This window comes from Heterodontus francisci, chromosome 30 (genome assembly GCF_036365525.1).
Source record: "Heterodontus francisci isolate sHetFra1 chromosome 30, sHetFra1.hap1, whole genome shotgun sequence".
NCBI classification, from domain to species: domain Eukaryota; kingdom Metazoa; phylum Chordata; class Chondrichthyes; order Heterodontiformes; family Heterodontidae; genus Heterodontus; species Heterodontus francisci.
In genome coordinates, this window is record NC_090400.1 from 12,942,623 (window position 1) to 13,086,801 (window position 144,179).

Sequence of the window (144,179 nt, forward strand, 5' to 3'; positions counted from 1 at the left end):
CCTGTTCCTGTGCTGTACTGTTCTTTGTTCTTTGTTCTTTGTTCTTTGAAATGCGACTAGGACATTTAATTTTTTTTATTTATTTATTTCGAGATACAGCACTGAAACAGGCCGTTCGGCCCACCGAGTCTATGCCGACCAACAACCACCCATTTATACTAATCCTACATTAATCCCATAATACCTACCACATCCCCACCACCTATCTACACTAGGAGCAATTTACAATGGCCAATTTACCTAACAACCTGCAAGTCTTTGGCTGTGGGAGGAAACCGGAGCACCCGGCGGAAACCCTCGCGGTCACAGGGAGAACTTGCAAACTCCCAAACCTTGGAGGAGATGAAGTGTGCCAAATGTACTTTTAAATGCTCAATATTTTGAAATTTGTAGGAAATCCTTGAATCTGAAGTCTTATATTTGAAAGCTGTAATGGGATTTATATCCTGGGTTAATTACCAGCTCCCACCATGTTCCCAAAGCTCATCCAATTCATGATTGTCTCCACATCATGAGTAAGTTTTGTGCTGATAGTTGCCCCTAGTCCACTTTCTGTTGTCCCTAGTCCACTTTCTCTTGTTAACTGAAAGCCAAGGTTCTCTGATCTGCGCTTGAGCATATTTTGGATAAGAGGGCACCCCCTTCCACTCCTGGGCTTCTGCCCCAGGCAGCCATCAATGGGACTGGAAACTCCTGTGAGAGATGGGCTGGGATCCCAAATCCCTCCAGTGCTGCTAGTTTTTGTTTTTCTGTTTCTTTACAGATGTTTAAAGGTGGTTTCTTTCTCTTTGCTGTGTAGAGATTCATCGACAAGACCAAGGTGACCTGCTTGAAGTGGATGCCAGAGTCAGCGAGCCTCTTCCTTGTCGCCCACACCAGTGGCAACCTGTACCTCTACAATGTAGAGCACCCATGTGGCACCACCACCCCCCACTACCAGCCGCTTAAACAGGGGCCTGGCTTTGCTGTGTACACCTGAAAAAGCAAGTTGAGCTGGAACCCGTTGCTGAAATGGTCAGTCGGCGAGGGATGATGGAATGATGGCTAAAGGCAACATGGAAGGAGGGATTCTACTCAAAGGGCTGAATTTTCCAGGTTCCACGGAGGTGGAGAAGGAGGCAGGACCGGGCATTCCCATCTCAGAATGATCTTGCTAAAAGTGGGGTGAGTGCGGCAGAGGCTATCCGGCCAGCAGCAGCGGTTAGCCAATTAGGCCCATTATTGGACCAACCGGGGGAGAGTCGCTGACACCACCAGGATCTTCCAGATGGCGGCTGGACCTCTGCTGAGACCGGAGCCTGGAATTGAACTGGAGGCAGCCTCCTAGTGGCAGGCCAGGGTACCAACAACACCTCAGCTGGGATTTTATGAGTTCCGCAGCGTTCTCAACGGCAGGAGCAGAAGTTGGCATTACTTCCGCTTCTGCCACATTTCCCATTTCACACACGATTTTATATGTAAATGAACCATGCGACGACGGGCAGGGGGACACATGGGATCATACGGCAGGGTGGCATTTCATTGGTGGAACCCGCCATCACTGGCTCAAGCACCATGATCGCCACAGATATAAAACATTCTGTGCTGCAACCCCGCAATCTCTCCCCTTCACCTTCCTGCTCTAATAGGCTTTGGCCCTGTGAAGCAGGATTCCCACCCACTTAAAGACACCTGCCTGAAGTTACATTCTGGAGGAAGTTCAGAAAAAACTATTCTTCCTGGTTTCCCAACCTCACAATAGACACTGCATCACTGAAGAGCACCATCCTACAGGTTAAAATTTTACCTGTGGACCAGATTGTGCATGTGTGAGATAGATTTTATATGTGTGCTTGGGACAGATTGTGTGTGAGTGGGACAGATTGTGTACGTGTGTGTGGCAGATTCAGTGTGTGTGTTGGGAGGGGTAGTTTGTGTGTGTGTGCGGGGGGCATATTGTGTGAGTGTTTGTGGGATAGATTGTTTGTGTGTGGGACAGATTGCGTGTGTGTGTGTGGGGCAGATGGTGTGCGGGGGACAGATTGTGTGTATGTGGGGGGGCAGACTGTGTGTGTGTGGGACAGATTGTGTGAGTGTGGGGGTCAGATTGTGTGTGTGTGGGTGGGATAGATTGCCTGTGTGGGTAGAGCAAATTGTCATAGAGTTATACAGCACAGAAACAGGCCCTTCGGTCCATCCTGTCTGTGACGGCCATCAAGCACCTATCTACTCTAATCCCATTTTCCAGCACTTGGCCCGTAGCCTTGTATGCTATGGCATTTCAAGTGCTCATCTAAATACTTCTTAAATGTTGTGAGAGTTCCTGCCTCTACCAGCCCTTCAGGCAGTGCGTTCCAGATTCCAACCACCCTCTGGGTGAATTTGTTTCCCCCCAAATCCCCTCTAAACCTCCTGCTGCTTACTTTAAATCTATGCCCCCTGGTTATTGACACCTCCACTGAGGGAAAAAGTTTCTTCCTATCTACCTTCTCTATGTCCCTCATAATTTTGTATACCTCAATCATGTCCCCCCTCAGCCTTCTCTGTTCTAAGGAAAACAACCCCAGCCTATCCAGTCTCTCTTCATAGATGAAACCTCCAGCCCAGGCAACATCCTGGTGAATCTCCTCTGCACCCTCTCCTGTGCAATCACATCCTTCCTATAGTGTGGCGACCAGAACTGTACACAGTACTCCAGCTGTGGCCTAACTAGCATTTTACACAGCTCCATCATAACCTCCCTCCTCTTATATTCTATGCCTTGGCTAATAAAGGCAAGTATCCCATATGCCTTCCTAACCACCTCATCTACCTGTGCTGCTGACTTCAGTGATCTATGGACAAGTACACCAAGGTCCCTCTGACCCTCTGTACTTCCTAGGGTCTTACCATCCATTGTATGTTCCCTTGCCTTGTTAGTCCTCCCAAAAGGCATCACCTCACACTTCTCAGGATTAAATTCTATTTTCCACTGCTCTGCCCATCTGAGCAGCCCATCTATATTGTCTTGTAATCTAAATGTGTGTGTTTGTGGGGATAGATAGAAGTGTGTGCTTGTGTGTGACTGTTTGTGAGTGTGTGTGACTGTTTGTGTGTGTGTGACTGTTTGAGTGTGTGTGACTTTTTGTGTGTGTGTGACTGTTTTTGTGTATGTATGTGTGTGTGACTGTGTGTGTGTGACTGTGTGTGTGTGTGTGTTTGTGTGAGACAGTGTGTGTGTGTGTGTGTGAGACTGTGTGTGTGTGTGACTGTTTGTGTGTGTGTGGGGGGATAGATTGTGCACTAAATCTAAAGAAATCGTCATCATGCTTTCTGAACACAGTTGCAGTTTTTGCAGTCCTCCGATATAGAGCAATCACTCATCCATATCTATTAAAAAATTAATGAATATTTTCTATTCACTAAAAAGAAGCCAATAAACAACTGGCAACTAATCAAATTCCTTTTATAAAAAAATTAAAAGGCACGTGAGTGCACATCTTGGTTCCCCACACATATCAAAAGCACTAAAATAGTCCGTAAACATGCCCCTCCCCCAAACAGTGTTCCACCTCCTGGGCCTCCCCATTTAGGGGTTTCTAGTATGCCTCCAGAAGTGTTCCTGGAGCTTTCCTTCTTCAATTGACCTTCTGGTATTTTTGGGCTCCTGCCTTGCTATTGAAATGAAGAGGTTCCACCAGCCAGTGAACTCCAGTTTGCAGCAAGTTCCATTGTTACTCTCTGGATGCACTTTGGTGGACGATGATTCCCAGAATGCAGTGGAGCATTTATTGCATTTTTTGTTTAGGATTCCATCACCAACTCCTGTCCCTGAGAAATGTTCTGCTCCCACAACTCTCATTGTCCCCACTCCCTCCCACTCACCATTAGGGGTTCAGAGACTCCCGCAGTTAGAATGCTCCTGCCTGATTCCACCTCCTTCTACTGGCTCGCTCCAAAGATTTCTTGCCATTTGCACAGAAGAGAATAGGGGCAAACACAGCAACACTTGGTATAGAGCATGAATGAATTACTGTCAAGTGTTACTGGTATTGATCAACTACTAGATCTGAAATAAGCAACACTGTGCACAGGGTTGGGACTGCTAAAGATCCCAGAAGCAACGCACTTCACCCCCACTCCAATGTGACATCTTTAAATATTATTCATGAGCTGTGTTCTATTAAGAAGAACTTGGGCTTAGCCTGCTTCACATTTAGTGCTCATTGGATCGATGTTGCCACTGGCGATCTCCTTGGTAACGGTAAGTAGTTAGCACCTCAGCAATGATGATGCAGCAGCTGTGACAATGGTAATGCTGACAGGACAGCTTGTCCTGAGGTAAGGTCACTGCTGCTGTCTTCTAAATGCTGGGTGGAAAAACAAGATTGGCTCCTGAGCTGCAGATATCATCAGAGACCTATCAAATCCAATGTCTCAGTTAATGGCCCCATCAGCAACCATTGGGTGGAATGCCAGGCTACGATTAGAAACTGCTGTTAAAATGGAGTGAATCCTTCTTATTATTAATTTATTAAGGATATGAGCATCATTAGCAAGGCCCATTTATGGCCCAGCCCCTAGTTGCCCTCAAGGAGGTGGTGGGCCTTCTTCCCGAGCTGCTGCAGGTCGTGTGGTTTAGGTACACCCACAGTGCTGTTAGGTAGGGGGTTCCAGGGTTTGACCCAGCGACGATGAAGCAGTGGCAATATATTTCCAAATCAAGATAGTGTGTGACTTCGAGGGGAACATTTTGGTGATGTTTTTCTAATGTACCTGCTGCCTTTATCCTTCTCAGTGGTGGAGATCGCAGGTTTGGATTTATCAGCTTTGATGCAATGATTTAATTATTGAAAATAAATTGTTGTGGGATCATGGATCAGCTCACTGACCTTTCGCCTCTGTCAATTTTGAAACCCTCAAAAAGTTTTCTCTCCCGAATACATAAGCACCAGATGCTCTGCAAAACCTCACCCTACTGGGCATTCTTCTTGTAAGAGGCTAGTCAACGCACATTGACCAGCTCTTCAACACTGTAGACATCACAGCCAAGCTCAAATCTAAACCTCACCCAGCATTGGCATGTGCTCATTTTTCAGCAGGGATCACTGGGCAGCAATAAAGAACAGGAGCCCAGGCTGATTTGCTCCTCCTTGGCCCAGAGGATAGGAAAATGAAAAATCAAAGTGACTTTCACAAAGCACTTTACAGCCAATGAAGTACTTTTGAAGTACAGTCACTGTTGTAATGTAGGAAATGTGGCAGCCAGTTTGTGCACGGCAATTTCCCATAAAGAGGTTTTTTTTATTCTTTCATGGGATGTGAGCATTGCTGGCCAGGCCAGCATTTGTTGCCCATCCCTAATTGCCCTTGAACTGAGCGGCTTGCTAGGCCATTTCGGAGGGCAGTTAAGAGTCGCCACGTTGCTGTGGGTGTGGAGTCACATGTAGGCCAGACCAGGTAAGGACAGCAGATTTCTTTCCCTAAAGGACATTAGTGAACTAGATTGATTTTTATGACAATCCATGATAATTTCATGGCACTATTACAGAGACTAGCTTTCAATTCCAGATTTTATTTTTTGCTAATTAAATGAATTTAAATTCATCCAGCTGCCGTGCTGGGATTTGAACTTGTATCCCCAGGGCACAAGCCTGAGCTTCTGGATTACTAGTCCAGTGATATTACCTCTGTCCCACTGTCTCCCCCTTAATGTAATGAGGTAATGACCAGTTGATCTGTTTTAATGATGTGAATGATCCCACGAGCATTATTTCGAAGAGCAGGACAATTCTCCTCGTGTCCTGGCCAATGTTTATCCCTCACACAACATCTCAAACAGATGATCTGGTCAGTTAATGCATTGCTGTTTGTGGGACCTTGTTGTGCCCAAAAATCTCTGCTATGTTCCGTGCATTACACTTCAAAAAGTAGTTAAATGGTGGTAAAGTGCTTTGGGACACCCTGAGGCAGCGATAGGGCATTTTATGAGTACAGGTCTTTGTTCTATACAGGAAACCATCTGTCTTGTACGCTGTAACTGCTTTACATATACCAAGTGTTTGATGCCATTATGGGGCCATGCATTGTTTCAGGGTTTGAATGATGCAGGCTCTATCACCATCACATTTCAAAACAGAGATTGATAGATTTTTGTTAGGCAAGGATGTTAAAGGTTATAAAAGCAAACCAAGCAAATAGAATTGATATACAGATCAGCCATGATCACTACAGGCTCAAGGAGCTAAATTGTCGGTCTCTGTTCCTAAATTCCACAGCTGCCTCTGGATTGCATTATGAGGCATACTGCAAAATGAACACTGAGTGGTCCTCAGTATCTGAGAATAAAATGCATTGACACAGGTCAAGCAGCAGTGTTATAGATGCAAAAACAGGTGTTATCAGCCCCAGACATTTTGAAGTGACTGCTGCAGATTCACTCTAATTTTACAAGCTCACGACTATTTTCAAATTGACATTGTGCACAGCACAGTCGTGTGGGCAGGGCCCATTCATCTCTTGAAAAACTGCCACAGGAAGCCCAAATGACCTGACCAGGGTCAAAGGTGAATGCATGTCATAATACAGCAAACAGATCCGACACCATTATATCACTTCACCTCTGACCTTCAGAGGGCATTGTACTTCCTGTCAAAAAGTCTGCCCCAAACCAATTTCAATGATCACTTCAGGAAAACCAATTAACACAGAGTAGGTGGGTGAGAAAGGAGAGAACAGGTCTGTGGGTTTAAACTGCTTTATTTGGTCTTATGCATAAAAATGTGCAGAAAGAATTAAGTCACTGTTGCCTTGCAATTTTGAGTGGCCACACATTAAAGAAAGGGTGTTTACCCCATAACTATTGAAAGAAGACGGCCCTTCTCAAAGGTTAATGGTTTAATGTGATGACAATCTAACTTTCACAGCCTATGTCCTGGCAGCCTCTTAGACAGATGGCATTGCTGGGGTGGGGAAAGTGTTCTTACCCATCCAGCCCACAAGCAGACTGTCTGGAAATTTCTGAAATGTAGATAGGACATCTGGATGTGTGGTGGGTTTGGACATCCACTCTGACTCCAGTGAATTTTCTGCCTCCAACTGGGAGTTTGCACAGGGGAACATGGAAGATGCTGCAAGATTTAAATGTCCGCAACAGCTTAAAAAGCCAGGAATTGGATTACCACCTCTTGTTGGACATCTTTCTGGAAGATTCATTACATGACCTCTTGCCTTCGACCACCCCACTCCTTCCATTGTACCCCTCAATCCTTATTGCACACCTCCTTACCACACCAATTGGAAAGCAAAAATACACTTCATTACTCCATTGAAAGATTTTTGACTGTCGATCAAACTGCCTTTCACCCCCCACCACCCCATCTTCACCTCCATTCTTTCTATCACTAATAGTTACATTTGCACTACTCAAGTGCCAGGCAATGGCCATCTCAGACAAGAGAATCTAACATCTCCCCTTGATGTTCAATGACATTACCATCACTGAATCCCACACTATCCAAATCCTGGGGGTTGCCATTGACCAGAAACTGAACTGGGGTAGCCACACAAATACTGTGGCTACAAGAGCAGGTGTGACGAAACCACACCTGCCATATGAAAACATATAAATTTCGTCATATGGAACACTATTTGAACATTAACTGGACATTGAACATAACTTGTTTAAAAAGACCACAGAGCTGAATGGCTGAAAACATGGCTGCACATTTGCATTCTGAGAGACAGTTGAATAGAGAGTCAATGGAAGTGCTCCCTGATTCAATTAGCAAGAAATTAGCAAGATTGGGCTGGGCAACAGTGATGATCAAAAGACATTGAGAGCCATTGTCTGTGTAAGAGCCAGCACTTCACATCACCCACCACCCCCCCTGCCCCCCAACCAAGTGTATCCAGTAAGTTTTGAAGAATCAACAACCCTCGCAGGCGATGCTGTTTCAAATAAAGAGCTGGTCACATGACTAACCTGCTGGCCAGTCTGGGAATTGATTGAATTGTGCCTCACAGAAAGGTTTAGGGCAGACTGCAATTGAACTTCAGGAAGAAAGCATCCCTCCCTCTCTGTCTTTCTCTCCAGCAAAGTTCTAGGGACCCACTAAAGCAGCTTAAGAGGACTTCTTCAGCCTTCTGGTACCAGCGAAACAAGTTTGAAAGTGTGCACTGGGCCCCAACAAGAACTGCAAAACTTAATTCCAATCAAGGTCTTTACATCCAAACCAAAGACAGTAACTGAATTCCATTTACTATTCCAAACCCTCCCCCTTTAATTCTTTCTCCCCCTCTGTATCCATTTGTGTGTGCATGTTTATCGCGTATGCATGCTAGTGTGGTTGCGTTGTGTATTTTTAGTAATGTTACCTGAGTTAGTGTTAAGGTTAATAAGCTTACCTCTTTCTTGGTTAAACCTAAGAAAGCCTGCCTGATTGGTTCATTTACAGTTATCATTAGAGAGCAGTGAGCAAGGACAAGCAGAGCCCCTGCAATAGTACGCACGGTGGCTCATTAGCATCACTGCACCGAGCCTCCCCCCACCACCCCCCCCCGATATTATGTAGGGAGAGGCGGGACATTCGGCACTGTGAGGAACCCTTTGACAGTTGTGCAGCAGGTGCTGGGGCCCTATTTTAAGCGCCCCAGCACCTGCTTCCTGACAGCTGTCAAAGAATACTTACCTGACTGCTGAAGAATGGGGCTGCTGTCAATCTGGCAGCAAAGCAGAAAGTGCTGCTGAAATCCAGCAGGTCAGGCAGCATCTGTGGAGAGAGAAGCAGAGTTAACTTGTCCAAGTTCACAGACCTGAAAGTTAACGCTGCTTTTCTCTCCACAGACGCTGCCTGACCTGCTGAGTGATCTCAGCACTTTCCACTTTCCTGCGACATACTTACCCTGCTGTGTCCCAGTGTCCTGTGAAGTTGCGATCCTCTTCTTCCACTCAAGTGTAGCATTCCTTCTTGTAGGCATGCTGCACCTGGGTGAATTTATTTATTTATTTAGAGATACAGCACTGAAACATGCCCTTCGGCCCACCGAGTCTGTTCTGACCAACAACCACCCATTTATACTAACCCTGCAGTAATCCTATAATCCCTACCACCTACCTACACTAGGGGCAATTTGCAATGGCCAATTTACCGATCAGCCTGCAAGTCTTTGGCTGTGGGAGGAAACTGGAGTACCCGGCAAAAACCCACACGGTCACAGGGAGAACTTGCAAACTCTGCACAGGTAGTACCCAGAATCGAACCCGGGTCGCTGGAGCTGTGAGGCTGCGGTGCTAACCACTGCGCCACTGTGCCGCCCTAATCTTAAATTTAATCTTAAATTTATCTTAAATTATCTTAATAATCTTAAATTTGCACATTCCAGGACGTGAGACTTAAATAGACCATAAAAGGTATTACAGAGGTTTACAGAGAACACACTGACACAAATGGGAATGCATGAGTGTCACAGCAATGTAAATATGTCTTTCACTAAATGTTCCTCATCAACATGTGTGTCCTTTTCTCTATGAGAATGATGTGTGCCAGCATTTGGCCCCAATATCATATCCCTTTGCACTGTTGGCTCTTCAGGAGAGCTATCGTATGCAATAACATCATTGCCATGCCACCATTACACATGAGCGCTTCCATGGATGCAGTGACATGGACAATGGCTCAGTCAGCTGCTGCCTCTAATGGTTTACACAGGGATGCTGCAGATGTGGACTGGTGCACAGCAGGTGAGCGAGGGTGGTGTGGCTTGCGGAGCTCATGTCGGTCCCTATAGAGCAGACAGCCTTTGTCTGATAAGCCACTTCCGTACATCCCTACCTCACTGTTAGCCCTGCATGCAGAGCCTGGGTGCCATCTTCCCTCCCTTGCATCTTTCATGTTGTAGGTCCTCAACGTCCTCATAATCCGAGGAGGAATCCACCTCTCCTCATCATGCCAGGCCTATTGGGTGTGCAGTTGTGCAGAGCAGCAAAGAAAGGAGCTGGCCTTTTCGGCCCATAGTACAGGGCATCACCTTATCCATACAGGCATTGTTGGCACTTTTTCAGCATACCGATCTCCTGCTCAATGGTGGCTCATGTAGCTCAGTGGCTGGCATTGTATCTCTCCTCTGCAGCAGTGGTGGATTCTCTCACCATTGTCGAGAGACATGTCTGCAAAGGATGACCCTTATCTCCAAGAAGCCACCCCTCCATCTGAGCCAGTTCAGTGAACAGTGGTGGCAGCCGGGACTGGCGCAAGACCCAGGTATCATGGCAGCTGCCAGAGAAGCGGTCACATATTCGCTGCAAGCATCTGCGGTGTTCACATACCAACTTCAGCTAGATTGAGAGGGCTGCTTTAATGGTGATGTCTGCAGGTGGTAGCCTGGCGGGAAGCCTGATGCCCACATGAGTGCAGTCTATGAACGTTACAACCTATGGTTCTCTGTGCCAGAACCAATGGCCCTCTGGGCCTGGCTGTGAGAGTCTGTCCTGAAGTGGACATCCTCACTGGCCCTCCAGTGCAGGGCATTGGTGACCTCCCTGATGCAGCGGTGCACAGCTGACTGTGTGACCCCACAAAGGTCTCTGGTGGGCCCCTAAAAGGCTGCAGAGGTGGCAGGCTTGAGAACCGCTGCCACTATGAGGAACAAAGGCATGGGATGTCCACCAGAGCCCATGGGCTGCAGGTCATCCTTGAGCAGGGCACAGAGACGTGTCACCACCCTCTCTATATGCCCAATCTCCTCTGACACTGGTGCTCTGACATCCGATGGCATGTCATGTGGTGCCTGTAGATGCACGGTAACCATAATCGTGGACTCCCCTTGGGGGCTGCTGCTCTCGACCGGGAGTCTCTACGTGGATTACACCTGCCTATTGATATTGCCTCTGGTGCATATGGATCCTCATGTGCAGAGGATCACACAATGTAGGATGAGCCATACCTATTTCCATATGATAAATAAAGTTGAACCTTGCATGTTTTCAAAGGTTCCTAACAGGGCATTGATTGGTGTTGACGGGTACATCAGCTACTTTCCTGGATCAACTATGTGGTGTGCCATGACATTGCCCATCTTGACCAACACTCACACCACTCAGGCACAACATGACCACTTCAAGATCCTATCAGCTGAATCGATTGCCCCACCATCCATAACACCTTAATGCTCCTGCCCTTTCTGGCACCCTCCCCACACACAAGATGCCTAGTGTGCCATTGCCCTCTCACAAACACAGATCGTACACTGTTAACAGAGGGATGGTACATGGTACCTCCCTTCATGCCAGCACAGCTTTCCCTCCAGTAATCCAGACACCCTCCTTTTCAGAATGCATAGTTACACTCCTGCATATACCCCCTCCCTCCTCCCTTCCGTGATGCAGAGTGTGGACCTGCCGGATTTTCAGCTCGTGAACAGGACAGCACGTGACGGCTGCCCGTTCAACGAAAAATCCGGCGGCGTCAGTGGAGAGGCGGCAGGCTGTATAATCAGCGAAGGTAAGTAATCATTACCATATGTTGACCGTGCGGTGGGGGGGGCGGCGGCTGCGCCGAGGTCCCACCGCCACCGGTAAAATGCAGCGGGCCCGTCTCGACATCGTGGGTCGAGGCAGGCCTATCCCCGCAGCATTGTACCGGTCCCCGCATCGCGACCCGTGGCATCAAGGGGCCGGTAAAATTCAGCCCTCTGTTTTAAAAGTTAAACCCTGTAACAGCCAGGCCAGGAGCGAGGCCAGAGGGGAACCCGAGACCCCTTCCTCATCTGTCCATGAAACCATTGTCGATTGTTGTAAAAACCCATCTGGTTCACTAATGTCCTTTAGGGAAGGAAATCTGCTGTCTTTACCTGGTCTGGCCTACATGTGACTCCAGACCCACAGCAATGTGGTTAACTCTTACATGCCCTCTGAAATGGCCGAGCAAGCCACTCAGTTGTACCTAACCGCGACAAAGTCAATAAAAAGGAATGAAACTGGATGGACCACCTGGCATCGACCTCGGCACCGGAAACGACAAAGGCAAACCTAGCCCTGTCGACCCTGCAAAGTCCTTCTTACTAACATCTGGGGGCTTGTGCCAAAGTTGGGAGAGCTGTCCCACAGACTAGTCAAGCAACAGCCTGACATAGTCATACTCACGGAATCATACCTTACAGACAATGTCCCAGACACTGCCATCACTATGCCTGGGTATGTCCTGTCCCATCGGCAGGACAGACCCACCAGAGGTGGTGGCACAGTGGTCTACAGTAGGGAGGGAGTTGCCCTGGGAGTCCTCAACATCAACCCCATGAAGTTTCATGGCATCAGGTCAAACATGGGCAAGGTAACCTCCTGCTGATTACCACCTACTGCCCTCCCTCAGCTGATGACTCAGTAGTCCTCCATGTTGAACATTACTTGGAGGAAGCACTGAGGGTGGCAAGGGCACAAAATGTACTCTGGGTGGGGGACTTCAATGTCCATCACCAGGAGTGGCTCGGTAGCACCACTACTGGTCGAGTCCTAAAGGACATATCTGCTAGACTGGGTCTGCGGCAGGTGGTGGGGGAACCAACACGAGGGAAAAACATACTTGACCTCGTCCTCACCAATCTGCCTGCCGCAGATGCTTCTGTCGATGACAGTATTGGTAGGAGTGACCACCTCACAGTCCTTGTGGAGACGAAGTCCTGCCTTCACATTGAGGATACCGTCCATCGTGTTGTGTGGCACTATCACTGTGCAAAATGGGATAGATTTCGAACAGATCTAGCAATGCAGAACTGGGCATCCATGAGGCGCTGTGGGCCATCAGCAGCAGAATTGTACTCAGCCACAATCTGTAACCTCATGGCCCGGCATATCCCCCACTCTACCATTACCATCAAGCCAGGAGACCAACCCTGGTTCAATGAAGAGTGCAGGAGGGCATGCCAGGAGCAGCACCAGGCATACCTCAAAATGAGGTGCCAACCTGGTGAAGCCACAACCCAAGACTACTTACATGCCAAACTGTATAAGCAGCATGCGATAGACAGAGCTAAGCGATCCCAAAACCAACGGATCAGATCTAAGCTCTGCAGTCCTGCCACATCCAGCCGTGAATGGTGGTGGACAATTAAACAACTAACTGGAGGAGGTGGCTCCACAAATATCCCCATCCTCAATGATGGGGGAGCCCAGCACATCAGTGCGAAAGATAAGGCTGAAACATTTGCAACAATCTTAAGCCAGAAGTGCCGAGTTGATGATCCATCTCGGCATCCTCCTGAAGTTCCCAGCATCACAGATGCCAGACTTCAGCCAATTCGATTCACTCTGCGTGATATTAAGAAATGACTGAAGGCACTGGGATGGCAAAAGCTATGGGCCCTGAGAATATTCCGGCAATAGTACTGAAGACCTGTGCTCCAGAACTTGCCGCGCCTCTAGCCAAGCTGTTTCAGTACAGCTACAACACTGGCATCTACCCGGCAATGTAGAAAATTGCCCAGGTATGTCCTGTACACAAAAAGCAGGACAAGTCCAACCCAGCCAATTACCGCCCCATCAGCCTACTCTCAATCATCAGTGAAGTGATGGAAGGGGTCATCAACAGTGCCATCAAGCGGCACTTGCTTAGCAATAACCTGCTCAGTGACACTCAGTTTGGGTTCCGCCAGGGCCACTCAGCTCCTGACCTCATTACAGTCTTGGTTCAAACATGGACAAAAGAGCTGAACTCAAGAGGTGAGATGAGAGTGACTGCCCTTGACATCAAGGCAGCATTTGACCGAGTCTGGCATCAAGGAGCCCGAGCAAAACTGAGGTCAATGGGAATCAGGGGAAAAAGCCTCCGCTGGCTGGAGTCATACATACCACAAAGGAAGATGGTTGTGGTTGTTGGAGGTCAATCATCTGAGCTCCAGGACATCACTGCAGGAGTTCCTCAGGGTAGTGTCCTAGGCCCAACTATCTTCAGCTGCTTCATCAATGGCCTTCCTTCAATCATAAGGTCAGAAATGGGGATGTTCGCTGATGATTGCACAATGTTCAGCACCATTCGCGACTCCTCAGATACTGAAGCAGTCCGTGTAGAAATGCAGCAAGACCTGGACAATATCCAGGCTTGGGCTGATAAGTGGCAAGTAACATTCGCGCCACACAAGTGCCAGGCAATGACCATCTCCAACAAGAGAGAATCTAACCATCTCCCCTTGACATTCAACAGCATTACCATCGCTGAATCCCCCACTATCAACATCCTAGCAGCTACCATGGACTAGAAACTGAACTGGAGTAGCCATATAAATACCGTGGCTACAAGAGCAGGTCAGAGGCTAGGAATCCTGAGGCGAGTAACTCACCTCCTGACTCCCCAAAACCTGTTCACCATCTACAAGGCACAAGTCAGGAGTGTGATGGAACACTCTCCACTTGCCTGAATGGATGCAGCTCCAACAACACTCAAGAAGCTTGACACCATCCAGGACAAAGCAGCCCGCTTGATTGGTACCCCATCTACAAACATTCACTCCATCCACCACTGACGCACAGTGGCAGCAGTGTGTACCATCTACAAGATGCACTGCAGCAATGCACCAAGGCTGCTTAGACAGCACCTTCCAAACCTGCGACCTCTACCAACTAGAAGGACAAGGGCAGCAAATACATGGGAAGACCACCACCTGCAAGTTCCCCTCCAAGTCACACACCATCCTGACTTGGAACTATATCGCCGTTCCTTCACTGTCATGGGTCAAAATCCTGGAACTCCCTTCTTAACAGCACTGTGGGTGTACCTACCCCAAATGGACTGCAGCGGTTCAAGAAGGCAGCTCACCACCACCTTCTCAAGGGCAATTAGGGATGGGCAATAAATGCTGGCCTGGTCAGTGACACCTACATCCCATGAATGAATTTGAAAAAAGACCCTTTCTGCAATTCTAATCCTGGGTCACAGCCAGAACCTTAACCTCTCTCTCTCTTTTAGATTCTTATCGACCTGCTACACAGTTGCAGAATTTTTCATTTTTATTTGAGATTCTGAGCAGTCAGTTTTCTTTGCATCTCTTGGTTTTCAATCAGAGTTGAGGAAAACTACAGCCAAAGCACATTACTGAATGAGTACAACCTCATCCAGCTAGTCTGTGATTTGGCAATTATGCTGGGTAAGAACTGAGTGCTTGACAATGGGATGAATTATAATACTTTGGTAAACATTCAAATGTTATGGGGGGTGGTGGGGCACAGAGGATCATTGAAGACAAGCAGATGAGTGTGCAAATATTACGAGAATATATGGCCATTGTGGCCTACCCTTTGACAGGAGGCCTGCCCAAAGAGTGACTCACACAGACAACATAGAATCATAGAAAGTTTCCGGTACAGAAAGAGGCCACTCGGCCCATCGTGTCTGTGCTGGCTAAAAAATGAGCCACCCAGTCTATTCCCACCTTCCAGCATCTGGTCTGTAGCCCCACAGCTTACAGCATTTGAGGTGCATATCCAGATACCTTTTAAATAAGTTGAGGGTTTCTGCCTCTACTACCCATTCAGGCAGTGAGTTCCAGACCCCCATCACCCTCTGGGTGAAAAAAAATGTTCCTCATCTCCCATCTAATCTTTCTACCAATTACTTTTAAGTCTATGCCCTTAGTAACTGACCTCTCTGCTAAGATAATTGGACCCTTCACCTCCACTCTATCCAGGCCTCTCTCAATTTTGTACATTTCAATCAGATCTCCCCTCAGCCTTCTCTGTTCCAAGGAGAACAACCCCAGCCTATACAATCTTTCCTCTTGGCTGCATTTTTCCAGTCCTGGCAACATCTTCATACATCTCCTCTGTACCCTCTCTAGTGTAGTTACATCTTTCTGTAATGAAGTGACCAGAACTGCACACAGTACTCAGGTTGTGGCCAAATGCAGCATAACCTCCCTACAGTTATATTCTATATCTCGGCTAATATAGGAAGGGATTCCATGTGCCTTCTTAACCACCTTATCAACCTGTCCTGCTACCTTCAGGGATCTGTGGACATTCACTCCAAGATTCCTCACTTCCTCTACACTTCTCATTATTCTCCTATTAATCGTGCATTCCTTTGCCTTGTTTGACCCCGCCAAATGCATCACCTCACACTTCTCCGGGTTGAATTCCATTTGCCACTTTTCTTCCCATCTGACCAGACCATCAATCTCTTCCTGCAGCCTACAGCTATCCTCAGAATCTCCCTATATATTGGACAACGCTATTACTAAAATTGAACCATAGTCCAAGACATTAAACCACAGGGACGTGAGTTCAAACACCGCCAATGAAATATGGAGCCTCAGTGTTATTGGTTGTCTTTGATGTTTAGCAGCTCATAGATCCTGTCTCAGTATCTCAGTATCTGCCTGTTCAAAATGTTTGCTTTTTTCAGTCTAGCTGGTTGGAAAGAATGGTATTTTTTTTAGAAGAGGGAAGTAGGGAGAAACAGATTATCTATCTATAGAATTAAAAGTGTTGCACCTATTGCACATGCTCAGGGCAACAATGTGCCTGGGGCAGAAAAATTCATAGGGCATGAGAGTGAAATATGCTGATCGGCTCACGAAAAACCAACAACAAAAGAAAACTTTGTTATTTATAAAGTTCTTCTGATGTACAAAAACATTCCAGAGCACTTTACAGAGGTGTAAGAAAAAAAAAACAGGCACCAAATCCAAATAAAAAGCGATATCAGGATAGGAGACACAAGCTTGGTAAAAGAGGTGGGTTTTAAGGAGGATCATGAAGAGGGAGAGACAGCTGGAGAAGTGGAGGGGTTCAGCGAGGGAATTCCAGAGCATGGGGCCCAGGTGGCTAAAACCACAGAAATCCCGATCGGATTTGTAAGGGGCAGAGTCTCCGATTGCCCATAAAAGAACTTGTCCAAGTCCAAGGGAGTTGGGGCAGAGATTCACCACATTTGGGTTCCCACTTCCTTGGCCCATTGGACTATAAAGTGCTTTGGGATGTCCTGGTGTTGTGAAAAGTGCTATATAGATGCAAGTCTTTCTTTTCTTTTAATTGCTGGTAAAACCTAGCAAAATAACATAGGAACAGGAGTAGACCATTCAGCCCCTCGAGTCTGGTCTACCTGGGCCTGATTCAATGAGATTATGGCTGATCTGCAACCTAACTTCATAAACTCCCCAGATCCCTGAAAACCCTTGGATAGCAAAACTACATCAATCTCAGATTTAGAACTAACAATTGGCCTAGCATCCATTGGCAATTACAGAAGAGAGTTCACCCTTTGTGTGTAGAAGTGTTTCCTAATTTCACTCCTGAAAGTTCTGGCTCTAATCTTTAGACTAAGCCCTCTAGTCCTGGACTTACCAACCGTGGAAATAATTTCTCTCTATCTACTCTATCAGTTCCCCTTACTATCTTGAAACTACAAACAAATCACCCCAATAGTTTAGATAAACTCCTCTTGTAATTTAAGCCTTGAAGCCCAGGTATCATTCTGGTATATCTACACTGCACTCCCCCCAAGGCCAATATATCCTCCTAAGGTTTCGTGCCCAGACTGCTTACATTTTTACTGAAGGTAGAATTGTATCAAATGATTTCTAAAAGATACCGCAGCACCGTAACTACTTACAAATGACACAATTCCCATGATTGAATTCCTGTGATTGGCATATTACAGATCATCCCTGTTCTCATTGACTGGCATCTCCAGTAGTGCATCATATGAACAATGGGTGTAGAGATGGGTGCTTGGGATAGGTGTGTCAGCTGGAGAGCAGTACGAGTGTAGGTCCAGTTCTTTCTGACTCAGATGGAGTGATTTGTGAGGGCTAGTAGACCACAGGACAATTGTCACTGAAATGACTCTGTATTTACTTAATAGTAAATATGATATGCTAGCCAATATAATAAGCCAAAACTTGACTTCAGCTTCCAGTAAAATGCCACATTAGTAAACACATCTCTGAAATGTTTACTGATCTATGGAATGAGCGTTCCAAACGCTGATCTTTAAAAATAACAGTTGTTTAAAAATGTAAAACCAGATGAGAGGTGCGAATTGAAACAGCTAATATTTATTTTGTGGGATTTGCAACCATGATGATAGAGGGATCTCCTGGGTTTGCAGCCTGTAATATAGTTGTTCCCATTTAATGCAACATTCAAGAGACACATGTAGAGCGGGTGAGGAATAAATGATCAGCAAGTATATAAATAACAATATGTACCATGAAGAATCATTGGAATTGCAGCACAGAAGGAGGCCATTCAGCCCATTTAGCTGTGCCAGTGCTATCCCTTCCACTGAAACTACCTATGCGTTCCCTATGTCCCTTCTTGCATTCTTCCTTCTCACATACACATCCAATTCTATTTCAAATGATGTTCCAGTCTCTGTCGCAATAGCCCCTTGTAGTAAAACATTCACTGTTCTAATAACCTTCTGTTCCTTACTGAGGTCTCTTCTTCATTCTTCCAGTGATAATCCTCATGGAATCTTACAGCAGCGAATGAGGTCATTCAGCCCATTGTGCCTGTGCCTGCTCTTATCACTCAAGGAGTCAAGGGATATGGGGATAGGGCAGGAAATAGAGCTGTGCAGCAATTCAACCATGATCTTATAGTATGGCAAAACAGGCTCGAGGGGCCTTATGGTCTACTCCTGCTCCTATTTCTGGTGCTTTCATAGAGTCATTATGGCACAAAAGGAGGCCATTTGGCCCATCAAGTCCATTCTGGCTCTCTGTAGAAAAATCCAAGCACTCCTTTTACCCCGCTCTTTCCCCTCAAATGCCCATCCAATGTCCTTCTGAAATCATTCATCGTCTCTGCTTCCACCACTCTTCTGGACAGCGAGTTCCAGGTCATTACCACTCCCTGCATAAAAATGTTCTTCCTCATACCCTACTGTATCTCTTGCCCAAAACCTTAAATCTGTGTCCCCTGGTCATAGAAACACAGAAACATAGAAAATAGGAGCAGGAGTAGGCCATTCAGCCCTTCGAGCCTGCTCCGCCATTCATTATGATCATGGCTGATCATCCAACTCGGTAACCTGTTCCTGCTTCCGCCCCATATCCTTTGATTCCTTTAAACCCAAGAGCTATATCTAACTCCTTCTTGAAAACATACAATGTTTGGGCCTCAACTACTTTCTGTGGTAGCGAATTCCACAGGCTTACCACTCTCTAGGTGAAGAAATTTCTCCTCATCTCAGTCCTGAAAGGTTTACGCCGTATCCTTAGACTATGAGCCCTGGTTCTGGACTCCCCCACCATCGAGAACATCCTTCCTGCATCTACCTTGTTAAGTCCTGTTAAAATTTTATAGGTTTCTATGAGATCCCCCCTCACTCTTCTGAACTCCAGCGAATATAATCCTGACCGACTCAATCTCTCCTCATATATCAGTCCCGCCATCCCAGGAATCAATCTGGTGAACCTTCACTGCCCTCCCTCTATAGCAAGAACATCCTTCCTCAGATAAGGAGACCAAAACTGCACACAATATTCCAGGTGTGTCCTCACCAAGGCCCTGTACAATTGCAGCAAGACATCCCTGCTCCTGTACTCGAATCCTCCCGCTATGAAGGCCAACATACCATTTGCCTTTTTTACCGCCTGTTGGATCTGCATGCTTATCTTCAGCGACTGATGTACGAGAACACCCAGGTCTCGTTGCATATTCCCCTCTCTCAGTTTATAGCCATTCAGATAATAATCTGCCTTCCTGTTTTTGCTACCAAAGTGGATAACCTCACATTTATCCACATTATACTGCATCTGCCATGCATTTGCCCACTCACTCAACTTGTTCAAATCACCCTGAAGCCTCTCTGCATACTTATCACAACTTACCCTCCCACCCAATTTTGTGTCATCTGCAAATTTGGAGATATTACGTTTAGTTCCCTCATCTAAATCATTAATATACATTGTGAATAGTCCTTGTACCATCAGCTAATCCTTTGTCTACCTTATCTAAACCATGTCATAACCTTGTATACCTCTATCAAACCTCCCCTCAATCTCGTTTGCCCCAAGGAGAACAACCCCAGCTTCTCCAGCCTAACCTTGCAGCTAAACTCCCTCATCCCTGGAATCATTCTAGTAAGTCTCCTCTGCGCCCTTTCAAGGACCTTCACATTCTTCCCACAACTAGATGCAATACTCTAAATATGGTCCAAGTAGAGCTTTATAAAACGTCAGCATAATTTCCCTGCTTTTGTACTCAATAACTTTATTTCTGAAGCCCCAGATCTCATAAGTCTTGCTAACTACTCTCTCATTATGTCCTGTCACCTTCAAAGATCTACGCACATGAACCCCCAGGTCCTTCTGTCCCTGGACACTCTTTAGAACAGCGCCATTTAGTCTATATTGCCTCTCCCTATCCCTTCTGCCAAAATGCATCACCTCAAACTTCTCTGTATTAAATTCCATCTGTCACTTGTTTACCCATTCTGCGAGCCTCTGTCCTGTTGCAGTCATTTGGTATCATCCTCACTGTCTGTCACACCTCCAAGTTTGGTATCATTGGCAAATTTTGAAATTTTACTCTGCATTCCAATATCCAAGTCATTTACATACATCAAAAAAGCAATGGTCCGAGCACTGAACCTTGGGGAACACCACTGTCTACGATCCTCCAGTCTGAAAACTAACTATTTACCATGACTTAAGGAAGTAGCCCTGGAAATAGTGGATGCATTGATGGTCATCTTCCAAGATTCTATAGACTCTGGAACAGTTCCTACAGATTGGAGGGTAGCTAAGGTAACCCCACTATTTAAAAAGAGAGGTAGATAGAAAACAGGGAATTATAGACCAGTCAGCCTGATGTCGGTAGTGGGGAAAATTCTAGAGGCCATTATCAAAGATTTTATAGCAGAGCACTTAGAGAACGGGGGTAGAATTGGGCAGCGTCAGCAAGGATTTACGAAAGGGAAGTCATGCTTGACAAATCTACGAGAATTCTTTGAGGATGTAACTAGTAGAGTTGATGAAGGGGAGATAGTGATTGTGGTTTATTTGGACTTTCAGAAGGCTTTCGACAAGCCCCACATAAGAGATAAGCATGTAAAATTAAAGCGCATGGGATTGGGGATAGTGTATTGCAATGGATAGAAAATATGTTGGCAGACAGGAAACAAAGAGTAAGGATAAATGGGTCTTTTTCCGAATGGCAGGCAGTGACTAGTGGGGTACCGCAGGGATCGGTGCTAGGACCCCAGCTATTCACAATATATATGAATGATTTAGATGAGGGAACTAAATGTAATATCTCCAGATTTTCAGATGACACAAAACTGGGTGGGAGGGTGAGTTGTGAAGAGGATGCAGAGAGGCTTCAGGGTGCTTTGGACAAGTTGAGTGAGTGGGCTAATGCATGGCAGATGCAGTATAATATGGATAAATGTGAGGTTCTTCACTTTGGTAGCAAAAACAGGAAGGAAGATTATTATCTGAATGGCTATAAACTGAGAGAGGGGAATATGCAGCGAGACCTTGGTGTTCTCGTATACCAGTCGCTGAAGGTAAGCATGCAGGTCCAACAGGCGGTAAAAAAGGCAAATGGTATTTTGGCCTTCATAGCGAGAGGATTCGAGTACAGGAGCAGGGATGTCTTGCTGCAATTATACAGGGCCTTGGTGAGGACACACCTGGAATATTGTGTGCAGTTTTGGTCTCCTTATCTGAGGAAGGATGTTCTTGCTATAGAGGGAGTGCAGTGAAGGTTTACCAGATTGATCCCTGGGATGGCGGGACTGACGTATGAGGAGAGATTGAGTCGGTCAGGATTATATTCGCTGGAGTTCAGAGAGTGAGGGGGGGGATTTCATAGAAACCTATAAAATTTTAACAGGATTTGACAGGGTAGATGCAGAAAGGATGTTCCCGATGGTGGGGGAGTCCAGAACCAGGGGTCATAGTCTAAGGATGCGCCGTAAACCTTTCAGGACTGAGATGAGAAGAAATTTCTTCACCTAGAGAGTGGTGAGCCTGTGGAATTCGCTACCACAGAAAGCAGTTGAGGCCAAAACATTGTATGTTTTCAAGAAGGAGTTAGATATAGCTCTTGGGTCTAAAGGGATCAAAGGGTATGGGGCGAAAGTGGGAACAGGTTACTGAGTTGGATGAACAGCCATGATCATAATGAATGGCGAAGCAGGCTTGAAGGGCTGAATGGCCTACGCCTGCTCCTATTTTCTATGTCTCTATGTTTCTATGACTCAATGGTTTCTGTCCTTGAGCCAATTTTTTAATCCAAGCTGACACTGACCCTCCATTCCATGCGTCGCAATTTTGTTAATAAGCCTTTTATGTGGTACTTTGTCAACTGCTTTCTTAAAAGCCATATAGACAACATTCATTGCTGTCCCTTCATCAACCTTTTCTGTTATTTCATCAAAAAATTTAATTAGTCAAGCACAATCTGCCTTTTACAAATCTGTGCTGGCTCTCCTTAATTAACTCAAATCACTCCAAGTGCCTGTTGATTTTTTCCTTGATTATCGTTTCTAAAACCATACCCACCACTGATGTTAAACTGAATGACCTGTAGTTACTAAGATTGTCCTTACACTCTTTCTTGTATAAGGGTGTCACATTTGCCTATCCTCCAATCCTCTGGCACCTCCCCTGTATCTAGGGAAGATTATGGCAAGCCCTTCCGCTATCTCCACCTCCCCGCACCACCCCCCCCCCCCCCACTTCCTTTAGCGACCTTGGATGCAAGCCATCCGGACAAGGCAATTTACACACTCTAAGCATAGCCAGCCTTTCCAGTACCTCTTGCCTGTCAATTTTCATCCCATCAACTACCTCTACCATCTCCACTTCTACTGATACTTTGTCAGCATCCTCTTCCTTAATAAACCGATACAAAATACTCATTATGTATTCTCGCCTTGCCCTGCGCCGCAAAGCATATGTCACCCTCTTTATCCATAATAGGCCCCACCCCACCTCTTACAATCTGCTTACTAGTTACATGCCGGTAGAAGATTTTTGGGTTCCCATATATGTAACTGCCATTCTATTCTCCTATTCTCTCTTTGCCAGTCTTATTTTCCTCTTCACTTCCCCTCTCAACTTATTGTATTTGGCCTGGTTCCCACTTAAAGAATTCACCTGACATGCATCATACACCTGATTTTTATATTTCATCATATTCTCTAACCCCCTCATCATCCAAGAAGTCCTGGCTTTGGTTCCCTTACCTTTCACCTTTGTTGGAATGTATCATCCATTGCTCTACTACAGTTTTTCCTGTCAGTCTTTGGTTCCATTTTACCCTGGCTAGATCCCCTCTCATCGCATTGAAGTTAGCTCTCTTCCATTTACTTTAGATTGTTCCTTGCTAATTGCTAATCTAAAACTTATCATACAATGATCACTCTTACCCAAATGTTCCCCCCAGACACTTGGTCCACTTGGCCCACCTCATTCCTCAGCACCTGATCCAGAGATGCCTCCTTCCGAGTTGGACTGAGAACGTACTGGGCAAGGAAGTTCTCCTGAACACATTTCAAAAATTCCTTCTCTCCTTTTCCTTTACTCTAACATTATTCCAATCTGTATTTAGGCAATTAAAGTCCCCCCAGTAACACTACTCTATAGTTCTTGCACATCTCTGTGATTTCTCTGCAGATTTTCTCCCCTAACTCTCTTTCACTATTTAGTATCCCCAGTAGTGTGATCATAGCCTTTTTGCTTCTCAACTCTAACCAAATGGATTCTGTCCTTGCCGCCTCAAAGATATCTTCCCTTTCCAATACTGCAATGTCTTCCCCATTCAGTACTGCCAACCCACCTCCCTTTTTTTCTTCTCTATGATTTCTGACACTTTGCATGCTTGAGTATTAAGCGCCCAATCCTCATCATTTTTAAGCTACGTTTCCATTATTGCCATTATGTCAGATTTGTGCCTGTAGCTCACCAAACTTATTCACCACATTTTGCATATTTATGTACAATGTAAACCTGTCCTTGTGTTCCTTGGAATTCTTCTTAGCCTGCTTCTATCTAGTGTGGTACTACTTCCTTCCCTAGTACGATCCAACACTCTCACTCCATTATGCACCTTATTCCTCTTTCCTACTTCTATATGCTGGTACCCATCCCCCTGCCAATTTAGTCTGGACCCTCTCCAACCATACCAGGGAAACATGCCACGAGCACATTGGTTCCTGTCCTGTTGAGGTGCAACCCATCCCTTTTAAATAGGTGCCTTCTGCCCTAGAACTGGTCCCAATGCCCCAAGAATCTGAAGCTCTCCCTCCTGCACCATGCCTCACGCCACACATTGATCCTTCCTATCTTCCCATTTCTATTCTTGGTAGTGGATCGCACTGGGAGTAATCCAGAGATTACTACCTTCGATGTCCTACTTTATAACTTATAACCCTAGCTCCTGAAAGCCTGACAGTCGGACCTCAATACCTGCCCTCTCTATATTGTTGGTACCGACATGTGCCACAACTTCTGGTTCACTCCCTTCCCCCAGCAGAATATCCTACACCCTCTCCGTGATGTCATTTGCCCTAGCACCAGGGAGGCAACACACCGTGCGGGACTCACAATGACAGTTACAGAAATGCCTGTCCGGCTCCCTAACAACGGAATCTCCTATTCTATTCTTTGCTGTTCCCTCCTGTGCAGTTCCTTGTTCATTGATGCCATGGTCTGGACTGAACTCCTTCAAGGTGTTGTTGCTCTCAGCAGTCTACAAAGCTGAGTAGCAGCATGAGAGTGGCACACACCCCAAAGACTCCTAAATCACTTTCCTCTTCATACTCTTCCCGATGACCACCCATCTACTATCCTGCACTCTCACTGCCGGTGGGATGACCACCTCCTGGAATGTATGATCCAGGAAACTCTCATCCTCCTTGATGCTCCATAGTGACTCCAGCTGCCCCTCAAAACTCAGAAACCCTGAGCTCGAGCTCAAGTAGCTGGAGACTCTTCCTAAACACATAATCCCCCAAGACACATGAAGTGTTTTGAAGTTCCCACATGGCACAGGAATTGCAAGCAACAGGTCTCAGCTGCCCATCCATGATCTAAGATAAAATCGCTATTCTCCCTTTTATAATTTAGTTAGCACCTCTAGATTTTAATTAATGCCTTTAGACCTGCTCCGTGCTAATAGACTTATTAATTCCCTTGCAGCACTCAGCAGGTCAGGCATCACCTATGGATAAACAGAAAGTGTCTCCAGCTGCTTGAGCTCAGGCTTTCACTGCTATAATGTTCTATCCAATTAGTCCCACTCCTTCACTCTTTCCCCATAGCCCTGCAAATTTTCAGGAACAATTTCCTCAGAGATTGAACTAATCAGCCACTGTAACGCCTGCAGAAGATTGGCAGGAACCATGGAAACATCATGTAAATGGGATATCCGCCAATCGCGCGGTCATAGTCAGACAGCCAACTGGGTGAATCATTGATAAAATTGCTGCTGCATGAGTTTATGCCATTTTTGTTATTGATTCCCGAACCAATAAACCCTCTCCAAACCTTTCAATACATCCTTAAGCTTCTCAGTCCCAGTGAAAATAGCCCCAATATTTTTCCTTTTGGTTCTTTCTCCCTGTCCTCTTTTTCCTTGGCTCTGTACTTGCTTAAAAGCTGTTCATCGTTATCATCTTCCAGTTCTGACAAAAGGTCATTCATCTGAAACGTTTACTCTGTTTCTTTAACCATAGATGGTACCTGACCTACTGAGTGTTTCCAGCATTTTCTGCTAAAGTTCCCAATCTTTTGAGTCTGTTTTCAAAACTTTAACCCCTTGAAACAGCAATTATTCTGGTTAATCTTCACTGTAGTCTTTTAAAATATATTTTTAATTTGATCTGTGAACATGAACGATGATATTAAATAAAACGCTGAAAAAATGAGTACAATGCTCAAACAAGTTCTCTATCTTTTGAGAATATAATTGGTAGTACAATTGCCTCCTCACTTACATATTGCACTCTTCACCCCAGTGCCTCGGAGTGTCAGGTGACTGAAGGTATCACAGCTATAAAATGATTCCTTCAAAGACTAATTAGCTAGTGCTGGAGACACCCAGCCAGCTTATCTCTCCACCCACTGGTACATGACCTGCTCTCCTAAACAGACTTCAAATGCTTTTGATGATCAAGAAGCAGAAATCAAACAGGAGTGAACTAATTTCCACAGCAGTCGCTGGTACGTTGCATGTAATGCAAAGCACTTCACAAGGCTGAATCTCTTTGTAGTAGTGAGTGTGCTTGGCGAGTTAGTCAAATTCCCATTTCCTCCAATGAATAGAGCTGAAGCAGGATGGAAATCCTGAACCTTGCAGGAAGTAGATCAACATTTTTTTTCCAGACAGATTACATAAGACTTAGATTGATAATGCTACTGAAAATATTGTATCTTTAAAATTTTCAATATTCTTAACTCCACTTTTTCAGCTGTGGCTCAGTGGTTGGCACTCTCCGGAGACTTGAGCACATAATCTTGGCTGGCACTATGGAAAGTTATTTGCACATTGATTGAGATCATGTCACAGCATTCATTCAAATGTTCATCTTGGCAGATTCCTCTCTAGTTCAGACCTGGGCCCAAGCCTTTTACAGTGACGGTGCACTAACAGCCATCATCCAGTTGGTAGCCATTTTGTATGAGGCAGAACGACCATGGGTTCAAGTCCCACCCTGAGACATCAGCACAAAATTTAGCCTGACACTCCAGTGCCATACTGAGTGAGTGCTACACTGTTTGAGGTGCTGACTTTTGGATGAGATGTTAAACCATGGTCTAGTCTGCTGTCTCAAGTGGATGTAAAAGACCCTACAACATTTTTCTGAAGTGCAGACTCTTTCGTTCTTTTTACTCCATTTCCACTGCTTGAATTCTTCAACTGGGTTCCTTCCCCTGAAGGGCACACGTGAACCAGTTGGATTTCCTCAATCATAGTCAGTTTGTCATGTGCTTGCTCACAAGATAACTAGAGCTGACTGAATTCACTTTATAACTCATCATTGTGGGATTTGATCTCCTGGGGGTGGGGAGGTGGTGGTGGTGATGAAACTGGTCTTCAGCAACAGTGTAAAACAGGCAACAGTGAATTGGTTTTCGTAATCAACAAGACGCTATGGTTATTAGTTTATTGGATTGGCAGAGGTTAGAAAAACTCTGGAAAAAGCACATCTAACAAGCTCAGATTTACACAGCCTAAAAAATGAGTGTACATCATCCACTCATCATGCACCAAAAGATCGCCTAAGCCTCCATTCACATGAGCAGAAAGTAGATGCTCATTACGAGCTGAAAGTGTACAGATGTTGGCAAAGGCCAAGAAATCAGTGTGAGTGCCCACGTATCTTGTACTGGCAGATTGGTTTCCCCTGAGGCTGTCTGCTGCAATCATGAAAACCAGGTTACATACAGTCTAATAGGTGGTCCTTAAAGGGACCTCGACAGGACACAAGCAACAAGATAAGTGCTTAAAATACTTCCCTGAATGTGAAGCCAGGAGATGCAGGCTACCGCTTGATCTGTTCATTGCCTTTTCTGGTCTCCTCTAATCACTTACCTCAGGGGTGCTGCTAGTATCACGGCACTGCCAGTGAACTGCTTGCAGCTGTCCACATCACACCGGCTCGCTGACGGTTAGGTTTGAGGCCCAATATTGGGTGCATCTCTGGCCTCACCATTGAAGTGTAGGGATTGCACGCTGCATCCTCCCCACCATTCCCATTTCCCCTTCCAGCGGGGCCAAAAATGGGTGCATCTGCACATCCAGGCCCACTTCCCAATGCCCAGAATCCTAAAGGTCCAAGCTACTGCCGGTTGGGCAGAATCTTAATAGCTCCAACAAATGAAAGTACTTCTTGTTCATTCATACACATTGGCCCAGTCTGCTTCCCTTGCACTTGTTCTTGTTGCACCAAGCCATTCATAATTGACAATATGACTTCTTTAATCCTAGTGCAAATCTCACTTGTCCATTTTCATAGTGCTAATCAGTGTATTCAATCCATTACACTTGTTGGGTCTGTGCAACATTGTGTACAAAATGTAACATTTCATGGAGTGTTTTTCTGCAGATAAATTTACTCTAATTGTCTCTTTATACCTACAGCTGGCAGAGATCTCCATGCAGGCACAGAATTTCCTTGCAAGCGAACTCTCCATCAAGATTCCCTCGTATAATATGATAGCTGAAGGGACCAATTTTTCTTGCAGTACAGTGAACTGAACAGGCTAAGTGAGGGAAAACTCCAAGACTCCACCATGACCTTCTTGATGACTGTCCTGGAACAACCTTGTATTTTAAAATTTGCATACTTTCTTTACGGTCTGTGAAATTTATAGTGCGCCGTACTTTGATAGGTGATCGAATTTTAACTGCGGATTGAGCTCAGAAAACCTCCAGAACCCCAGTCTATTCAAGCACCATGCCGTTCTCAGACAGCTTGCTCTGGAAAACTAACTAGAACCTTAACCCACACAGCAGGACAGCTGGCAAGAAAACCTCAGCTGTACACAAAACAAAATTGCAAATTGACAGGGGTTGTCATTGCATTCATTCAGACGCCCATACTGGCATGGATCCCTCTGTAGTTCAGACTGTGGCCAGAGTAATTAATATTGACTGAACAGTAGGACTTGGCTTAGTTAGTAGCACTCCCATTACTGAGTCTTAAGGTTATGGGCTCGAGCCCTGCTCTAGCGACTTAAGCACAAAAATCTAGACTGACACTCCAGTGCAGTACTGAGGGAGTGCTGCACTGGTCAAAGATGCCATCTTTAAGATGACATGTTAAATTGAGGCCCTGCCTTCTCAGCTGGATAGCAAAGATCCTTTCGCACCAAAGAGTAGGAGAACTCCCCAGTGTCCTGGTCAATATTTATCCCTCAACCATCAATGTTAAATTTGGGAGTTTGCTGTGCACCAATTGGCTGCCATGCTTCCTACATTATAGAGTACATTTCAAAAGTATGTCAGTGTCTGCAAAGTGCTTTGGGATGTCCTGAGATCATGAAAGGCACTATATTAATACTAAGTCTTCCTTTCATTGATAGCTTATTTGACAGCCTGGGGTTACAGTGGAAACTGGAAAACAAGTTGCAAAAAATCAAATCCTATGGGTAAACCTGAGATAGACACAACTGGCTAGTCACAGCCATTTGACATTGGGTGCCTGAAATTTGAGAGTGTGGATTGGACTCAAAACCGCAGAGACTGGGTTAGTAAACTCCCTTTAGCACCATGTCGCTGACCTGCTTCCCTCAGGTTTTCATACGGTACATCACTTCACTGAAGAGACAGGGTGACAGCCATCAAAACCAAACAGCATTTCCGAGTAAATCCTCTTTCTCTCCTGCAAACAGTCTACAATGAAGGTAATGCAGAGTGTTGTATGCAAAATCTGTTAGAAGCCTTGCTTTTGGGAAAAAGGGATAAATGGAGAGAAACAACATTGATGAGTTAGGAAGATGCATGTGTGTGTGTGTTTTGGGGGAGTGTGGGAGAACAACAACCTGCATTTATATAGCATCTTTATCATAAAATGTCCCAAGGCACTTAGTACACATCATCTCACTCAGTATCAACACTGCCAATTAAGATCGCACTGTGGCCCCAACCCCATCTTGGGGCACAAATGCCCTTCCAGATCACTGGGTACTCTACACCGGAGCGATGCTAGCACAGAGTGTCCACCCACCATTAACATCCCAGCGGCTATGATTGCTTCAAGGTACAAAGCAGCAGGGTGGGGAAGCCCCAGCTAACTTATTTAATGTATGGAAATGATCAGAATCCCTCTGGCTGAACAGCACTGTATACAATACCACATCACAGCTAGAGGTCAGAGCCTGACTATCGAACTGGGCTCACATTGAAAACTGCAAAGTGGAACTTGGCACAAGGTTGACGAGTTTGTTAGTCTGCATGTACCTTTCTGCCGAACAGGGCTTGCTGGGAATAGACTCAAGTAATAGGGAGCAGACTTTTTATTGAAAGAATTGTAGCCACATACCAGGCAGGAAGTGTTATACTTAAATGTTAGCTAAAGCCAGAGTGAGTGAAGGACCCAGAAGGTGTCTTCCTGTTCTGGTAAGGGAGCCTCAGCAGCTGCAAGCAGCCACTCCTGGATTATAGGAGGAATCGACCTTCCGTGGCAGTGTTGGCAGATGTTGGTATTGTTCTTAAAGAATACTTTGCGCCGGTCTTCACAAAAAAGGGGGACAATGCAGATATTGTCGTGTTAAGGAAGAGGGATGTGAAGTATTGGATGTGAAAAATAAGGAGAGGGGAAGTATTAATAGGATTAGCATCCTGGTTCATGAGTGAAAAAGAAATGTTTTGCATTTATAAAGTATCTTTCCCATCCTCAGGACATTCCAAAGCTCTTTACAGCCAATAGAATACTTTTAGTGTTGTTTTGTAGGCAAACGTGGCAGTCAATTTGCACACAATAAAGTCCCACAAACAGGAAGAAAATCAGACTCTGGTTTTGGTGATGTTGATTGAGGGAGCACAAGCAGGGGTCATTTGTGATGGGACCTTTCATGTCCACCAAAGCAGACACTTTATTTAATACACCATCCAAAGATAGCACCTCTGTCAAAGTATCACTCCCTCAATAGTACACAATCAATTCAGTTTATCTGCCCAAGTCCTAGAGTGGGGCTTGACGACACCAGTTTAAGTTAGAACTTCCAACAAGCACTTTATTGATCAGTGCATCCTCTATCGAGGTTCTTTTGGCAACATGTCAAGTGGGATCCTGGGTTCCCCCGGATATCCCTCAAGTCACATGACATAACACACTCCCACACTTACAGGGAGCAGGTGTATGTGCTGCATGGGACACTCTGCGAACCCCACAATCCATCTCCAAGGAAATGTTAGCGCAACATTGCTGAGTGGCTACAATCTCTTACCAGACAGGACTGGGGATTCTACAGGCAAACGCCACCCCACCATCCTGCCAGATCTGCAAGGCAGGCACTGCTGCACCCACATGCCCCAATATAGCAAATGGCCCTTAAACTTGGCATGGGGTCATGGCTGATTTCACTGGTTGCCTGAAGTTATGGCACGGTATCCCTGACTACAGCATGACACTTTCTACCCCACTCCTTCCCCAGAATAACCTTCAATGTCCCTCCCACCCCCAAGACTGCCCAACATCTTAGATCTCTAGCACACCTCAACACAAAGAATCAAAAGGGACTGAAGAGGCACTCTGCATAAGCAGTAGAACTGATTTGCGATTTTATTAGCCTGTGTGCGACTACATAATGACTCACATTCAAGATATTCCATTACCGATAAAACTGCTAAGGAATGCTCCATTGTGTGAAAGAGTTTCCCCACAGATACACTGAGCCAGAGATAAAATAGTCAAGTCACTTGCTCAAACTGAGAGAGTTCACCGCATAACATGACAAAAAGCACAAACGGAAGCCTCATACTAACAAGTTCTGGTAAAAGCTCCTACAGTGTAATAATTTCACTATAACAAAACACCAGACATTAAGATTAAGCTAGAACATTGGTGCTTTCAACAAATCAATTACATAATTGCATGTCACTATAGTAACGTCCATAACAGACCAATTAACTGTAACGACCATTTGGGTAGATCGTACTCCCAGCAAATCAGTTACATTTGAAGACTAGTAATTTTGCCATAAGAATACATCACACCTATAAGTTAATAATCTGAGCTACTGTTTAAATACGTCACCAGCATGCACAATATTGGAGCATAATATTACACTTGATAAGACAGCATAATAGGCAAGTGCGTTTCTTTTTTTTTAAAAAAACACAAATAAGCTGCTTGAAGATCAATTCCCATTATTTGTCTTTTATGAAATCTGCCTTCGATTCAGCCTGACCCAAAAAAAATGATCCCGCATTTCCAGTAACACACGGAGGGGGCTAATTGGTAACGAGACTGGTCTGTGGTCAAAAATGGCACTAGTTAAAAAATGGAAGGTCCTCAATATCCAATTGTCAAGAGTTTTTCCTGGTGATAAAAAGTCCTCAGTGCTTCAAAAAGTAATACATCTGCCAGCGGGTTTAAAGTAGACCTTGATGCTGGTAGATCTGCAAATTTCTTTAGTTTAAAAAAAAAAATTATATAGAAACGTCAAATTATGAAATGTGAAGAACATAGTTCAGGACCTGAGCCACAGTTTCTAATTAGGGGTATGGGAGTCCAGGGACATATTTAGAGCTTTATAAATTAGTTTTTTTCTTTAAATAGGCAAACTGAAATAAATAAAATATTTAATACTGTATTTCATTAATACTTTTGATTTTTAAAAAACAATGGAGGTTACTGAAACCACAAGAGTATTTTTTTATAATGTGCAGACCTCATCATTCAAGTTTCGCTTCAGTCTAGCTTTACGTTAAATGAAACAACTCCACTTATTTAACTACAGAACAGTCCAAATGCCAATGTGTGGCTCCCATTCCGTACCAGCACAGCCAAGTCTGACTTTCCGCTAGTGGTGTTTTGGCAAATGTCGAAGAGGCGTCAACAGGGCGGAGAGTGAGGGGAGGGGGTAACCGGAAGCTCTCCCCCCCCGACCCCAAGTGGAAAAAAAAAGACTGCGGTCGCAGCTGCAGCAGCCAGTTTCCCCCTCCCCCTGGGGCTTAATTGTTGCCTTCCCCGCCTTCGTCGTCCTGCTGGTCGCTTGTCCAGAGCGTCAGGTTGTCGCGAAGGAGCTGCATGATGAGGGTCGAGTCCTTGTAGGAGTCCTCGTTGAGGGTGTCGAGTTCAGCGATGGCATCATCAAAGGCGGTCTTGGCCAGGTGGCAGGCCTGCTCGGGGGCATTCTGGATCTCGTAGTAGAAGACCGAGTAGTTGAGGGCCAGGCCCAGCCGGATGGGGTGCGTTGGCTGCATGTGCTCCTTGCTGATCTCGTGGGCCTCGCCATATGCCTTCTCCGAGGACTCCACCACTGTGGCGCGCTTCTCACCGGATGCCACCTCAGCAAGATAGCGGTAATAGTCCCCCTTCATCTTCAGGTAGAACACCTTGCTCTCATACTGCGTATCGCTGCAGTTTTTAATCAGGTAATTGTCTAAGAGGTTGAGCACGTCTTGGCACACAGACTCCAGCTCCTTCTCTATCTTCTCTCTGTAGGCCCGCACCATCTCAATCTTCTTCTCATTGCCATCCGCAGAGGTCTTCTGCTCAATGCTGCTAATCACTCTCCAAGACGAGCGCCTTGCCCCTACCACATTTTTGTAAGCGACGGAGAGAAGATTCCTTTCTTCGTTAGAAAGGGCTTCATTCAGTTCTGTTACCTGTTGGGAAGATGCAAAGAAACTTGTTAGGGGAAAGAGAAAAAAAGCAAAATACATAATAGCAGCATCTCCATAACAAGAACAAGAGGACACAGATTTAAGATAATTGGAAAAAGCAAAGGGGGAAGGAGGAGCAATTTTACATAGTGAGCTTATGGTAATGTGGATTGCACTGCCTGAAAAGAGCAGCAGAAGCAGATATGATAGTAACTTCAGAAAGGGAATTGGATAAATACTTGCAGGGCTATGCAGAAAGAACAGGGAATTGGGGCGAAAGGGATAGTTCTTTCAAAAGGGTTGGCACAGGCACAATGGGCCTCCTTTGGTATTGAGATTCTATCTTAAAATCGAGGCCTCTCCGATCACCTGAAGCTATTCACATGCATATCATTAGAATATACACCGATGGAAGAGGATGAAGAGGAATTGCCCTTACGACTCCCTAGGGCAGGGGGCTGCAACCTGCTGCTCGATCTCATTTGCAGCTCCCAATCTTTTCCAGTTGGATTGCATTAACATGAAAAAAGCCATAAAAAGTTAAGTACAAGTCATGCTTTTAATGTAGGGATAAAAGATAATTATGCTACACTTCAGTTTCAAATGATTATTTTAACAAATCATTGCTCTCTAAATAAACCTGTTGGAATGATATAGTTATACCATGGTTATAGATAATACCTCTGATTCAAGGAACAGGTTTTATGGTTGCAATTATTACTGTTTCCAATGTAGAAGAGACAAATTCTGAATGTGCTATTAGTTTTTTCTTAAAATCACAAGAATGGATGGCCGAAAAACTTAATTCTACGCATTCTAACGCTCGATTTAAGATTACTTTACTGAATTATAGTTTTAAAAAGTCAAAAAATGCTAATTGAGTTAGGTCTATTTTAATTTTTTTTTTCTACTGATAACATAAATTCAACAGATCTATTTTATTTATATATGCAAATTATGCATGCAACCACAGACACCTGGCAATTTGCCATGTATTTGGCTTAGAAATGTCGAATTTTCATCTTGCAGATCCCATTAGTTTTTATTTTAGGTAATTTTTTTTTTAAACAAAGACTCTTCAGGTAAGAAAGGTTGCAGACCCCTGCCCTAGGGTAACCAATTTTAACTATGAAATACAAGCTGCATTTGATTTGAGCTCCTGTTGTATGGGGTTGGTAACAAAAATTCGACTTGGTTACACAGAAAAATAAATGAACACAAATAAAAAGATCAGGGAAAAAAACAAAAGGCCAATTAAACTCATTGATGCTCAGATTTTTCACACAGCAATTACAATATAGCAGTCAGTGTTGGTATTTACTGTCCACACAAGTAGCCCCAATCCCATATTCCTTTATCCACTTTTCTTCAACCCCCTGATCTCACCTATTCTCAAATGGTCTCTGCTGCAATCAATTCTCAGTGCATTCTATACCCTTGCATGCCTCTGTGTAAAAGGTTTTTCCTCCTCACTGTCCTAAATCTGTTACATTTAATCTTACATTTATGTCTCTTGTAAGAGTGCAGTTCATGAGAATGTTTTTTTCTAAATAGGAATCTCGAGTAGCTACTTCATCCTAAATGCTATGTTTTGTTTCCTCCAGAACCTCAAAACTGGTCAAGATCATATTTTCCTCAGCTGCCCTTCCTCCTGAAATTTACTAATTTTTAAACCCAATCTTTTCACGTAACCAGAATGGGCTTTGGATGTTAATCTGAGTTTCACAATTGAAATGGAGGCACTTGTATGTTTACTGACTTCTCCCAGCCCCCCAGTTACTATGTGCCAATTGATCCAATGTACATTGATATTTGTTGTAAGGATTCCCCTTCAGCAAAGAGAATCCTACAGTACATGAGTCAGCCATTCAGCCCATTATTAGATTGGTAGATTAAGGAACTTTACTAAAAAGGTGGATAGGCAATGGATAATATTTAAAGAATGCATGAATTACAACAATTGTTCATTCCTGTCTGGCGCAAAAATAAAACCGGAAAGGTGGCTCAGCCGTGGCTTACAAAAGAAATTAGGGATAGTATTAGATCCAAAGAGGAGGCATATAAAATTGCCAGAAAAAGCAGCAAGTCTGAGGATTGGAAGCAGTTTAGAATTCAGCAAAGGAGGACAAAGAGGTTGATTAAGCAGGGGAAAATATAGAGTATGAGAGTAAACTTGTGGGGAACATAAAAACTGACTGTAAAAGCTTCTATAAATATGTGAAGAGAAAAAGATTAGTGAAGACAAATGTGGGTCCCTTACAGTCAAAAACGGGGGAAATTATAATGGGGAACAAAGAAATGGCACAACAATTAAACACATACTTTGGTTCTGTCTTCACAAAGGAGGACACAAATAACCTCCCGGAAATGTTAGGGAACCAAACGTCCAATGAGAGGGAGGAACTCAGTATTAGTAAAAAAAAAAAAATAGTACTAGGAAATTAATGGGGTTAAAGGCTGACAAATCCCCAGGGCCTGATAATCTACACCCAGAGTACTGAAGGAAGTGGCCCTGGAAATAGAGGATGCAATGGTGGTCATCTTCCAAAATTCTATAGTAGGTTACATTTGCCACCCTCCAATCTGTAGGCAGTTCCTACAGATTGGAGGGTGGCAAATGTAACCCCACTATTTTAAAAAAAGGAGGGAGAGAAAAAACAGGGAATTACAGAGCAGTTAGCCTTACATCAGTAGTGGGGAAAATGCTAGAGTCTATTACAAAGAAAGTGATAGCAGAACACCTAGAAAGCATAAAGAGGATTGGGCAAAGTCAGCATGGGTTTACAAAAGGGAAATCATACTGAACAAATCTACTGGAGTTTTTTGAGGATATAACTAATGGAATAGATAAGGGAGAACCAGTGGATGTGGTGTATTTGGATTTTCAGAAAGCTTTTGATAAGGACTCACATAAGAGGTTAGTTAGCAAAATTAAAACACATGAGATTGGGGGCAGCCTCACAGCTCCAGTGACCCGGGTTCAATTCTGGGTACTGCCTGTGTGGAGTTTGCAAGTTCTCCCTGTGACCGCGTAGGTTTTCGCCGGGTGCTCCGGTTTCCTCCCACCGCCAAAGACTTGCAGGTGATAGGTAAATTGGCCATTGTAAATTGCCCCTAGTATAGGTAGGTGGTAGGGGAATTGAGGGAAGATGGGGATGTGGTAAGAATATGGGATTAATGTAGGATTAGTATAAATGGGTGGTTGATGGTCGGCATAGACTCGGTGGGCCGAAGGGCCTGTTTCAGAGCTGTATCTCTAAATAAATAAAAAAATAAAAATAATATACTGGCATGGATTGAGAATTGGTTGACAGACAGGAAACAAGAGAGTAGGAATAAACGGGTCTTTTTCTGGGTGGCAGGCTGCGACTAGTGGGGTACCGCAGGGATCAGTGCTTAGGTCCCAGCTATTCATAATATATATTAATGACTTGGGTGAGGGAACTAAATATAACATTTCTATGTTTGCAGACGACACAAAGCTGGGGGAGAATGTGAGCTGTGAGGAGGATGCAAAGAGGCTCCAATGTGATTTGGACAAGTTGCTTGAGTGAACAAATGCATGGCAGATGCAGTATAATATGGATAAATGTGAGGTTATCCAGTTAGGTTGTCAAAACAGAAAGGCAGATTATCTGAATGATGATAGATTGGGAAAGGGGGAGGTGCAACGAGACCTGGGTGACCTTGTACACCAGTCGCTGAAAGCAAGCATTCAGGTGCAGCAAGCAGTTAGGAAGGCGAATTGTATGTTGGCCTTCATTGCAAGAGGATGAGAGTACAGGAGCAAGGATGTCTTACTGCAGTTATACAGGACCTTAGTATTGTGCGCAGTTTTGGTCTCCTTATCTGAGGAAGGATGTTCTTGCATTGGGGGAGCGTAAAAAAGATTTACTAGGCTGATTCCTGGGATGGCAAGATTGACGTATGAGGAGAGATTGGGTCAACTAGGCTATATTCACTAGCGTTTAGAAGAATGAGAGGGGATCTCATAGAAACCTAGAAAAATTCTAACAGGACTAGACAGGCTAGATGCAGGGAGGATGTTCCCGATGGCTAGGGAGTCCAGAGCAAGAGGTCACAGTCTCAGGATATGGGGTATGCCATTTAGAACTGAGACAAGGAGAAATTTCTTCACTCAGAAGGCAGTGGAGGCCAAGTCATTCAAGAAGATAGATATATTTCTTAATGCCAAAGGGATCAAGGGATTATGGGGAGAAAGCAGGAACAGGGTACCGAATTAGATGAATCAGCCATGATCTTTATTGAATGGCGGAGCAGACCCGATGGGCCGAATGGCCTACTCCTGCTCCTATTTTCTATGTCTATATTATGTCTGTGCCAGTTCTTTGAAAGAGCTATCTAATTAGCAACACTTCCCTGCTCTTTCCACATATCCCTGAAAGTCTTTCCTTTTCAAATATAGATCCGTCCCTTTTGAAGTTTACTATTGAATCGGTTTCCACCATCCTTTCAGGTAGTGCATTCCGGATCACAATAACTCACTGCGTAAGAATATTTATCAGCTGGTTCTATTGCCAATTATCATAAAATGTGTCTTTTTTGTTACCAACCCTCCTGTTAATGGAAGCAGGAACTTTTTTCTCTATCAAAACCCTTCATAATGCTGAACATCTCTATTAAATGTCCCTTTAACCTTCTCAGTCTCTCCCTATAACTGAAGTCCCTCAACTCTCAAGAGATACTGGGCAGCACTTCTCCCTGATTCCATCTGCTAAAGGGTCTTGGCGAATGGTGCAGAGATTGGGCCAGGGAAGAATGCATTGGATTGACTGCTGTTTACCTTATCAAACACTGGAGAGCAACTATTAATGACAAGAAGTCTTTCTGACCATAGGCAAATGCTTAACTGTTGTCTTTCCTTTAAGAAAAACTAAACAGGATTGGCAATTCACAGTACTTGTAGAATTACAATTGGAGACAACCTGCAATTTTCCTGTTACAACATGTACATCTAGAGTCTGCAGATTGATCAGTAAAGTCAATGCTTAGATTTAAAGGAGGTATACAAAAAATAATTTTAAAATGCTGATCAAAAATCAGCACAAAGTGCTAATTTCACTTGTCGACAGACCAACCAAACTGGTGCGACTGTCTGCACCATTGTGGCCTTGACCATTTTATATTTCGATAGCATTTGTATGCAGGAAGACATCTTAAAGGACTTGGCAATGAGGAAGAAAAGTTAGATGGATGTTGAGCAGGATTGAAATGGGAAAAGGGACAAGTTTAGATGGGGCTGAAAGCAATAATTGGAGACAATGGTTTGGAGGAAGTTCTTGAAAACAAGAAAGGAAGAGATAAGATACAGATATGGGGAGCAAGTTCCAGAAAATAACCACCAATATTTAACTAAAAGGAGTGGGCATGAAGCAAGTTTCAATGCCGGAGGAATGGAAGTTGCACATGGAAAGATATAGCTGAAGAAGATTAAGAGGAGAAAGATCACCAAGAGCCCTGAAATAAATTGCAGCTTGGAAAAGATGTGGATGAGGATTAGTTCCAACTGGAGAACAGCTAGGTGATCAAAGACATCACATCCTCAAGTGATAAAATGCATGAACTAGTGTTTCCTGGTGGCAGGAGAACCGCATGGGCAGAATCAAGCAGGGAAGAAAGCTGCATTGATAGTGAGATGGATGGGGGTGTTGAGCTTGTGGATAAGGAATACACCAATGATATGCCCCTCCTCACAAACTGGAGATGGCATCAAGGATGTAAATGGAGACACAAAATGTGCTGTTGAAAGCTGAAGAATTTAGCTCCAGCTTTTCCAATATTAAGCTGTGGAAACTCTGAAAGGTGCTCTATAAATGTTCATCTAAATGGCAGAACATCTCAGTTCCAATTCTCATGTGTGTTTGCATTACATTTAAATGCTGCACAATCCAAGGTTAGACATCTACTGTAGCCTGAGATTAACATACTAGGCTACTACAACTTCAAATATTGTTAATTGTCTGATGGGCAAACCAGTGTTTAAGCATGAGATAACATTTCACTTTCAATGACAACACAACAAAGGCTAGCCAGGGAGAAGAGCACTTTCCTACATTTCAACAGTGACTACACTTCATTGAAAGTAAAGCACTTTGGGACATCTGGTGGTTGTGAAAGGTGCCAAATAAATGCAAGGCTTTCTTTCTTTTATACTCAGCACAAAATTAACATGCAGGTACAGTAAGCAATTAGGAAGGCAAATGGTATGTTGGCCTTGATTGCAAGGAGGTTGGAGTAAGGAAGACTTGCTACAATTGTACATGGCTTTGGTGAGACCACACTGGAGTATTTGTGCTGTTTTGGTCTCTGTACTCAAGGATAGTTGGACTTGCCTTCGAGGGGCTGCAATAAATGGTTCACTAGATTAATTACCGGGATGACAGGGTTATCCTACAAGAATAGACTAAGATGAATGAGAGGTGAAACACAAGATTGAGAGGTCTTGATAGGGTAGACGCTGAGAGGCCATTTCCCCTAGTTGGAGAGTTTAGAACTAAGGGAGCATTTTCTTAGAAAAATGGGGTGGCCATTTAGGACTCAGATGGGAGGAGAAATTTCTTCACTTATAAGGTTGTGAACTTTTGGAATCCTGTACCTCAGCTGTCGATGCTCAGTCTTTTGTTCTTATTTTTTCTTGGGATGTGAGCATCACTTGCAAGGCCAGCACTCGCTACCCATCCCTAAATGCCCTCAAGGTGGTAGCGGCTTTCTTGAACCGCTGCAGTCCATCTAGTGTAGGTGCTGTTAGGAAGGGAGTTCCAGGCTTTTGACCCAACAACAGCAATACTGACCCATGCATATAATCATTGAGTATATTCAAGTCAGAGATTGATAGATTCTTGGAATCTAAGGAAATAGAGGTACGGGGATCGGGTGGGAAAGTGGAGGTCAATGATCAGCCAAGACCTTATTGAATGATGGAGCAGGCTCAAGGGGCTGTATAGACTACTATCTTTTATTCATCATTGCAGGTTGATTTGAACTGGTGTTGGCAAATACACTAGCCACCTGTGGCTAATTGCAATTCTGATTAGTAAATAGAAAATGAGTAATAGACACTGTCATTGGGCTTGTGATCAAAATTCATTTGTGTGCAGTGCAAATGGCATGCAATACTTGTAGCAAGTCAGCAATAACTATTGCACAACACTAAGGGGGAGGCAGTGGCGTAGTAGTAATGTGGTAATGTCACTAGACTAATAATCCAGAGCCCTAGCTAATACTCTGGGGACATGGGTTCGAATCCCACCACAGCAGATGGTGAAATTTGAATTCAATTAATAAATCTGGAATTAAAAGCTAGTCTAATGATGACCATTAAATCATTGCCAATTATTGTAAAAACCCATCTGGTTCACTAATGTCCTTTAGGGAAGGAAATCTGCTGTCCTTACCTGGTCTGGCCTACATGTGACTCCAGACCCACAGCAATGTGGTTGACTCTTAAAATGCCCTCTGAAATGGCCTAGCAAGCCACTCAGTTCAAGGGCAATTAGGGATGGGCAATAAATGCTGGCCTAGTCAGCGACACCCACAACCCACAAACAAATAACAAAAAAAATTAGCGATGCTCATGCATTTAAAACAATTTGCACTTATATAGTTGCTTTAACAGTAAAATGTCCCAAGGTGTTTCACAGGAGCTGGATAGCGAGCCACATAGTGATATTAGGACAGGTGGTCAAGGTGGCAGGTTTTAAGGAGCCTTTTCAGAGGAGAAGAGAGGGAGGGAGCTGGAGAGATTTAGGGAAGAAACTCCAGAGCTTAGTGCCTTGGCAGCTGAAGACATGGCTGTTAATAGTGGAGCAATTAAAAATCAGGGATGTGCAAGAGGCCAGAATTGGAGGATTACATATCTCGGGGGTGGGGGGGGCGGGTGCAGGTGGTGGTTGTCAGTCTGGAGGAGGTTACAGAGGAGAGCGCCCATGGGAGGGATTTGAAAACAAAAATGAATTTTAAAACTGGGCCATTGCTGGAGTAGGAGCCAAATTAGGTCAGCAAACACAGTGGTGATGGGACCTGGCGCAAGTTAGGATTTGCAGGTTGTAGAGTGTTGGGTGACCTCATTACAGCAGTCCAGTTGGTCTTGTGGCAAAGCTCTGGATTCCCATTCTGAAGGCCCTGTACTGTCTTGCTTCTTTCTGCGACTATTTAGCGCAGATCAACCAACCACAGAATACTCGGTTGGCAAGCAAATCTTTATAGTGACATTTCCAGAAACCTGGCATTTTTTCCTCCTGTATTAACCAAGGAACTAAAACAAAATTATCATACAGGACTTCATTTATATAAAATAATCAACACATCCAGGGGTCTAACTGTTAGGAAAGCAGGGGTTTGGGGAGGGGTGGATGTTGGTGTGGTGGAATACTGCGGCTTCAAGTCAAGGGTTAAAATATCTCTGGTGGCCTCCAACAGGAATCCACATTTGCTGCACTGTTGTGGTTTGCTTCAAACCACATTGAAGTTTCCACAGGAAGATTGGCTGTTGCTTCTGTTATTTTTGTTGCTGTGGAGCAGTCTTTTGTAGCATTGTTATACCATAGAAAAGGTGAAGGGCTCGAAAAATCAGATCAAGACAGTTAAAGATTTGTATTTTATATAGTGCCTTTTATGACCTCACGATGTCCAAAAACGCTTTGCAGCCAATGAAGTACTTTTGAACTGTAGTCAGTGTTGTAATGTAGGAAGCACAGCAGCCAATTTGCACACAGCAAGCTCCCACAAATAGCAATGCAATAATGACCCATTAATCGGTTTTTGTGATGTTGGTTGCGGGATAAATGTTGGCCAAAGCAGCAGTGAGAACTCTCCAGCTCTTCAAGTAGCATTACAGGATCTTACACATCCACCCAAGAGTGGCAGTGCCTCGGTTTAACGTCAGACGTGCCGCTGATCAGTTGAGACAACACAGCAATCCCACAGTACTGCACTGGAGTGTCAGACTATATTTTGTGCTCAAGACTTGAGTGGGGCTTGAATTCACAACTTTCTAACTCAGACGAGAGTGTGACCAACTGAGCCACAGCCGACACCTATTGCAGTTAGTGAAGCTGTGATGAATGGGCAATTGTGCCAAAGAACAAGTCAACAACTCAAATGTTCCAAGAGCATTGGCAGATTATCTAACCACAAAGGCAGCAAAGCCAAGCCCAATTCTGATCTCACTACAAAAATATTGCAATATCCTGCTCAATCCCCGGTCACTTTGCACATGGGGAGTTAAGACCAAATGTAGTTTTGAGTTGGCGTGAGAGACGGAGAGGGATATGGACCCGGTGCAATTCAGTCCCCTTGTTAAGGCATGGCCATTCTGTTTTTATTTTACAGAATCACATAATTGTTACAGCACAGAAGTGGGCTATTTGGCCCATCGTGTCTGTGCTGGCTCTCCAAAACAGCAGTTTACCTAGTGCCACTCCCTGGCCTTCTCCCCATAGCCCTGCACATTCTTCCTTTTCAGAGAACAATCCAATTCCCTCTTGAATGCCTCAGTTGAATCCGCCTCCACCACACTCATTCAGTGCATTCCAGATCCAACCACTTGCTGCGTGAAACAGCTTCTCGTGTCACTATTGCTTCTATTGCCAATTATCTTAAATCTGTGCCCTATTGTTCTTGATCCCTCCACCAATGGTAACAGTTTTTTCCCTATCTACCCTTTCCAGACTCCTCACCATTTTGAACACCTCCGTCAATCTCCTCTCAACCTTTTTTTCTCCAAAGAAAACAATCATAACTTTTCCATTCTACCCACGTAACTGAAGTTCCTCATCCCTGGAACCATTCTTATGAACCTTTTCTGCACTCTCTCCAATGCCTTCAAATCGTTCCAAAAGTGGGGCACCCTGAACTGGACACAATACTCCAGTTGAGGCCGAACCAGTGTTCTATACATGTTTAACTTAATTTCCTCACTTTTATACTTTATGCCCTCATTAATGAACCTAGAGTGTTGTCTGCTTTATTAACAGCTCTCTCAACCTGTCCTGCCTCCTTCAATGATTTATGCACATGTACCCCCAGGTCCCTCTGCTCCTCCACCCCTTTAGAATTGCACCCTTTATTTTATATTGTCTCTCTACGTTCTTCCCACCAAAATGAATCACTTCACAATTCTCTGCACTAAATTTCATTTGCCATTTGTCTGTCCATTCCAGCAGCCTGTCTGTCCTTTTGAAATTCTACACTATCCTCCTCACAGTTCACAATGTTTCCAAGTTTTGTATTAACTGCAAATTTTGAAATCCTGCCCTGTACACCAAGGTCTAGTTTATTAATATACATCAGGAACAGCAAGGGTCCTAACACCGACTCTTGAACTCAACTACAAACCTTTCTCCAGTCTGTAAAACATCCATCAACCACTACTGTTTCCTGTCACTCAGCCAAATTTTGTATCTGTTGCAACTGTCCCTTTTATTCCATGAGCTATAACTTGGCTCACAAGTCTCTTGTGTGGCACTTTATCAAATGCTTTTTGGAAGTCCACGTACATGACATCAACAGTATTGCTCTGATCAACCTTCTGTTATCTTAAAAAACTCCAGGTGAGTTAAACACAATTTGCCCTTCATAAATCGGAGCTGGCTTTCCCTAATTCACCCACATTTGCCAAGTGTCTATTAAATTTGTTCTGAATTATCATTTCCAGAAGCTTCCCCACCACTAAGGTTAAACTGATTGGCCTGTTAGTTGCTGGGCTTATCTCTACACCCTTTTTTGAACAAGGGTGTAACATTCGCAATGCTCCAGTCCTCTGGCACCACCTGAGGCTAAGGAAGACTGGAAAATTATAGCCATTGCCTCTGCAATTTCCACTCCCACTTCCCACAGTATCCTTGGATGCATCTCATCCGGTCCTGCTGTCTTCTGACCATACGAATTAGGAGCAGAAGTAGACCATTCAGTGCCTCGAGCCTGCTCCGCCATCTCGAATTCCAAACTCCCATCTACCCCCGGTAACCTTTGATTCCCTTGTCTAACAAGAATCTATCTACCTCCGCCTGAAAAATATTAAATGACCCTGCCTCCACCACCTTCTGAGGCAGAGAATTCCAAAGTCATACAACAAACAGAGGTAGTTTCTTTACTCAGAGAGTAGTAGGGGCGTGGAACGCCCTGCCTGCAACAGTAGTAGACTCGCCAACTTTAAGGGCATTTAAGTGGTCATTGGATAGACATATGGATGAAAATGGAATAGTTTAGGTCAGCGCAACATCGACGGCCGAAGGGCCTGTACTGCGCTGTAATGCTCTATGTTCTAAACAGAAAACATTTCTCCTCATCTCTGTCCTAACAGGGCGACCCCTAATTTTCAAACAGAGTCCCCTAGTTCTGGACTCACCCAGAAGAGGAAACATCCTTTCCACATCCACCTTGTCAAGACCATTCAGGATCTTATAAACTTCAATCAAGTCTCCCCTCAATCTTCTAAACTCCAGCGAAAACAAGCCCAGTCTGTCCAACCTTTCCTCAAGACAACTCGCTCACCCCAGGTATCAATCTAGTAAACCTTCTCCTAACCGCCTCTAATGCATTCACATCGTTCCTTAAATAAGGAGACCAAAACTGCACACAGTATTCGAAATGTGATCTCACCGGTGCCCTGTATAACTGAAGCATAACATCCTTTTATTTTCAATTACTCTCATAATAAAGGATAGCATTCCATTAGTCTTCTTTATTACTTGCTGTACCTGCATACTAACTTTGTGACTCATGCACTAGAACACCTAGATCCCTCTGCACCTTGGAATTCTGCAGTTGTTCCCCGTTTAAGAAATACTCTTATTCTTCCTGCCAAAATGAACAATGTCACATTTTCCCACATTATACTCCATCTGCCAGATTTTTGCCCACTCAACCTATCTATATTGGTCTGCAACCTCACGGCCTCTTCACAACATACTTTCCTACCTACCTTTGTATCATCTGCAAATTTAGCTACCATACCATAGCTAGCTCGCCTCATCTAAGTCATTGATATAAATTGTAAAAAGTTGAGGTCCCAGCACAGACCTCTGCTGGACTCCATTCATCGCATCCTGCCACTCAGAAAAGGAACCATTTATGCGTACTCTGTTTTCTGCCAGCCAGCCAATCTTCTATCCAAGCTAACGTTACCCCCTACACCATGAGTTCCTACTTTGCGCAATAACCTTTTATGTGGCACCTTGTCAAATGCCTACTGGAAATCCAAGTACAGTACGTCAACGAACTCCCCTTTATCCAGTGTATGTTACTCTTTTAAAGAACTCCAATAAACTGGCTAAACATTATTTCCCTTTCACAAAACCATGCTGAGTATTCCCAATTACATTGAGTTTTTCTAAGTGCCCAGCTATAACCTCCTTAATGATCGATTCTAACACCTTCCCCACGACAGACATCAAGCTATCTGGCCTATAGTTACCCGTTTTCTGCCTCCCCCCTCCCCACCTTCTTAAATAGAAGGGTTATATTTGCGACTTTCCAGTCTGATGGAGCCTTTCTGGAATCTAGCGAATTTTGAAAAAGTAACAATGCATCTACTACCTCATTAGCCACCTGTTTTAAGACCCTAGGATGAAGCCCATCAGGACCCGGGGACCTCAGCCTGCAGCTCCATTAGTTTGGTCAGTCCCGCTTCCCTGGAGATTGTAATTTCACCAAGTTCCTCTCTTCCTTCCACCTCCTGATTTACAGCTATTACTGGAATGTTTTTTGTATCCTCTATAGTGAAGACAGAAGCAAAATAGTTGTTCATTTCATCCGCCATGTCCTTATTATCTACTATTAACTCCCCATTCTTACTCTCGAGAGGACCAACACAAACTACTCACTCTTTTGCTTTTTAAAGACCTGTAGAAACTCTTGCTATCTGTTTCTACATTTCTAGCTAGCTTCCTCTCACTAATTTCTTTCTGCTGATTAACCTTATCAACTAAGTACAGCTAGCCTATTCAATACCACCTCATAATCAATTTTAAACCCTTCAAAATGTTTGAATTACCTCCTCTTTCACCACGAGATGCGCAGCAGCATCTTCCTTGGTAAAGACAGATGCAAAGAATTCATTTGATACATCAGCCATGTCCACTGCTTCCGTGTGTAAATCCCTCTTTGGTCCCTAATCAGCCCTACTCTTCCTTTCACCATCCTTTTACTATTAAAATGCCCATAGATGACTTTTGAGTTCCCTTTTATATTGGCTGCTAGTCTATTTTCATACTCTCTCTGCTTCTCTTATTTGCTTTTTCACTTACCCTCTAAACCTTCTATATTCAGCCTGGTTCTCGGTTGTGTTATCCATCTGACGTGTCATAAGCACACTTTTTCTTCTTCATCTTAATCTCCATCTTTCGTCATCCAGAGAGCTCTGGATTGGTTTGCTCTACCTTTTTCCCCTTCGTGGGAATATGCCCGAACTATCGCTTCTTTGAAGGTAGCCCATTGTTCAGTTACCATTTTGCCTGCCAACCTTTGGATCTGACCCAGATAAATTGGAATCATTGAAGCTGGCTTTCCCCAAGTTCATTATTCTTACTCTGGAAGGTTCCTTATCCTTTTCCATAGTCAACCTAAACCTTATGATAAAATGATCACTGTCCTCTAAATGTTCCCCTGCTGACACTTGATCCACTTGGCTCACCTCATTCCCAAGAACCAGGTGTAGCAGTGCCTGCTTTCGCATAGGACTGGAAATATAGTAGAAAATCCTCCTGAACACACTCTAGGAGCTCTTGCCCTTCTCTGCCCTTTACATACTACTATCCCAGTCTATATTTGGATAAAGTTCTCCATTATAACCACTAACTCATGCACCTTTCTAATGTCCTTGCAAATTTGTTCCTCTACATCTTTGCTGCTGGTTGGTGGAAAATACACTAGACCAAGCAATGTAATTGAACCTTTTTTGTTCCTCAGCTCCAGCCAGATAGATTCTGTCCTTGACCCCTCTGGGACATCCTCTCTCTCCAGCACTGCAAAGTTCTCCTTAATCAAAATTGCCACCCCTCCCCCTTTCCTATCTTTCCTTAGATACACCTTGTATCCAGGAATATTTACTACTCAGTCCTTCCCTTCTTTGAGACAGGTCTCAGTTATCGCCACAAAAATCATACTTCCATGCACCTGCAGCTCACCAACCTTATTCATCACACTCCACACATTCACATACATACATAGTAACCCTAATTTAGACTTTATGACTTTCCCTCTTACTCAGACTCCACCTATAACTTACTATTTCCTACTCTAATGCAATCGATCTCTCCCAATTCCCCATGCACCTTGGTATTCTTCTTTTATTACTTCCTGGATCCCACACCCCTGCCATGTTAGTGTTAACCCTCTCCACTAACACTAGCAAATCGTCCTGCAAGGAAATTTGTCCCAGCTTTGTTCATGTACAACCTGTCTGGCCTGTAAATGTCCCACCTTCTCCAGAATTGGTCCCAGTGTCCCAGGAATCTAAAGCTCTTCCTCCTGCACAATTTTTCCAGCCAAGCATTCATCTATTCTATCTGATAATTGATAATTGCACGTGGTACTGGGGTAATCAGGAAATTACTACTTTTGAGGTCCTGCTTGCTAATTTCTTAACCTAAACTCTGCCTGCAAGACCACATCCCTCTTCCTAGCTGTGTTGTTGGTACCAACGTAAACCACCAAGGAGGCAACACCATCCTGGATTCCTGTCTGCAGCCACAAACACCTGTCTGTTCCCCTAACTATTGAATCCCCTATCACTATTGCTCTTCCAGTCTTTTGTGCCCCCCCCCACCCCCGTGCAGCTGAGCCAGTTGTGGTGCCATGGCCATGATTCTAGCTGCACTCCCCAGATGAACCATCACTCTCCTCAGTATTCAGAGCTGAATACCAGTTAGAGAGTGAGACGCACTCAGGGGTCTCCTGCACGACCTGCCTGATCACCCATTCCCTCTCCCTGAATACACTTAAGCTGCGGGGTGACCACATCTATAAATGTGCTATCCACGAAGCTCTAAATCTCAGATATGCCTCAGTGACACCAGCTGTTCAAGTTCCGAAACTGAGCTCGAGCTACTGCAACTGACGACACTTCCTGCACATATAGTTATTCAGGACACGGGAAGCACCTAGAGTTCCCACATAACACGAGGTTAAAGCAGCCCTGCTGTTCCTCTATTAGATAATAAAAGCTTGGTACTATGAATAAACCTTGTTACTACTAATGCATACCTGAGAACACTGGAGTGTTTTATTTAAAAATAAATAGCATTGCACGTGTCATTATTTGGAGTTAAATAGGAAATTAGGAAGTAGAGTTTGGCTGACTATAGGTTATTTCTCTGCCGTACAGGCAGAGGAGCTGAGACAACACTGGGGAGCTATAGTGCCTCCATTGGTGGGAGGGTATAAATATAAAAGGTAACATTCATCATAGAAAGCTTCTATGTTAAGTGTGGGCATAGGAATCTATAATGTAAAAAAATGACAAAAGTGCAATAATGTGGCAACAGGAAGTAAAAGTCTGTAGACAATAAGTGTGCAAAGGTACAAAGTTTTTAACGAGATATTCCACCAGATATACTAAAATGTCATGTCTGAAGAGGGCTAACGTGATAGGAAGTCAGTGAAACATGGACAGGAAGCATACACAAAAAAACTTTGATACCTTACCTTCTGTAGAGCGCACACTTCCTGTTGTCATGATTTTTGGTCATTTTTGTGTCAACATTTCCCATTAAATTTTATGTCAACTGTAACAATGTAGTTGCAAGCCCTAGTCATTAGGTGGCTCTGTGGAGCAAGTTTCTGAAATCTATCTCCCAACTCAAGTCATTACCACAGCTCACAAACATGTACATAATCACATGCTTAAGATTTTAAAATGACATCTAAATATTTCCACAGTTCAACTGCTCAGAAAAATGTTTGTCTTTTTCCTTTCCAATGTAGTCAAGAAACATGCTGCTTGTTCACAAATGTATTCCCATAATTCTGTGACGTCAAACAACCAGAAAAGCAAAACACCAATGCTAAGGAGATAGTCAGATAGCATTAAATTTGAGTCAGTCAATTGCAGAGTTAAATTTGTTATATTGACGTAAGGAAGTAAACAAAATGTTTTTTGAATAGCATCCTTTCACTCTTAATATCTCTCCAGCAAAATGTGGTGCATGTACATTTCAGTTGGGTATGCAAATTCCCATCTGTTTGGGTGGGCAGTGCATGTTGTGCTACTACACAGATAGGTCCAACTTTTGTCCCACAGACAGCTGTTACTCTGCAGAAAATACCTACACTTTTATTCCTTGTTGAAATCTGTGACAACCAACCAGCTCTGGTTCTGGTACCATGATGTGGATTGTTGGCAATGGGTATGAGAGGGAAGTAAGCCATTACAACCAGCAGCGCATCATAGAATCTTGCAACACAAACCTAGGATATTCAGGGCATTTTGCCTGTGCCAGCTCTTTGAAAGAGTTATCCAGTTAGTACCACTTCCCTGCTCCTTCTGGCAAATTTTTCCATTTCAAATATTTATCCAGTTCCCTTTTAAAACTTACTACTATATCTGCTTCCATCCCCCTTTCAGGCAGTGCATTCAAGATTAGAGCAATCTGCATGGTAAACTAATCTCATTTTCCCCTTTGTTCTTTTGCCAATCGTCTTCATCTGTGCCCCCTACTTACTGAGCCTCCTGCCAGTGTTCATTTCTCCCCATCATCTCCATCAAAACCCTATATAATTTTCAACACCTTTACTAAATCTCCCTTTAACCTTCTCTGCTGAGAACAATCCCAGCTTCTCTAGTCTCTCCACAAAATTGAATTCCCTCATCCTTGTTAGCATTCTGGTTTTAAAAAAATCTCCTCTGCAGCCCATCCGAGGCTTTTGTTTCCTTCTTAAAGTGTATTTGGCTCAGAGGCTGGCATATTTTAGGGAAAGAACCTTTCATATTCAGAAACAGCAGCACACAAGGTACAAGACTGTACAGTTCAGAAATAGCTGGATAACAGTGGAACTTGCACATTATTTGGAGTACAGAATGGCAATGGGGACAATGACCTCCAATTACGTTATGAATCTCAGTAAAATCATTAATCAAAGCCCAGGTAGATACTGTAGCTTCAAGAGGGTCCCCTCAATCCTGTACTCATTAAATACAAACTCAACAAAATAACTTGAGGCTCTTAAAGAAATGTTGTTACTGAGAGGCTCAATGAAAATAAGGACATGCCCTGTGAGGGTCACCCCGAAATGCAAAATCACAAGTACTACCTGGGTCAAAAGTCACTGAGCTGCTTTGCCAGAGTTGGCTTCTGCCAATATCACAGCTGGTAACTGCACTGCTTAGGGTGGAAATAGTCAAAAACACCCAAGATGGTCCCACTTTCATCTCCAGCATTCCAGAATTAGTCGAGGATGGCGGCACAGATGCTACAGTTAGCTTCAGTATCTTAAGGTGTGATGGAAATTTGGGAGTGGTGGCAGTGGAAAGAAATTCCATCAAGGTTCCCACTCCTGACTTATCCTGGAAAGTTGATGCCGGGCAAGGACAGGCTGTTAAGACTCCTATAGTGGAGTAACCTGTCGATGCCATTTACCGCCACAAAAGTGGGAAAGGTCCAGAAGGGCAGCAGATGCTGTCGTACCATATCCAGGTGTGACTCAGCACATTCAGGAGAGGGTGGGAAGAAATTTCAAAGTGCTTAAAAGCCGATTAACTTTATTGCCATCAACTCTGGGGCAGATGGTATTCCCCATTATGTGGAATGAAGAGCACAAACCACCTGAATCTTTATGCAGCAAGCATATTTATTCCAGAAAGCAGCTTGGCTGCTAATCATTAAAGGATAATGCCTACATCCTACACCTGTGTAGGGGCCCCAACAACCCCACTGCCTTGTGGGCGTCTCGGGAGAGACCAAGGCTAAGGGAGTAAACCCTAACAGAAAATCCGGAGCGGAACCCCGTAGGCGGTCATGTGTCACCTTTGGCATGTTTCCAGCAGTTCCTGCAGCCATACTGGTGCCAAACGTCGTGTCCTGCACTCTTTTGGACCCCACCAGAAAGGCCGAGAGGGGGGTTTTGACGACTGGGCAACTCTCAACCTCCATAAATTTGCCCAGGCATGCGCCATGGAGAGGTCACTCCATAGTTGCCTCACAGCGACTGAAACAACACGGAAGGCAGCAGTTACGGGTTATAAGTCCAGATAAATTGGCGTAGAAACTGGGCGCCACGGGTTGCCTTTGTCGGTGGGAGAGGTCATTGCACCTCACTGGACAGCTACCGCCCGCCTCAAACCGGGCAGCCCCCGGTCAATAAGGTTCTGTCCCGCCACAGTCTGCCTGCTTCAATGGGTGCTTGGAGCTCAGGGTCATTGCCCGAAAGGTGGACTGATACACCGCACCAAACAACATGAAAAATGGAAAGAAGGTACCAGCCCTTCGCTTTGCAAGCTGGAACGTCAGAACTATGTGTCCTGGCCTGTCGGAAGACCTTACACAAATCAACGATTCTCGGAAGACCGCCATCATTAACAACGAGCTCAGTAGACTCAATGTGGACATTGCAGCACTTCAGGAGACTCGCCTCCCCGCGAGTGGCTCTCTAGCAGAGCAAGACTACACCTTCTTCTGGCAGGGCAGGGATCCTGAAGAACCAAGACAGCATGGAGTGGGCTTCGCCATCAGAAACTCCTTGCTCAGCATGATAGAGCCTCCCTCAAATGGCTCGGAACGCATACTGTCCATCCGACTGCTCACCACCTCTGGTCCAGTACACCTACTCAGCATCTATGCTCCAACACTCTGTTCCGCACCTGAAGCTAAAGACCAGTTCTATGAACAACTCCATAACATCATTAGCAGCATCCCCAACACCGAACACCTATTCCTGCTGGGGGACTTTAATGCCAGGGTTGGGGCCGACCATGACTCATGGCCCTCCTGCCTTGGGCGCTATGGCGTTGGAAGGATGAATGAGAACGGGCAGAGACTGCTTGAGTTGTGTACCTATCATAACCTCTGCATCACCAACTCGTTCTTTCACACTAAACCCTGTCACCAGGTTTCATGGAGGCACCCAAGATCACGTCGTTGGCACCAGCTAGACCTCATTGTCACAAGGCGAGCCGCCTTAAACAGTGTTCAAATCACACGCAGCTTCCACAGTGCGGACTGCGACACCGACCACTCCCTGGTGTGCAGCAAGGTTAGACTCAGACCAAAGAAGTTGCATCATTCCAAGCAGAAGGGCCACCCGCGCATCAACACGAGCAGAATTTCTCACCCACAGCTGTTACAAAAATTTCTAAATTCACTTGTAACAGCCCTTCAAAACACTCCCACAGGGGATGCTGAGACCAAGTGGGCCCACATCAGAGACGCCATCTATGAGTCAGCTTTGACCACCTACGGCAAAAGTGCGAAGAGAAATGCAGACTGGTTTCAATCTCATAATGAAGAGCTGGAACCTGTCATAGCCGCTAAGCGCATTGCACTTTTGAACTACAAGAAAGCCCCCAGCGATTTAACATCCGCAGCACTTAAAGCAGCCAGAAGTACTGCACAAAGAACAGCTAGGCGTTGCGCAAACGACTACTGGCAACACCTATGCAGTCATATTCAGCTGGCCTCAGACACCGGAAACATCAGAGGAATGTATGATGGCATGAAGAGAGCTCTTGGGCCAACCATCAAGAAGATCACCCCCCTCAAATCTAAATCGGGGGACATAATCACTGACCAACGCAAACAGATGGACCGCTGGGTTGAGCACTACCTAGAACTGTACTCCAGGGAGAATGCTGTCACTGAGACTGCCCTCAATGCAGCCCAGCCTCTACCAGTCATGGATGAGCTGGACATACAGCCAACCAAATCGGAACTCAGTGATGCCATTGATTCCCTAGCCAGCGGAAAAGCCCCTGGGAAGGACAGCATTACCCCTGAAATAATCAAGAGTGCCAAGCCTGCTATACTCTCAGCACTACATGAACTGCTATGCCTGTGCTGGGACGAGGGAGCAGTACCCCAGGACATGCGCGATGCCAACATCATCACCCTCTATAAAAACAAAGGTGACCGCGGTGACTGCAACAACTACCGTGGAATCTCCCTGCTCAGCATAGTGGGGAAAGTCTTTGCTCGAGTCGCTCTGAACAGGCTCCAGAAACTGGCCGAGCGCGTCTACCCTGAGGCACAGTGTGGCTTTCGTGCAGAGAGATCGACTATTGACATGCTGTTCTCCCTTCGTCAGATACAGGAGAAATGCCGTGAACAACAGATGCCCCTCTACATTGCTTTCATTGATCTCACCAAAGCCTTTGACCTCGTCAGCAGACGTGGTCTCTTCAGACTACTAGAAAAGATCGGATGTCCACCAAAGCTACTAAGTATCATCACCTCATTCCATGACAATATGAAAGGCACAATTCAACATGGTGGCTCCTCATCAGAGCCCTTTCCTATCCTGAGTGGTGTGAAACAGGGCTGTGTTCTCGCACCCACACTTTTTGGGATTTTCTTCTCCCTGCTGCTTTCACATGCGTTCAAATCCTCTGAAGAAGGAATTTTCCTCCACACAAGATCAGGGGGCAGGTTGTTCAACCTTGCCCGTCTAAGAGCGAAGTCCAAAGTACGGAAAGTCCTCATCAGAGAACTCCTCTTTGCTGACGATGCTGCTTTAACATCTCACACTGAAGAATGCCTGCAGAGTCTCATCGACAGGTTTGCGTCTGCCTGCAATGAATTTGGCCTAACCATCAGCCTCAAGAAAACGAACATCATGGGGCAGGATGTCAGAAATGCTCCATCCATCAATATTGGCGACCACGCTCTGGAAGTGGTTCAAGAGTTCACCTACCTCGGCTCAACTATCACCAGTAACCTGTCTCTAGATGCAGAAATCAACAAGCGCATGGGTAAGGCTTCCACTGCTATGTCCAGACTGGCCAAGAGAGTGTGGGAAAATGGCGCACTGACACGGAACACAAAAGTCCGAGTGTATCAGGCCTGTGTCCTCAGTACCTTGCTCTACGGCAGCGAGGCCTGGACAACGTATGCCAGCCAAGAGCGACGTCTCAATTCATTCCATCTACGCTGCCTTCGGAGAATACTTGGCATCAGGTGGCAGGACTATATCTCCAACACAGAAGTCCTTGAAGCGGCCAACACCCCCAGCTTATACACACTACTGAGTCAGCGGCGCTTGAGATGGCTTGGCCATGTGAGCCGCATGGAAGATGGCAGGATCCCCAAAGACACATTGTACAGCGAGCTCGCCACTGGTATCAGACCCACCGGCCGTCCATGTCTCCGTTATAAAGACGTCTGCAAACGCGACATGAAATCGTGTGACATTGATCACAAGTCGTGGGAGTCAGTTGCCAGCATTCGCCAGAGCTGGCGGGCAGCCATAAAGACAGGGCTAAATTGTGGCGAGTCGAAGAGACTTAGTAGTTGGCAGGAAAAAAGACAGAGGCGCAAGGGGAGAGCCAACTGTGCAACAGCCCCAACAAACAAATTTCTCTGCAGCACCTGTGGAAGAGCCTGTCACTCCAGAATTGGCCTTTATAGCCACTCCAGGCGCTGCTTCACAAACCACTGACCACCTCCAGGCGCGTATCCATTGTCTCTCGAGATAAGGAGGCCCAAAAGAAAGAAATGCCTACATTTAAATTTTATATCACTCAGCATTAGAAAAAAAAACTTTTAAGGGAACAAGCCCATGAGTTGTTTAGGTGTACTGCAGCAATACATCATTGCTACTCCAATGCCCTTTACTGATTAAATATCTTCTTCTTTGGCCTCCTTATCTCAAGAGACAATGGATACGCGCCTGGAGTGGCTACAAAGGCCAATTCTAGAGTGACAGGCTCTTCCACAGGTGCTGCAGAGAAATTTGTTTGTCGGGGTTGTTACACAGTTGGCTCTCCCCTTGCGCCTCTGACTTTTTTCCTGCCAACTACTAAGTCTCTTCAACTCGCCACATTTTAGCCCTGTCTTTATGGCTGCCCGCCAGCTCTGGCGAACGCTGGCAACTGACTCCCACGACTTGTGATCAATGTCACAGGATTTCATGTCGTGTTTGCAGACGTCTTTAAAGCGGAGTCGTGGACGGCCGGTGGGTCTGATACCAGTGGCGAGCTCGCTGTACAATGTGTCTTTGGGGATCTGCCATCTTCCATGCGGCTCACATGGCCAAGCCACCTCAAGCGCCGCTGACTCAGTAGTGTGTACAAGCTGGGGATGTTGGCCACCTTGAGGACGTCTCTGTTGGAGATACGGTCCTGCCACCTGATGCCAAGTATTCTCCGGAGGCAGCGAAGATGGAATGAATTGAGACGTCGCTCTTGGCTGACATACGTTGTCCAGGCCTCGCTGCCATAGAGCAAGGTAATGAGGACACAGGCTTGATACACTCGGACTTTTGTGTTCCGTGTCAGTGCGCCATTTTCCCACACTCTCTTGGCCAGTCTGGACATAGCAGTGGAAGCCTTTCCCATGCGCTTGTTGATTTCTGCATCTAGAGACAGGTTACTGGTGATAGTTGAGCCTAGGTAGGTGAACTCTTGAACCACTTCCAGAGCGTGGTCGCCAATATTGATGGATGGAGCATTTCTGACGTCCTGCCCCATGATGTTCGTTTTCTTGAGGCTGATGGTTAGGCCAAATTCATTGCAGGCAGCCGCAAACCTGTCGATGAGTCTCTGCAGACACTCTTCAGTGTGAGATGTTAAAGCAGCATCGTCAGCAAAGAGGAGTTCCCTGATGAGGACTTTCCGTACTTTGGACTTCGCTCTTCGACGGGCAAGGTTGAACAACCTGCCCCCTGATCTTGTGTGGAGGAAAATTCCTTCTTCAGAGGACTTGAACACATGTGAAAGCAGCATGTGAACGCATGTGAAATATACTCAAAGGTTAAAGGTCAGGTTGATTGTAAAAAGTCAATTCTGAATTAATTGGGATGAGGTTTCAGGATCGGTTCCTCCAACTCTTGCCTCGTCCATCCCTCACTATTTGCCCCACAACCGGCAGCCATGCCTTCAACGGCCTAGGCTTTCCCTAAACCTCTCGTCACCTTTCCTCATTAAAACCCACCTCTTTGATCAAGTTTTTAGTCATTCCTCCTAATATCGCCTTTAGGATAAAAGAAATCGAACACCATCCTGATCTAGACATCAGCCCAGGCTCAAAGAAAAACCCAAATACTTTTGCTCAAAGTTTATCGCAATCAGTTGCACAGAGACATGAATCCTTATTGTATACAGAAATAAAACTGTAAATGGAAGGCAGAAGAAGCAAAGGCTAAAAAATACGTAAGTTGTTCAGTGATTAGTGGTATATACGTCAAAGCAATACAAGTGAATAAGGAAAATGAGTTGAGATCATTATGAAAGTATATCATAGCTATTACTGAAATATGGCTTAAAGGAGGGCAGGAATGCCAGTTCAACATTCCTAGTTCCAGGGTTTTCAGACGAGATAGATAGGGGAATTAAAAAAGGGGGTGTGGTTTGCATTACTGGTTAAACAATGACAGCTGTCAGGCAGGATGATATGCTGGAAGGATCAAATGAGGCCATATGGGTTGAATTGAGGAACAAAAAAAAGAGGTCAATCAAATTGCTTGGAATGTACTATAGACCCCCCCCCCCCCCCCCCCAAGTAGTCAGGAGGGAGCTAGAAGAGCAAATATATAGGCAAATTGCTGAGAAGTGCAGAAGCAATAGGACAGTATAGGGGATTTCAACTTCCCCAATATTAGCTGGAGTAAAGCCAGTGTAAAAAGGTAGAGGGAGCAATATTCTTCAAATACAGAGAACTTTTAGGCAGTGCGTAGCAAGCCCAACAAGGAAGGAGGTGATTCTAGATTTAGTTTTAGGATGAAGCTGAACAGCTGGAAGAGCATTTTGGTGGTAGCGATCAGTTAGATTTAGCAGTTATGGAAAAGGAAGACAGACCAATTGTGCAAGTTTTAAATTGGGGAAAGGCCAATTTTACTAAGCTGAAATGGGATTTAGCAAAAGGGGGAGCGGAAACAGCTTTTTGAAGGTAAATCAGTATCCAACCAGTGGGAAGCATTATGGAGGAGATAGAGAGAGAATTCAGAACAAATGTGATCCCACAAAGAGAAAGGGTGGGACTCTCAAATCTAGCCCCTCCCCCCCCCACCCATATGTCAAAGAACATACAGGGTAGGTTAAGACAAAAAAAAGTGCGTCAGATACCAAGCGCTCAAAACTGCAGAAAGACGAGTTTCGAAAGTGCCAGCATGAAAATAAGAAGGATATTAAGTAAAGAGGGCAAGAAGAAATGTTGGTAACTAAAATAAAGGAAAACCCAAAGATATTTTATAAATACATAAGAGCAAGAGGATAACAAAAGGAAGTGGCAAGTTGGATCCAAAATTGGCTCATTGGCAGGAAGTTACAGGTAATGGTCGACAGGTATTCTTGTGACTGGAAGGCGGTGTCTGGTGGGGTTCCACAAGGCTCAGTACCAAGTCCCTTGCTTTTTGTGGTATAAATCTGCAAGGTTGAGTGCAAGCCGGATAGCATGCTTCCGGATGCGGTCACCCTGCTGCTGAAGGCTGTGCGGGCAGAGGGGGAATGAGTTACTGCCAGGTAGTCAAGGAGTACCTGGCTGGTAGTGCAGGAGTCCCTAGAATGCAGTGTGCTCTCCAACCAGTATTCAGTTCTGAATATAGGTGAGTAATGGTTCCTCTGGATGGTGTAGCCAGAGCCAAACCTACAGCACCATGCCTGGCTCAGCTGTACTTGGGGGCAGGAGGAAGATTGGGAAAGCAATAGTGATAGGGTGTTCTACAGTCCAGGGCACAAACAGGCATTTCTGTGGATGTAATTCCAGGATGGTACATTGCTGCCCTGGGGCTATTAGGGTCAAGCAAAACTGTCACTGAGCAGCTGTTGAACATTGAAGGGGGAGGGTGAATAGTAAGTGATCGTGGTCCATATAGGTACCAACATATGTATAAAGAGGGATGAGTGCCTGCAGGCAGATTTTAGGGAGCTAGGAAAGAAACTAGCAAGCAAGGCCCCAAAAGGCATTAACAACTGGATTACTCTCAGTGCCTCGCACTAGTGAGGATAGAGCAGATGAATGCGTGGCTGGAGAGATGGCACAAGAGGAGGGCTTTAGTTTTCTGGGAGAGGTGGGACTTAAATAGACCTTATACCAACAACTTTGCAGGGTAGTTTTCTAGTGCCATTGGGGAGGGTTTAAACTAACTTGGGAGGGAAATGGAAACCAGGATGTAACATTAGAGAGGGAAAAAAAGGTGCACAAGGAATTGGGAGAGATAGATAGCACTAGAGAAAGATACAGTAAGTTATTAGAAGGGGCGAGAGGAAGAGGGAATGCAATATAGTCTAAATCTCTAAATCAGGTTAACAGTGCATGTATGTGAACACACAGAGCATGGGTAAATAAGGTTGGTTAACTGCAGGCACAGACAGCCAAGTAGAAATATGATTAGGCAATACTGGAGATCTGCCTCTTAAAGGGCAGGACTGAGTACTAATTGTTCCTCGATACAAGATGTTCAGGAAAGATAGGGGAGGAAAGAAAGGAGGAGGAGGGTAAAAGTATTGATTAAGGATATTATAGTGCTGGAAAGAGAGCATGTCCTAGAGGGATCAAGGACAGAATCAATTTGGTTAGAGTTAAGAAACAATAGAGTTACCACTGCTGTATTCTATAGGCTACCAACTAGCAGGATAGATGAAAGAAATTTGCAAGGAAACCTCAGTAGCAAAATCCTTATAGTTACAATGGAGGATTTGAATTACACAAATATAGACTGTGCTAGTAGTGTAAAGGACAAAGAGGGTGAAGAGTTGCTGTAGTGTGTTCAGGAAAAATTTCTAGATCAGTATGTTACCTGTCCAACAGGGATCTGGTTCTGGGGAATGAGGTGGTCAAGTGGATCAAGCATCAGTCAGGTAATATTTAGGGGAGAGCGACCATTGCATCATAAGGTTTAGGTTAGCCGTGGAAAAGGACACGGAGCAATCCAGGAGTAAAAATTAATTGGGGGAGGGCCAGTTACAGTGGGGTGAGAACTGATCTGGTCTAGGTAAACTGGTCTCAAAGACTGGCAAGCAAATTTAACAGAACAATGGGCTCCTTTTAAAGAGCAGATGGCTCGGGTACAGTCGAGGTACTTTCCCACGAGGGGGAAAGGTAGGACAAACAAAGCCTGAGCTCCCTGGATGATGAAAGACAGAATCTGAAGATGAAGCAGAAAAAGGGTGCGCATGACCAATGTATGGTTGATAATACCAGTGAGAACCATGCTGAATATCAAAAGTTCAGAGAGGAAGTGAAAAAGAGAAGCTAAGAGACAGTACAAGAGGAGAATGGTGACCAACGTAAAAGGAAATCCAAAAGTTATCTGCAGGCATATAAGTAGTAAGACGGTAGCGAAAGGAAGAGTGGGGCCGATTAGGGACCAAAAAGGGAATGTGTGCACGAAGGCAGAGGTACCAAGAAAGATGCTGCAAAAGTCACAGTGGGACAGGAGGTAGTGGAGATACTAGATGGACTAAAATTGATAAAGAGAAGGTTTTAGAAAGGCTGCCTGTACTTAAAGTCGATACGACCACCAAGACGGGATGAGATGCATTGGAGGATACTGGGGGAAGTAAAAGGAGGAAATTGCAAAGGCACTGACCATTATGTTCCAATCCTCCTTATATACAGGGGTGCCAGAGGACTGGAGAGTTGAAAATGTTACACTTTTGTTCAAAAAAGGGTATAAAGATAAGCCCAGCAACTACAGACCAGTCAGTTTAACCTTGGTGGTGGGAAAACTTTTGGAAACGATAATTTGGGATAAAATTGTCACTTGGACAAATGTGGATTAACCAAGGAAAGGCAGCACAGATTTGTTAAAGAAAAATAGTGTTTAATTAACATGATTGAGTTTTTGATGAGGTAACTGTTATTACCAGGTGAGAAGGGGTCTAGGGGCTCCCTCAGCCTTTGTCTGGTTTAACTGTAACAGGGTTTAATTTTAAAACACAGTGTTTTTTGCTCCCCTTAGCAAATCCTTGTTCACTGCTTCAATTGTAAGGCAAAGAAATCAAACAGGTTTCCTCAGATTTAAACAAGGTAGTTTATTAATCTTAAACCATAATCCGGTTAACGACTACGAATATGTGATGCGACCACGCTAACATGCACACTCAATAAACACACTTAGAGACAGAAAAGTAGAAGGAATAAAGGGGAAAAGTTTGAGGCAATATCTGGTAGTTATTTACTGTCCTTTGAGGTTAATGTGGAGTTTTTGGTTGCCGGTAAGTCTTGCAATTCGTTGGGGCCCAGTTCATGCTTCAAATTGTTCCAATGTAGGAGCCTGTTCTCTCTAGGTTTACGTGTCTTTCGTGGGTCCAGTGGCTTGGAAGAGAGAGTGAGAGACTTCCTTGTTCCAACTTCAGTTGCACACTGCCTTCTGTTTCTTTCTGTGTGGCACATTCAAAAAACCCCAGGTTGCTCAGCAGGTTAGTCATGTGACTAGCTCCTTATTTGGAAGGGTCACTCCTGCAAGGTTTGTGGATTGTATTACTTTAGCAGTCTCTGGAATATGCTTCCTTACACCTTCAATGTCTGGTGATCAAAATCCATTTGGGTAAATTGGAGCAGGGAATAGTCCTTTGTCTCCACCAGCAGCGTCTCTTAGTATGCAAATATCCTTCCAGCCCAGTGTCTGGTGATCTTCAAACAAACCATTTCTTCACTCCAGCAACAGTTTAAAATCAATGCTCATATGACAAAATTAATATGCCTCATTCTTGGCAGATGGGGGTCTGCATGACATAAGAGGGTTGATGAGGGTGATGTTGTGTACATCAACTTCCAAACAGTATTTGATAAGGTGCCACATAACAGGCTAGTCAGCAAAGTTGAAGCCCATGGTATAAAAGGGACAGTGGCAGCCCGGATATGAAGTTGGCTGAGTGACAGGAAACAATGTTGGTGAATGGTTGTTTTTCAGAATGGAGGAAGGTATATAGTTGGGGCTCCCCAGGAGTCAGTATTAGGACCCCTGCTTTTTTTGATCTATGTTAACGACCTAGACTTGGGTGTACGGGGAACAATTTCAAAATTTGCAGATGATACAAAGCTTGAAAATATTGTGAATGGTGAGGAGGATAGTGATAGACTACAAGAGGACAGACAGGCTGGTGGAATGGGCCAGCACGTGACAAATGAAATTTATTGCAGATACATGTGAAGTGATACATTTTGGTAGCAAGAATGAGGAGAGGTAATAAAGGGTACAATTCTAATGCGGGTGCAGGAGCAGAGGGCCCTGGGGGGTATGTGTGCACAAATCATTAAGGGTGACAGGGCAGGTTGAGAAAGCAGTTAATAAAAGCATACAGGATCCTGGGCTTTATACATAGATACAAAAGCAAGGAAGTTATGGTGAACCTTTTAAAAAAAAACACTGGTTCGGCCTCAACTGGAGCAGTGTGTCCAATTCTGGGCAACACACTTAGGAAGAATGTGAAGGCATTAGAGGGTGTAGAAAAGATTTAGGAGAATGATTCCAGGGATGAGAGGCTTCAGTTACGTGGAAATTTGGAGAAGCTCTCTCAACCTTCCCTAAGGAAGAGATTTGACAGAGGCGTTCAAAATCATGAGGGGTCTGGATAGAGTAGATAGGGAGAAACTATCCCCACTGGTGGAAGGGGAGAACCAGTGGACACCAATATAAGATGAATGGCAAAACAACCAGTGGTAACATGAGGGAAAACCTTTTTACGTGGCGAGTGGTTAGGATCTGGAATGCACCGTCTCTGCGGTGGAGGCAGTTTCAGTTGTAGCTTCCAAAAGGGAATTGGATAATTACCTGAATAGTAAAAATTTGCAGGGCTATGGCAAAAAGGCAGTGGAGTGGGATTAGCCAAGTTGCTTTGGCTCACAGGCCAAATAGCCTCCTTCTGCGCTGTAGCCATTCTTCTATTCTATATCGATGATTTAGACTTAAATGTAGGGGGTATGATTAATTATTTTGCAGATGATACAAAAATTGGTTTGGTTGATAGTAAGGAATAAAACTGTACGCTGCATGAAGATATCACTGGACTGGTCAGGTGGGCAGAAAAGTGTCAAATGGAATACAATCTGGAGAAGTGTAAGGTAATGCATTTGGGGAGGTAAAACAAGGCTACAGAATATACAATAAATGAGAGGATACTGTAGGGGAACAGAGGGACCTTGGGGTGCATGTCCAAAGATCCTTGAAGCTCACAGAATAGGTAGATAAATTAGTTAAGGAAATTTATGGGATACTTCCCTTTATTACACAAGGCATAGAAGTAGTGCAGGGAGGTTATGCTAGAACTGTGCAAAACACTAATTAGGACACAGCTAGAGTACTGTGCACGGTTCTGATCAGTGCATAACAGAAAGGATGTGATCACACTAGAGAGGATGCAGAGGAAAGTTATGAGGATGTTGACAGGAATGGAGAATGTTAACCATGAGGAAACTTTGGATAGGCTGGGACTGTTTTCTTTGGAATAGAAGAGGCTGAGGGGAGATTTAATTGAGGTACATAATATTGAGGGGCCTAGATAGAGTGGCTAGGAAGGACCCATTTCTATTAGCAGAGAGATCAATAACCAGAGGACATAAATTTAAGTAATTGGCAGAAGGATTAGAGGAGAATTGGAGTAATTTTTTTCACCCAGCACGGTGGGGGTGTGAAACTCTCTGCTTGAAAGGGTGGTAGAGGCAGAAACCCTCATCGCATTTAAAAAAATATTTGGATAAGCATTTGAAGTGCTGTAGCCTACAGGGCTGGAAAGTGAGATTAGGCTGAATAGTTCTTTTTCAGCTAGCACAAACAGGATGGGCCGAATAGCTACCTGTAAATTTTCTGTATTTCTATGAAAGCCATGTCAATTGAGCAATGGTGTTGTAACTAGCTGTGTCAGTTGAGTTTCAGCTGTTTAAGCTTAGACTATTAATAGTCATTTGGTAGTACAGAACTTGAGTATTGCTGAAAATAGAGACATATTGTCGAAACTTTTCATCTTACACTCATCAGGACAATCCGCAACAATACCAATGGAAGGGAAAACAGCTTTATACTGTACGAAAAGAGTGCACTGATTGGTAGAGGTGTTGCCATGGAGAATACACCAGTTTATAGTGACTGACAGTTAACGGCCAAGCTTTGTTTGAAATTTAAACCAGGCATTACCCTGAGGAATGAACCAGTGAATGGCTGTCACTTATTTTGTTTAGCTGAAACAGGCACAATGTGTGTACATGTTCTTTCTGTCTGCGAAGAACTGAGCCCTGTGTATTAATATATGTAGCTTCCAGTACACGCAAATGCACCACACTGTGAGCCCAACTAACAATCTTAGAGTTCACTTTCCAACGAATCAGCACTCTTCTCAGTATAAAGTTGTTGTTGTTGTCCCTTATTTTGGTATTCTTGCAGATTGTCCTGATTAGTGCAAGATGAAAAGCTTCGACAACATGTCTCTATTTTCAGAAATACTGTCATATTAAACGGAAAATGGGCACGAGTCAAGTTAAAGGGTTGCTGCTTGTTGAACTGAAATCTGACTAGAGTTGCCACCTCTAAGGCAGGCTAAGGGGTTAAAAAAAAAAAAAAGGCTTCTGTAGGAAGCTTACCATCCTCCATCTTACTCCAGCAAGATCTGCTTAAGCTGTTCTAGGTGACTACCCCATTGCTCAGTTCTGAGGGTGCAAGGTTTAAAACGGGTGAAGTTGAAAAGCTGTCATTGAACCGAGGATTTTCATTTAGATATCAGGCAAAAAGCAGGAGTTTACAAATTTGCAGCTCATCAGCAAAAGTGAATATAAAATAAATACATATTTAAGGTGAAAACTCTCCCAGCACACATTTAAAAAGACTGTCTACACATTTCAGCAGATACACATGTGATTTCTCAGCCCTCTAGCCAGCCCAAGATTAGAATTATAAAGTGCCTTTGTTACAAAGAATTAATGCTCGTGTATCATGTATTTAAATCACCCATCCATACTGTAGTGCACAGGTTCTATATAGTTCAGGGGGCAGGATAATCACTACGCTGCAAGCAGTCACACCTCTGAGTTAGAAGGTTGTGGGTTAAAGTCCCACTCCCAACACATGAGCACATAAGCTAGGCTGACACCTCAGTGCGATACTTAAGGAGTGGTTCACTGTCAGACGTTTCATTTTTCACAGGACGTTAACCGAGGCCCTGTCTACCCCCTCAGTTGGACAGAAAACATCCTATGGCACAACTGAAAGCGTAGGAGTTCTCCCAGGTGTTCTGACCAACATTCATCCTCAAAATCACAATGTCTGGTTATCACATTACTGTTGCGGGATCTAGTTTGCAAATTGGCTGCTGTGGTTCCTACATTACAACAGTGAATACATTCCAAAGGTACTTCAATGGCTGTTCATTGGGTGGCACAGTGGTTAGCACCACAGCCTCACAGCTCCTGGGAACCGGGTTCGATTCTGGGTACTGCCTGTGCGGAGTTTGCAAGTTCTCCCTGTGACTGCGTGGGTTTCCGCCGGGTGCTCCGGTTTCCTCCCACAGCCAAAGACTTGCAGGTTGATAGGTAAATTGGCCATTATAAATAGTATAAGTAGGTGGTAGGGGAAGGTGGGGATGTGGTAGGAATATGGGATTAGTGTAGGATTAGTATAAATGGGTGATTGATGGTCGGCACAGACTCGGTGGGCCGAAGGGCCTGTTTCAGTGCTGTATCTCAAAAAATAAAATAAAATAAATAAAGCACTTAGGGATGTTGAGGTTGTGAAAGGTGCTTCTATAAATACAAGCTCTTGCTTTAACTCCCACTACTGTAAATTATTTCATGTGTCGATGATTTGACCTGTATAAAGCACATTGTTTATATGCTTTCAGCTTTCCAGAAAGAATCCTAAGTAAATTAGTGTAGTGGTTTTCAAACTTTTTTGGCTCAAGGTCTTTTCAAATGGATTTGCAACCCCCCAACCATCTAAATCATTGTATACAATATTCATGAAATGGATAGATGTAAACAGTGTTTAATAACGCTTTTAAGAAAACAGGTATTTGCTTAGAAGACAATTTGATGTAGACAGTGATGAGACAGACTAGGCAAAGATAAAGGATAAATGTGACGCTAACATACGAGTACATGCCAACTGAGCTGCTTTTAATTTGACTAAGGATTGTGTTAATGGTATACATAGCCAAATCATGTAGAACAGCAGTCACACCATATTTAGATGTTTAACTTCTGCAGGTTACTTTTGTTTTGAAAAAAAACTTCCCATAAACGTACAAATTTCTTTCCCACTCATTCTATTATAGAGCTGCTCGAATGGGATAGTCCTCCAGAGTATTTTACAAACCTGTGCAAAACCAGCCCAGTTTCTGAGTTAATCAGCATGCAAGGAAGTTACATTATTGCAACATGGTGGAAGATTTAAGTCAAACAAACTGGCAAATTTTTCATGATTACAAAAATCGAACCAATAAGAGAATATAAACAGAATATGCTGGGAAGACTAGCAGACCAGGCTGCATTATAATGGCACTTATTCATTGCGTGAATCCAAATTGAACGCATCCTAATGTAACAGCAGGCAGCTGATCTCCCACCTCCTCTCCTGTCCCACTGAAAGTAAATGCGAGGCTCACTGCTGTAAACCATGGCAGCCAAGGCACCCATTGCCACAAAGAGTGAGTATTTGGGAAATTTGGGAGTGAACATCTTGTCAGCTACTTGTGTGGGACTAACACTAACTACCATTAATTTATATGAAGCAGGCGGCTTATTTTTTTAAAAAATAAAACTTTTCTTCTCTCCCCCACCACAGAGATTGTTTTGCAGACCTCTGGAAATTTTCTACAACCCCCCAGTTTGAGAATCACTGAATTAGCGTACAGCTTTACTGAATAGGATCGCTTTTAATACTGGGCTATGCATAGAAGACTCGTATATCTGGGGTATGTTAAAACTATGAAGGGGAGTTATTTACAAAAGCGTCATTTGTAACAACTTATTGAGAAACACCAGACAGTCCTTAGTGCCAGTGAAGGAATATATACCTCTAATAAACTGTAAGGCTGATCAAGAAGTTCAGTGGGAGATTTAAGAGAGCTGTTCAAAATTAGGAGAGGTTTTGATGGAATAGAAACTATTTCCACTGACGGGACAGTCGGTAACCAGAAGACAGAGATTTAAGATAATTGGCAAAAGAACAAGAAAAAAGAGAGAGAATTTTTTAAATAAACACAGTAACTTGAGATCTGGAAATGCACTGCCTGAAAGGGAAGCAGATTCAATAAACTTTCAAAGGGAACTGGATGAATACTTGAATTAGGAAAATTTACAGGGGTATCAGAGAGCAGGAGGAGTGGACTAACTCGATAGCTCTTTTTAAAAGAGTTGGGACAAACTAATAGACTGAATGATCTCCTTCTGTGCTGAGTGATTCTAGCTCGCTGCAGATACAGAAGGGAACAAGCATCATCTCAACAAAGTTAACGTGAGAATATCGAGGGCCGCTGGTTTCCAGCGAGCAATGACTAAGCAACATCATTGCCTTGATGCTGGCAGCACAGTGCGGCATGCAGTGCAGCACAGTGCGGCATGCAGTGCAGCACAGTGCGGCATGCAGTGCAGCACAGTGCGGCATGCAGTGCAGCACACAGCCTTATTCAGTGGGTGGCCAATCTGGTGACTCAGTACGGTGCCATCCTTTCCTGTTCTCGCACCAATTAAACAATTTGGGCAATGTAAATGAGATGGGCAGAATAAATGAGAAGTTAAAGTAAAATCAAAACAGAAAGCAAGAGGCAAGTTGAGAAGCTGGTATTAATCAACATTTTCCCCCTAAACTAAATTAGTTGTAAATGTTTTTCTGCACTGAAGTTGGAGTTTTTTTTTTAAATTACATGGAAGAATTTTCTCAATTGCGTTTGATTCAGTTCATTCAACTTGCAAATACCTGGGATCAAAATTACAACAGCAAAGGTTACAGAGTGGAATTAAAGGTTGTGCAGGGCCATGGGGTAAAGGCAGAGGGCAGGGAAGGGCACCTGCAATAAGGCAACCGGTAGCCTGGGGTTGCGATCTTTCCCCAGTTATCTCCTCACCGCAAGGAGGCTCTCACTCCTCAGTGTCAAAAAAAAAAGTTTCCTCCACTTTACTGCCCAAAATGAGGATGGAGGATTCAGTGCAAGATGGTCAGCAGGTACTGTGTGCAGTGGATGAAAGAGATTTGGACTTGTGCCTGCAGCCCAGCGCGATTTGCTAGCAGTTGGCAGACTTGAGAGGGAGCAGAGATGCCTTATTTTTCAATTTCAGTTTACCAACATCTACGCTTGATCATATCTCCTTCAATATGTGGCATAATAAAAATGACAGGATTCAGCCCACTGAGGATATGTACCTTTGAAATGTGAAAAATGAGGCACTCTTGGCCTTAAAGCTTTTGCCAGGGCTGACCAACGTTTCACATCGAGTTGTATAGGAGTGCATTGCAGCGCCTCTGGGGCTGATGGTCCTTGTAATTAGCATGAGATTCTGGTTTCTAATTCTAATAGGTCATGGTGCTCTGATTTTACATTTATCCACCAATTAGCAAGAAGCAGCAATGAGACATAAGCACTAAGAATAGCTCTTTCCAAACCTCCAGACACACAAAATTTAAAAAGCAGAAAGAGGACAAGAAAAGGACAAACTTGCATTTGTACAGAGTCTTTCATGGCCATCCAAGTGCTTTAAAGCCAATGAAGTACTTTCGAAGTGCAGTCACTTTTTTTCCAAAAATATACATAAAGTGCAATACAGATCAGTTTCTTTGTGGTGCCTCACTACACCTGCCATTACAGGTTATTTTTATAGTGTACATTTACATTCCATGTCAAACATTCACTGTTGTATATAGCCAGAGGGGTTTTTACATAGTTTCCAGCCCCTCGCTTCACTATGGCAGGAGAGCCTTCCACAGCAGCCATTCCCCATTGAGCCTGTGTGGCAGCTGCTCCAAGCTTTAGTGCCCCCTCAGCACCTAGTCCTAGACCTTGAAATGTGCCAGTCTGCAACACTGGGTTATTGACAGCTCTTTACACTGGAAGACCAGCAAGTTTCCAGCAGACCAAAGTGCATCTTTCACCAAGTTGAGGCAGGTGTCCACACCCCTATCCCATACATAGGTGATTGTATCCCTGAGTAGTGCAAGGCAGGGTTCTTCAATCAGGGTGAATCACCAACTCCAGAGCACAGCAGACCCGACCCTACTGGTGACGACCTTGGACAGAATTTTTTTTTTAGGACACATTAAGCAGTAAAATGGGCCAATTTCTGATTTCCTTTATCTCCCACTTCTGCTTGTAGTTGAGGGTGATGATGCCTTTCCTCGTTGGTTCTGACATTCACTGTCATTGTTTTTTTTTAAATTTCTAAAATATACTTTATTTATAAAAATCTGTAAAATAAAAATATGACAAAACAGTTCTAAACAGCACCAAGTCAAAAATTACAAACAGTGCAAAGGAGGTCAGTTTCCTTCAATACAATCATGAGTTGCCTCAACCCTTCCATTTCATTTCTCATGCCATATACATTTTACAACAAATGAAAATTTCCCAATATAGTTCGAGGTGTTTTCCATGGATCCAGCCCCTCCCTTCAGCTTGGTGGGGGGGACCTTACACAGTGGTCTTTCCCCATTGAGCCTTTGCTGCGGCTGCCCCAAACTTTAGTGTGTCCCTCAGCACGTAGTCCTGGACCTTGGAATGTGCCAGTCTGCAACATTCGGTCGTGGAAAACTCTTTGCGCTGGAAGACCAGCAAGTTGCGGGCAGACCAAAGGGCATCTTTCACCGAACTGATGGTCCTCCAGCAGCAGTTGATGTTTATCTCGGTGTGCGCCCCTGGGAACAGCCCGTAGAGCACAGAGTCCTGTGTTACACAGCTGCTTGGGATGAACCTCGACGAAAACCACTGCATCTCTTTCCACACCTGCTTTGCAAAGACATATTCCAGAAGGAGGTGGGCAACCGTCTCTTCCCCACCACAGCCACCGCGAGGGCATTGTGCAGACTTTGGCGGTCTGCTCGGGGAACCATCCGACAGGATCCACCGTCTCCTTTTCCCAAGGGCCTTGAGGACATTCCGTGCAGACCACTGGCTGATGGATCGGTTTCCCGCAGAAACTGGTCCACGAAGGATAGGTGGTACGGCACATTCCGATTGGATGGAGCGTTCCGCAGCAATGTGACCAGGCCCATCCTTCGCAACACCGGGGACAGATAGAACCTCAGCACGGAGTGACACTTGGAGTTTGCATACTGGAGGTCTACACACAGCTTGATGCAGCCGCACACAAAGGTAGTCATCAGGATGAGGGCGACGTTGGGTACATTTTTCCCGCCCTTATCCTGAGGTAATTGTAGGGAAAGAGCAGCCAATTGAACTAAGTTGTCTGAGCTCTGTGGGTCAGGTTGTCAGGGCTGGTCATCATCCTAGGAACACATGTTGGTCAGCCTGGTCACTACATTCATTCAGTTATGGCCAAAAGTGTAAGTAACAGCCAACTAGTGCATCAATAATACTTTTGTTAACTATGGTTAATTAAATGCATCTCCACTTTTTCAGGTTTTAAATAAAGCTGCAATAAAACTGAAGGAGACAGGGTCAATGGCCCAGTTTCAAGGATTGAAGCTTCAATCAGTGGACCCCCTGAGTATTGATATTTCCTATTATCCGCAATCTCATCCTCACAGACCTGCCATATGCTGTTTAACATTGCAGGCCTAACACTGATGTTCGCTTCACACTCGAGAAAGGCCACTCTGCCAGAACTCGAAGACTTGAGTTTGACACCTGAGCAACTGCCAGACCAGTGGCAGTCATTCCCAAACTTGCTGCGGGCCATTGCACCCCCACCCCAACCAAACAGCCCACGATGTGAACAGGAACAATTCAAAGCACTACTGCTTCACCATGTTACAGAACCACCTCCGCAATTCCAAAACATGCCAGTCACCACTCAAAGCTTAGGTGCCTGCAATTCCCATCCACCCCACAGCCCCCAAAAAGGCAATCGATCTTGAAAAGACTAACTTAAAAAAGGGAAGCAAGATCTGAAAGGCAGCATCCAGTTCTCTTTAATTATCGAGCTGTTGTAAACTAATGTATGATTTGTTGTTTATATTTAGTCTGGCCAGTCAATGGCATGTGTGTAACAAAGGGCCACAGGCTCCAGTCTGGCAGCAGCTTTGGTTCAAGGTACTACCATATAATTGGCCGGGAGTCAAAAAGGAGAACAAATACATGGAAGATTTGGACTAAGTGAACACCTTTCACAAACTCAGTACATCCCAAAACACCTGACAGGCAATGAAATACTTTTGAAATGCAGTCATTGGCTACTGTGTTTCCTTTATTACAGCAATTTACACAAAGCAAGGTTCCACAAACAGCAACGTACTGCACTGAAGTGTCAGCTGTGATTTTATGTTCAAGCCTCTGGTGTGGGACTCTCAACCGACTGACTCAGAGGCAAGAGCTCTACCAAATCAGCTACAGCCGACAACCTCAAGCTTCGTGCAACGACAACTGCAGGCCAATTTTTATGCTCCCTAATTTCGTTCAAGCGAATATATTGAAGTCCCTCAAAATAGTATTAAATATTTTTTTGAAAAAAAGTGACCAGAATTCTCTTGTACAACAGGCCTGAAGCCAGTAATACTCAACTATAATCACATATGACATCATAAAGTCAGCCAGGACAGTTTGTAACATGAACCAAGAGCCTGCCTTCAGTCTCTTGCTGACAATCAAAAACAAGCTAAGTAGTCTGTGCCTCAAGCTTATTTCTCCATTATACTACCTCCATTTCCAGCAAAAATACAAACTACAAACAGGTTTTTAAGCTGCCCCCCTTCAGTATATTGGATGTGACCCGCTGTGGGTCTTTGATACCAGTACCATGGCTAGTTTCATTAACCAGCTTGCTAGCTGAAATCAGGTCATCAACACAGCCCAAGATCTCCAAGTTCGTTTGTGCTGTAAAATTCTGTGTAAATCTGTGTGTAATTTGAAGTCCTGGTTCAAAAGTTTCTTCTTAAAACTCCAGGCAATTTGGATTCATGCCCTCAATCTAACCATGTAATTACAGCAAAATTTTTTTGATTACTTAAAATAAAAACATTCTTTGAAAAAAAATCTTGATCATGCAGACTAACAAAATGGTAGAAGGCAAACTAAATGAACCTCAGTCTTTTTCAGTTTAACAATTCCCATGTTCCAACATCACTTATGTAATATTAGGATCCTCAGTCTTCTAGGGTCAGCAGACAAACATCACAAAGCACATCACAACTGTCTCTATAAAATGCAGTCTACAGACTCCTGTGCTTAAGCGCTACAGAGTGCAATAGGGCAAGGCTTCTATAAATGTGTTCAAGCATTTAATTAAATTGCACAGAATGTGCCAAAGTTCTAATCAGCTTCATTAAGAGTTGTGGCCTTAAAATTATTCAGCTAATTTTTTAATCAGTGTAATGCTGAAAATGGATGAAATCTATACAGCTAATTAAAGTTAGAGTGTGGAGGGGAAATTCAGACAAAAATTCAGACTGATGAAAGGCCATGTACGACCCGAGACGTTAACTGTTTCTCTCGCCACAGATGCTGCCCGACCTGCTGAGTATTTCCAGCTGTTTCTGTTGGTTTTAAAAATTCACACTGGTCTTTTGCACATTGGAGGTCAGCTCAAAAGTCAAATTAACAGAGTGCTAGAAGTGATTACCCAGCAGGACTAAGGTACTTAGATTGCAGAGCCCAGAAATAAGACACCCTTAGGAAAGAAACCATAGATTGAACAGTTCCTTGTTTAATGCCAAAAGAAAAACCCAGCACATCATGCAGAAGTACAATAGCCATTGTGGTCATCATCCTGCCTGCAACCAATAAAGCAATCAAAATACATTGGGCAGGGCAACACTTACATTTTAGAGCTGTCCCTCATGTCATTTGATCCAGATCAATGGATTGACGTGTAAGTGGATTACAAAATGGTGCCATGACGGGGATAGCACTGATGTGTTATGAACAAACCAAGAAATTTGAGATACCTGAAGACAGACTTAGATTTATCTCATGACTTCAGGATATCGCGAAGCAATTAGCAGCTGATGAAGTACTTCAGAAATCTGGTCACTGTTGTAATGTAGGAACACAGCAACTAATGACCATCTAATTCCTTTTAGTAATATTGGTTGGAGGAATAAATATTGGCCTGGACACCATGGATAATTAAAATAAAAGCAAAATACTGCAGATGCTGGAAATCTGAAGTAAAAACAGTGCTAGAAGCACTCAGCAGGCTGGCAGCATCTGTGGAGAGAGAAACAGTTAACATTTCAGGTCTGACCTTTCATCAGAACTAGCAAAGGGTTAAAAATGTAATAGGCTTTGAGCAAGGGAAAAGTAGGGGGGCGGGGGGGTGGGGAGGAGGGAGAAGAACAAAAAGGGAAGTTGTGTGATAGGGCATGTCACAATTGTATGTGTGGGCTTGAGTATTTGGGACTATGTGGTACTTGGAAGTGAAACTGAAAGGAACTGTTTTGGGGAAAACACCTGACCTGGGGATTGTTACAAGGTCAGATAGGCATATGCTGCAGCTGTGAACAGAAGTCTTTATTCAAGCTTGTTAAATCTTTGTTAAAGTTAAATCTGTGACTTCAAGTATGATTCGTCAGCCTGAGATGGGACATTGGCAACGAGGATATATAAAGACAAACAACATGAGGTAAATTTGGGCATATTTCGGATTGTGACGTGGAATTTTCTGGAGATGATACGTTTGCGGTCCGGGGAATTGAGCAGTTTGATCTGACAGGTGATGCCAATAATGTCAGTGTGAAATGGAAAGTGTGGCTGGAGGAGTTCAAAGCATATGCTGACAGTTTGTTTTTGGACGGGGTGATGGAGGTGCAGAAAGCAGAGTGATGGGCCTTATCGCTGTTCACTGAGGGTGCGTCAGTGAGAGAGAGACTTTAAAGCTTTGAAGGACCATTATATAGTGATGCCAAATGCCACATTCCGGAGACGTGCTTTCTGTCAAATGAGACAGAAAGAGGGGGAAAACAGCAGCCCAATGTGCGACTTGTTTGAGGCAGGCGTTAGATGGATGCAATTATGTAGTGACGGATCTGACTAACCAGATAATGGACCAGGTGGTCCAACATTGCAAATTGGATAAGCTGAGGCATAAGCTGCTGAAAAAAGGGGAGGTGACCTAACATTGGATGACACTTTGAAGATAGCGGTTGCATTGGAAGCAGTGGATAGACAGGTTCACAGCATGAAACTTGGTCCCATCGGTATGACAAAAATCTGAGGTTAATCGAGTGACAGAATCCAGGTATGCTTAAATGTAAACAGCAAAAGTCTGAGTGTTTCAGATGTGGCAACTTGGGGCGCAATGGAAGAGATGATTGCTGCCCTGCCAAGGGAAAGATATGCAGAAAATGTGGGGGCAGGCCCCATTTTGCCAAATACAGAAGCAAAGCTGAACAGAGTGGGAAGCCTGACAAACCACGTAAAGGAAAGAGATGGAAGTAGTACAACTGAGAGACGAGTTGAAGATGTCGTGAGTGAGGACATGAATAGCAAATCATGAATGCATGTTTTCTGTCAATGGAAGCAACCATGAGAAAGTTCCAGTGATTGTTAGGAGTGTTGAAGTAAGCATTATTGTAGATTCAGGCAATGACAGTAATATCATCAGCAGTGCACTGTAGGAGGAACTGAAGACAAAGAGCATCAAGTGCACATCTCAAAAATGTGTCAAAAAGCTTTATTCTTACACATCTAAAACCCTGTTTCAAACTGTTGGATGTTTCACTGCAAGTATGCGAGCCGGAGAAAGGAGTGTGGAGACAGAATTTGTAGTGATTGAGGAGGATGGCGGGCCTAGAGTAGAGAAAGAGAAACTGGCCAAGCCTTTTTTGGGGAGGGGGGGTGAAAAGAGAGGGGAGCAGGGTACTAAACGTTGGATCGAAAGTGAATTCTGTGAAATCCTATACAGAGCTCAGAGGGGAGTTTGGACCAGTGTTTCAAGGAATTGGGAAATTGCACAACCGCCGAGTGAGATTAACAATTGACGAGAACATGAAGCCTGTAGCTCAGCCTGTATGCAGAGTGCCTTTTGGTTTGAGGGGAGAAATCAAGGAACTAACTGGTTGACCAAGATATCAGAGCCAGTTGAAGGACAAACACAGATATTCACTGGAGAAGGAAGCTGAATCACTTGTGCGGTTTGTGTCACTTCATGCTACACAGAGCAATGACAACTGGAGAGATTGAAAGAATTAAAGATCCAGAATTGAATGACATCAGAGAATTCAAGCTGGAAAGTGAGAGAATTCCCCATTTAGAGCACACATCATTATAAGAGATGAACTGTGCACAATTGGGAAGTGTGTTCTCAGAGGTAACAGACTTGTGGTGCCACAAAAGCTTAGGCCTAGATTGGTGATGCTAACTCATTAGGGTCACTTGGGAGCAGTTAGTACTAAGCAAAACTTACAAACCAAAGTATGGTGGTCAGGGCTGGAGAAAAGTGCGGAGCAGTTTGTCAAAACATGTCATGGATGTCAAGTTGTCAGTAGACACAATCCACCAAAACACAGCACACTGTTACCAGCTGGACCATGGGAGGATTTAACCGTTGACTTCTGAGGCCCATTTCCATCAGGAGAGTCCAGACTAGCGGCAGTTGACAATTCCAGCCATTATTGAGCATGTGGTAATGAAGTCTACAATGGCAGAGAAAACGATGCTTGCATTGACTGAAATATTTGCAAGGCATGGTCTACCAGTCACTTTGTATTCAGACAATGGGCCACAAATTATTTCACAGACCTTTCACAGGCATTCACCACAGAGTAACACCTAAATGGCCACAGGCAAATGGGGAAGTGGAAAGACAAAACCAAACCTTAGTGAAACAGATGAGGATTGCTCAGGCCGAGGACAAAGACAGGAAGGAGGTGTTGTCATATGTGGCCATGTATAGAGCAACTACACACACTACAATGGGAAAGAACCCAGCTGAGTTGTTATTAGAACTCAAAATAAGCACCAAGTTACCAGAACTAAGGGACATTAGAGTTGATCAGGAGGTTTGAGATCATGATGCTGAGAAAAAGGGGGCTGCAAAGTTTTATGCAGACCACAGAAGGAGAGCTAGACAGTCTGATGTGATGCCAGGTGATGAGGTATTGCTGAGACGGGAGAGTCCGAGTAAGATGGATACACCATATTATCCCAAGCCATACACTGTTATTGCCAAGAAGGGAAACATTGTGACTGTGCAGTAGCCAGGAGTAGCATATGACAAAAATTCTTCATGTGCTTAAAAAGTATCATGGTGACAAAGACACAGCAGCAGATGAACCAGATGTAGGAGCTGAGGCAAAGCGGACATCCAGCAATCCAGAAGTCCAAGCCAGTGATGCTGTTGGCAGGCAGACAGCTTGCTATCCAGAGGGAGAAACATCAGTTCCAGAGGGGCCAATGACACAACCTAACCAGAGCTCCTGAGACAACAGGAAGACCATGGCGTGAGAAGAGACCACCAAAGTGATAAGATCGCATTATTATGTTCACAACTAAAAGTATGTACGCTGAACACTGCCCTTGAAAGCAAATGGAATTGAAGAAATTCACTTACTGAGTTAGGAAAATAATGATCTGTTAAATTTGGTTACAAAATGTATTACAGTTGTCACGGACCTGTAAGTTTTTTAATCAGAGGGAAAAAATAGTGCCTGCACCTTTAAGACGGTTAAAAATAATGCACCTTTAAGGGAGAGAAGGTTCTCAGACACCGTGTGCAGCAGCTGCATTTTTGTTACCCTGGGCAACAGCGAGAGAAAGAGAGAAAGAGAGAGAGAGAGAGAGAGAGAGAGAGAGGTCACATGGTAATGTTTCCACTTGGCTATGTGGGGAACTGGCAGAAACCAGTTAGTTCTGAGACTTACCAGCAAGGCGAACTGGAGAGAAAGATAGCTGTCTATTTCCTCTCAGCAAAAATTCTAAGTAAAGAAAAGCCTTCTTTTTCAAGAAAACATTTGTATCTCTGTGTTCATCGTTCAAAGAACTGTTTAACGCCTACTGCAGCCAAAGAGTTGAATGCCTATCTACCGAAGGACTATTGTCATCAGATCCACAAGACGACTTCAAGTGGCCTTTGACTATTTCCACATTGGAATTTTTCATCCATCAGCAACATAACCTACAAAAACTTACTTATTTTATCTTGAGACAGCTAATTTTAAAAACTCCACTTTTAAAACCGGTTAACTGTTACATTTTGAGTGTATGTGAGAATGGGGGGAGTTAGATTAAATTAAGAAATTATAAGGTCTTAGACATCGGTTTATCTCAGTGTTTAAGATTTAGTTTTTTTTAATATAGTTAATTTGTTGTCTAAAGATACCTGGTTTGGTCTGTTTCATGTTGGGGTTACTAGAATGTTTAATTTGGTTGTTTTCCGATTGAGTGCGAAAGCTTAATATGCTGCGAGCTGTGGAGTGGTGGGACTGAATTGATAGTGTGTTGCTCCCGCCAGACATAACAGTATGTTTGGTAAGAGATGGAATTTAAGTTACGTATACCAAGCAGGAAAATCATGGACATGTTTTAGTCTGATAAGGGAGGAATGTCATAATCTTGTGTGTGGGCTTGAGTATTAGAGACTATATAGTACTTGGAAGTGAAACTGAAAGTAACTCTTTTGGGGAAACACCTGGCCTGGGTTGTTATAAAGGCTAGATAGGCAAATACTGCAGTGGTGAACAAAATTTATTAAAACTTGTTAAATCTTTGTTAAAGTTAAATATGTAAAAAATGCAAATGGTATGTTGACCTTCATAGTGAGAGGATTCGAGTACAGGAGCAGGGATGTCTTGCGGCAATTATACAGGGGCTTGGTGAGGCCACACCTGGAATAGTGTGCACAGTTTTAGTCTCCTTATCCGAGGAAGGATGTTCTTGCTATAGAGGGAGTGCAGCGGAAGTTTACCAGACTGATTCCTGCGATGGCGGGACTGATGTATGAGTGATTGAGTCAGTTAGGAATATATTAGCTGGAGTTCAGAAGAATGGGGGGGGTGGGGGGGGGGGGGGGGGGGGTAGCGGTGGGGAGATCTCATAGAAACCTATAAAATTCTAACAGGATTTGACAGGGTAGCTGCAGGAAGGATGTTCCTAATGGTAGGGGAGTCCAGAACCAGGGATCATAGTCTAACGATATGGGGTAAACCTTTCAGGACTGAGATGAGGAGAAATTTCTTCACCCAGAGTGTGGTGAGCCTGTGGAATTCACTACTACAGAAAGCAGTCGAGGCCAAAACATTGTACATTTTCAAGAAGGAGTTAGATATAGCTCTTGGGGTGAAAGCGATCAAAGGATATAGGGGGAATGCAGGAACAGATTACTGAGTTGGATGATCAGCCATGATCAGAATGAATGGCGGAGCAGGCTCGAATGGCCTACTCCTGCTCCTATTTTCTATGTTTCTATGTGACTTGAAGTGTAGACATCATGGAACACAGGCAAAGAGTGCTAATAGCTGTCGTAAAAAACAAGTATTAGCCCAGAGAGTGTGTTAATGGCAGAATAACAAACAGCTCTGTCCAGAAACAAAAACCTGAACAAGCTTAAGACAGGCACATGGTAAAAATTTATTTATTTATTTATTTTTTTTTTTTTTAAAAAGGTCAGTCATTCTCTGAAATTGTTGAACTCAATTTTGAGTCTAGAAGGCTGTATAATTGCATTGACTGAAATATTTGCAAGATGAGGTGCTGTCCCTTGAGCTTGAACGGAGGTTCACTTTAACATTGCAGCAAGCCAAGGACAGTAAATGTGGGCATGGGAGCAGGGTGGTGAATTGAAATGACAAGCAACCAGAAGCTTGGGGTTATGTTTGCAGACTGAATGGAGGTGTTCCGCAAAGCGGTCACTTAATCTGTGTTTGGTCTTCCCAATATGGAGGCGACTACATTGTGAGTAGCGAATACAGTATACTAAATTGAAGTACAAGCAAACCGCTGCTTCACCCGGAAGGAGTGTTTGAGACCTTGGATGGTGAGGAAAGGGGAGGTAAAAGGGCAGGTATTACACCTCCTGCAATTGCATGGGAAGGTGCCGTGGGACGGGGACAAGGTGTTGGGGGTAATGGAGCTGTGAACCAGGATGTCGGAGGGAATGATCCCTTCAGAATGCTGACAGAGGAGGAGAGGGGAAATGTGTTTGTGGTGGCATCACGCTGGAGGTGGTGGAAATGGCAGAGGACAATCCTTTCGATGTGGATGCTTGTGGGGTGGAAAGTGAAGACAAGAGGAACCCGATCAGTTTTGGAAGGGAAGGAAAGGGGCAAGGGGAGAAGTGCAGGAAATGGGTCGAACATAGTCGAGGGCCCCGTCAACTCCAGTGGGGGGGGGGGGGGAGGAATCCTCGGTCGAGGAAAAGGGAAGACCTATCAGAAATGCTGTTGTGGAAGGTTGCATCATCGAAACAGATGCAGAGACAGAGAAACTGGGAGAATGGAAGAGAGTTCTTACAGGAGGCGTAGTGTAAAGAAATGTAATCGTGCTAGCTGAGAGTCTCGGTGGGCTTATAATGAATATTAGTAGACAGCCTATCCCCAGAAATGGACACAGAAGTTGAGGAAGTGAAGTGTCAGAGATGGACCATGTGGAGAGAAGGGTGGAAATTGGAAGCCAAGTTGAAATTTTCCAGTTTTCGGCAGGAGCAAGAAATGGCACCAATATAGTAATCAATGTACCAGAAAAAGTTGTGGGAGGGGGCATCCCCCACCGAGTAGGACTGGAACAAGGAATGTTCGACCCCACAAAAAGACAGGCATAACTAGGACCCATACAGGGACCCATAGCAACACCTTTAATTTGGAGGAAGTGAATGTTGAAGGAGAAGTTGTTCAATGTGAGAACAAATTCAGCCAGTTCTAGGTTCCAGGTGAAGCAGCGATTTACTTGTACTTTTCAATTTAGCATACTGTTTCTGCTGCTCACAGTGCAGTTGCCTCTACACTGGGGAGACCAAACGCAGACTGGGTGACTGCTTTGCAGAACACCTCCACTCAGTTTGCAAGCTTGACTCTGAGCTTCCAGTTGCTTGCCAATTCAATTCACCACCCTGCTCCCGTGCCCACATTTCTGTCCTTGGCCTGCTGCAATGTTTCAGTGAACCATAACACAAGCGAGGAACAGCATCTCATTTTCCGATAGTGTCTTCTGGACTCATGTTCAACAATTTCAGAGTACGACTGCCTTTTTAGTTTTTTTTTAAAACCATGTACCTGTGAGACTTGTTTTTAGGTTTTTGCTTTTGTTTTTTCTTTTGGACAGAGCTGTTCATTATGCTGCCATTAAACACTCTGGAGTATTGCTTTATCTTTTACTACAACTATGAGCACTCTTTGCCTTTGTTCTGTGACATCTGTCATTTAATCTCTCCTGCCCCATCATACACTTTCCCTTTTGTTCTTCCCTGCACCCGGCTTTGCCTTTTCACTTGCTCAAAGTCCATTACACTTCTAAACTTTGTCAGTTCTGATGAAAGGTCACAGACCCAAAACATTAACTGTTTCTCTCTCCACAGATGCTACCTGATCTTCTGAGTATTTCCAGCACTTGTTTTTATACCATGGATAACTCATCTGCTCTTTAACATAGTTCCATGGGATCTTTTATATCTAACTCAGAGGGCAGACGGGGCCTTGATTTAACATCCAATATGAAAGATGGTGCCTCCCAACAGTGAGGCATTCCCTCAGTACTGGTACTGTATCAGCCTACATCACGTGCTGTTATCTCTGCAGTGGGACTTGAACCTGCAACCTCGAAATCAGAGGCAAGACAGCTACCAACTGAGCCATGGCTGGCATCTGGCAGCAGTCCTCACTGCAACTTTATTTTTCCCTCAACTTTCTGTAGATTATTGAATTTGAATAGTGCAGAGTTACTCTTTTTACTTCACGAGCACTATTGGCAGTGTTGACCACCTCCTGATGGGATTCAGGCTTTGAATGACAGCTGGCGTGCAATTCTCTGACTTCCGACATACTGTCATTATACAAGAAAAGCAATAGACAAGAAACACCCCTGCAGCTCGTCAGACCTCCCCAAGTACCCACATCTCCTTACAGCAACCACCTATATTTTGAGCATCCCTCCTGGTTTTATTGCCCTACCCCCAGTTTATCCCAAAACCTTTAACACCCTTTGGTTTTAGATCAGTTTTAAGTTTTATCCAATTTCCTTTTGTATCGAATTATGGAACTACAGTATTGAAGCAGCTCATTTGGTCAAGTCAGTACATCTACTCAAATTATATTTCCCATATCCACCTACATTTGTCCTTTTCAACTTACATTAGCATTTGCCTCAATGGACATTTGCTGAAATGTTTGCATGTGTAAAGAGCCCTGTGAAATTATTTCATCCTTTGTTTTGCTAGCATGAATCCTGAGTTTATATCCCCTTGTTGCCAATTTGCCAACCAGTGGAAGCAATTAGTCACCCTCTGTGTTCAGAACTTGGTAATCCTTTATTAAATTTCTCCTTTCCACTGGAAGAGCCCCAATTTTTAAAATTTTCTTCATAGCTGTAACTGCTCACTTCCAGAAATATTCTATTGAATCTTCCTTCTCGGTGGTTCTAATAATCCTCCTCTAAGTGCCCAGATCTGCATTCAGTACTCCAACTGTGGGCTAATCAATGCCATGTTCAAATGTAACTGTCTTGTATTTAATACCAGTGTTTAAAACAAAGTCCCTTCTATCTTTTTTTTTATTTCCAAAATATACTTTATTCATAAAAATCTGTAAAAATTACATTGCCAAACAGTTTCAAAACAGCACCAAAAAATACAAACATTGCAAGGGAGATCAGTTTCCTTCACTACTGTCATGAGTTTCTTCCCAACCCTTCCGTTTCACAATTGTCATGTCAATTACAGTTTTACATTTACAGCAGTTGAGAATATTAACGATACAATTCGAGGGGTTTCCCATGGATCCAGCCCCTCAGTCCAGCTTGGTGGGGGGGGGGGGGGGGGACCTTACACTGTGGTCTTTCCCCATTGAGCCTTTGCTGCGGCTGCCCCAAGCTTTAGTGCGTCCCTCAGCACGTAGTCCTGGACCTTGGAATGTGCCAGTCTGCAACATTCGGTGGTGGACAACTCTTTGCGCTGGAAGACCAGCAAGTTTCGGGCAGACCAAAGGGCGTCTTTCACCGAATTGATAGTCCTCCAGCAGCAGTTGATGTTTGTCTCGGTGTGCGTCCCTGGGAACAGCCCGTAGAGCACAGACTCCTGTGTTAGAGCTGCTTGGGATGAACCTCGACAAAAACCACTGCATCTCTTTCCACACCTGCTTTGCAAAGACACATTCCAGGAGGAGGTGGGCGACCGTCTCTTCCCCACCACAGCCACCGCGGGGGCATTGTGCGGAGGGGGCGAGACTTCGGGTGTGCATGAAGGATCTGACGGAGAGGGCCCTTCTCACCACCAGCCAAGCTACGTCTTGGTGCTTGTTTGAAAGTTCTGGTGATGAGGCATTCCGCCAAATGACTGACTGTCTGCTCGGGGAACCATCCGACAGGATCCACTGTCTCCTTTTCCCGTAGGGCCTTGAGGACATTCCGTGCAGACCACTGCCTGATGGACCGGTGGTCAAAGGTGTTTTCCCGCAGAAACTGCTCCACGAAGGATAGGTGGTACGGCACGGCCCAACTGCATGGAGCGTTCCGCGGCAATGTGCCCAGGCCCATCCTTCGCAACACCGGGGACAGATAGAACCTCAGCACGTAGTGACACTTGGAATTTGCGTACTGGAGATCTACACACAGCTTGATGCAGCCGCACACGAAGGTGGTCATCAGGATGAGGGCCACGTTGGGTACATTTTTCCCGCCCTTGTCCAGAGATTTGAACATCGTGTCCCTCCGGACCCGGTCCATTTTAGATCTCCAGACGAAGCGGAAAATGGCTCGGGTGACTGCCATGGCGCAGGAGTGGGGTATGGGCCAGACCTGCGCCACGTAGAGCAACGTGAGCGCCTCGCACCTGATGACCAGGTTCTTACCCACAATGGAGAGAGATCGCTGCCCCCACATGCCCAACTTTTGTCGTACCTTGGCTACTCGCTCCTCCCATGTTTTGGTGCTCGCCCCGGCCCTTCTGAACCATATCCCCAGCACCTTCAGGTAATCTGACCTGACGGTGAAGGGGACAAAGGTTCGGTCAGCCTAGTTCCCAAAGAACATGGCCTCGCTCTTGCCGTGGTTAACTTTGGCTCCCGAGGCCAGTTCGAACTGGTCGCAGATGCTCATCAGTCTGCGCACGGACAGCGGATCCGAGCAGAAGACGGCGACGTCATCCATGTACAGGGAGGTTTTGACCTGAGTGCCTCCGCTGCCTGGGATTGTCACCCCTCTTATGCTCGCATCCTTCCTAATAGACTCAGCAAAGGGTTCAATACAACAAACATACAAGACCGGGGAGAGAGGACAGCCCTGTCTGACTCCAGATTTGATCGGGAAACTTTCCGATTCCCACCCGTTGATTGAGACTGCGCTACTGATGTTTGTGTAGAGCAGTTGGATCCAATTGCAGATTTCCTCCCCAAACCCCATTTTGGAAAGCATGTCCATCATGTAGGTGTCACTTTACAGATTTTTAAAAAAATATTCATGGGATGTGAGCAACCCTGTCAAGGCTAGCATTTGTTACCGATCCCTAATTGCCTTTAAGGTGAACCACTATAGTCCATCTGGTGGAGGTACACCCACAATGCTGTTAACAGAGTTCCAGATTTTTGACCCTGTGACAGTGAAGGTATAGTAATATTGTTCCAGGTCAGGATGGTGTGGGGCTTGGAGGGGAACTTGCAGGTGGTAGCCCCATGCGTCTGCTGCCCTTGCTCTTAGAGATGGTAGAGGTCAGAGATTTGCAAGGTGCTGTAGGAGGAGACTTGGTGAGTTGCTGCAGTGCATCTTGTAGATGGTACACACTGCTGCCACTGTGCACCAGTGATGGAGGGATTGAATATTTAAGATAGTGGATGGGGTGCCAATTGATCGGGCTGCTTGATTTTGGATGGTGTCGAGCTTCATGTGTTCTTGGAGCTGCACCCATCCAGGCAAGGGGACAGTATTCCATCACACTCCTGACTTGGGTCTTGTAGCTGGACAGGCTTTGGGGAGACAGGAGGAGAGTTACTCATCACAGAATACCTAGCCTCTGACCTGCTCATGTAGCCACAGTATTTAGTGCTGGTCCAGTTAAGTTACTGGTCAATGGTGACCCCCTGCAGGATGTTGATAGTGGGGGATTCAGTGATGGTAATGCCATTCAATGTCAAGGATATGGTCATTGCCTGGCACAAATGTAACTTACCACTAAAATCAGCCCAAGACTGAATTTTATCCATGGACTGCTTCAATATGAGGAATTGCAAATGGTACTACAATTAGTGTGCATCCCCACTTTTGACCTTTATGATGGAGGGAAGGTTATTGATAAAATAGCTGAAGGTGGCTAGGCCTCGACAGTATCCCGAGGAACTCCTGCAGCAATGTCCTGGGGCCGAGATGCTTGGCCTCCGACAACCACAACGGTCTCCCTTTGTGCTAGGTATGACTCCAGCCAGTGGAGACTTGCCCTCATGATTGCATTTGACTTTATTTTACTAGGGCTTCTGATGCCACACTCAAATACTGCCTTGATGTCAAGGGCAGTCACTCTTGCCTCACCTTTGGAATTCAGCTCTTTTGTCTATGTTTGGATCAAGGCTGTAATGAGGTCTGGAGCCTCGTGGCCCAGACAGAACCCAAATTGAACATAGGTGAGAAAGTTGTTGCTGAACAAGTGCTGCTTGATAACAGTCAATGACACCTCCATCACTTGCTCTTCAATGTGTTGACTGATAGGGTCCTTCAGAGAATGCAGAGGAGATTTACTAGAATGGTTCCAGGGTTGAGGGCTTTTAGTTACAAGGTTAGGTTGCAGAAGCTGGGGTTCTTTTTTTTTTAATTCATTCATGGGATGTGGGCATCGCTGGCAAGGCCAGCATTTATTGCCCATCCCCAATTGCCCTCGAGAAGGTGGTGGGGCAGATACACTCACAGTGCTGTTAGGAAGGGAGTTCCAGGATTTTGACCCAGCGACAGTGAAGGAACGGCGATATAGTTCCAAGTCAGGATGGTGTGTGACTTGGAGGGGAACTTGTAGGTGGTGGTGTTCCCATGCATTTGCTGCTCTTGTCCAACTAGTTGGTAGAGGTCACGGGTTTGGAAGGCACTGTTTAAGGAGCCTTGGTGTATTGCTGCTGTGCATCTTGTAGATGGTACAGACTGCTGCCACTGTGCACCAGTGATGGAGAGAGTGAATGTTTGTAGATGGGGTGCCAATCAAGCGGGCTGCTTTGTCCTGGATGGTGTCGAGCTTCTTGTGTTGGAGCTGCACCCATCCAGGTAAGTGGAGAGTATTCCATCACTCCTGACTTGTGGCTTGTAGATGGTGGACAGGCTTTGGGGAGTTACGCGCCACAGGATTCCTAGCTTCTGACCTGCTCTTGTAGCCACGGTATTTATATGGCTACTCCAGTTCAGTTTCTGGTCAGTGGTAGCCCCTAGGATGTTGATAGTGGGGGATTCAGCGATGGTAATGCCATTGAATGTCAAGGGGAGATGATTCGATTCTCTCTTGTTGGAGATGGTCATTGCCTGGCACTTGTGTGGCATGAATGTTACTTGCCACTTATCAGCCCAAGCCTGGATATTGTCCAGGTCTTGCTGTATTTCTACACAGACTGCTTCAGTATCTGAGGAGTGATGAATGGTGCTGAACAAGGGAGATTTGATAAGAGGTGTACATGAGGAGGTAGATAAGGTAGACAAATAAAAGCTGTTCCCCATTTAGCTGATGGTACTAAGACTAGAGGGACACAGATTTAAGTTTTAGGGCAAGAGATTCAGGGGGGAAATAAGGAAGAATTTTTTTTTAAACCGCAGCAAGCGGTAATAACCTGGAACTCGCTTCCACCACTCTTTTAGAATTAGAATTAGAACATTACAGCGCAATACAGGCCCTTCGGCCCTCGATGTTGCGCCGACCTGTGAAACCATCTGACCTACACTATTCCATTTTCATCCATATGTCTATCCAATGTCCACTTAAATGCCCTTAAAGTTGGCGAATCTACTACTGCTGCAGGCAGGGCGTTCCACGCCCCTACTACTGAGTAAAGAAACTACCTCTGTCTTCTGTCCTATATCTATCACCCCTCAACTTAAAGCTATGTCCCCTCGTGTTTGCCATCACCATCCGAGGAAAAAGACTCTCACTATCCACCCTATCTAACCCTCTGATTATCTTATATGTCTCTATTAAGTCACCTCTCCTCCTCCTTCTCTCCAATGAAAACAACCTCAAGTCCCTCAGCCTTTCCTCGTAAGACCTTCCCTCCATACCAGGCAACATCCTAGTAAATCTCCTCTGCACCCTTTCCATAGCTTCCACATCCTTCCTTTCATGCGGTGACCAGAACTGCACGCAATACTCCAGGTGCGGTCTCACCAGAGTTTTGTACAGCTGCAGCATGACCTCGTGGCTCCGAAACTCGATCCCCCTACTAATAAAAGCTAACACACCATATGCCTTAACAGCCCTATTAACCTGGATAGCAACCTTCAGGGATTTATGCACCTGGACACCAAGATCTCTCTGTTCATCTACACTACCAAGAATCTTCCCATTAGCCCAGTACTCTGCATTCCTGTTACTCTTTCCAAAGTGAATCACCTCGCACTTTTCCGCATTAAACTCCATTTGCCATCTCTCAGCCCAGCTCTGCAGCCTATCTATGTCCCTCTGTACCCTACAACATCCTTCGGCACTATCCACAACTCCACCGACCTTAGTGTCATCCGCAAATTTACTAACCCACCCTTCTACACCCTCTTCCAGGTCATTTATAAAAATGACCAACAGCAGTGGCCCCAAAACAGAACCTTGCAGTACACCACTAGTAACTAAACTCCAGGATGAACATTTGCCATCAACCACCACCCTCTGTCTTCTTTCAGCTAGCCAATTTCTGATCCAAAGCTCTAAATCACCTTCAACCCCATACTTCCGTATTTTCTGCAATAGCCTACCGTGGGGAACCTTATCAAACGCCTTACTGAAATCCATATACACCACATCCACGGCTTTACCCTCATCCACCTGTTTGGTCACCTCATGGATGCAGAGTTTTGAGCTGTTAGATTCAGAATAGATCTATGCTATTTAGCACAGTGGTAATGAAACAACACAGAGTCCTCAATGTGAAGATGGGACTTCATCTCTACAATAACTGTGGCGGTTACTCTTAGCAATACAGTCCTGGATGGATGTATCTGTAACAAGCAGATTGGTGCAGACAAGGTCTAGCAGGTTTTTCCACTCGTGTTGGTTCCTTCGCCATCTGCCATAAGGTCCAGTCTGGCAGATATGTCCTTCAGGACTCGCTCAGTAACGGCACTACCGAGCCACTCTTGGCGATGGACCTTGAAATCCCCCACCCTGAGCACATTCTGTGCCCTTGCTACCCTCAGTGCTTCTTCCAAGTGGTGTTCGACATGGAGTATTAACTCATCAGCTGAGAGAGGGCAGTACATGGTACTCAGCTGGAGGTTTCCTTTCCTATTTTGATCTGATGCCATGAGACTTCATGGGGTCCAGAGTCAATATTGAGGACTCCCAGAGTCACTCCCATTTGACTACATACCACCTCTGGTGGGTCTGCCCTGCCGGTGGGACAGGACATAGCCAGGAATGGTGAGTTGTTGTATGAAAGATAGACGAACAAGGAGCAGGAGTAGGCTATTCTGCCCCTCGAGTCTCCTCCACCATTCTATAAGAATTTGTTTGCAAACACAACTCTACTTCCCTGCCTTCCCCTATACCCTTTGACTCCCTTGTTTATCAAGAATCTGTCCACCTCTGCCTTAAAAACAATGACCCTGCCTGCACTTCTCTCTGTTGAAGAGTTCCTCAGACTCATGACCCTCAAAGACGTTCTCATCTGTCTTGAATGGGAGACCCCTTATTTTTAAACTGTGCCTAGTTTCCTAGGGGAAACATCCTTTCAACATCCACCCTGTCAAGTCCCCTCAGGATCTTGGATGTTTCAATAAAGTCACCTCTCATCCTTCAAAACGCCAATGAATACAGACCCAACCTGTCCAACCTTTCCTTACAAGATAACCCTCTCATCCCAGGAATCAGTCAAGTGAACCTTCTCTGAACTGCTTTCAATGCAATTATATCCCAACACCAAAACTGTACACAATACTCTGTGTGGTGTCATCAAATGTCAAAATATCTTTTATATTCCATTCCCCTTGCAACAAACATTGCATTTGTCTTCTTAAATCACTTGCTGTACCTGCATACCAACTTGTGTTTTGTGTACTAGGACACCCAGATCCCTGTGCATCTGAGAGTTGTGCTACGTGTCTTCATTTAAATATGCTGCTTTTCTATTTTTCCAGCCAAAATGGACAAGTTCACATTTTCCCACAGTATACTTAATATGTCAAATCTTTGCCCACTCACTTAACCTACCTATATTCATTTGCAGACTCAACCTCTTCATAACTTACTCTCCTTTCTTTGTGTCATCAGCAAATTTAGCAACCATACATTCTGTCCCTTCATCCGTCATTGATCTAGTTTGTAAATAGTTGAGGCCCCAGCACTGATCCCTGTGGCACTCCACTAGTTACAGCTTGCCAACCTGAAAACCCATTTATTCCTACTGTTTCCTGTTAGCTCGCCAATCTTCTATCCATGTTAATATGTTACCCCCAACACCATGAGCTCTTATTTTTCTCCGTAACCTTTGATGTGGCATCTTGTCAAATGGGATCTGTTCAACTATAATGACTCCATGCTGGCTGTTTTTGGTTGAACATTTCATGTCTTTTTTGGTCAGCCTACATTGGCTAAGCCAGATTTCACTTGATTTTTCAGACCCCAGTTCATCCTTAATTGAACCTGGAGTTGAAACTGAATTAAAAGGAGTCTCAATCTAAAAAAGAAAATCTAAGCGCAGGTCCGATAAAAACTAAAACGCAAAATAATGCGAAATCATAGCATCACACAGTATAGAAGGCTGAAATTCAGCCAGCAATGGAAAAATCAAAGCAGAGCAGGCCATTTAGGGCATCATGCCTGTAGCAGCTATCTGCAAGAACTATCCAGGCTATTCGACTTACTCTGCTTTTTTTAAAAAAATTCATTCATGGGATGTGCGCGTCACAGGCTAGGCCAGCGTTTATTGCCCATCCCTAATTGCCCTTGAGAAGGTGGTGGTGAGCTGCCTTCTTGAACCGCTGCAGTCCATGTGAGGTGGGTACACCCACAGGGCTGTTCGGAAGGGAGTTCCAGGATTTTGACCCAGCAACAGTGAAGAAACAGTAATGTAGTTCCAAGTCAGGACAGTGTGACTTGAGGGGAACTTGCAGGTGGTGGTGTTCCCATGTATCTGCTGCCCTTGTCCTTCTAAGTGGTAAAGGTCATAGATTTGCAAAGTGCTGTCGAAGGAGCCTTGGTGAGTTGCTACAGTGCACCTTATAGATGGTACACACTACTGTCACTGTGCGTCGGTGGTGCAGGGAATGAATGTTGAAGGTGGTGAATGGGTTGCCAATCAAGCAGGCTGCTTTGTCCTGGATGCTGTCGAGCTTCTTGAGTGTTGTTGGCACTGCATCCATCCAGGCAAGTGGAGAGTATTCCATCACACTCCTGACTTGGAGTTGGTGGACAGGCATTGAGGAGACAGGAGGAGAGTTACTCACCACAGAATTCCCAGCCTCTGACCTGCTCTTGTAGCCACAGTATTTATGTGGCTGGTACAATTCAGTTTCTGCTCAATGGTAACCCCCAGGATGTTGATAGTGGGGGATTCGGTGATTTAACATCAAGGGGAGATAGTTAAATTCTCTCTTGTTTGAGATGGTCATTGCTTGGCACGAATGTTACTTTCTACTTATCAGCCCAAGCCTGGATGTTGTCCATGTTTTGCTGCCTCTGGACATTTACTGAAGCAGTCAGAGTTGTCACAAATGGTTCTGAATATTGTGCAATCAGCAAACATCCCCACTTCTGACCATATGTTGGAGGGAAGGTCATTGATGAAGCAGCTGAAGATGATTGTGTTTAGGACACAACTCTGATGAATGTCTGCAGTGATGTCCTGGGACAGAGATGATTGGTATCCCCAACCATCTTTCTTTGTACTCGGCATGATTGGTTGTGGGGTCACTTAGCCCTGTCTATTGCATGCTGCGTCTGCTGTTTGGCATGTAAGTAGTCCTGTGTTGTAGCTTCACTAGGCTCACACCTTAGGTATGCCTAGTGCTGGTCTTGGCATTCCCTCCTGCACTCATTGAACCAAGGCTGCCCCCCCCCCTGCCCCCAGCTTGTTGGTAATGTTATAGTGAGAGATATGCCAGGCCATGAGGTTACAGATTGTGGTTGAATACAACTCAGCTGCTGATGGCCCACAGCACCTCATGGATTCCCAGTTTTGAGTTGCTAGATCTGTTCCAGATTTATTCCATTTAGCACGGTGACAGTGCCACATAACACAATGGTGGGTATCCTCAATGTGAAGATGGGACATTGTCTCCACAAGGACTATGCAGTGGTCAACCCTACCAATATTGTCATGGACAGATGTGTCTGCAACAGGTAGATTTGTGAAGACGAGATCAAGTAGGTTTTTCCCCCCCTTGTTGGTTCCCTCACCACCCGCCGCAGTCCCAGTCTAACAGCTCTGTCCTTTAGGACTCTGCCAGGTCAGTCAGCAGTGATGCTACCGAGCAATTCTTGGTAATGGACATTGAAGTCCCCCAACCAGAGTACATTCTGTGCCCTTGCTACCCTCATGCTTCTTCCAACTGGTGTTCAACATGGAGACACGCTGATTCTTCAGCTGAGGGAGGGCACGAGGTGGTAATCAACAGGAGGTTTCCTTGCCCATGTTTGACCTGATACCATAGGACCTCATGGGGTCTGGTGTCAATGTTGAGGACTTACAGGGCAACTCCCTCCTGACTGTATACCGCTGTGCCGCCACCTCTGGTGGGTCTGTCCTGCTGGTGGGACAGGACATACCCAGGGATGGTGACTAGTCTGTGGGACGCTCTCCCAATTTTGGCACAAGGCCCCAGATGATAGTAAAGAGGACTTTGCAGGGTCGACAGGGCTGAGTTTGCCATTGTTGTTTCCGGTGCCTAGGTCAATGCCGGGTGGCCCATCCTGTTTCATTGCTTTTCTTATACTTTGTAGTGGCTTGGCACAACTGAGTGGCCGGCTTAGCCATCTAAGAGTCAACCACATTGATGTGGATCTGGAATCACATATAGGCCAGAGCAGGTATGGACAGCAGATTTCCTTCCCTAAAGGACATTAGTGAACCAGATGGGTTTTTACAACAATCAATGGTTTCATGGTCACCACTAGACAAGCTTTTTAATTCCAGATTCATTAATTTAATTCAAATTTCACTATTTACTGTGATGGGATATGAATCTTGCCCTCAGAGCATTAGCCAGGTCCTCTGGAGTATAGTCCGGTGATATTACCACTATGCCACCTCCCCCATAGCCCTGCAAACGTCAAGTGTACATCCAATCCCCTTTTGAAAGTCACTATGGAATCTGTTTTCAACACCCTTTCAAGCAATGCAGTCCTGATCACTACTCGCTATGCAAAGAAATTATCATCTCCGCTCCTCCACCCCACAGTTCTTTGCCCAAGTATCTTAAATCTGTGATCTCTGGTTACCCACCCTCCTGTCAGTGGAAGTAGCCTCTCCCTATCTCGGGTGGAATTGTATAGCTCTACCAATGAGCACGATGGACCAAATGTCCTTCTTCTGTTTGTACTATTCTATGATTCTAGCATCATTGATTGACTCAACTGCCTTCTGAAGTTGTCCAGCAAGTCATGTCGTTCAGTTGCGTTAAACTGCCCTGCAGTGGTTCAAGGCGGCAGCTTCTCAGTGACTAGGGGTGAACAATAAATTTTATACTAGGGCTCAATATTGAATCTCAGAGCTGGCAAAACTCAGATCAAGTGCCAGTAGGGGAACAATTAGGGGACAGTGATTGTTGTACCACAAGGTTTAGGTTGGCAATGGAAAAAGGACAAGGAACAATCCAGAGTAAGATTAACTAACTGGGGGAAAGCCAACTTTAACAGGGTAAGAATGATTCCAGTTTATCTGGGTCAGATCCAAAGGTTGGCAGGCAAAACAGTAACTGAGCAACGGGCTGCCTTGAAACGGGAGATAGTTTGGGAACAGTCAAGGTATATTTCCACAAAACAAAGGTAGAGCAAACAAATCCAGAGCTCCTTGAATGATGAAAGAGATAGAGATTATGAATAAAAAGTGTGCTTAAGGCACATATCAGGTGGATAATACAACTGAGAACCAGGTGGAATATAGAAGGTTCAGAGGGGAAGTGAAAAAGAAAAGAAGAGAAGCAGAGTATGAAGAGAGACTGGTATTTACTATAAAAGGGAATCCAAAGTCTTCTATAGACGGATTAATAGCAAAAAAGGGTGGTGAAAGGAGGAGTGGGGCCGAGTAGGGACCAAAAAGGGGATTTACACATGGAGGCAGGGGGGCATGACAGATATTAAATGAATACTTTGCATCGGTTTTACCAAGGAAGATGCTGCACAGGTTATGGTGAAAGAGGAGGCAATTCAGACACATGAAAGCTTAATAGTATGACTGAAGGGCCTGTTTCTGTGCTGTATAACTCTGACTCTTATGACCTGGACCTTGGTGCATAGGGCACAATTTCAAAATCTGCAGGGAATACAAAACTTGGAAACAGTGAACTGCGAGAAAAATAGTGTAGAATTTCAAAACACAGGTTGGTGGAATAGGCAGACAAGTGGCAGATAGAATTTAATTCAGACAAGTGTGAAGTGATTCATTTTGTCAGGACTAACGTGGAGAGACAATATAAAATAAAGGGTGCAATTCTAAAGGATGCACAGAAGCAGAGGGACCTGGGTGTATTTGTGCATAAATCATTGAAGGTGGCAGGACAGGTTGAGAGTGGTTAATAGAGCATAAAGCATCCTAGGCTTGATTAATAGGAGCACAGCATATAAAAGCAAGGAAGTTAAGCTTATTTCGAACACTGGGTCAGTCTTACTGGAGTATCATGTCCAGTTCCGGGTGCCACATTTTAGGAAAGATGCGAAGGCATTGGAGTGCAGAAAAATGTTCATGAGAATGGGTTCAAGGATGAGGAACTTCACTTACGGTTTGATTGGAGAAATTGGGACTGTGTTCCTTAGAGAAAAGGTTGAGAAGAGATTTGATATAGGTGTTCAAAATCATGAGGGGTCTGGACAGAGTAGATAGAGAAAAATTGTTCTCATTGGTGGAGGGATCGAGAACAAGGTGGCACAGATTTAAGGTAATTGACAAAAGCAGCAAAGGGAGACATGAAATACTTTCACGCAAGTTCTTTGAATCTAGAATTCATTACCTGAGAAGATGGCAGCAGCAGGTTTAATCGGGGCATTCAAGAGGGAATGGATAATCCAAAAAAGAATGTGCACGGCTACAGGGAGAAGACAGGAGAATGGCAATAGGAAAATTGCTCTTTTTCAGAGAGCCAGCACAGACACAATGGGCTGAATGGCCTCCTGGGATTCACCTAGGGCTCATTCTCAAATTTGCTTGTACTTGCAACATGTTTGTGCATCAAACCTGGGAGATAAAGGAAAAAATGTTGAGATGAACTCCTTTTAGCTGCATTTTCTGCTTTGACAGGCAATGAAGCGGAGGGTAATAAGTATAGGAACAATGATCCCCTAGCCTCTTCCCACAGGAATGTTAACTAATAATGGTTTAACTGCTTGGAGATTGTGAAGCTCCCTCCACCATCCCCCACCCCACCTCCCCATGCACATAACCATCTGCCTTTGGCATTCAAGGGGAAATTAAGTCTCTTTCTCCCCCCCACCCAGTTTTACACATATTCAATTAGCACTCGAGGTTAATTAAGTTACAGGTAGTCAGTCAATTGTAAAGATGGTACATAGCCCATAGAAGTGAGCTACCTCGATAGACCAAAGGGTTTATGGTTCAGACTTTATGAATTATCAGATGGAATCACTGCCATATTCCATCCGTTTTTGATCATTTTCTCAAAGGATTTGGAACAGGGTTACTTTTAACTGTTGCCCTTTTTAAAAGGAAACGCATTCCTGCACATTTAAAAGGCAAAGCTCAGAGATGAAAAGTGGCTAAAATGCTCAGAAGCCAAATGTTAAAGCTGTTTTGCCAAAGACTGAAAATAATAATCAGTGTGTTAACCTGTCTCAGTAACTGATAAACACCTCACGCCCATTGTGTGTTGGAACTCCCTGATCTGGGTGCTGACAGGATTTTAAACAGGAAGCTGTGAGGGGGCAACTTTTTATCAGGATCAGAGGATTAGAAGGTAGGAGGATAGTTAGAAATTATTTTTAAGTTGAGCAAGATAACCCACTGGTGAGGAGGTGTAGTGTAATTAATTATGCAAACACACGATGTACTCATTGAATTAAACAAGTCCAATCATAATAGATACCAGTGTTCAGTTGCTGCCTCATCTCAGTCCACCTTCGAAAAGACTGGAGAGCAGCACACAGGATGAAGAGTCCATGACAATAAGGGGGCCTTGGATTACACTATCATACAGCTAGATATGGGCAATACAAGCACACCTCTAAAATGTAAAGTGCTCAGATGATTAGAGATACAGCACTGAAACAGGCCCTTCGGCCCACCGAGTCTGTGCCGAACATCAACCACCCATTTATACTAATCCTACACTAATCCCATATTCCTACCAAACATCCCCACCTGTCCCTATATTTCCCTACCACCTACCTGTACTAGTGACAATTGATAATGGCCAATTTACCTATTAACCTGCAAGTCTTTTGGCTTGTGGGAGGAAACCGGAGCACCCTGAGAAAACCCACGCAGACACAGGGAGAACTTGCAAACTCCACACAGGCAGTATCCGGAATCGAACCCGGGTTCTTGGAGCTGTGAGGCTGCGGTGCTAACCACTGCGCCGCCCTATCGCTATGGGGGTGAGCAATACTGCTTTACTTGAGAGAACATCTAAAGCAAGACCTAAGCTTATAACAGGCATGTTAACATTAACACATGTTTGAACATATAATAGTGTGGAAGGAAAGATCAGGGAAGTAATGAGACTAAAGGTTGCAAACCTCTCTGTCCCTTGAGATACTTCCATGTATGGCATCCTATCAGTCTCCATACACTGTCTCTGGATTCTTGCATTCCACATAGTGAAGAACAGTTCAGTAACTATTCTGCATAGTTTTCAGATGACCACTCTTATCCCAAATGTACATTTGATACACAAACTAAGCTGTACTGATCAAACAGCTAGCTGAATGATGTCATGTTTGCACAATCAGCTGGGTGATGAGTGATCTTTTTTTTTTAAAATGAAAGGGATTTCAAAGGGAGAAGCATTGTGATTTTGAAAACTATTAAACACAGATTAACAGTGAATATGGCTTGGCATTCCAAACTACAACATGCATGTGTGCAGAGTACTGAAAACAAGGACAGAGTCTTATTTAGAGGAAACCTGGAATGCTCTTTAAAAAAAAACAAATTTCAACTCTAGTGAAGCCAAGAAACAAAATACATGCTCCAAAAAAAAAAATCCACGTAGCTCATCCTTCATCCCAAGTCCTCAACTTGCCCTGAATCACCCCTCCTTGGTATAGCTCACCCTCAGTCACCTCATACAGCTTCTTCCTATTCCACTATTTCCAATTCTGGTCAAGATGAAATTCCACAAATGACATAGGTTAGCAAGTGAAACAAAATTAAGTTAGATAAGCCTATACTCTCCATGTTGTTTTGATTTCTCACCTCTTCCCTCAACCCCAACTATGGCCTACTCCACTAGCAAGTAGCCAAGCCACCAGCACCACTCCAAAGCAATGGTCGTATAGCAGTTAACTTGCACTCAGGGGTTTTATGTTGACATCCCATTTAAATTTTGAAATGGATCACGATGAAATCTGGCCACGTGTCGGCACTACCAGAGGAATTGGTGATTAAAACAGTTTAGAAACCCAGCTGGTTTTGGTCACACATCCGAATATCTCCTTGCATGGCTCAGTGTCAAATTTTGTTTTACGACCACTTCTGTGAAGCACCATGGGACCTTTTATTGTGTTTATGTAGTAAATATTTACACAAGCTGCCGCTGTTGTAATATCCTTCAGGAAATGGAACCTGTCATCCCCTAGCATTTTACAGCTAATGAAGTACTTTTAAAGTGTAGTCACCATTGTAATGTAAACAATATCCCTCAAACAGTAATGTGGATAATGACCAGATAATTTTTATTTAAAAAGTGATGTTGCTTAAGGGATAAATGTTAGCCAGCACACCAGGAGGAACAGCGCTGAGAGATCTTTAACCTATCTGCCCCCTCAGATGGAGGTAATCAGTTTAATGGTTTTTTTTAAAAATTCATTCAAGGGATGTGGGCATCGCTGGCTAGGTCAGCATTTATTGCCCATCCTTAATTGTCCATGTGAAGGCGGTGGTGAATTTCCTTCCTGAACCTCTGCAGTCCATATGGGGTAGGTACACACAGTGCTATTAGGGAGTTCCAGGATTTTGACCCAGTGACAGTGAAGGAACAGCGATATAGTTCCAAGTCAGGATGGTGTGTGGCTTGCAGGTGGTCCCATGCATTTGCTGCCCTTGTCCTTCTAGTTGGTAGAAGTTGCAGGTTTGGAAGGTGCTACCGAAGGAGCCTTGCTGGAGTTGCTGCAGTGCATCTTGTATATGGTACACAGCTGCTACTGTGCATCAGTGGTGAAGGGAGTGAATGTTTGTAGATGGGGTGTCAATCAAGCGGGCTGCTTTGTCCTGGATGGTGTTGAGCTTCTTGTGTTGTTGGAGCTGCACCCATCCAAGCAAGTGGAGAGTATTCCATCACATTCCTGACTTGTCTCTTGTGGATAGGCTTTGAAGAGTCAGGTGATGAGTTGCTCACCGCAGGATTCCTAGCCTCTGACCTGCTCTTGTAGCCACGGTATTTATATGGTTACTCCAATTCAGTTTCTGGCCAATGGCAACCCCCAGTATGTTGATTGTGGGGGATTCAGCAATTGAAATGCCATTGAATGTCAAGGGGAAATGGTTAGATTCTCTCTTGTTGGAGATGGTCATTGCCTGGCACTCAAGTGGCAAGTAACATTCATGCCACACATCAGCCCAAGCCTGGATATTGTCCAGGTCTTGCTGCATTTCTACACAGACTGCTTCAGTATCTGAGGGGTCGCAAATGATGCTGAACATTGTGCAATCATCAGCGAACATCCCCCCTTCTGACCTTATGAATGAAGGAAGGTCATTGATGAAGCAGCTGAAGATGGTTGGGCTAGGACACTACTCTGAGAAACACCTGCATTAATGTTCTGGAGCTGAGATGATTGACCTCCAACAACCACAACCATCTTCCTTTGCGCCAGGTATGACTCCAACCAGCGGAGAGTTTTCCCTGATTCCCATCGACTCCAGTTTTGCCAGGGCTCTTTGATGCCATACTCTGCCAAATGCTGCCTTGATATCAGGGGCCATCACTCTCACCTCTGGAGTTCACATTTAGATGAGAGCTGCTGCTAATATCAGCAAGGTTTCCACAGCCCCACTCTCGCTGGGTTTTTCCACCCAATACTGAGTGAGGCTGCGCCCTCCAGGCTTACCAGTCATTATCGCTGCCTAAATTTCAGGGCTCTTCATCATTGGAACATGCTGTGGAACCCAGACCTTGAGGAAATATAGACTTTGAGGGGCTATGATTGAAACTCTTTAAAATGATGAATGGAAGATTGACTGGGTGGACAGATTATTTAAACAGCATAGGGAGGAGAAGACTAAGTTCAGAACACAGTTTAGGTGAGAGCCATTGATCCCTGGAATAGATTGCCAGAATGTTTGATGATCATGGACTGGCTAGAGGTCTCTAAAGGGAGCTGGAAGAGCTTCAGGCAAGAGGATATGAAGTTATAGAAGGAAGGTACAACCACTAGAACGACCTGCAGTGATGTACTGGGGCTGAGATTATTGACCTCCAACAGCAGCAGCTCTCTGCCTTTGTGCAAGGTATGACTCCAACTAGCGGAGAGTTTTTCCCGAACAGCACTGACTCCAGTTTTGTTCGGGGTCCTTGCTGCCAATCTCAGTCAAATGTTGCCTTGATGTCAAGGGCAGTCACTCTTAACTTGCCTTTTGAATCTTTCCCCCCCAACCTCCAATTTAAAAATAAATAAGTTAAAATAAGGAAAAGAAAAATCTCAATTTTGTTAACATCCTTAGGGTAATAAAACATCAAGACACTTCACTGAAGCATTATTAGACAAAAATCGATACTGATCCACACAAGGAGATATTAGGCAGGTGAGCAGAAGCTTAGTCAAAGAAAGTCAGTTTTAAGAAGTGTATTTAAGAGGTAGAAAGGTGGAGAGTTTTCAGGAGGCAATTCAAAGTTGACAGCCAGACAGCAGAAAGCACAGCTGCCAATGGTGGGGGGAGGTGTGGGGAGAAGGCATTTAGGTTGCACAAGAGGCCAGAATTGAAGGAATACAAATACTCAGGGTTGTAGGAAGTTGGAGATTGGAAGGAGTGAGAACAGAGGGATTTGAGCACAGGAATGATGGGAGAACAGTATTTGGTGTGAACGAAGATCCATGAAGCAGAGTTTTCAATTAGGGTGGAAAATGGGAGATTGGCCTGGTGAGCATTGGAATTGTCGATTCTGGAGCTGACGAAAGCATGTACAAGGATTTCAGCAGCAAATGGCAGAGGGATGCGTGAAGTCGGGTAATATGACTATTGCTTACAAGACCTTTTATCCCCCCAAACGAAGGATGACAATGTCGGGGGCAAGTTTAACCCCCAAAAACCAGTGTGTTGGGGTCAGGTGAGAGGTTAATTTTTTTTTTTAAAACCATCTCAAACCCAATCCCAACCTGCCCACATCGGAGTTTAATGGAGGCTGGACCTGGAATGGGCAGTTAACCAACTCCCAGGAGGCAGGTTGGCAATTTACAGTGCAGTGCCGGTAGCCTTGCAGTTAACCCATTTTACAGATTTAACGCTGGCCACTGGGTTTGCCAGGCCTCAGAAAACCTGACAGTACAAGGGAGATATGGACAGTTCTGGAGAAAAGCCTTTACCGCATTGCTTTGTGGGCCAGGAGCAGCTGTTCTTCCCATTGGCACCTAGCAAGCTTACTTCCTTTCACAGGATTGGACCCCCACTCATTAGAATCTTCCACTTTCCTACCCCCAAGTCAAGGATCAGACGCCCCCTCCCCACATGCCCAGTGGCAGCTGCAGGCTCCTTCCCTGTGGCTGCAGCCAGCTCGAGTGCTTGCTGCCCAACTGGAAGCCAGGTTCTCAAATCAGGCTGACATCCAGGCGGGGATCCTGTTAACTAGAAAAGCAGCATGTTGCAGAGTTAAAACTCCACAGCATCCAGGGAAACCTGGACTTCCCAACCAAAACTCCACGCCCCCACTTACCAAATCCTTCCCTGCCAATATTGGGGCCTTCATCTCGAAAGCAAGGCCCAATGACATTTCAAAATTCAAACCAAAACCCTAGAGGTAACTCATGCAATTTGCCAGTGCATCCCCCTTCCTTGCCACCCCTCCCAATTTTAATTAAAACTATGAAGGTGATGGGTTGTTAAAGAAACAGACTAATCTCACCATGCAGAGAACATTCATACCGCCGCATTGCTTCAATCAGATTGCTTTATATTGTAGGGCAGAGCTCTCAGCATCTATAACTGACCAACTCCGGGGGTGTTCTTGTTTTCAAAGACACACCTTCACATTCTTGTTTCTGGCTGATGCAATGGCCTGCAGTGATTAGTCAGCCTGTCAGCAGTTAGCGGATGTGACCACCTCCTGCCCCACAAGGTCTTTTGTGCTCTCATTGCTGTCACCATAGGACCCTCAGAAAGCAGCAACCTCCCTCAATGTTCATTGCACAATCAAAATCAGAACTACTGAGAACAGCACAACACTGAATTAAAAGGGCCTATTAAAGGTGCAAGACTGGAGATAGGTCACTTACCCACCTTAGCTTGCCAGTGTGGAGTGAACTGGAGAAAAACTTAAAGGGGAGAGAAGTGGGGTAGGGTGGGGGAGCTCAGCTGTCTGTTCAAGATGAACATTGCTGGAAGATGCCAATTTTGCCACCCATTACCAGCAGGTTACCTACAGAATAGCCAATGAAGAGTCACAGACGCCCCAGGCTACTGTCATCAGCAATCTGGGAGAAAACCACAAGGATGTTAACAAAATTGAGATTTTTATTTTCCTTATTTTAACTTATTTTTTAAATTGGAGGTTGGGGGGAAAGATTCTAAAGGTAAGAGTGACTGCCCTTGACCTCAAGGCAACATCTGACTGAGATTGGCAGCAAGGACCCCAAGCAAAACTGGAGTTAATGGTGATTGAGGAAAACTCCCCGCTGGTTGGAGTCATACCTTGCACAAAGGCAGATGGCTACTGTTGTTGGAGGTCAATAATCTCAGCCCCAGTACATCACTTCAGGAGTTCCTCAGGATAGTGTCCTAGGCCCAACCATCTTCAGCTGCTTCAATGACCTTCCTTCCATAAGGTCAGAGGCAGGGATGTGCACAATGTTCAATACCATTCGCGACAGCAAAACCTGGACAACATCCAGGATTGGGCTGGTGTGAGACACAAATGTAACTTGCCACTTAAGTAACTCAACTCCAGAAAGCCGGTCTACCATCTACAAGGCACAAGTCAGGAATGGAAAACTCTTCACTTGCTTGGACGAGTGCAGCTCCAACAACACTCATGCTTGACACTATTTAGGACAGTCTGCTTGACTGGCACCCCATTCCCCACCGATGCAAAGTGGTAGTATGTACCATCTACAAGATGCACTGCAGCAACTCACCAAGGCTCCTTGGACAGCACCTTCCAAACCCATGAACTTTAATAGAGAAGGACAAGAACAGCAGGTGCATGGGACCACCACCACATTCCCCTCCAAGCCACACACCATCCTGACTTGGAACTATTCATTTCTTTCACAGTTGTGGAGTCAAAATCTGTGAATTCCCTTCCTAACAGCACTGTGGGTGTACCTACAACCACATGGATGCAGCGGTTCATCACCACCTTGTCCATCCCTAATTGTCTTGAGAATAGATGCTGGCCTTGCCAGTGACACCCACATCCCATGATTGAATATAAAAATGACTGACAGTCACACATCATCCAATTGGGTAATTAAGCGTGTTCGCTTTCCAATTGGTGCTGGAAGATGGCGAGATGCAAGAATGGACACATCAGGCAACCAATGGCGAGTGTTAGGGCTGGGCTGTTGGAGGCAGGAGGTCATGTGCTAGAACCTACATGAATAAATCCAACTCGAGTTAGCAGTGCTAGCCTAAGGCAATAAGGCCTCATCTCTGCTCCAACCTGCCTCCTCAGCTTCACTCAAATCTACCCCAAAGACCCAGATGTCATTTCCTTCTCCCCATCACTTCTGCCCTTTAAATCGTGCAGAAAAACAGTCAATTTAGCACCAATTTACATCCAGTTAATGTTCAGTTGTACAGAGGCAACAGCTCTCGGAGCTAGCAGAGATGAGAAATTTATCCCAGCAGTCTGAACTGACCAAGGCCTAGAGGTGAAAGGACATTTTTAAAACACTGCAGCATTTAATCTTCCCAAGAAAAGTTTTTGTTTAGAAGTAAACAGTCCACAGCCTTGAAATATAATGAAACCTCAGCACTTTATGCATTTAACATACAACATTGCAGATGAGAAGTATCAACCAATCTTTGATTTAAGGTAAGGGGCAGGAGGTTTAGAGGGGATTTGAGGGGAAAAAAAAATTTCACCCAGAGGGTGGTTGGAATCTGGAACACACTGCCTGAAGTGGTGTTAGAGGCAGGAACCCTCACAACATTTTAGTATTTCGATGAGCACTTGAAACACCATAGCATACAAGGCTACAGGCCAAGTGCTGGAAAATGGGATTAGAATGGTTAGGTGCTTGATGGCGGCACAGTGGCGCAGTGGTTAGCACTGCAGCCTCACAGCTCCAGGGACCCGGGTTCGATTCCGGGTACTGCCTGTGTGGAGTTTGCAAGTTCTCCCTGCGTCTGCGTGGGTTTCCTCCGGGTGCTCCGGTTTCCTCCCACATGCCAAAGACTTGCAGGTTGATAGGTTAATTGGCCATTATAAATTGCCCCTAGTATAGGTAGGTGGTAGGGAAATATATAGGGACAGGTGGGGATGTGATAGGAATATGGGGTTAGTGTAGGATTAGTATAAATGGGTGGTTGATGGTTGGCACAGACTCGGTGGGCCGAAGGGCCTGTTTCAGTGCTGTATCTCTAAAAAAAAAGCACAGACATGATGGACCAAAGGGCCTGCTTCTGCGCTGTATAACTATGAAGTGCTCCTCATCTGAATGTACATAAACGCATTCACCATCACCTTTTAGGAACAGATCTTTTTAAAGTTTAAGAAGGCGAGCAGAGTCATACTCTGTAGTAAACAAATCAGCACTATGTTTATTAACGTGACAGACTAATTTTATCAATATACTTCTTTAAAAAATGTATTCCGATATCAGGGCAAATACTATGTCTGGAAACATTGGCATCTCCATTGAGGTAGGAAAAAGCAGGCAATCAGCCTACCTGGTTTCCTTCACTACTTTTATTCCTAGGACTCAAAAGTGAATTGCTTCAGAAACTACCTAATTTCTTTGAAATATACAATAGCTGCCAGCTGAGACACTAAACTCAGGACTGAATCACCGAGTTTCATGCCCTTCTACTTTCTAAATGTGTTGCATTAGGCCCAACCAAGTGGCCCACGCAACTGGTCCAACAGGCAATTGTTGCTCACATTCTTATCCACTTCCACTGCAGATATGATTAATATTTGCATTGCCAGACTATTGAGAAACAATCTGTAGTTCTCCAGAGGCTGCTGCCTCCACTTCCAAAGGAGGAAGGAACTGTCTAGATGGCAGTCCTTCGATTTATGCTCCCCATTTGACAGTTTCCACATTGAGACAATGAGAAAGAGTTGACATAGAAAACCTTTGCTTTATATCAGTCTCAGTTGAAATATTCTAGAAGAAACCCAAGATTTTGAACTGGGTAAAAATATACTGCTAATAGGGCGGCACAGTGGCGCAGTGGTTAGCACCGCAGCCTCACAGCTCCAAGGACCCGGGTTCGATTCCGGGTACTGCCTGTGTGGAGTTTGCAAGTTCTCCGTGTCTGCGTGGGTTTTCTCCGGGTGCTCCGGTTTCCTCCCACAAGCCAAAAGACTTGCAGGTTGATAGGTAAATTGGCCATTATAAATTGTCACTAGTATAGGTAGGTGGTAGGGAAATATAGAGACAGGTGGGGATGTTTGGTAGGAATATGGGATTTGTGTAGGATTAGTATAAATGGGGGTTGATGTTCGGCAGACTTGGTGGGCCGAAGGGCCTGTTTCAGTGCTGTATCTCTAATCTAATCACTGGCTGTATTAGTTTGCTTCTATTTGACTGCCTTTCTTCTTGATAAATTCTACTACTAGTTTTAACCTGAATGCAATAGTTTGACAGGGTGATGTTCCTTTGCTTTTTGAAGTAAATCAATACAGATAACCGTGCCACAGCATACTAACCCACTTATGTCACAGAGTGCATTCTTCATTCAGTTCATTGGAGATACTGGTTCAAAAATGCCTTTTTGATAAATAGTATTGGGAAAGAGTCCAAATCCCAATATCCATTGCCCAATACACAAAGCAACAACAGAATACCAAGTAATAACCAGGGCAAGAGGGGAGTAACAAATAGAGCTCATTAAATTTTAGTCCTTCTGAAATGATATTCAAAGTGTTCTGCTAATGTAGAAATCTTTTAGAATTATTTGTAGAACTGTGGTGTAGAAAAAAAAGAGATCTCTTCTACAAGTGTGAAAAGTAGACTTACATCAAACTGCAAAAAATCAGTTCTAAAAGACTATACATCTACAATGAAAAAAGTAATTAGTACGCAAATGTGAATTTCAGATCAGACCTTAATTCTGATGTTCTAATCAGTTTGACAGCTTGTACTGCGGGAGAACTGCTGCATTTCGAATGGGTGAGATTATCGATCATAAGCAGACGACCTTGCTCATTTATTTGATTAACTGCACCACTGTAGGCATTACACAATCATATGTAGCAAATGGACATCAGGGTGCAATTTTGACCAAGAGATAGGACAGGCAGGGGGAAGCAGAGGTAGAGAACACTGCATAGTCTTTGAGAGTAGAGGCCAGAGTTTTGGCTCCGAATTCTGGGTTGGCATCCAGTAGAATGCTCCCATCCAGTAGATGTGGGCAGCCCCCCTCATTGTATGGGTTGTAGAAGCTCGTAAAACCCTCTCATGTAAAGTCATTATCATCTGGTATAAAGATGGTTACGACCCTGGAAAGAGTATTCATGTCGCAGCCTTTTAAAGTGTTAAGCAGCCTGCAGGTCCTTCCACTACTTCACACTGTTCTCCAATGGAAGTGAGAGAAAATACAAAAAAACCCACAAAAAGTGTAAGGGCTGAGATGAAGGGAGGATAGTGTTACATAGAAATAAAAGAATTAATGCATGGAACCAGCTGGCTATACAGTAGCTGATGAGCAGTTAGCCACATTGAATATAAAAGGGATCTTTTATCTGCTCATTTAGGGACACTTCGAGAAATACAGTGTACATTGGCTTGCTGAGTGCCAGCAATAAAGTGAGCAAATGTATTGCCTGGTGTGTTACTGAACTACACCTGGTGTCTGTTTCTAAACTAGGGACAGGGCAATATAAATCTAAGGCTCAGGTTTTTGCCAGTTGTCTTCACACAAGAAACAGTATCCTAGCAATAAGGCAATACCTGAAAAAAAGGAGAGATGCAAGATATATGTTAAAACACCAAATCTGACTGGTCCAGGAAAATAGATTAGGACATCTCAATGAGCTTGTAGTGTCTCATATCTCATGGGAAGTGATTCACTTTAAGTGAAAGTTGTAAAACTATGTACATATTCCTAAACAGCCCCTGCAACAGTTCACCCAGGTCAGGTGATGGTCCCTATTGAGACCCATGCTTCCAGATCTTCCAGAGTATAGACCTTTGGTGCTTACACTGTCCAACAAGGCCAATATTTCAACAAGTGAAGAGGTATATACAATTCATTTATACGCAAGTACTTAGCACTTCTGCCGTCATCTTCACTTAAGATGGAATTCTGGCACCAAGAATTTTAGAAAAGTACAAAAGGATCAACTATGTGAAACATACTGTGTCCAGGTGTCCTTTGAATGACATCCAGGTATTTCCAAGCTTGAATTGAATTTGAAAAGGATAGGAGTTGTATAACAGAAGTGTGATGTATTTGTGGTTGGAAGGCTTTCACTGGTGGTTGTAGTTAGGGCAAATTGCTGAAGAGTCACTGGCCTGAAACGTTAACTCTGCTTCTCTCCACAGATGCTGCCAGACCTGGAGTATTTCCAGCATTTCCTGTTTTTATTTCAGATTTCCAGCATCTGCAGTATTTTGCTTTTATTTTAGGGCAAATTGCCTCCTGTCCCATATGATTCTATTGTGCCTTTGCCAGCTGTTTGAAAGAGCTATCCAATTAGTCCCACTCCGCTGCTCTCTTCCCACAGTCCTGCAAAGTTTTCCATTTTCAGTATTGTGATGGAGTCCACAGTGAGAGACCAGTGGAGAAGCATGTGCCGAGTTTCTTTTTTGAACTTATGACTTGCTGAATTCGGTTAAGTGCACAGACTCTGGTTTCAAAGATTTTTCTTTTTTAAAAAAAAAGACACCCAAACTTGGAAGTGAAATTAAAAACTTGAGGTTTCTGGGGAAATTTGGTGGGAACTACATATGAGTCATTTGACCAGAGGCATGTGACTAGAGCTAAGGCTACTCAGGCAGCACCTTCCAAACCCACGACCTCTACCACCTAGAAGGACAAGGGCAGATGCGTGGGAACACCATCACCTGCAAGTTTCCCTCCAAGCCACACACCATCCTGACTTGGAACTATATCGCCATTCCTTGACTGTCACTGGGTCAAAATCCTGGAACTCCCTCACAGCACCGTGGGTGTACCTACCCCATATGGACCGAAGCAATTCAAGGCAGCAACTCACCACCACCTTCTTATGGGCAATTAGGAATGGGCAACAAATGCTGGCCTGGCCAGCGATGCCCACATCCTATGAAATGAATAAAAATAAACCTCCAATCTCTGAGCAAACTAATTCACGATCAACTTGAGTAATCGCCCAAGATCTGTTGCTCAGTGTGACCAAGAGAAATAGTGATTGATTAGATCTTAGCAAACACATACTAAATCTGCTTTGAGACTCCTCCAGGGTTTGGAAGACCAGCTGCTTTGCTTGAAGGATGAACCTTCAGACAAGCACCTTACCATTTCAGAAACAAAGTTCACTTCTCAACATAGTAAAGCAAATTCTGTTTCAATCTGGAGATTGCAAGAGAATCCCCTCCCCAGGTACTGTTCTATGCTAAGAATCTTTTTTGTCCATGTCACACTCAATTATACTGCTGAGCACTTAAGTCAAGTACCATGCATGTTTCACACAATGGAGGTCCTTCTATAGGCAGGACAAGCAATTACAAAAAATTCCTGTTACACCAATCGCCAAACTAACAACCAATTTGGTAGTTATATTTTGCGTATTTTTATTTGAGTGGGACTGAGACTGTCTAAGCACATTTTACTGGAACATTTGGATGGACAACTATCAGATTGTTCTGTGCAGGATCCATATTCAACAGTATGGTGATAGGACAATGCACAACCAAGTAGCAGCACTGTAGGTCAGCAAATTCAGACATTGAATCGATTGATTCATTTGAAAGCCTTCAAACTGTGCACAGCACATGTTAAACCACACTCATTTAAAAACAAGGTGATGGAAAACCAGATTTTAAAAAAAGGTAGAGATTAAGTATTGTCCTTAGAGCCTTGGGTGCTAGTTTTAGCTAATTTTAAAAGATTTAATCTGATTTTAACACCATTTATAGCTTGGGCACTTCCTCAGGTAACACGGCACACAGTACTTATGGTGTGCCTATCTCAATGCCTTCAACTCCTTCATCCTAACCTAACCCAAGGACTGATGAGAGTTTGACTGTTACAAAAATAGTACAATAGTATAAAATGCATTACAATCAACAGGTTTCTTCAGAAGCCAAATCAGTATCTGCCCTCTTCTGACCTTGTTTGACTTGTTTCTGAGCGAGGAAGGAAAAGGTGAAAGCAAATCAAATTGCATCAAAAAGAAATTTCACACATCTAGGACTGAAGGCTGATGGGAATGAGGGGCTCATTTGACTTACTCCCTTGACTATAGAAGACTGAAGACCAGTACACCAGGCAGCCTAAAATATCAAAAGGATTTAATAAGATATACAGAGAAATTACTTGCTCTCATTGGAGAAAATCAAGAAGAGTTCTTAAGCCATTCAGAAGTGAAATTAGGAAGGACTCTCATCCAAAAGGCTTAGGATGTTGGAACAATTGGAGGTTTCAAGGCTGAAATTTTCATTGGGTTAGAGCATGAAGGGATATGGAGCAAAAGCAGGTAAATGGAGTTAAGGCGCACAGCCATGACCCAATCGAAAGGTGAAGCAGGTTTGATGGACTGAGTGGCCTACTCCTGTTCCTAATGTTCACTTTTCACCTTGTGACTAATGAAAATATTTTAAATGGGTCCCTAATGCTTTAATAAACAAGGAAATCAATGGTCAATGCTACCCGTTTTCCCAATTGTTCTAGTTGGACCAGAGAAAGCATTACCAATTGGTACTGAATGTAGCAGAGGAACAGACAGTAAGATGAAAGCTTTCCCTTAGCCTTCCTCTCCAAAACAAGTTGATGGGAGGAGTTCTTCACTGCAATGCTCTCCCCAACAAAAGGTCAGGCCCAGAGATCCAAGCCATAGCATTTGAAACCAAAATGTCAACATGCCTTTTAAATCACCATGTCTGCCTCTGACATTTTAAATGCCAAATGATAATATTTCATTTTTGTGCAAGAGTAGATTCTACAGCAAAAGTTTCAGCCAGTTCAATCACTGCAAAGGAAAAAGATGATGGAAAAGGTGGGTCAAATCCAGAAACAAAGGAGATTGTGGGAAGATTTGATAGAGGTGTACAAGTTTATGACAGGTTTAGATAGGGTAGAGAAAGAACTCCCCCTCCAGTCCTTGTACCAAGGTTTTGGGCAAGAGATGCAGGGGGATGTGAGGAAGAACTTATACGGAACTGCCTACAAGGCTGGTGAAAGTAGAGACAATCATTGCAAAAGGAAATTGGATAAACACTTGAAGGAAATAAAGTTGCAGGACTATGAAAATAAAAGCGGAGGAATGGGACTCACTGGATTGCTCTAGAGCTGGCATGGACTCAATGGGCCGAATGGCCTCCTCCTGTGCCATAAATGACTGATGAGATTCATTGTTTTTTTTCCCTTGTAAAATTTGTGTTGGGCTGCTTCCAAAGATGCAAAGTAGACAAAGAAGAAATGAGAGAAAAACATTAGAGCAGAACAGGTTAGGATGTGTGGCCCAAATAAGTGTTCTTTACAAATGGATAGAACATTAGGAACAAATGAATTACAGGTGCAAATATCAGCTTGGAGGGCATGACATGGCAAGAGCGTCAGGACTGGGAACTGAATATACCAGGTTATAAGGTCTGCAGGAAAGGTGGAGAAAATAGTCGAGGGCGTGGAGTAGCCTTAGCAATTAAGGATTAAATCACTGATGAGGGAATATAATGAGGTAAGCAGGCAGCGTTAATGGTATATTAATTGTGTTTGATTGTATGCAGGTGGTGGGCATTAACTGGGCTTTCACTTTAGCCCCATATAAATAGACTAAAATTGTGGTTGTGGGGTTGGGTGATATATGCTTTCTAATGTATAACACTGTAGATAAATACAAAAGCGTGTAAAAATTGGCTCCAGTTCTATCCTTCACTAACTGGCTTTCTGGAAGAGAGAAGGCAATGGGGACTTTATGGGTAGAAAAAAGAAATAGAAAAAGGACTCAAGACTGTAGTGGGGAGATGTGCTTAGGGCCCCCTGGTAGCAGCTGTGAAGTGGTAGATTACAGAAATGCAGAGATCAGGCAAGCATGTAGCAAAAGCAGAGCGGTTTTAATGATGGGTTTTAGCTTTCATATTGATTGGGATAAGTAGACCAACACGTCAGAAAAGGTACTGAATTAGAGTGCGTCCAGGATAGTTCTCTGCAACAATATGTCCTATAACCGACAAGGGGGCAGACCATTAGATTTAGTAATGAGCCAGATTTAGTTAACAGTTTAATGGTGCATGAACATTTATCTAACGATACAATCGAGTTCAACATAGTGTTTGAAAGGGAGAAACACAAAACAGCTAAGATTCTAGACTTAGATAAGGCTGACTTCAATGTGATGAGATAGAGACTTTCCATTGTAAACTGGGCAAATCTGTTCATGGGTAAAAAGACAGATGATTAGTGAGAGTCTAAAATTTAGAGCCAGACCTTTCAGGTCCCACTGCTGCACAAAGGGTGGCAGAAGTTTGGAACTCTTCCACAAATGGCAATTGATGAGAGATCAATTGTTATTTTTAAAATTGAGATTGATAGATTTGTTTTAACACAAGGGAGAAAGGAATGTGGAGCAAAGGTAGGCCTATGGAATTAAGATCATGGCTGATCTGTGATCTATTGAATGGCAGATCAGGCTCAAGGGGATGTCAAGTTCATATGTTCCATGGAGCTGGACAACTCAACATCCTGACAACCCTTTTAAGATGACTTCCAAGCAACATCAGAGCAAGAGTAGAAAACTATCCTTCCACCACAACTTCCCTATTCTCTATGGGAAAATTTAAAAAAAAAGAGCCTTCCAGAACTATCTTCACTGATTCTTATAGTTCATGTGACATTTGGGCTACATCCAAGCAACGACAGCTGTAACCTGATACAATGAATAAATATTCCATAATTATACAACTATTAATTTGGATATGGATTTTCAGGGTTAAGTGCCATTGCTGATTTGCATCAACCATCAGTTATTCACAAAGCCACAATTCAGCCAAATGAAAGCTCAAATTAACAAGCTATTTAAAATAAATAAAACAACCTTCAAAAGGAACATCTACAGTCTCACATTCTTGTTATTCTTCGGCAAACAGCTAATGAATCATACTTAGAGGAAAAAGGACACTGAATGCCACAAATTTGAAATAGAAACAGGAATTGGACTCTGCTGAAATGTCCCACCCAAAACATTACTCTACGTTTCTTTTGGATGTTTGCTGACTTGCTATGCATTTCCAGAAATGAATCATATGGTAATTGAAGTTCCTCTATCCAGAGACAAAGTGTGGGCTTTCTTTTTAAATGATCTATAAGAAGCTGCACTGCCATGGTTAAACTTGGAAACACGTTTTTGCTGAGTGAGGACTTGAAACCTCAGGATTCCCAATTTGTAAAAATGAATAGGTGGGCGTTTCGCTCAATATTCAGGGTCTGACATCTTTTACCAGCTCATTAGTGCTGAGTGATACCTAGTTCCCAGAGGCGTCTCAACCATTTTATGGAAATTAGGCTGGTTCACTTGTAATTGCCACCTGCTCCCAATTTCCTGCAGCAAAGAGGGAATCCAAGCAACCCATAATAGCACTTAATATGTTCAAAATATACATAACAGAGATTCCTGTCATTAGCTTTTCCTTTGATTTAGGGTTTTATACTAAGTGTATAAAAGCTAAAACATCATTCAGGCCAGACTCCCAGTACTGGAATGTCAGAACCTCCAACAGCAGTGTATCTAAATACATCTCCAACTGGAGAGGAATAACACGGGAGAATACTCATCACTGGACGCAAGGTTATTAAAAACCACTCAGTAGGAAACTGCTGCCTCTCGTCATTTCCCTGTTCCGTAATCAAATGATCGTAATTTGAAAAAAGGGGACAAGGAAAATGGTTGCAATTAGTGTTCCTTCTAGAGAAGAATCTGGTCACAATTATTTCCCCAACGCTCCTTCCTTCCTTATTCCTATAGGCAAGAATGCTTGCATTTATATAACACCTTACCATTGCTCTTAAACCACACAAATAACTTCACTTCAAATTAATTCATTGAGTGGAGTAAACTCTCAGTAGGCTGGAGAACACAGCAGCAATTTTGTACCCAGCAAGATCCCACAGCAGCATTGAAATGATGTGTCCAATTAACCCTTATTTGGTGGTGAGTTGATAGAGGAAGGTTGGTCAGACCAGCAGGAGAACCCCCCCTTTGACGTCCAATACTACTATGGATTCGCCAGAACCAGCAGGAATCAGAATAGGCACACTGACATCTTTCATGGCGCAACCGAAGGACAGAACTTTACAAGAATGCAACACTTCCTATGCTAATGCGCTGGAATGCATTAACAAATACTTAAATAAGGCCTTTGAATCAGTGGGTTCAAGCCAAGAGAACGACCAACTGAAAAGGAAAGCAGTCTGGTTTAATGGCTCCATTAATGCTGGTGTTGAGCAGTAACAAGGTGGCCGGTGGGAGCCTTGGTAACTCACTTCCCAGCCTTTCCCTGTTGCCTCTGGGAGATGTCTAGCCTTCAAAGTTAGACATTTACGATAATTAATCAGACTTTGCTAATCCACTTTCTACTACCATGGAACAGAAAGTTAGAATACCTGCATCTACAGGAAAGGTCAAGAGAGACCATCATAGCAACAGTTCAGACAGCCTGGGCAATTACTTCTAACAGCATGAGAAATATTCAAAATGTTTACAATCTGCAGCTAGAGACATCTGTTATGGAATGTAGGAGTGTCTCCATGACTGGAGATCCCTGCAAACTTGCCATCTGTAAATATAAACATGGAGACACAATCCTTTGTTTTTCTTTACGAAATGGGACAAGTTATTATGAGCACAAGCTGAACGAGCACCAGAAAACAGCAAGACACGAGGAGGGGTGTCACTGTTATATTGTACAATGTAATGTCAGCTACACGTCTCTTTCAAAGAAACTACCTTTAAAAAAAAACTCAACCCAAAATTAGTAATATACTTCATTGCACAAGGTTCTACTCAGACTGCATCCCTCAATTTTCATGGAGAATTTGTACCCTACAAGCCTACACACTGCTCTCCGTCTCCACTTCCTTCCTATTTTAGGATGCCTGCTCCAGGCTAAATATCAATGGGCGTAGTGAGCTTGGGCAGTTGGCACACGAGTATGTGTAGTCGAAACTCTTCAATTTCCCTGCAGGGATGAGCCAGAGACATTGCTTAGGACTTCAGTGCCCCCTCTCCCAACACAAAAATTCAGCAAAGTATATGATCGACCAGGTTTTCCTTCATTCCAGGACACCGTAAGGCTGGTACTCCAATGAGCTAACCCAGTCCTCAATAAGTCCATTCAGTATTTTCCTGTGTAAAGTTAACTATGGTACTATTACATTTCCAGGAGGTGCCCCTCTCCAGAGTGATGGGTTTAGATAAAGTTAATTATCTCTATTCTGCATCTGGTAATAGGCAGCACGGTGGCTAGCACTGCAGCCTCACAGCTCCAGCGACCCGAGTTCGATTCTGGGTACTGCCTGTGTGGAGTTTGCAAGCTCTCCCTGTGACCGCATGGGTTTCCGCCGGGTGCTCCGGTTTCCTCCCACAGCCAAAGACCTGCAGGTTGATAGGTAAATTAGCCATTGTAAATTGCCCCTAGTGTAGGTAGGTGGTAGGAGAATTGTAGGGATGTGGTAGGGAATATGGGATTAATGTAGGATTAGTATAAATGGGTGGTTGATGGTCGGCACAGACGTCGTGGGCCGAAGGGCCTGTTTCAGTGCTGTATCTCTAAATAAATAAAGTATTTGAAATAAAAATGGCAGGTTAGTCCACATGCTGGGATCTACACTTCATAGTCACAGGATCCACCGTTTGCTAGATTCTTTATACTTTCCCCCCTCCTCCTCTGCAATTCTGCTGTAATCATTACCACCTCCTCTGAATCCATTGTTTGTATCTTTACTTGTCCCATTAACACCCCCTCATGTCATTGAATCACCTGCCCTACACCATATCAGACTTTCCCTTTTGTTCTTTCCTTCCCCCACCTCCCTTTACCCTGGCTCAGTACTTGCTTAGAAATTTAACATCTTCCCGTTCTGATGAAAAGGCCATTGCCCTAAAATGTTAACGCTCATTTCTCTCGCCAAAGATGCTGCCAGACTTGAACGTTTTCCAGTATTTTCTGTTTCACTGCAAACTTTCCAGCATCCAGTGTTTTGCTTTTGTGTTACAGCAGCATTTTAGTAGGAAGCCCTTTCAACCCTAACTACAATACATATTTTGCCCTTAGAGACAAGAAATTGCCAGATGTGTAGGGCTCTATTTTCAAACACCCCAAGATTATCCTTCCTCTTTCCTTCTAAATGACTCACTGGGGTGTGGTTGCACTGTGATTCATCCAAATGAACATTGTGCCTGCATGAGCCCACTCCGCTATTTGGTGTTATCACTCATTTACTAAACTAATCACAATCTAACATAGGTGATTGGCAACAATTGACAAAATCCTGCACCACATTAAAAACATGTCCTAAGTGGGACAAAGACTATGAAAACCCAATAAGTATATTCACCGTCAATGAGCTGACATTAAATGGGGTATTTCAGACTGACCCAACTGATGATTTTGCTGAGCAATGAAGCTTGAACTATCTTTAGACTATAAAAATGCAACTGATTATTTTCAAGATCAATTTTTTTTTTTTTAATTCTTTCACAGCCCAGCATTTATTGCCCATCCCCAATTGCCCTCGAGAAAGTGCTGAGCTGCCTTCTTGAATATAACTAAGTAACTTCCTAGGCCAATATAGAGGGCAGTTTAAAATCAACCACTTTGTTGGGGGGCCGGAGTCACGTAGGCCAGACCAGGTAAGGTCTGCAGATTTCCTTCCTTAAATAGCATTCGTAAACCAGGTATTTTACGGCAATCCGGTAACTGCATGATCATTGTTACTGATACCAGCTTTTTAATTCGAGATTTTATACAATTGAATTTAAATGCCCTTTGCTGCTATGGTGGGATTTGAGCTAGTGTCTCTGGATCATTAGTCCAGGCTTGTGGATTACGAGTCATGTAACCATTATGCTATTGCAACCCCATTTATCACTAGTGGCAGCAATCTAGAACTATTCAATACAAATGAGGTAACTTCCAGAGAGCTTGGGCTAATACATTAAACATCATCTCTTTGTTCCTATGTGCATGGTAAAAAAAAAATAGGTTACCAGTTAGCAATAATCAGTTGAATAGGCAGCTAGTGCCATAAAATAATCATTTTAACCCATGAAAACAAAAACTCCACCTTATAGCAAAATTACCATTGCATGTACTTGCCCGACTCCTTGTTAGCACTTTTTAAAATCAGTACTGTCCAATGTTAGCCACATGTGGAAAATTGGGAAATCCAGATGTGGATAATTCAGTTTTTGATTAGCAAATCAAAAACATTTATAATAGACCTCACCACTCATGTGTGTAGTGAACTTTAAACTGTGTTTGTTGGTAAAATGATAAAATGAAAAGCAGTGTGCAAGTGTTTTTTGATTATTGAATGCTTTACTTTATTATGGAAGAATTAATATATACGAAGTACATTTACCTGTATTGCATCCCAGATATTTTCTATTACCCTAGTGCAGGTGGCTAAAACAGTGTCACCATAGCCACACCTATAACTAGTCAGTGATTCATATTGGAAAACAGTTAAATTCTCAAAAGTACCCAATCACCATATGTATCATGCACTTCCTTGAGCAGTTACACATTAAGAAAGTTCTAAAGACAAGCTAGTTTCTGTAATCTTATATTCAGGACATTCAAACTATTAGCAAATCTTAAACCCAAGTGGAATTTTAATTTAAAGGAATTGTGAAGCTGATGTTCAAAATTGCACTTAGGGATAGCGTAAGACACATCTTAAAATGTTAACTCCAGTTTATTCAGAAAGAGCTGCCAAATTCTACTGAATCTAGTTGAAAACGGCCTTGAAATAATTTTCATCACCTAGTCAGAGATGCTGATCATGAGAAACGTGAATGCACTGCATTCAAAGAAACCTTCAAATAACAACTTGTATGTATTTAGCATCTTTAATGTAGGAAAAAGTCCCAAGGCACTTCACAGGAGCATTATAAAACAAAAACGATTGACACCCAACCACACAAGGAGATATTGGGGCAGATGACCAAAAGCTTGATTAAAGTAGCAGATTTCATCTTAAAGATGGAAAGAAAGCAAGCGAGGTAGACAGATTTAAGGAGGGAATTCCAGAGTTTACAGTCTTGGCAGCTGAAAGCACAGCAACTAGTGGTGGAGTGATTAAAATCAGGGATGGGTCAAAGGCCAAAACTGGAGCACTGCAGAAATCACAGACTGTTATAGGAGGGAGGGTTGAGGCTATGGAGGAATTTGAAAACAGGGATGAGAATTTTAAAATTGAGGTGTTGCTTAACCAGGAACCAATGTAGGTCAGTAAGTACAGCAGTGATGGGTGAACAGGACTTGGTGCAAGTTAGGATACAGGCAGCAGAGTCTTGGATGGTCTCAACTTGACGAGAGTAGAATGGGAGAGGCTGGCCAGGAATGCATTGGAATCGTAACATCTAGAGGTAACAAAAGCATGGATGAGGCTTTCAGCAGACGAGCTGAGGCAGAAGTTGAGTCACACAACGTTACCGATGTGGAAATAGACATTCTTAGTGTTGGTGTGGATTTGGGTTCTGAAGCTCAGAGGTCAAATATGACACCAAGGTTGCAAACAGTCTGTTTCAGCCTCAGGCAGTTGCCAGGGAGAGGGATAAAGTCGGGAGCTAGTTTGTAGCAGAGACCGAAGACAATGGCTCTGGTCTTCAAGATTTAATTGGAGACATGCAGTCTGATAATTTAGCGACTTTGGAGAGGTCAAGAGAATCGGTGGGGAGGTAAAATTGGTGTCAGTGTAGGTGAAAACTGGCACTGTGTTTTCAGATGATGTTGCAGCAGGGAGGCGGGGAATAGGACAGGGCCTAGAGGTGTGGCTCATTAGGCAGAGCCTAGAATCTGTTGCCCCTTACTCAAACTCTATAGGGGGGGGGTGGGTGGGGAGGGGCTGTCCAGTTAATGACTACTATTGAAAGAAAAATGAAAACCCAAGGAGCCCGTGTTATCATAGCACAAATCATGGCTTTTTATATTAGTATACAACAAAAACATGCTGGCAGTTCAATAAGTGCAGAAATCTGATACCATCCACCATGCCCTGACTGAGTCTGCTAGTTTCAAACCTCCGGACTGATGGATCACACTCAGTAAGTTTTGACAGTCTGAGGCGGGTGAAGTTAAACACTGGGCTGGGTTCTCCATCCACACATACACGTGTTGAATAAGGCGCGACATAGGTGGACCAAACCACCCTCTAGTCTTGAACCCAATGCCAAGCATTCGGAGGATAAAGGCACAACTACAAAAATAAAAATGCTGAAACGTTGAAAATGTCATCTCATCTGACAATATAGTAGAAGAGAATACAGGGCGTTGGGAATATTTGCTGATTCGGAAGCAGGGATATGCTGCAGTCTGAACATGTCTGCTCAAGACGATATACCAAACACAGCATTGATACAATAAAAACATCCACTTTAGCAAATATTCACTAAATTGGGATATATTCGGCCAACTGTCATTTCTAAATTCAAGTACGAATTACTTTCCTTTTTCAAAAAAAGAATATTTGTCAGTAACAGTAAATAAGGCGGTGGGAATGCGACTGGGAGGGAGGGAGGGGGGTTTAATGGGCGTACCTAACATAATACAGGCAAAAGGAACAAATGCTGCAATAAAGGCATTGGCATGCGGAGCAAAGACTGCGCCACTCCTAACGCCAAAATAAATGGACAGGCGTCTCAAGTCCTTGCTTTATTTCAAGAGATAACCGGCCCACCATAAGCCACGGCCATGACTGCATGAACATTGAGAAATCTGTTCCTGTTGGTAGATTTACTTAGGAAGTAGAATGTCTGCGGTGTGACACAGGCAGAACCTTCTCGAATTGCTACCTCCCAGATTTGCTTTGTTCACCGTTTGAAGCAGATAGGCTCTCGGTGACAGACGGTGTCCTGAGGTTCGGGAGGGGAGAAAGTGCCCTCGATCCCCTTTGCCATTCTCTTCCCCAAAATCCCTTTGAGTATCAGACAGAGCCTTTCAGTTACAGGGGGTGTAAAGGATATCGAGGAAGGAGCTTCAGATAGGATCAGAGTTGAGGGTCCCTGAGAGAGGATGTCAATTTCAGTCTCATTCCACTCAGCGTGATGTCAATTTCCAGCTCTCTACACCACAGTGGGGGGTGGGGGAAGGCTTACAGATATTACTGAATATTACTGAAAAAGGGCACTCCAAGTTTTTTACTGTAAGGCAAATTGCCTAAACCAATTTCATTCTGATTTTAACGATACATTTCAGCTGACACCGCGGGAAGGAATAGACTCAATCGATGATGCACCGGAGGAAGCGCCAAGTTGGGCGAGAAATTGCTGGCAAGGCACCGCCCCAGCATCCAGACCTAGGACTATCCGCATTCCGTTATATTATTTTCTTGTCCGTTTAAAATATATATATCCCTATCACCTGTTCAACCTCAAAGGCTATACGAATTGACCCGGAGATTCACTTTACAAATGAAAGCCACCTTCCTATTACAGGACCAGATATGACAAATTAATCCAAGTTACGAATAAAAGATAAAACTAGATATTCCTATTAATTTATTTTTTTTGCCTTTCTTACCCCATCAAAAACAAAAATTCCAAGTCGGCCACCTCCCACCGTGGGGCCTAAAAAAAAATGAGATGCCAAACAATGCGCTAGACTTCATCCATTCATTGCAAACAGGTCATCGTTTTGCGGCATCGCCCAGTTATCGAGCCCGACATAGAAAGACAGGGAAAGGTTGGGAATGGGGAACAGAGGGAGGGAAGAGAACTGAAAAATAAAACGCAGTCGGGGGGAAAAAAATAAATGAATGGGGAGGGCGGTGGAGATAAGCCACAAAGACATACCGATTTCATTGCTGCTGCCATATCGTCGTATCGTTCGGCTTGCTCAGCCAGCCTGGCTTTCTGCACTAGCTGCTCGCGATCTACCATGTTTGCTAGATGGATATGTTATATACGTGTATAAGGTACAATGTATATAATATAATCTTTAAACATATAAATGTGAGTCTTTCTGTTGCTTTATTCCAGCAGCAGTCTGTTCCTCTGCCGCCCAGTTGCCGCAACCAGTGCCTCCCTGTCTCGCGCCGACAGGACACCCCCCAGCATTCTGTGCTGACGTCACTGCCCATATATAGGCACCACCCGGCGCCGACGTCACCGCCCAGCTGCTGCCCGCCCCGGATTTCCTCTTTTGGATACAAAGTAGCGAATGAGCGCAGCCTGCTGGGCGCGTGCGCCGGCCCGCTCTTCGCCTCTCTCATTGGTCGGCTGCAGTTGCAGTTCCTGTCACCGGCGCCTGAGAGAACTTCACTTCCCAAGATCGCCCAGCAGAGACTTCATGCTCAGCTAAACTCTGCGTGGCCGGCTGCATTTTCGTTTCCGTGCAGCCTGTGAAATTAGTAACAGTCTCCACCCAGTTTCAGAGTGTGGGTCCAAATACAGAACTAGTGGTAAACTTATCAGGCTGAGTCAGAGAGGACTCGAGGCTGACTAATGTGGGAATTACAACAGTGACAGAGTCGGAATGTGCTGATAAAAAAAGACTTGCATTTATATAACGTCGTTCATGACCTCAAGACATTTCAAAACGCTTTACAACCAATCAAGTACATTTTGAGGGATAAATAGTGACCAGGACACCAGGGTAACTCCCCTGCTCTTATTTGAAATAGTGCCACATGAGCTTCTACATCCACCTGAGAGGTCAGGACCTCAGTTTAACAGCCTCTTCACTATGGACGTCCAATCGCTCTACACCTCCATCCCCCACCAGGATGGTTTGAGGGCTCTCCGCTTCTTCCTGGAACAGAGGCCCAACCAGTCCCCATCCACCACCACCCTCCTCCGCCTGGCTGAACTTGTTCTCACATTGAACAACTTCTCCTTCAACTCCATGCACTTCCTTCAAGTAAAAGGTGTCGCTATGGGTACCCGCATGAGTCCTAGTTATGCCTGTCTTTTTGTGGGATATGTCGAGCATTCTTTGTTCCAGTCCTACTCAGGCCCCCTCCCCCAACTCTTTTTCCGGTACATTGATGACTGTATCGGTGCCGTTTCCTGCTCCCGCCCCGAACTAGAAAACTTTAACTTTGCTTCCAATTTCCACCCTTCTCTCACCTTTACATGGTCCATCTCTGACACTTCCCTTCCCTTCCTCGACTTCTCTGTCTCCATCTCTGGGGATAGGTTGTCCACCAATATCTATTATAAGCCCACTGACCCCCACAGCTACCTCGACTACACTTCTTCACACCCTACCTCCTGTAAGGACTCCATTCCATTCTCCCAGTTTCTCCGTCTCCGACGCATCTGCTCTGATGATGCTACCTTCCATGACGGTGCTTCTGATATGACCTTTTTCCTCAACCGAGGATTTCCCCCCACTGTGGTTGACAGGGCCCTCAACCGTGTCCGACCCATTCACCGCACCTCTACCCTCACCCCTTCCCCTCCCTCCCAGAACCGGGACAGGGTTCCCCTTGTCCTCACTTTTCATCCCACCAGCCTCCATATCCAAAGGATCATCCTCCGCCATTTCCGCCACCTCCAGCGTGATGCTACTACCAGTCGCATCTTCCCCTCCCTTCCCCTGTCAGCATTCCGAAGGGATCGTTCCCTCCGCGACACCCTGGTCCACTCCTCCATTACCCCCACCACCTCGTCCCCGTCCCAGGGCACCTTCCCCTGCAATCGCAGGAGGTGTAATACCTGCCCATTTACCTCCTCTCTCCTCACTATCCCAGGCCCCAAACACTCCTTTCAGGTGAAGCAGCGATTTACTTGTACTTCTTTCAATGTAGTATACTGTATTCGCTGCTCACAGTGTGGTCTCCTCTACATTGGGGAGACCAAGCGCAGACTGGGTGACCGCTTTGCGGAACATCTCCGCTCAGTCCGCAAGCAGGACCCTGAGCTTCCGGTTGCTTGCCATTTCAACACTCCCCCCTGCTCTCATGCTCACATCTCTGTCCTGGGATTGCTGCAGTGTTCCAGTGAACATCAACGCAAGCTCGAGGAACAGCATCTCATCTACCGATTAGGCACACTACTGCCTGCCGGACTGAACATTGAGTTCAATAATTTCAGAGCATGACAGCCCCCCATTTTACTTTCATTTTTAGTTATTTTTTCTTCCTATTTTTTACTTTCCTTTTTACATTTTTTACAATCTTGTTTTGCATTTATTTCATTTCATCTTAGTTTGTTCAGTTTGCTTACCCACTGTTTTTTTCAGGTTGTTTTTCTTCAGGTTTGCACTTGCTGCTGTTCAATATTCAGTGTATTCACACCTAATCTGTACTAATGCTTTGTCTTTCAACACACCATTAACATATTGTTTGCCTTTTCTCCGTGACCTTTTGGTCAGCTATGTGGCCTGGTCCAATCTGCACCTTCTCCTTTGTTATCTCTTGCCCCACCCCCACCTCACTTGTTTATAATCTGTGACTTTTCTAATATTTGTCAGTTCCGAAGAAGGGTCACTGACTCGAAACGTTAACTCTGCTTCTCTTTCCACAGATGCTGCCAGACCTGCTGAGTGATTCCAGCATTTCTTGTTTTTGTTTCAGATTTCCAGCATCCGCAGTATTTTGCTTTTACCTCAGTTTAACAGCTCAGCCAGAAGATGGCACCTTTGATAGTGCAGCATTCTCTCAGTACTGCACTGGAGTGTTAGTGTTGATTATGTACTCTAGTCTCTTGATCCCACAACCTTGTGACTCAGAGACAACATTGCTACCACTGAGCCACAGCTGACTGTATTCTGAGGTTTGCAGCGTTAAAGTTATGATAGATCAATATAAAACACTGGTTCAGCCTCAACTGAAGTATTGTGTCCAGTTCTGGGCATCACACTTTCAAAGTGAGGCATTGAAGAGGGTGCAAAAATGGTTCATGAGAGTGGTTCCAGGGATGGAGAAGCTGCGTCTGTTATCCTTGGGGAAGAGACGATTAAGATGAGATTTGATGGAGGTGTTCAAAATGATGAGGGTTCTGGACAAAGTCGATAGGGAGAAACTGTTCCCATTGGTCGAAGGATCCAGAACCAGAGGACACCGATTTAAGGTGATTGGCAAAAGAAGCAGCAACAAAATGAGGAAGAAATTTTTTGCACGCAGTGAGCAGTTAGAATCTGGAATGCACTGCCTGAGAGTGTAGTGGAGGCAGACTCAATCGAGGCCTGCCAAAGAGAACTAGATAATTAACTGGAGAACAAATTTGCAGGGCAGTAGGACTTGCTCTTGCAGAGAGCTGGCACAGACATAACGGGCCAAATGGCCTCCTGTGCTGTAACCATTCAATGATTCCAATTAAAGAATACTGAATTAATGTAAAGGGAGTTTATTTGGGGAGAGATGATAAGCATCTTCTATTGAACATGATAATCACTGTGTTTATCACTTAGAATAATTACATCAGATTTGTTGATGGATAAAGTGTGGAGTTCATCACACATTAATCGTACAAAGCACACTGACAAAAAAGACTGATTCTAAATGCAATCAAAGGGAGATCTAAAAGGTCCAATGCCAAACACTTTGTCATGAAGACAGTCACTTTTTAAATTAATCTTCATGCGCTCGACAGATTTCATTCGAAAAAAAGTAAAATAATAACAGGTACTACTACTACAACTGAAAGCCGTATTCTCACCTCAGAGTATAGGTGCTGCTTATAACTCTGTGGTTACAGTCACTGGAATATCCCCATCTATTCACTTTCCATTGTGCATTTTTCAATGGGATTTCACTAGCTCTGAACAGATTGGTTGTGTTAAGTCACCTTTATTTTTTTCTCATTTGTCTCTTTAATGCACTTACAACAGACAAAAGTTTAATTGTCAAGTCATAAAATTACAACACATAAAGGGACCGTTTCGTCTATTATGTCAGCTCTTCAACAGGACCTACGAACGTATGAATTAGGAGCAGAAATAGGCCATTCAGCCCCTCGAGCCTGAAAACAAGCCCAGTCTGACCAACCTTTCCTCATAAGACAACCTGCTCATTCCAGGTATCAGTCTAGTAAATCTCCTCTGAACCGCCTCCAACACATTTACTCCTTCTTTAAATAAGGAGACCAAAACTGCACACAGTATTCGAGATGTGGTCTCACCAATGCCCTGCATAACTGAAGCATAACATCCTTACTTTTATTTTCAATTCTACTCATAATAAAGGATAGCATTCCATTAGCCTTCTTTATTATTTGCTGTCCCTGCATACTAACATTTTGAAACTCCTGCACTAGAACACCTAGATCCCTCTGCACCTCAGAATTTTGAAGTCGTTCTCTGTTTAAGTAATACTCTGCTTTTTTATTCTTCCTGTCAAAGTGAACAACTTCACATTTTCCCTCATTATACTCCATCTGCCAGATTTTTGCCCACTCACTCAACCTATTTATATCGGTCTGCAACCTCCTTATGTCCTCTTCACAACATACTTTCCTACCTATCTTTGTGCCATCTGCAAATTTAGCTACCATGCCATATCTCCCCTCATCTAAGTCATTGAAATAAATTGTAAAAAGTTGAGGCCCCAGCAAAGACCCCTGCGGGACTCCACTTGTCACATCCTGCCAATCAGAAAAGGACCCATTTTTGCATACTCTCTGTTTTCTGACAGCCAGCCAATCTTCTATCCATGATAATATGTTACCCCCTACGCCATGTCTAATTTTCTCACCATGCAAATCAGGGTAGTTTGGCCATGGTCAGGTACTTAACAGCTAATTGGAGAGGGTGTAGAGGACATTGACTAGAATGAAACCAAGGGTGAGGGACTTCTGTTATGTGGAAAGACTGAAAAGGCCAAGGGGAGATTTAATAGAGTGAGAGATAGAGAGAGAAAGATAAATGTAGAGACAAAACAGAGCATCCCATGCACCCAGAGAGGGAACCGAATATCTATTCACTGTCACGGGCTTGTGACTATAAAAGTACAATCTGCAATTCTGTTTTTTGTAATAGGTAAGTCGCCACATTTGTTTGACTATCCAAAGTTGTATAAAAAATAGAGCGTGATTGTTCGGGAAAGACAGACATATTCAGTAGAGTTTATGGAATGACAAACACATTCAGTACAGTTTTTGGGACAACAGACACACTCAATACAGTCTATGAGACAACAGGCACATGTAGTACAGTTTATTGAATGACACACACTCTACAGTTTATTGGTCAACAGACACAGAACAGTTTTTGGAATGACAGGCACACTCGATACAGTTTGTGGAATGACAGACATATTCAGTACAGTTTATGAGACAACAGGCAAACCCAGTACAGTTGATGGAAAGACAGACACACTTGGTACAGCTGATGGGACAACAGACACCCTGAGAACAGTTATAAGACAACAGGCACAGTACAGTTGTTGGAATAACAGGCACACTCAGTATAGTTTATGGAATGACAGGCATACTCAGACAGCTTATGGAATGACTGGCACACTCAGTACAGTATATGGAATGACAGACACAGTAAAGTACATGCAACAACAGGCACACTCAGTACAGTTTATGGAATGACAGACACAGACAGTACAGTTTAGGCCTTGACAGACATACTCAGTACAGTTTATGGAATGACAGACACACTCAGTACATTTTTTGGAATGACAGACTCACCCATTACAGTTTATGGAATGACTGACACACTCGGTACGGTTGATGGGACAACAGACGCACTCAGTACTGTTTATGGGACAATAGACACAGTACATGGAATGACAGGCACACTCAATACAGTTTATAGAAAGACTGACACACTCACTGCAGTTTATTGAATGACAGACGCACTCAGTACAATTTATGGAATGAGAAACACGATCAATACAGTTTATGAGACGACAGGCACCCACAGTACAGTTAATTGAATGACAGACACTCTACAGTTTCTGGGACAACAGACACAATAAAGTTTTCGGAAGGCCAAGCCGACTCAATACAGTTTATGGATTGACAGACATATTCAGTACAGTTTAGGAGACAACAGGTACACCCATTACAGTTGATGGGACAACAGACACACTCAGTACAGTGTATGGGACAACAGACACAGTACAGTTTTTGGAATGAGAGACACACTCAGTACAGTTTTTGCCATGACAGACACATTCACTACAGTTTATGGAATGACAGACTCCCTACGGTTTATGAGACAACTGGCACATTCAATACAGTTTTTGGAATGACAGACACGCTCAGTACATTTTTTGGAATGACAGACATACTCAGTGTTCAAAATTATGAGGGGTTTTGATAGAGTGAATAAGGGGAAACAGTTTCCACTGACTGGCAGGTCAGTAAACAAAGGACACAGATTTAAGATATTTACCAGAGGGGAGATGGCAGGGGGAGAGAAATTACACAGTGAACTGTTATGACCTAGAATGCTCTGCCTGAAGAAGTGGTTGAAGCAGATTCAATAGTAACTTTCTGAAGGGAATTGGATAAATATTTGAAAAAGAAAATAATTACAGGGCTATGGGGAAAGAGTAGGCGAGGGGGATTAATTGGATACTTCTTTCAAAGAACCGACACAGGGACTAGGGGACAAATGTCTTCCTCTATGATTCTAAACAACCAACATGAATGCAGCTGAATCACCCATTAACCCTCTCAAAGGGCAAGCAATCATAAAAAGCAAATTGTGAGTCCATTCAGCTGTGAAGTGCATGAAATCGGCACTAGTGGGGCAAAGAGGTGCCAAAAAGCCCACTTTACAAATAAAGCCCTGCAGATCGTTCTAGTCAGTGTGAGGTAGCGGTCAAATGTCTCCTGTGGGTTAACAGGACAACCCACTACTGCATAGAAGGTATGAGAATCAATCAGATAAATGCAGTATTTGCCACCTGACACATTTGGAAGGCTGTACAGAAGGACTGATGAGGTGACTGTCAGTTACTTCACTGTTAGATATGATGGTTGAGAGCTAACATCCCACATCAACAGAAATGCCTACCTGAGGAAGTTATAGTTATCAGACATGTTTGCCTGTATGGCTTCACAAAACGTACCTGAATTTAGCCAATAACTTGCACTAAAGTGAAGCAGTGAAGATATTTCAGAAACCTAAGGCTTCAAAAGGCCAATATACCCTGGCAAGATGTTTGACATTTGGGGCAGGATTTGCATTTCGGGGCCGGGAAGTGGAAGTCGAAACCATTTCCGGGTCCCGAACCTGACCCTGGGGGAAACGGTTCCTGGTTCTTATTTTGACAGGGGTGCCCCCTTAATCGGCATGGAGACAGGTTTGGCAGCCAATTAGTGGCTGCAGAGGCAAGAATGAAGGTGGGATTGTTCAAGTGCAGGCCTCACTTAATTACACCATAGCAGCCATTACTGTGGCTGACATTTCACTGTTTCACCTTCATTTTAGAAGATCATTGAATCATAAGATGTCTCAGGAGAGGCAGGCGCCTGCAACCCGGGGCAGGACAACACTTCGATTCACAGATGCGGACCTGGAGGGCCTCCTTGAGGCTGTAAGGGGGAGGCATGAGGAGTACCCACCCAGACTAAGCAGGCCTGGATGGAGATAGCTGGCACAGTCAGCAGAAGGAGTGTGGCACGCAGAAACTGGATTCAGTGACAGAAGAGGTTTAATGACCTGATATACTTTGGCAGGGTGAGTGCAAACCCCAACCCTTAGGACAGGCTTCTGGGAATTCCCCCTCTGGCAGACGCTCCAGCTGAGGAGCCTGAGGCCGCATGCTGCTCTTGAACATGGGAGAAGTGTGTGCCTAGGGCACTTAATGACCCCTCAGAAAGGCTCAGAGCATGGTGCTGCTTAGGATCTGCCAGCACTGAATAGGAGCAGCCGGCTATGGCCCTAAAGGCCAGCTTATCTCTCTCTTTCTTTTGTCCTTGAAGGAGAAACAAGCTCATATTGCTCAGAAAAGGACTCAGAATATTGGAGGGGTTCCATACCCACACGTTATCATACCCATAGTGAGGGAGCCATGGACATCGTCAAGGTTGTGGGCCACAAGGAAGTCGGGCAAAATGAAATTGGCATCCATTGTGGAAACAGTAATTAGAGAGGGGAATGCATTCATTAAGGGTGTGCATTGCACTGCAGCCCATCCAACAGCATACTAAAGACTGACTTGCATTGGGAAGCCTCAGCACAAGGCTAGTTCTCATAATCTCTTGTGTTTCCCACAGGTGCAGACGTCGAGACAATGAGACCAACTCCCTTACCATCACCAGGCCAAGCGCAGCATCAGAGCTCAGAAGAGGCACCATCACACCTTACAAGCGCACCCTCCACCAGCACAGATACAGTCAGTGGATCCTCGTGCATAGTTAGATAGGGTGAGACTGGCCAATGAGCATTTCACAAGTGTGCAGGAGGAGGTTCCAAAGGCTGTGGGCAGTCCCCCTTGGAGGATGGAGGTCAGACACAGCCCTGCTCAGCTGGCACAGATGCAGGGCCTCAGGAGTCACTGGAAAGGAGGCTCTATCAAGACCAGCAGCAGCGTTTGATTTGTTCCCATGTGTCCGAGTTTCCTGAGGCAGTATGCAGTTATGGGCTGAGAATAGAGGAGTCCATTCAGCTCATGTGCACCACCATGGCTCAGGGCTTTGAGCGCATGAGCTCCTCCATTGATAGAGTGGCCAACCTCATGGAGAGCCAAATGCAGCAGCACTTGGCATGCATGTAGGAATGCACACTGACATTAACAGATGCACGCCACACTATGTAGCCTTGACTGATCAGTGGCACTGATGGTGCAGGGATGTCTTTAGGAGATGCCAGTTTTGCCCCAGCTGGTGCTCCACTCCAGCCATCTAGAATGCCAGCCAAGGGCTGAGGCTGCCAGGGATTATAGATGAGAATGAGGGTGCCATCCCTCACTGGATGCTATCATCATCAGCCTCTTTGGCCCCTCTGACAGAGAGAGCGTCTGTGCAGCAAGGCCCAGTGATCTAGGCGGCCCCTGCAATGATGGGTGCAGCACCCTCTGGAGGTGTCCCCGCGACAACGACTGCTTTGTGCATCTCAGTTGCAGTCAGAGAAAAGTAAGCGGGCTGCCTTCACCTCCTCTGAGGCACAAGGGGGATCACTACATAAAAGTGGCCAAGTGCGGAGGCCACTGCACTGGGCAGAGGACTGAGTGGGTCACTGGGGTGTCTGTTACCTGTAACTGTGCACTGTTTTCCTTTATGAGCCCCATGTAAATATTGACACATAATTAATGGTGGGACAAGAAAAGAGGGATGAAATAGTGAAGGTGAGCAAGGGTCCATCGTGAAAACTCTGGGCAAAAGTGGTGGTAAGAGTTTACATGCTTCAGGCCGTGTCTTCAATGGAAGTGTGAGCACAGGCAGCTCAGGTTAAGTTCCAGGCCATGCTATTGCTCCTGGGTCAGAGGGGCTCAGTCAAAATGAGCCTGAATCAGATGATCCCTGATGTTAATGGCACCTTGACGAGACCCAGGAGCCCAGTGTTGGGCCTAGCCACCTCCCTGTGCAGCCGGGGAACCTCGGTGTTCGGCATCTTCCCACTCCTTCTCCTCTTCCTCCTCCTTTTTCATGTTCTTCTCTCTCTCTTCCTCCGATCAACTGTGTCGTTCCAGGACCTCACCCTCTTCAATGGCTACACTTCTCTAGAGGCTATGTTATGGAGAGCATGACAGACCACCACAATGAGCAAGACCTTTGCAGAAGTGTACTGCAGGGCACCACCTGACCAGTCCTGGCACTGGAATGCATCTTCGGAAGCCCGACAGTCTTCTCCATGGTGATGCAGTGTCTGATGACTATGTCACAGCTTCCTTTGTAGTGGAAGCTCAGTCTACTGTCACCATGGCTCTCGAAACCACTGTTCAAAGAGACCTCTGGGGCATCATAGCAATCAATCAATCTGTTCTCCAACAGTCCTTCTGGTGGAGTGGCAGTGGTTCCATGGAGCACAAACCTGCTGTTCTCTCTCAGGATGACAGCATTCCTGCTCCCAACACTGCCACTCTGCCAGTATCTTTGCTGTTGCCTATCAGCCAGCCAGACTGCTGCAGCCCAGGCTGAGATGGTTCAGTCTTAAACCAGGCCCTCGAGGTTTCCGTTCAACGACATCTGCAGTCTCCTCAATTGAAGATCAGCAGGCTTCCACCACCCATGCAGCAGCCACTGGGGAAGAACTTCATAGGAGCAGTAGGACAGGCAAAGGCACATGGAAGACAGGAAATAAAGGAATGCACAAGGGTGGTTAGTTCAATTTTGTATGCAATATTTAATGACAATTTAAATTTGGATTGCCATGTTCATTTTCTGGTGGTTTTGATTTTTGTGTTGTTGGATAGAGGATGATGTGATGGTCAGTGATTAAGGAAAGGATAGAGTGTGGGACTGTTGGTCAATGGAGAGGTGTGGTTCAGGTTACTGGTATCACTCATCCAACACTTCACCATGTAGAGCCTGGGCAGAAAGGGGCTCTTATATTGTAGCCTCCTTTCCCTTTTATGTTTCTCCATGCTGTTATGACCAGGTGAGAAAGAGGTCTAGGGTTCCCTTTCAGCCTTTACCTGGTCTTACCGTAACAGGGTTTAATTTTAAACACACCGTGTTTTTAGCTCCCCCTTGGTGAATCCTTGTTCACCGCTTTCCAATTAGAAACCAGCACAACAGGTTTTCCTAGGTTTAAAGAAGAAAAGTGAAATTTATTAAACTTAAACTCTAATTTGGCTAACGCCTATGGATACACGACTCGCCCAGGCTAGCATGTATACGCAATAGACACATCCAGATGGGGCAGGAAGAGCAGAAGAAAGTTAAAGTGAGAAAGTTTGAGGCAATCTCTTAAGAGGGTTTTTTGTTACTGTGCTTTAGGCTCGCTGTAGAGTTCTTGATTGTAGGTAGATCTTGCTTTTTGTTGGGGCCCAGTATTCTTCTTAAACCTTGTTCACTGTAGGAGACTTTTCTCTCTTGGAGTTCATGTATCTTCAGTGGATTTTGGAGTTCCGTGAGAAAGAGATGGGAGCAGATAGGAGACAGGAGGTCTTCTTCAGTCCAGGAGCATTCTGCTTTCTGCAGGTTCTCCAATTCAAAACTCTCAGTTCAAACTCTGCAACAGCCAGTTAGTCATGTGACTAACTGGTCTGACCACGTCTGTTTGTGGATTGAATTGGAGCAGGGAGTAGCTCCTTTGTCTACAAGCACTGTCTGTTAATATGTAAATGTGTCTTTCCAGCCAGGGGCCTGGCAAACCCTTGTCACAGGCCTCCTCTTCTTCCCAGCAACAATTTGAAATTTAATGTCCATGTGGCAAAATTAATGTGCCTCATTCTTGGCAGGTGGGGGCCTGTATGATAACGTCCAGTTCCACTTTCTCCTTCTTCTCCTCTTCCTCATGGCCCTGCTCCTCAGCTTCTCACCCAATAGGTTGTGGCAGGGGCTGGCCCCTCATTAATGGCCAGATTTGGCAGCATGCAGCATACTACTACAAATCTTAATACCATTGAGCTGAATACTGCAGGGCTCCTCCAGAACAGTTCAATCAGTGGGAAGCATTGGTGGAGGACGCATTGTTGGCTGGCTGTGCATTTGTGCATTGGTTCTGGACATGAGCCATGTGATAGGTGGATGATGATTGATGGCAAATAGCCAGCCTTTGATTTGCCATGGTGGCTCAAATACAACTGACACAGAGAACTGCCACAGAATGAAGGCATTCACCTGCATGGTGCGCTGCCTGTGGTCAAACAACTGTACATTGAGTGAGTTGGAATCCCTTTCAGTTCAGGAAAATGGCCGAGTTCACATGAGGCACACACAAGGCCATGTGTATGCAGTCAACGATAGCATGCACAAGTGGGAAAAACTGTAATCTATACAAACCCTTGGGCTCACTCTACCTGCTTGAAGGAATGAGGTGAAGCTGCCTTTCTGTTTATAGAGAGCCTCTGTGACCTTTCTTATACAGCAGTGTACTGCAAACTGCAAGCAATTGTTTATATCTCTTTGATTCTATGATTTAACAGCAGCCTGGAAGGAACAAAATGCATAAAAATTAAGAACCACGGTCACCTTGACAAACACAGGTGATGCAATCTTTGCCTGTCTTTGAGTTTGCATTGTGGCTGCAGCAGTTGGCAAATTTCAGCCATGACCTCTTTAGTAAAGTGAAGATGTCTCAAGCATTGGTTCATGCTTAAGCTGAGGTAAGAGATTTGCTTCTGTTATGATCAGGTGAGCAATGTCTCGGGGTCTTTTGCTATCTTTACCTGGTCTTATAGTAACAAGGTTTAATTTTTAAACACGCTGTGTTTTGAGCTCTCCTTGGTCTGAACCCTTGTTCAGAGTTTCCAATTATAAGGCGAAGAACTGAACACAAACAGGCTTTCTTTGGTTTAAAGCAGAAAGATGAAATTTATTAAACCTTAAACTTAAACTCTAATAAGGTTCATGCTTATGGATATACGAAGCGCTCACGCTAGCATGCACACGCAATATAAACATGCAAAAATAGGGACAGAAAAGAGCAGAAGAAAAGATAAGTAGAACAGTTTGTGGCAATATCTTGTTACTGTTTCTCGAGCTTGCTGTAGTCCTTGATTGAAGATATGGTCTTGAGTTTCGTTGGGGCCCAGTATTAGTCTTAAACCTTGTTCACGTAGGAAACCTTTTCTCTCTCTGAGTTTACATGTCTTCAATGGTCTCAGTTCCCTGAGAGATGAGCAGGCAGACAGGACAGGCAGGAGAGGAGATGTTCTCAGTCCATGAGCACACGGCGTCCTGCCTCAATTCCCTTTGTTGGGAGTTCAAATTCAAAAAAGGTCCCAAGGTGCCCAGCAGGCTGCTCATGTGACTAGCTTCTTATATGGAACAATCTCTTCCCATCCTTTGTTGGAAGTTCAAATTTCTCTGCAACAGTCAGTTAGCCATGTGACTAAAACTGGCCCGACCACTTCTGTGTATTGGGGAAGCAACTGCTGGATCTCCATTGTTTCAACATTGTCTTTTACCATGGAAATGTCTTTCTGATCAGGGCTTGCAATTTTAAGTTTTAATGCTCATGTGGCAAAATAATGTGTGCCTCACTCTTGGCAGGTGGGGTTTGCCTGACACTTCTGAAACACCTTCAGTGGATATGACCTCCTGCTGAGAGGTCACCCCCCCCCCCTCCTCATTCTCACTCTTCTAGCAGCTTGTCCTGCTCTGCTTGACCTCTCTTCATTCTCCCAGTTCATGCTCAGTTCCCAGAGGAAGGCCTACCAGGTCACCTATGTTTGGAACTAATTTATTTTAGCATAAGCTTTTAAATGAACAAAAAAGTAGTTCAGCACCAGCTAGCCCAATCCCTGGTCCAGATGGATTGCATCCATGCATTTTAAAAGAATCTAGGAATGAGATAGCAGAGGCATTATGACACATATTTAATAATTCATTAGAAACAGGTGTAGTGCCAGAGGACTGGTGGATAACTAATGCATTTCCTATATTTAAAAAGGGGAATAAATCATATCCAGGGAATTATAGACCAGTCAACCTAACATTGGTGGCAGGAAAACTAATGGAATCCTTACTAAAGGAGAGAATAGAAAAAGACCTAGAAACAAAAAATATAATAATGAATAGTCAGCGTGGATTTTAAAAGGGAAATCTTGCTTGATCAACTTTATTGATTTTTTTAGAGGAGGTAACAGAGAGAGTAGACAATGGTAATGCAGTAGATGTAATTTATCTGGATTTTCAAAAGGCCTTCGATAAGGTGCCCCATAATGGATTAATGAATAAGGTCAGAGAATGCAGACTTAGGGGACAAGTGGCAGAAGGGTTTGCTAATTGGCTTCAAGACAGAAAGCATAGAGTGGGAGTAAAGGGTAGTTATTCATGGTGGCAGAAGGTGGGAAGTAGTGTTCCACAAGGATCAGTGCAGGGACCACTGCTGTTCACAATTTACATTAACGATTTGGATTTTGGAATCAAAGCACAATTTCTAAATTTGCAGATGACACCAAATTGGGGGATATAATCAACACTGAGGAGGACTGCAACAAATTACAGGAAGACATTAATAAACTTACAAAATGGTCCAAATAATTGACAAATGAAGTTCAACACAGATAAATGAGAGGTAGTACATTTTGGTAGGAAGAATAGAGAGGCCACCTATTACTTGGAAGGTGCGAGTCTGGGTGGGGTAGAGAAACAAAGGGATCTCGGAAGTACAAATACACCAAACACTAAATGTTGCGTGACAGGTTAGCAAGGCCACAACAAAAAGTAAACCAATCACTAGGCTTTATTTCTAGAGGGATATAATTAAAAAGTCGGGAAGTTATGCCAAACCTGTATCGAACCTTGATTCAATCACACCTAGAGTACTGTGTGCAATTCTGGTCACTATATTATAAAACGGATATAAAGGCACTTGAGGTGGTGCAGAGAAGATTTACAAGGATGATACCAGAAATGTGAGGGTGATCACAGAAATCAGGAGAGGATGAATGGACTGGACCTCTTTTCTCTTGAAAAAGAAAGGTTGAGGGATGACCTATTGGACATCTTTAAAATTATGTAGGGTTTTGATAGGGTGGCTATAGAGAGAATGTTTCCATTTGTGGGGAAGAGCAAAACTAGACGCCATCAATATTAGATAGTCACCAAGAAATCCAATAGGGAATTCAGAGGAAACTCCTTTACCCCAGGATTGGTGAGAATGTGGAACTCGCTACCACAGACAATTGTTGAAGTGAATGGTATCAATGCATTTAAGGGGAAGTATATGAGGGAGAAGGGAATAGAGGGTTATGCTGATAGATTTAGATGAGGAAAGATGGGACGAGGCTCAAGTGGACCATACAGCATGGACTGTTTTTTTTATTCATTGAGAGGGATGTGGGCGTCGCTGGACAGGCCAGCATTTATTGCCCATCCCTTATTGCCCATGAGAAAGTGGTGGTGAGCTGCCTTCTTGAACCGCTGCAGTCCATGTGGGGTAGGTATACCCACAGTGCTGTTAGGAAGGGAGTTCCAGGATTTTGACGCAGCAACAGTGAAGGAACAGCGATATAGTTCCAAGTCAGGATGGTGTGTGGCTTGGAGGGGAACTTGCAGGTGGTGGTGTTCCCATGCATCTGCTGCCCGTGTCCTTATAGGTGGTAGAGGTTGCGGGTTTAGAAGGTGCTGTCTAAGGAGCCTTGGTGCGTTGCTGCAATGCATCTTGTAGATGGTACACACTGCTGCCACTGTGCGTCGGTGATGGAGGGAATTAATGTTTGTGGATGGGGTGCCAATCAAGCGGGCTGCTTTGTCCTGGATGGTGTCGAGCTTGTTGAGTGTTGTTGGAGCTGCACCCATCCAGGCAAGTGGAGAGTATTCCATCACATTCCTGACTTGTGCCTTGTTGATGGTGGACAGGCTATGCGGGGGTCAGGAGGTGAGTTACTCACCGCAGGATTCCTAGCCTCTGACCTGCTCTCGTAGCCACGGTATTTATATGGCTATTCCAGTTCAGTTTCTGGTCAACGGTAATCCCCAGGATGTTGACAGTGGGGGATTCAGCAATCGTAATGTCATCGAATTTCAAGGGAAGATGGTTAGATTCTCTATGGTTGGGCTGAATGGCCTGTTTCTGTGCTGTATATCATATGTAATTGTATGTCTATTCAAACTTTAGACAAGTATAGGAAAGCTCCAAAAACATGTACAATTACACCAGCCACCAGAAGAAATAATCTAGCAGCTAACCTGTAATAGTCGATGATCCATTTAAATAGTACTAGTAAGGCGTTCTTCAAGCTGTTTAACATTGTGTTCAGCTGTGTGAGGTTAAGACATGGCATTGGCTAGAACAGGGCATTCGAAAATGACAGCAGTGGCATCAAATCAGTGTTTGCACACTGATTGATGTCCTAATCTGCCTGCTCTGTTTACTGCCAGCTGTTGTGAGGTGTGTGCTTGCGAACCCTTTTACAAAGTTGGCATTCCGTGCACTTCCCATCTGAAGTGTGCACGTGTATCGTGGATGCCCTTTTTGCACTTTTAGAGGCCTCATAGTGCCGAAAATAACTGGCGCTGCAGAGCCCAGTTTATCCCTCATAGTGACCTTACCTCTAATGAGGACAGCATTGTGGTTATTAGTTTTAGAACTGCGCTCCTGCATCTCCGACCTCTTGTACATCTCCTACTTCCTTCATCCCACTATTGGTGGTAGTGCCTTCAATTGTCATGGCCCTAAACTCTGGCATCCCCTCCCTAAGCCACTCCACCTCTCTGCCTCTCTCACCTCCTTAAAGATGTTCCTTGAAAGCTCTTTGATCACCTGTCCTTCTTTGGCTTGGCGTCAATTTTTGTCTGATTATGCTACTGTGAAGTGCCTTGGGACATTTTACTACGTTAAAGACGCTATATAATTCCAAGTTGTTGTTGTTGTTTCTCTTCACAGGTGAGATGAAATCCCCAGTGAAAAATATTGACTACAGTCTACATCCTGACTTGCTAGTGACTCACAGGCTCCAGTGTAACATGTATTTACGTCACTGAGTTCAGATCTGACTGTAGACAGTGATCAAATCTTATCTTACTACTTATTAATCTGTCTATTTGCTGCTAACGTTTCTTTCTTTTAAATAAATGTTATTTTTCTTCCCCCAGGTTTTCATAGTTTCAGCTGTACTATGACAAACAAAATTAAGTGATTTTAAGAACTTTCCAACTTTGGGCTGAAATAAAAATGTTTTGATGCGTGGTTATCTGTCAGTCTTGGCTCAGTGGTAATACTCTCACCTCTGAGTCAGAAGCTGTGGATTCAAATACCACTCCAGAGACTACAGCGCATAATCTAGGCCAGTGGTTCTCAAACTTTTTTGGTTGAAGGACTCCTTTTCAAATTAATTTGTAATCATGAACCTCCCATCTAAATTATAATACTATGAAAATGCTGCATGTAAAGAGTGTTTAACAATGCTTTTACACATATGTATCAGTGAGATGGGTGTGCCTGCTTCTCACTGCAGAGTCTGTTTTCCCTTGGCAGGAACACAGAGAGAGCAGGAACAGAGAGCGGATAAGAACCTGGACAGAACAGGACCCTGGGGGAAGCAGAGCACGGAGAAAGCAGGGGGAAGCATGGTAGAAGCAGAGCGCTCTGCTCACACACTTATTCTTGAACATGACACCATGGGTAGTCGACCATGTCATCCACCCGTATAGCCAACCCAGCGTCTCATTGGATTCCAGTTTGAGAACCACTGATCTCGGCTGGCACTCCAGTTCTAGTACTGAGGGACGCTGCACTGTCAAAAGTGCTTTTATTTGGATGAGACATGAAACCGAGGCTCTGTCTTCCCTCTCAGGTGGGTGTAAGTGATCCGATGGAACTTTTCAGTCTTCTGTCAAAGAAGAACAGGGGAGTTCCTCCCTGACCAATATCTATCTCTCAATCAACTTTACATAAACATATGATCTGGCCATTGACAATTCACTATTTGATGGATCTTAGAATCATAGAATGGTTACAACACAGAAGGAGGCCATTTGGCCTGTCTTGTCTGTGCTGGCTTGCTGCAAGAGCAGCTCACCTAGTCCCACTCCCCTGTCTTTTCCCCGCAGCCCTGCAATTTTTTTCTCTTCTAATAGTTATCCAGTTCTCTTTTGAAGGCCTCCATTGAATCTGCCCCCGCCACACTCTCAGGTAGTACATTCCAGAGCCTGACCACTCTCTTTGTAAAAAGCTTTTCCTCATGTTGCTGTTGCCTCTTTTGCTAAACACCTTAAATCAGTGTCCTCTGCTTCTGGATCCTTCAGCCAATGTAAACAATTTCTCTCTATCTACTCTATCCAGACCCCTCATGATTTTGAACACCTCTATCAAATCTCCTCTTAAACTTCTCTTCTCCAAGGAAAATGGGCTAGGGTTGTTTTCCTTAGAACAGAAGAGGCTGAGGGGTGACTTCATTGTTGGATGTTAAAGATCCCATATTACTATTTTGAAGCAGAGCAAGGAGATCCCCCTGGTGTCATAACTATCGCTGTACTCTCCAGAGGAACCCTCTGTCCCATCGGTACACAGAACTGAATAGCGGTTAGAAAGTGGGATGTTGTCTGGGGACTCCTGCACTACCTGCCTTGACCTTCTTATCTCTGCCTGTGCTCTCTTAAGCTCCGGGGTGACTACCTCCTGAAACATGCTTTCCACATAGTTCTCTGTCTCTCGGATGCGCCACAGTGACGCCAGCTACCGTTCAAGTTCCAAAACCTGGAGCTCAAGCTTCTGCAGCTGATGACACTTCCTGCAGATGTGTTTGTCAAGGACACAAGGTGCATCCACGACTTCCCAAATAACACAGGAGGCACATTCCACTTGGCTAAGCTGCCCTACCATTACTTAGCTTTACAAACTAATTATTGCTAGTGTAATAAGTGAAATAATTTAGCAATTACTTGCCAATCAGCTTCTTCCCCTGTACTGTGGAGGCTGAAAAGAACAGAAAGACTGCAAAGAGCACCTCCTTCCCCTAGTCAGTGAAATCCCTCACACAACTCACAGCCTCACTCTGTCTAAACAACACTATTCTAATTAGTAATTATTAATAAATTGCTCAATGGGGAAAGACCACAGTGTAACGTTCCCCCACCAAGCTGAACTGAGGGGCTGGATCCATGGGAAACCCCTCGAACTGTATCATTAATATTCTCAATTGCTGTAAATGTAAAACTGTAATTGACATGACAATTGTGAAACAGAAGGGTTGGGAAGAAACTCATGACAGTATTGAAGGAAACTGATCTCCCTTGCAATGTTTGTATTTTTCGGTGCTGTTTGGAAACTGTTTGGCAATGTAATTTGTCCAGATTTTTATGAATAAAGTATATTTTGGAAAAAAAAAATTATTAATAAATTGCAATAATTAAAAAAACCTTAGTAGTACCACCAACCTTATCAATTACAAGGTCGTTATTTGAGGTTTATTTTCAAAAAAGAACTTTTTTTCTCTGATTTTTTAAAGCTACTTACAGGCAATAACAGCTGTTACTTACCAACCAATCAGTTTACAGATTTCCTGTGATGTCACTGTTAGTTTTTTCACTTTTCAAACCCAGCACGCGCCGACACAGCCACAGAGGCTGCCGACTGTCACTCCACCCCTCAGGTAGGTGAGGGCCTCGAGCCCCACTCTTGATTTATTACCTCCTGCTCCAGTCCTGTTTCCTCACAGGTCTGCCTTCGACTGTCGCTCGGCTCCTCAGGTCAATTTACCTGGCGGTCTCTCTGCATGGTGGTGGGCCCTCCCAATGTAGTTAAAGTACCCACAGAGCCGAGAAGTGGCCCTTAATTGGCCACTTAAGTGGCTCAATTAGCCGGCAGGTAGGCGACTGTGCCACCACGTTTCCCACTGCTGGCAATATGGCATGATGGTGGGAAGACATCGGGCCCCACTCCTGACGCCTTCCCCCACCATATTGCCGGTCCTTCAGCCTCCCAGCCTGCCTCCAATTGGCCAGGAAATTTCAGACCATTATCTCATTGCTGTTCGTGGGATCTTGCTTTGTGCAAATTGGCTGATGCCAGTCCCTACATTGCCACAGTGATGATCTCCTATCTTTAATTGGCTGCAAAGAGTTTTATCACATCCTGAGTTCATGAAAGGCGCTACTTAAATGTAAGTCTTTTTTTCACAGCACCCATGGGGAAAGAGAGAGGCACTATCCATATGGATAGGTAGATAGTAGTTGTGGAAGATTCCAGAATGAAGGGGATCGAGAGCCTGGTTTGCTTAACACTTTTAGGCCTGATTATGAAGACCAGGTACTCGAGGAAGCGAGAGCAGAGCAAGTAGTGCCTGTGGAACACAATATAGAAAAGTTAGACAAGGGAATACTGGAAGTAGAAAAAGTTGGAATAGAACCATTTTATTTTCTGCAGGCTTGGTAAGAGCATTGTGCTTCAGTTCTGCAGTCAGCTTCAGTAATGTTTCATTGTCTGTTTCCCAAATGACAACTTATCAGGATTTTTCACTTTATTACTTTGATCTTCCTTCTGTTTGTTTCTAATCAGTTTGTTGGTGGAATAGCAAATGTATTAGTGAAGATTCTAGCCGCAAGCTCTATTAACTGCTCATCCAAAACATTTTTATTTCAGCTCTGATTTGGAAGTTTGTTTGAAGCACTTATTATTTTTGGCATGTTATATCTGAAATGATAGATGTCCAGCAGGGAATGGGGGACAGGGGGGAATAACTTCTTTCTTTCAAAGAAAAATAGTTAGCAACAAAAGGACAGATGAATAAGCAACAAGATAGGATTTGGGCACTGTGTGCAGTCAGTATTGAGCTCACTGATCTCAATATACGTTACATCACCATTGGAGCCTCTGTTCAGTTAACCCCATTAGTCATTAGCAAATCAGATTGTAGACTGTAGTCAATGGGTTTTGTGGGGGATTTCATTTCATTGTACCTTCAAGGCGAAACAGACTTTTCAGCTTTATTACTTACGTGAATACATTAACTTTTAAAAATCAAGCAGGTCCTTTATTATATAAAAGAAAGATTTGAATCTATTAAGTGCCTTTCATGACCTCAGGACATCCTAAAGCAGTTTACAATCAATGATGGGTAGTCACTGTTGTAATGTAGAAAAGACAGCAGCCATTTTTGTGCACAACACAAACAGCAATGAAATAAATGGCTGGATCATCTATTTTACAGATGTTGGTAAAGGGATAAATATTGGTCAGGTCATAAGGTCAGGTCATATCCAGGCTTGGGCTGATAAGTGGCAAGTAACATTCACGCCACACAAGTGGCAGGCAATGACCATCTCCAACAAGAGGGAACCTAACCATCTCCCCTTGACATTCAATGGCATTATGATCGTTGAATCCCCCACTATCAACATCCTGAGGGTTACCATTGACCAGAAACTGAACTGGAATAGCCATATAAATACCGTGGCTACAAGAGCAGGTCAGAGGCTAGGAATCCTGCGGCGGGTAACTCACATCTGACTCCCCAAAGCCTGTCCACCATCTACAAGGCACAAATCAGGAGTGTGATGGAATACTCTCCACTTGCCTGGATGGGTGCAGCTCCAACAACACTCAACAAGCTCGACACCATCCAGGACAAAGCAGCCCACTTGATTGGCACCCCATCCACAAACATTCACTCCCTCCACCACCATGTACATTGGCAGCAGTGTGTATCATCTACAAGATGCACTGCAGCAACGCACCAAGGCTCCTTAGACAGCACCTTCCAAACCCGTGACCTCTACCAACTAGATGGACAAGGGTAGCAGATGCATGGGAATACAAGCTCCCCTCCAAGCCACACACCATCTTATCTTGGAACTTTATCACTGTTCCTTCTATGTCACTGGCTCAATGTCCTGGAGCTCCCTTCCTAACAGCACTGTGGCTCACCACCACCTTCTCAAGGGCAATTAGGGATGGGTAATAAATGCTGGCCTAGCCAGCGACACCCACAAGCCATGAACAAATTTTTAAAAAAGTAGTGCTCCCCTGCTCTTCTTCTAATATCACTGTGAGATCTTTTACATCCACCTGAGAAGACAGACAAGGCCAACTCATAAGGGAAGAAAGTCTGTGGGTAATAAAAGCAGAAAATGCTGGAAATACTCAGCAGGTCTGGCAGCATCTGCAGAGAGTGAAACAGTTAACGTTTCAGGTTCCATGACCTATCATCAGAACCGGAAAAAGTTAAAGATGTAACAGATTTTAGACAAGTACCGAGGCAGCGAAGTGGGGTGAAGAGGAAAGAACTAGAGGGAACGTCTGTGATAAGGTGGAAGGCAGGAGATACTAAATGACAAAAGGGATAATGGTGCAAGGCAAAAGGAGATGGTAATGGGACAAGTAAAGAAAAAGGTGGGTCTAGAGGAGCTGTAAATGGGAAAAGAAGAATCATCACCAACAGTTACATTCCCAAAATATAAGGGGACAGAGGTTTATGATCTGAAACTGGTGAACTTGATGTTGAGTCCAAAAGGCTGTAAAGTGCTTAATCAAAAGATGAGGTGCTGTTCCTTGAGCTTACATTGAACTTCATTGGAACAGTGCAGCAGGCCGAGGATAGAGAGATCAAGGTGGGTGGCATCGAGAATTAAAATTACAGGCAACTGGAAGCTCCGGTTCATGCTTGTGGACTAAACGGAGATGTTGCACAAAGTGGTCACCTAATCTGCGTTTGACCTCCCCATTGTAAAGGCGACCATATTGTGAGCAGCGAATACAGTATACTGAATTGAAAGTGCAAGTAAATCGCTGTTTTACTTGGAAGGAGTGTTTGGGGCCTTGGACAATTTGAAAGGAGGAGGTAAAACGTTTTTCCACTTCTGCGCTTGTATAGGAAGGCTCTGTGGGATGAGGAGGGATTTTTGGGGGTGATTGAGGGATGGACCAGGGTGTTGTCAAGGGAATAGTCCCTTCAAAGTGCTGCAAGTGGTGCAAATGATTGTCTGGTTAGCAGGTGGAAAGCTGGATAAATCATTTAAAAAACATAAAAATCTTTGCTGAATTTTGTATAATATGTATGTGATATCATTTATGTTTATATAATCAGTCTGTGATCTTCTGAGGTGTACTTAAGGGGAGACAGTTTCAGGCTGTGCTCCTGTATGCATCTGCTATATATTTTCATATATCGCTTTGTCCTTTTATTTGGCGAAGTAGCTTGAGACATTGGAAGTTTGAAGAGTGTATAGAGTGCCCAATGCATGTGTGAGTAAATGAATATGCATCATGCAGCTAGGTTTGGCCAAAAGCTTGACTTGCGGGCTCATTTTTAAAGATGTTGTTGCAAAAATAACTCCTTTTGGAATTTCTAACTGGAATGTTTGCCTGTCACAGTATGGGGATGCATCTAAAGCTAGGATAGAGCTCTCTGGTCACCTGTGTGCTTTGTATGTGGCTTCAGTCAAAGTGCTGCATTTTGATATTTTCAATTAATTTGCTGCAGAAGATCAGGATATGATTTATATTGGTTGTTATTTCTAAGTTAAAGTGAATTCACATAGGGTTTAAAATCCACTGTGGAGCCAGAGCTGAGGGGGCGGAGTAGGACAAGACAAGCCAGATGGACTGGTCTGAGGAAGATAGCCTGTCTTCTGATCCAGCAATGAGGGTCATAAAATCACAGAATCTATGGCACTGAAGGAAGCCATTCAGCCCATCATGCCTGTCATTGAAAGAGCTAGCTACTTAGTCCTATTGCCCTTCCCTTTCTCCATATCTTTTCAAAAATTTATTTTTAGCTATTTACTCACTTGCCTTTTGGAAACCTATTATATATTCAATTTCTACCACTGTTTCTGTTAGGGTCTTCCACATTCTAAATACCTTCTGCATAAACAAAAAATCTCTTAATCCACCCTTGGTCTTTCGATGAATATCAAACTTATGCCCTTGGGTATGAAACAACCAATGGAAATGATTCCTCCCAATTTATCCTACCAAAACCTCTCCTAATTCTGAACACGATCAAATTTCTTCTTAACTTTCTTTGTTCTAATGAAAAGAGCCCATGTTTCTCTGGTGTCCCTTCAGAACTAAAACCTTTCACCTTCGTGAACATCTTGTGCATCCTTTCCATGCTCTTGCATTCTTCATGATGTGATGAAAACCCCACATGCCAAATGGAAAATATTAATTTCCTCATGTGGAACTTTGCCTGAGACTTTTATGGGAAATTGTTACAAATAACTTTTGAAACACAACAGCTAGCAGCCAAGATGGCCACAGACATTTGCATATGAAAAAAACAAAGGATTAGACTGGAGACAGAAATGATTGACACAGCCTAGCCAGAACAATGGGGTGCTCTCTGATTCAATTATCTGGATAGCCTTGTCAATGTTGGTCGTCAAAAGCCATCAACACCCATTGAGTTTGAAAGAGCCAATTCCCCCCATCAAGTATGTCTGGGCAGCCTGAGGGGAGAGCCTTGAATTTCAGAGACCATTCCAGAAGATTCTCATTCAAACACAAAGAGGTGGTTATATCATGTGACTGCTTGGGCCACTCTAGAGATTGTGAATTATGACTCAGAAGGCAGACATAACTGAAATCGATCAAGGGAACCGCTTTCCTCTCTCCCTTTCTCTCTCCAGTAGAAATCCAGAGAGGTCTCAAGCTGCAGTTGGTAAATCCTCAAACCTACAGCCCAGCAACTAGGGGACAAGGATAAAAGCCCTATTTTGCCTTCTGGAACCTGAGAAGCAAGCCTGAACCGTGCATATGGCCCAGCAAGGACTTCAGGACTACAATTTCAACTAAAGACACTGAGACCACTGAACTGTACTTCAATTCCATTTATTACAGACTCTACTCCAACCTCCCAACTCTCTTTTCCCCTCTGTAATTTATGTGTGTGTGTGTGTCTCTTGTGTGAATATGGGGTGTGGATGCTTAGCGTATTTTCGTAATTTTAACCAGTTTAGAGTGATAAGGTTAATAAACTTCTGTCTTGTTTAAACTCAAGAAAACCTTTCTGATGGGTTCATTTGCAATTATCTTAGAGGAACAGGAGCAAGTGCTTACTGAGGTGGTAAGTTCAATCACTGTGTTAAAAGGATAAACCCCGCTGCGGCCAAACCAGAGAAGGGGCAAAAGGGGAGCCTGAGACCCCTTCCTCACCTGGTCGTAACAATGGAGAAGGAGAAGAATGGGAAATAATTTAACTAGCCAATCATTTTGCCATTACTGCAAACTACATAAAGTTTTCTCTTTTTCCTCCTAATGTGAATGATGTAACATGTGGTCAAATAATCTAGTCTGAAATGGCTCGATGCAATATAATAATGCACCATTTAATGCACCAAATCTAAGGAACCACATTATCTAGCAGAGAACACTCAAAATCCCATCATCTTACAGCAGCCATTGAGTGCGTTCTGAGAACTGCAAACGCTTTGACATACCATCACAACACAGTGCACATTAGCCTCTGGCTAACAGAAGACAAGATAAATAAAGAACTAATGGTGGGTTGGTGCCAAGTTTGTGTTTTAAAAGCTTGTACATTATATTGGGAGGGAGGGCAGACTGAGAGGTAATAGTTTCAGCTCGATTAAATGACTTGCGAGCTGGCCTTTTGCAACAATTTTAGAAGTCTAAGTCCTTTGAGCTTGAAGGAGTGTTTGAAAATGGTAATTTATGGTTTGAATTTCTTTAATAGGCTGCATTTTTTTATTAATAGCTGCCAATAGTACATTTTCTATTCATTAATAAAGCCAGCTAGAACATAAGCCAAGGCAAATGTTAAAGAGGACAAAAGTACAATTAAATACTGGAATCCCAAAACATTTAGTTTTTAATTCTTTCCTGGTTCATTGGGTTGGGTTAACCCTATTCACAGGGTCGGGTGGGGCTGATTGCTAGCCAGTTTCATTGGCAGATCTGCAGACCATCTCCCGAGAGGGTTGCAGGCCAAGCCCTCAGCTTCCTATCCAGAGGAGAAATAAAAGAGCAGGAGAACACCTCTTCTGCGTTAATACCAACAAGTCTGCATCCAAAAGGACTGCAGCATTCAATGCTGGAACTGAAGAGTTGCTCTTTCAAGAAGGGACTAATGGAATGTTGCTCCTTGAGGAAAGCTGACCTATGTTTAGACAGTTGGCCGATGTCATTGTAAAGAACGTCAAAGAAAAGTGAAAGTTTTAGACCAGAAGAGCATCAGCATAGTGTATTTTTTTTATCATGAGCAGAAAAACAGAATCATATTGTGGTGAGTTTGTTCACTTAATCAATACTAAATAAACAAACTTTGCAGACTTGCATTCCAAATCGTCTCATTAAAGTCAGAATCCCTGACCCCTTTGGAATATTGGAGAGGTGTACCTGAAGACACTTGCAGAGAATTACAGTATCAGTCCATCTCGATAAAGGGTTTCATTTCATTGTACAGTGAGAGATTGGGTAGTGAGAGTAAACTGCTGATCATGAGGGATGTGGGATCTGCTTACAGGTGAGACTAGTGATGCTGAACCGAAGACAATATCCATCACAGACCTGAAATTTGTAGTGCAAGGTTGAGAAGAAATTCTTTGTGGGAATGAATAAGCATACTTTGCTTGTGTAGTTTGTATAGGAAATGCTGGATAATCTTCTTGACCAATTTATAGAAGCCATCAAACTTCTCTCAAAGGGTCGTGAGTCTGTGGAATTCACTACCCCAGAGTGCGGTGGATGCCGGGACATTGAATAAATTTAAGGAGGAGATAGACAGATTTTTAATTAGTGATGGGTTGAAGGGTTATGGAGAACGGGCAGGAAAGTGGAGTTGAGGCCGAGATGAGATCAGCCATGATCGTATTGAATGGCGGGGCAGGCTCAAGGGGCTGAATTGCCTACTCCTGCTCCTCATCTGCTGCTCG

The 144,179-nt window shown here is 44.2% G+C and overlaps 1 protein-coding gene across 1 annotated transcript; it reads right to left on the reverse strand.

Moving 5' to 3' along the window:
* Positions 1-31,958: 31,958 nt before the first annotated feature.
* Positions 31,959-117,932, reverse strand: LOC137346579 (14-3-3 protein gamma-B). Its single transcript, XM_068010096.1, has 2 exons — positions 117,678-117,932; positions 31,959-33,244 (listed from the first exon to the last, which is right to left on the reverse strand). The coding sequence occupies exons 1-2, from the start codon at positions 117,762-117,764 to the stop codon at positions 32,588-32,590; spliced, it is 744 nt and encodes a 247-aa protein (XP_067866197.1). The 5' UTR covers positions 117,765-117,932; the 3' UTR covers positions 31,959-32,587.
* Positions 117,933-144,179: the final 26,247 nt, after the last annotated feature.

Bases quoted from the DNA above. Each gene is read 5' to 3' on its own strand.
- LOC137346579 (XM_068010096.1), bottom strand. From the start codon at position 117,764: ATGGTAGATCGCGAGCAGCTAGTGCAGAAAGCCAGGCTGGCTGAGCAA. The intron at 33,245-117,677 runs GTATGTCTTTGT...TCTTCCCAACAG, and splicing joins TGGCAGCAGCAATGAAATCG to GTAACAGAACTGAATGAAGC.